We start from the raw sequence: 144,179 nt of genomic DNA on the forward strand, positions 1-144,179 counted from the left end.
CTCCATTAACTACATCTCACCTGTCCAGACCCACTAGAACACACCTCCATCTCCATTAACTACATCACACCTGTCCACTAGAACACACCTCCATCTCCATTAACTACATCACACCTGTCCACTAGAACACACCTCCATCTCCATTAACTACATCCACCTGTCCACTAGAACACACCTCCATCTCCATTAACTACATCACACCTGCTCAGACCAACTAGAACACACCTCCATCTCCATTAACTACATTACACCTGTCCAGACCCACTAGAACACACCTCCATCTCCATTAACTACATCACACCTGCCAGACCCACTAGAACACACCTCCATCTCCATTAACTACATCACACCTGCCCAGACCAACTATAACACACCTCCATCTCCATTAACTACATCACACCTGTCCAGACCCACTAGAACACACCTCCATCTCCATTAACTACATCACACCTTCCCAGACCCACTAGAACACACCTCCATCTCCATTAACTACATCACACCTGCCCAGACCCACTAGAACACACCTCCATCTCCATTAACTACATCACACCTTCCCAGACCCACTAGAACACACCTCCATCTCCATTAACTACACCACACCCGTCCAGACCCACTAGAACACACCTCCATCTCCATTAACTACATCACACCTGCCCAGACCAACTAGAACACACCTCCATCTCCATTAACTACATCACACCTGTCCAGACCCACTAGAACACACCTCCATCTCCATTAACTACATCACACCTGCCCAGACCAACTAGAACACACCTCCATCTCCATTAACTACATCACACCTGTCCAGACCCACTAGAACACACCTCCATCTCCATTAACTACATCACACCTTCCCAGACCCACTAGAACACACCTCCATCTCCATTAACTACATCACACCTGCCCAGACCCACTAGAACACACCTCCATCTCCATTAACTACATCACACCTTCCCAGACCCACTAGAACACACCTCCATCTCCATTAACTACACCACACCCGTCCAGACCCACTAGAACACACCTCCATCTCCATTAACTACATCACACCTTCCCAGACCCACTAGAACACACCTCCATCTCCATTAACTACATCACACCTGTCCAGACCCACTAGAACACACCTCCATCTCCATTAACTACATCACACCTTTCCAGACCCACTTGAACACACCTCCATCTCCATTAACTACATCACACCTGTCCACTAGAACACACCTCCATCTCCATTAACTACATCACACCTGTCCAGACCCACTAGAACACACCTCCGTCTCCATTAACTACATCACACCTGTCCAGACCCACTAGAACACACCTCCATCTCCATTAACTACATTACACCTGTCCACTAGAACACATCTCCATCTCCATTAACTACATCACACCTGCCCAGACCAACTAGAACACACCTCCATCTCCATTAACTACATCACACCTGTCCACTAGAACACACCTCCATCTCCATTAACTACATCACACCTGTCCAGACCCAGTAGAACACATCTCCATCTCCATTAACTACATCTCACCTGTCCAGACCCACTAGAACACACCTCCATCTCCATTAACTACATCACACCTGTCCACTAGAACACACCTCCATCTCCATTAACTACATCACACCTGTCCACTAGAACACACCTCCATCTCCATTAACTACATCCACCTGTCCACTAGAACACACCTCCATCTCCATTAACTACATCACACCTGCCCAGACCAACTAGAACACACCTCCATCTCCATTAACTACATCACACCTGTCCAGACCCACTAGAACACACCTCCATCTCCATTAACTACATCACACCTTCCCAGACCCACTAGAACACACCTCCATCTCCATTAACTACATCACACCTGCCCAGACCCACTAGAACACACCTCCATCTCCATTAACTACATCACACCTTCCCAGACCCACTAGAACACACCTCCATCTCCATTAACTACACCACACCCGTCCAGACCCACTAGAACACACCTCCATCTCCATTAACTACATCACACCTTCCCAGACCCACTAGAACACACCTCCATCTCCATTAACTACATCACACCTGTCCAGACCCACTAGAACACACCTCCATCTCCATTAACTACATCACACCTTTCCAGACCCACTTGAACACACCTCCATCTCCATTAACTACATCACACCTGTCCACTAGAACACACCTCCATCTCCATTAACTACATCACACCTGTCCAGACCCACTAGAACACACCTCCGTCTCCATTAACTACATCACACCTGTCCAGACCCACTAGAACACACCTCCATCTCCATTAACTACATCATACCTGTCCACTAGAACACACCTCCATCTCCATTAACTACATTACACCTGTCCACTAGAACACACCTCCATCTCCATTAACTACATCACACCTGCCCAGACCAACTAGAACACACCTCCATCTCCATTAACTACATCACACCTGTCCACTAGAACACACCTCCATCTCCATTAACTACATCACACCTGTCCAGACCCAGTAGAACACACCTCCATCTCCATTAACTACATCTCACCTGTCCAGACCCACTAGAACACACCTCCATCTCCATTAACTACATCACACCTGTCCACTAGAACACACCTCCATCTCCATTAACTACATCCACCTGTCCACTAGAACACACCTCCATCTCCATTAACTACATCACACCTGCCCAGACCAACTAGAACACACCTCCATCTCCATTAACTACATTACACCTGTCCAGACCCACTAGAACACACCTCCATCTCCATTAACTACATCACACCTGTCCAGACCCACTAGAACACACCTCCATCTCCATTAACTACATCACACCTGCCCAGACCCACTAGAACACACCTCCATCTCCATTAACTACATGACACCTGTCCAGACCCACTAGAACACCCCTCCATCTCCATTAACTACATCACACCTGTCCAGACCCACTAGAACACACCTCCATCTTCATTAACTACATCACACCTGTCCAGACCCACTAGAACACACCTCCATCTCCATTAACTACATCAAACCTGTCCAGACCCACTAGAACACACCTCCATCTCCATTAACTACATCACACCTGTCCAGACCCACTAGAACACACCTCCATCTCCATTAACTACATCACACCCGTCCAGACCCACTAGAACACACCTCCATCTCCATTAACTACATCACACCTGCCCAGACCAACTAGAACACACCTCCATCTCCATTAACATTAACTACATCACACCTGCCAGACCCACTAGAACACACCTCCATCTCCATTAACTACATCACACCTGCCCAGACCAACTATAACACACCTCCATCTCCATTAACTACATCACACCTGTCCAGACCCACTAGAACACACCTCCATCTCCATTAACTACATCACACCTGCCCAGACCAACTATAACACACCTCCATCTCCATTAACTACATCACACCTGCCCAGACCAACTAGAACACACCTCCATCTCCATTAACTACATCACACCTGTCCAGACCCACTAGAACACACCTCCATCTCCATTAACTACATCACACCTTCCCAGACCCACTAGAACACACTTCCATCTCCATTAACTACATCACACCTGCCCAGACCCACTAGAACACACCTCCATCTCCATTAACTACATCACACCTTCCCAGACCCACTAGAACACACCTCCATCTCCATTAACTACATCACACCTGTCCAGACCCACTAGAACACACCTCCATCTCCATTAACTACATCACACCTGCCCAGACCCACTAGAACACACCTCCATCTCCATTAACTACATCACACCTTCCCAGACCCACTAGAACACACCTCCATCTCCATTAACATTAACTACATCACACCTGCCAGACCCACTAGAACACACCTCCATCTCCATTAACTACATCACACCTGTCCACTAGAACACACCTCCATCTCCATTAACATTAACTACATCACACCTGCTCAGACCAACTAGAACACACCTCCATCTCCAGCGCATCAGTCTCCTCCACATGGCCTCAAACTGCACCATTTTATTTCTCTCTGTTGCCCAGAACTTTACATTTTTAGATAATATAGCGTTTTACCTTTCTATTGCGTTAACAACAGAAGATTGGTTGACGGTTTTTAGGTACAGTACTTAAGATGATTGACGAGAAAACCATCGGTATCTCACTACACCCTCATATGCCATGTCTTTAAATATGCAGACAGACGGATTAAAAGTACATTTACATTGTACTCCTTCTGACAGCCAACTTTCTAACTCCTCCCATAACTTTATGACGTCATAACATTCCCAGAAGGATTATTGAGTCATTGTTAGTTTTACACTGAAGACATGACTCTGCCGTTGTGCTGTAGAATTAGGGGATTTGTCTCTTGTATAATAAGGGACTATTATCTGTCCCAACATCACAGGCCACAGACTTTGATAAAGACTTCCAACATTTTTTCCGCAGTTAAGGATCAACTTAGTTAAAAAAAAGGGGTTTCTCCCTGTACACCTGCTAATGTAAATCCATTGCAAATGCTCTTCCCATTGATAAACTAAATGACAATTAACTTATGGGCGGTGGTGGTGATGATGGCCTATTGGATGACATCGTCCATTGGGATTCTCCAAAAAAGAAGACGCTCTGGATTGATCACTGGAGTCAGCAGTGAAGGAGGAGGTTGATCATCAGGAGTCAGATGAGAAAGGGGAGGTTGATCATCAGGAGTCAGATGTGAAGGAGGAGGTTGATCATCAGGAGTCAGATGTGAAGGAGGAGGTTGATCATCAGGAGTCAGATGTGAAGGAGGAGGTTGATCATCAGGAGTCAGATGTGAGGGAGGAGGTTGATATTCTAAAATGGATTAAATCAATATTTCCCCCTCAATCTACACACAATACCCCATAATGACATCACAATACCCCATAATGACATCACAATAGCCCATAATGACATCACAATACCCCATAATGACAAAGCAAAAACAGTTTTTTATAAATGTTTCAAATGTAACAAAAACAACAACTGAAATATCACATTTACATACAGTACCAGTCAAAAGTTTGGACTCACCAACTCATTCAAGGGTTTTTCCTTTATTTGTACTATTCTGTACATTGTAGAATAATAGTGAAGACATCAAAACTATGAAATAGTGCCCTACCCTGTGCTTTGACCTCTTTCTCCCCTCTCTCTCCAGATGAAATCTCGCGTCTTGTGACGGCCGGTCGCCCAACAACCTGCCCACTTGACCCTATCCCCTCCTCTCTTCTCCAGACCATTTCCGGAGACCTTCTCCCCTACCTCACCTCGCTCGTCAACTCATCCTTGACCGCTGGCTACGTCCCTTCCGTCTTCAAGAGAGCGAGAGTTGCACCCCTTCTGAAAAAACCTACACTCGATCGCTCCGATGTCAACAACTACAGACCAGTATCCCTTCTTTCCTTTCTCTCCAAAACTCTTGAACGTGCCGTCCTTGGCCAGCTCTCTTGCTATCTCTCTCAGAATGACCTTCTTGATCCTAATCAGTCAGGTTTCAAGACTGGGCATTCAACTGAGACTGCTCTTCTCTGTGTCACGGAGGCTCTCCGCACTGCTAAAGCTAACTCTCTCTCCTCTGCTCTCATCCTCCTAGACCTATCTGCTGCCTTTGATACTGTGAACCATCAGATCCTCCTCTCCACCCTCTCCGACCTGGGCATCTCCGGCGCGGCCCACGCTTGGATTGCGTCCTACCTGACAGGTCGCTCCTACCAGGTGGCGTGGCGAGAATCTGTCTCCGCACCACGTGCTCTCACCACTGGTGTCCCCCAGGGCTCTGTTCTAGGCCCTCTCCTATTCTCGCTATACACCAAGTCACTTGGCTCTGTCATATCCTCACATGGTCTCTCATATCATTGCTATGCAGATGACACACAATTAATCTTCTCCTTTCCCCCTTCTGACAACCAGGTGGCGAATCGCATCTCTGCATGTCTGGCAGACATATCAGTGTGGATGACGGATCACCACCTCAAGCTGAATCCTCGGCAAGACGGAGCTGCTCTTCCTCCCGGGGAAGGACTGCCCGTTCCATGATCTCGCCATCACGGTTGACAACTCCCTTGTGTCCTCCTCCCAGAGTGCTAAGAGCCTCGGCGTGACCCTGGACAACACCCTGTCGTTCTCCACTAACATCAAGGCGGTGACCCGATCCTGTAGGTTCATGCTCTACAACATTCGTAGAGTACGACCCTGCCTCACACAGGAAGCGGCGCAGGTCCTAATCCAGGCACTTGTCATCTCCCGTCTGGATTACTGCAACTCGTTGTTGGCTGGGCTCCCTGCTTGTGCCATTAAACCCCTACAACTCATCCAGAACGCCGCAGCCCGTCTGGTGTTCAACCTTCCCAAGTTCTCTCACGTCACCCCGCTCCTCCGCTCTCTCCACTGGCTTCCAGTCGAAGCTCGCATCCGCTACAAGACCATGGTGCTCGCCTATGGAGCTGTGAGGGGAACGGCACCTCCGTACCTTCAGGCTCGATCAGGCCCTACACCCAAACAAGGGCACTGCGTTCATCCACCTCTGGCCTGCTCGCCTCCCTACCTCTGAGGAAGCACAGTTCCCGCTCAGCCCAGTCAAAACTGTTCGCTGCTCTGGCACCCCAATGGTGGAACAAGCTCCCTCACGACGCCAGGACAGCGGAGTCAATCACCACCTTCCGGAGACACCTGAAACCCCACATCTTTAAGGAATACCTGGGATAGGATAAAGTAATCCTTCTAACCCCCCCTTAAAAGATTTAGATGCACTATTGTAAAGTGGTTGTTCCACTGGATATTATAAGGTGAATGCACCAATTTGTAAGTCGCTCTGGATAAGAGCGTCTGCTAAATGACTTAAATGTAAATGTAAATGTAAAAAATAACACATCATGTAGTAACCAAAAAAGGGTTAATCAAATCAAAATATATTTTATATTTGAGATTCTTCAAAGCAGTCACCCTTTGCCTCGATGACAGCTTTGCACACTCTTGGCATTATCTCAACCAGCTTCATGAGGTAGTCACCTGGAATTCATTTCAATTAACAGGTGTGCCTTGTTAAATGTTAATTTGTGGAATTTCTTTCCTTCTCAATGCGTTTGAGCCAATCAGTTGTATTGTGACAAGGTATGGGTTGCTCTCATGAGGATTGCCACCGGAAAGGAAGACCCAGAGTTACCTCTGCTGCAGAAGATACGTTCATTAGAGTTAACTGCACCTCAGATTGCAGTCCAAATAAATGCTTCACAGAGTTCAAGTAACAGACACATCTCAACATCAACTGTTCAGAGGTGACTGCATATAATCAGGCCTTCATGGTTGAATTTGCTGCATTGCAAAAACACTGTTTACAAAAGCTTTGTTAAAGAACAAGAAAGCCAGCACACTGTTTACAAAAAATGTGTTTTTCTTTCAAAAACAATGACATTTCTAAGTGACCCCAAACTTTTTAACGGTGGTATACATCTACATGATGTATTGTTACACCATGTAGGAGCAGTATAGACCGACAGTAGCTGGCTACTTATTTAGATGTTGAACCTGTTTGGGATAGGGGGCAGTATTTTCACGGCCAGATAAAAAAACGTACCCAATTTAATCTGGTTACTACTCCTGCCCAGAAACTAGAATATGCATATAATTAGTAGATTTGGATAGAAAACACTCTAAAGTTTCGAAAACTGTTTGAATGGTGTCTGTGAGTATAACAGAACTCATATGGCAGGCCAAAACCTGAGAAGATTCTATACAGGAAGTGCCCTGTCTGACAATTTGTTCTCCTTCTAGGGCATCTCTATCAAAAATACAGCATCTCTGCTGTAACGTGACATTTTCTAAGGCTTCGATTGGCTCTAGGAAGGCGCCAGAAAGTGGATGAGAGCTCTCCAGTCTCTGGGCGAAAAACAGCAGGGGTTTTTGTGAGTGGTCCTTCTGAGAACAATGACACTGAGGCGCGCGTGCACGAGACGACTCCATTTTTTTCTTTCAGTGTTAGAATGAACAAAATGTCGCCCGGTTGGAATATTATCGCTATATTATGAGAAAAATAGCATAAAAATGTATTTTAAACAGCGTTTGACATGCTTCGAAGTACGGTAATGGAATATTTTGAATTTTTTTGTCACGAAATGCATCGGCGCGTCACCCTTCGGATAGTGACTTGAACGCACGAACAAAACGGAGCTATTTGGATATAACTATGGATTATTTTGAACCAAAACAACATTTGTTGTTAAAGTAGAAGTCCTGAGAGTGCATTCTGACGAAGAACAGCAAAGGTAATCCAATTTTTCTTATAGTAAATCTGAGTTTGGTGAGGGCCAAACTTGGTGGGTGTCAAATTAGCTAGCCGTGATGGCCGGGCTATATACTCAGAATATTGCAAAATGTGCTTTCACCGACGAGCTATTTTGAAATCTGACACCGAGATTGCATAAAGGAGTTCTGTATCTATAATTCTTAAAATAATTGTTATGTTTTTTGTGAACGTTTATCGTGAGTAATTTAGTAAATTCACCGGAAGTATGCTAGTTCTGAACATCACATGCTAATGTGAAAAGCTGGTTTTTGATATAAATATTAACTTGATTGAAAAAAACATGCATGAATTGTATAACATAATGTCCTAGGAGTGTCATCTGATGAAGATCATCAAAGGTTAGTGCTGCATTTAGCTGTGGTATTGGTTTTTGTGACATATATGCTTGCTTTGAAAATGGCTGTGTGATTATTTTTGGGAGGGTACTCTCCTGACATAATCTAATGTTTTGCTTTCGTTGTAAAGCCTTGTTGAAATCGGACAATGTGGTTAGATAAAGGAGAGTCTTGTCTTTAAAATGGTGTAAAATAGTCATATGTTTGAGAAATTTAAGTTTTAGCATTTTTGAGGTATTTGTAATTCGCGCCACTATATACCATTGGATATTGGTGAGGCGTTCCGCTCCCTAACAGGTTTCAATGAAACTGCCTTAAATGTGCTGTAGTAAACATGTTTTATTCGCACTAATCAACCAACATATCCCTGTCTTTGTATGTCTCAATATAATAGTATGATTTAATTAAATCCATGTAAAATAATCTTTGTCTGAAAATAAAATGTGATCCTCAACTGCGTTTCCCTCCAGTCAGCAGACGGCGATGTGCGTCTTTCAGGCGATGCTGCCAGCGTGACGTATAATCTAGTGGACGGTTCTTCAGAAACAGCTCGTCAACCACCTCGGTAGCTTGCTAGCCAACATAGCCGAAAGATTCAAGCTATTTATACGCTTTCGGTCTATATTACCTACTGTGTTTTAGACACACTTCTGTCGTATCTACTTGTTAACCTATTTAATATAATATTACGTTATTTTGTATTAGTCAGCTATAGTAGCTGGCTGGTTAAGTTAGCATTAGTGTAGTCGCTAATGATAGCTAGCTAGCTAGCATCCCCGAACATGAGCTCCCTAAACTACTCCCCTCCTGTTAAAGAAGAGGAAGTCTGCTGGACGGAGAAAGAAGCTCTGGGGCTGAACATTGTCGTGAAAGAGGAGAAGGAAGAGGAGGATGTTACAGTAAAACAAGAAGTAGAGGGTGAGGCTGTTACAGTGAAAGAAGAAGAGAAAGACGTTGCAGTGAAAGAAGAGGAAGACGCGTTCAGAGTGAAAGAGGAGGAGGAAGAGAAAGAGGAGGATGTCGTTTTTGGAGTGAAAGAGGAAGGAGAGATTACTGTCACATTGAAAGATGAAGAGGAGGAGATAGGAGATCTGATTAACACCAGTAAGTACCGCCTTCAATTAGTTTTTAACTTTGGATATTCGGAGTTGGCTCTTCAATACCTCTTCAGCGGAGGGCCCTGGGATGATGACTGATATGTCTAGAATCAGACGACGTAGAGAGCAAGCTACCCCTTGTTTTCTCCGTTCCGTTTCCAAAAAGTGACTTAACATATATATTTGAGAACTGTCTATCTGCTGACTGCAGACTGGGGGGCACGGCATGTAGTGATTTTAATGTAGTGATGTTTTACTACACACCGTGTCCTCCAATAGAGCCATGTGAGAGTTGGGTTGGCTACACCAAAGATTATGGATATACTGACAAGATGTCTCTCTGCCCTAACAAGGGGAGTCGTTGTCCACAAAGCGGCACTGTGGGTTGTCTCGCTCCCACCTATCCTGTCTTTGGATTGGTGGATACATCTTATTATTGTAATCTATTGTTTATATTCTATGAGGGTTGTTGACGTCAACCGCCTGTATTCAATGGAGAGAGATGCTAAGCTACTAGCATGAATATGCATAGCGATATGGAGACAACTCCTATAGTGTTTCTATCAAAGTTGTCGGTATGTCACGTGTCCACATAACAACTTAAGAATTACGAAACTTCTGTTGGATCAAGTAAACCTCACGTAGCAAATAAGCCATTAATTTTGTTGTTGACCAAATTCAACACTTTCCACATTGGGTTGATAATTGTTTCCACTTGGATACAACCTACTGTAACCTACTGGCATGACCTAGAGAGATACAACCTACTGTAACCTACTGGCATGACCTAGAGAGTTACAACCTAATGTAACCTACTGGCATGACCTAGAGAGTTACAACCTACTGTAGCCTACTGGCATGACCTAGAGAGATACAACCTACTGTAGCCTACTGGCATGACCTAGAGAGTTACAACCTACTGTAACCTACTGGCATGACCTAGAGAGATACAACCTACTGTAACGTACTGGCATGACCTAGAGAGATACAACCTACTGTAGCCTACTGGCATGACCTAGAGAGTTACAACCTACTGTAACCTACTGGCATGACCTAGAGAGATACAACCTACTGTAACCTACTGGCATGACCTAGAGAGATACAACCTACTGTAACCTACTGGCATGACCTAGAGAGATACAACCTACTGTAACCTACTGGCATGACCTAGAGAGATACAACCTACTGTAACCTACTGGCATGACCTAGAGAGTTACAACCTACTGGTATGCAAGCATTTCTATGCATGCAACAACAACCAAAGTGCTTCTTCATTCATTACTCTGGTAAAGACAGTTATGCCGTGCTCCATGTTGGATCCAACATCCCTAACAAATTGATGTTTATAATGTGTTATTGACTGCTTGATTTACTGTAGGGTCTCGTTAGTCTGTTTGCACACAGAGATACTTAGCTCATAATGTGTAGAGAACTGTTCCTTGATGGATAGGCTATCGTACAACACACAGAGCTATTTTCCTTTATTCAGGACATTTAGAATGACAACCCATTACAGAGTAGCCTAGTGGGATTATTCACAAAATTATCTGGTGATCAGGTTATGAAATGTCATGACAAGGACATTTTAGTTTCCATGTTTCACCTGAAATATTAAATATATAGTCCTAGGTCTGTGTTGTTGTTAGGTGAAGCTATGGGCCAATTTGTTAAACACTTAGTGTACAAACCCTCATTGTCAGGCTGATGGCAAAGCTAGCCAAAGAGCATTTTACTGGTTGAAGTGTTTTTTAAGTATAAAGCAGCTGATTTGAGACAATAACACAAACATATTAAGCAGGATATTCAAGCGAGCCTTACAATTATAATCCAAAGGTAGTTTTGAAATTCACTCATAAGCAACCTGGAAATGGAGGCTATTTTTGCTGTCTGCCTATGAGAACTCCCCTGAGTTTTCCCCCATGGTGGTGAATTAGTGAATAGACACAGAGCTTAATGTGAGTTTCCTTGAGTAACACTCCTGATCTTGTGCTGTAATATTCAGAACACATTGTGAAAAACTAAAATCTTCGTTCACCATGTTTTCTCCAGGCAGATATACTACATCCATAACTAGTGGTTTCCTCATTAGCAGATATACTACATCCATAACTAGTGGTTTCCTCATTACCAGATATACTACATCCATAACTAGTGGTTTCCTCATTACCAGATATACTCCATCCATAACTAGTGGTTTCCTCATTAGCAGGGAGGTGTTTCTGCAATCAAATTGTGAGTGCATCGCCCTCGCCCCCAAAATTTTAGCAAACACAGAAAGGGGCCTGTATTGGAGAGCAAAAATCACAATGCTTAGGATTTCACCAACTTTAATAACTTATTTCTAGTTACTACTAATGTGAAAACAAGACAAAATATGATTGTTGCTAACTTGACTGTCTTAATTGTCAAATAATTTAACAGTCAATTGTTTACAACTTCATGGGTACACTCTTGGCATCACCTTTCACCTCAAATAAACAGTGGATCTTTGCTGTTGTGGGCCTTTAACCATCTGTTTATAACTTTGTTATTCACACAGGAGAGAGACGTGACTATCGTGGATCCTCTGGGGAGTCTCAACAACATCATGAAGCTGACAAGGCAGAGAAGAGTCTCTCCAGATCAGAACACCTCAAGAAACAGCAGCAGAGACCCACATGGAAGAAATCTTACTGCAAATCTTCATCGGAACTTAAAGTACACCAGCGAGTACACACAGGAGAGAAATCTCACCACTGTTTTGATTGCGGGAAGAGTTACTTAAGATCAAAATCACTAAAAGTACACATGATGATTCACACAGGAGAAAAACCTTACAGCTGTGATCAATGTGGGAAGAGTTTTACTACATCAAGCTATCTGACTATACACCAGAGAACACATACAGGAGAGAAACCATATAGCTGTACTCAATGTGGGAAGAGTTTTACTCATTCAAGCAACCTGTTATCACACCAGAGAAAACACACAGGAGATAAATCTTATAGCTGTGATCAATGTGGGAAGAGTTTTACTCAGTCAAGCAACCTGGTATCACACCAGAGAACACACACAGGAGAGAAACCTTATAGCTGTGATCAATGTGGGAAGAGTTTTACTACATCTAGCCATCTGATTGTACACCAGAGAACACACACAGGAGAGAAACCTTATAGCTGTACTCAATGTGGGAAGAGTTTTACTCACTTAAGCAGCCTGGTATCACACCAGAGAAAACACACTGGAGAGAAACCTTATAGCTGTGATCAATGTGGGAAGAGTTTTACTACATCTAGCCATCGGATTGTACACCAGAGAACACACACAGGAGAGAAATCTTATAGCTGTACTCAATGTGGAAAGAGTTTTACTCACTTAAGCAGCCAGTTATCACACCAGAGAACACACACAGGAGAGAAATCTTATAGCTGTAATCAATGTGAGAAGAGTTTTGTTACTTCTAGCCATCTGACTATACACCAGAGAACACACACAGGAGAGAAACCTCATAGCTGTGATCAATGTGACAAGAGATACTCTGATAAAAGATCTCTGATCAAACATCAGAAAATACATACATGAGGGAGTTGTTTCATGATATCAATGAATTAATGTCACAATGTAGAATGTTTTAACATTGTAGAAGGAGTATTTTAATGATGTCACAATGTAGAACCCTAAATGTTTTCCCCTGTTCTATAGATTTCAACATGATATGGATATTAGCCTCATCTGTGGAAATTGTTTTGTTCTTTGCTCCGTTCATCTTTCCCTCAATCTTGACTAGTCTGCCAGTCCCTGCCACTGAAAAACTTCCCCACTGCATGATGCTGCCATGCTTCACCGTAGGGATGGTGCCTGGTTTCCTCCAGACGTGACACTTGGCATTCAGGCCAAGAGTTCAATCTTGGTTTCATCAGAACAGAGAATCTTGTTTCTCATGGTCTGAGAGGCCTTTTGGTGAACTCCAAGTGGGCTGTCATGTGACTTTTATTGAGAAGTGGCTTCTGTCTGGCCACTCTACCATAAAGGCCTGATTTGTGGAGTGCTGTATAGATGGTTGTCCTTCTGGAAGGTTCTCCCATCTCCACAGAGGAACTCTGGAGCTCTGTCATAGTGAACAGCGGGTTCTTGGTCACATCCTTGAACAAGGCCCTTCTCCCCCGATTGCTCTGTTTGAAGAGTCTTGGTGGTTCCAAATGTCTTCCATTTAATAATGATGGAGGCCACTGTGTTCTTGTGGACCTTCAATACTTCAGCCATTTTTTGGTACCCTTCCCCAGATCCTGTCTCGGAGATCTACGGACAATTCCTTCGACCTCATGGCTTGGTTTTTGTTCTGACATGCACTGTCAACTGTGGGACCTTATATAGACAGGTGTGTGCCCAAATCATGTCCAATGAATTGAATTTACCGCAGGTGGACTCCAATCAAGTTGTAGAAACATCTCAAGGATGATCAATGGAAACAGGATGCACCTGAAAGCAATTTCGAGTCTCATAGCAATGGGTCTGCATACTTATGTAAATAAGGTATTTCTGTTTTTCTCTTTGTCATTATGGGGTAGATTAATGAGGAAAACAATATTATTTAATCCATTTTAGAATAAGGCTGTAACGTAACAAAATGTGTGAAAAGTCAAGGGGTCTGAATACTTTCTAAATGCTCTGAATATGCTACTGGTTTACTGTTAGAATAAGTTGTATGACTACACCAATACTGTTAAAGCAACGATGCAGAGACCTAGAAAATGCATGGCCAACCTTGCTGCTAGAGATCTAGCTACTGGGTGTGCAGGTTTCTGTTCCAGCCCTGCACTAACACCTGACATTGTGCTGATTATTTGGATTAGACACTATTGAACTATTCAGTCATGTCTTGTTGTGGAGTCAGATGGACGTCTAAATCCACGGCCCATTTCCACAGCTGTTCTTTATGATAGGAAATAAAGTGGATTCACAGAATGAACTATAGTGTCTTTTTGGGTCATTGAACATTCACTGTTTGTCTGTTTTATTTCGTTGTTTCTCTAATTTAGTCTGATGATATTGATGCACAATCACTGTCTGGCTGACAGTCTGTGAACTGAGTCAATCTAGTTCCCACAGAATGAATGTTGTGGGTATTTAATTCTGCTACATTTAAACATTATTTTAAGCTTTATTTAACTAGGCAAGACAGTTAAGAACAAATTCTTATTTACAATGATGGCCTACCTGGGAACAGTGGGTTAACTGCCTTGTTCAGAGGCAGAACGACAGATTTTTACCTTGTCAGCTCTAACCACTAGGCTACCTGCCGGCCTATAGGCATGTCCAATGCAGACATGATGGGATTAGTATTGGCTTCATAGGCGTGTCCAATGCAGACATGATGGGATTAGTATTGGCTTCATAGGCGTGTCCAATGCAGACATGATGGGATTAGTATTGGCTTCATAGACGTGTCCAATGCACTTGTACATGTGGTTTGTAATTTCGATACAGAAACAGGATTTGCTAGTCCTCCCACATTGTTTCCATTTTGCTGAGATGTTTTCTCCATTTGAAATGATACTGTTAGAAATAGGTAAAGCAATCACACATCTGAGAACTTGTGTGTGTTAATCATTAGTTAATAACTCGAAAGAAAACAAAAGGCTGATTGATACTGATCAGTGTGGGGGTTTTCTTTTTCATCAGACAATTAATGAGGCTCGCCATGTTGAAGGAGACCAGATTAGACTCATAATGAGGCTCACCATGTTAAAGGAGACCAGATTAGACTCATAATGAGGCTCACCATGTTGAAGGAGACCAGATTAGACTCATAATGAGGTTGACCATGTTGAAGGAGACCAGATTAGACTCATAATGAGGCTGACCATGTTGAAGGAGACCAGATTAGACTCATGATCAGTGGTGGAAAAAGTACCCAATTGTCATACTCTAGTAAAAGTATAGATACCTTAATAGAAAGTTACCCACTAAAATACTACTTGAGAAAAAGTCTAAAAGTATTTGGTATTAAATATACTTAAGTATCTAAAGTAAAAGTATGAATAATTTCAAATTCCTTACATTAAGCAAACCAGATGACACAATTTTCTTGTATTTTTATTTACGTATAGCCAGGGGCACACTCCAACACTCAGACATCATTTACAAACGAAGCATTTGTGTTTAATGAGTCAGCCAGATCAGAGGCAGGAGGGATGACCAGGGATGTTCTCTGTTTAGTGAGTCCGCCAGGTCAGAGGCAGTAGGGATGACCAGGGATGTTCTCTGTTTAGTGAGTCCATCAGACCAGAGGCAGTAGGGATGACCAGGGATGTTCTCTGTTTAGTGAGTCTGTCAGATCAGAGGCAGTAGGGACGACCAGGGATGTTCTCTGTTTAGTGAGTCCATCAGACCAGAGGCAGTAGGGACGACCAGGGATGTTCTCTGTTTAGTGAGTCCATCAGACCAGAGGCAGTAGGGATGACCAGGGATGTTCTCTGTTTAGTGAGTCCGTCAGATCAGAGGCAGTACAGATGACCAGGGATGTTCTCTTGATTAGTGCTGAATTGGACCATTGTCCTGTCCTGCTAAGCATTCAAAATGTACTTTTGGGTGTCAGGGAAATTGTATGGATTAAAAAATACATTCTTTTCTTTAGGAATGTAGTGAAGTAAAAGTTGTCAAAAATAAAAATAGTAAAATAATTCTTACATCTAGATGTTCCGCTAGCGGAACGCCTCGCCAATATCCAATGATAGAGCGTGGCGCGAATTACAAACTCCTCAAAAATCCAAAAACTTCAATTTTTCAAACATATGACTATTTTACACCATTTTAAAGACAAGACTCTCCTTTATCTAACCACATTGTCCGATTTCAGAAAGGCTTTACAACGAAAGCAAAACATTAGATTATGTCAGGAAAGTACCCAGCCAGAAATAATCACACACCCATTTTTCAAGCTAGCATATAATGTCACAAAAACCAAAACCACAGCTAAATGCAGCACTAACCTTTGATGATCTTCATCAGATGACACTCCTAGGATATTATGTTATACAATACATGCATGTTTTGTTCAATCAAGTTCATATTTATATCAAAAACCAGCTATTTACATTAGCATGTGACGTTCAGAACTAGCATACCCACCGAAAACTTCTGGTGAATTTACTAAATTACTCACGATAAACATTCACAAAAAACATAACAATTATTTTAAGAATTATAGATACAGAACTCCTTTATGCAATCGCTTGGTCCGATTTTAAAATAGCTTTTCGGTGAAAGCAGATTTCGCAATATTCTGAGTAGATAGCCCGGCCATCACAGGCTAGCTATTTTGACACCCACCAAGTTTGGCACTCACCAAACTCAGATTTACTATAAGAAAAATTGGATTACCTTTGCTGTTCTTCGTCAGAATGCACTCCCAGGACTTCTACTTCAACACCCAATGTTATTTTGGTTCCAAATAATCCATAGTTATATCCAAATAGCTGCGTTTTGTTCTTGCGTTCAAGACACTATCCGAAGGGTGACGTGCCGGTGCGTATCGTGACAAAAAAATTCAAAATATTCCATTACCGTACTTCGAAGCATGTGAAACGCTGTTTAAAATCAATTTTTATGCGATTTTTCTCGTAAAATAGCGACAATATTCCGCCCGGGAAACCTTGTTTTTGTTCAAACACTGAAAATAGAAAATGGAGTCTTCACATGCACGCGCACACCAGTGTCATTGTTCTCAGAACGACCACTTTCCAAAACCCCTACTGTTTTTCGCCCAGGGACTGCAGAGTTATCATTCCCCATTCTGGCGCCTTCTGAGAGCCTATGGGAGCCTTAGAAAATGTCACGTTACAGCAGAGATCCTCTATTTTCGATAAAGAGGCTACAGAAGGCCAAGAAATGGTCAGACAGGGCACTTCCCATATAGAATCTTCTCAGGTTTTGGCCTGCCATATGAGTTCTGTTATACTCACAGACACCATTCAAACAGTTTTAGAAACTTCAGAGTGTTTTCTATCCAAATCAAATAATTATATGCATATTCTACTTTCTGGGCAGGAGTAATAACCAGATTAAATCGGGTACGTTTTTTAACCGGCCGTGAAAATACTGCCCCCTATCCTAAACAGGTTAACTTTATTGACAACACCCAAATGGATACTGTCAATAATGCAGGTCTTCAACTACACATAATACTTAATACTGTAGATGTTTAATTACAGTCACATGTTCATATCACACATATCATCAGCTGATCCAGGAAATCCTTTTCTGAATGCCAGTCAAATGACAAACATCACGACATGGGTATATCTGTTGTTTGGTGAAGTTATGGGTCCTACATTAGGTCTATGTTATTGTTAGGTGAAGTTATGGGCCCTACAGTAGGTCTATGTTATTGTTAGGTGAAGTTATGGGTCCTACATTAGGTCTATGTTATTGTTAGGTGAAGTTATGGGTCCTACAGTAGGTCTATGTTATTGTTAGGTGAAGTTATGGGTCCTACAGTAGGTCTATGTTATTGTTAGGTGAAGTTTTGGGCCAATTTAACAAACAGTGTACAGACCCTCATTGTCAGGCTGATGGAAAAGCTAGCCAAAGAGCATTTTACTGGTTGAAGTGTTTTTTAAGTGCAAAGCGGTTGATTTGCGATGATCAAATCAAAGGTTATTTGTCACGTGCGCCGAATACAACAATCTAACCAATAGTGCGAAGAAAAGGTGTGGTGTGGTGTGTGTGTGTAGGTAGGTAAGTAAAGAAATAAAACAACTGTAAAAAGACATTTGAAAATAAGAGTAGCAAGGCTATATACAGACACCGGTTAGTCAGGCTTATTGAGGTAGTATGTAAATGTAGGTATGGTTAAAGTGACTATGCATATATGATGAACAGAGAGTAGCAGTAGCGTAAAAAGAGGGGTTGGCAGGTGGTGGGACACAATGCAGATAGCCCGGTTAGCCAATGTGTGGGAGCACTGGTTGGTCGGGCCAATTGAGGTAGTATGTACATGAATGTATAGTTAAAGTGACTATGCATATAAGATAAACAGAGAGTAGCAGCAGCGTAAAAGAGGGGTTGGGGGGGCACACAATGCAAATAGTCAGGGTAACTATTTGGTTACCTGTTCAGGAGTCTTATGGCTTGGGGGTAAAAACTGTTGAGAAGCCTTTTTGTCCTAGACTTGGCACTCTGGTACCGCTTGCCATGCGGTAGTAGAGAGAACAGTCTATGACTGGGGTGGCTGGGGTCTTTGACAATTTTTAGGGCCTTCCTCTGACACCGCCTGGTGTAGAGGTCCTGGATGGTAGGCAGCTTTGCCCCAGTGATGTACTGGGCCGTACGCACTACCCTCTGAAGTGCCTTGCGGTCGGAGGCCGAGCAATTGCCGTAGCAGGCAGTGATGCAACCGGTCAGGATACTCTCGATGTTGCAGCTGTAGAACCTTTTGAGGATCTCAGGACCCATGCCAAATCTTTTTAGCTTCCTGAGGGGGAATAGGCTTTGTCGTGCCCTCTTCACGACTGTCTTCATGTGTTTGGACCATTCTAGTTTGTTGTTGATGTGGACACCAAGGAATTTGAATCTCTCAACCTGCTCCACTACAGCCCCGTCGATGAGAATGGGGATGTGCTCGGTGCTCCATTTCCTGTAGTCCACAATCATCTCCTTTGTCTTGGTTACGTTGAGGGATAGGTTGTTATTCTGGCACCACCCGGCCAGGTCTCTGACCTCTTCCCTATAGGCTGTCTCGTCATTGTCGGTGATCAGGCCTACCACTGTTGTGTCATCAGCAAACTTAATGATGGTGTTGGAGTCGTGCCTGGCCATGCAGTCTTGGGTGAACAGGGAGTACAGGAGAGGACTGAGCACGCACCCCTGGGGAGCTCCAGTGTTGAGGATCAGCGTGGCAGATGTGTTGCTACCTACCCTCACCACCTGGGGGCGGCCCATCAGGAAGTCCAGGATCCAGTTGCAGAAGGAGGTGTTTAGTCCCAGGTTCCTTAGCTTAGTGATGAGCTTTGAGGGTACTATGGTGTTGAACGCTGAGCTGTAGTCAATGAATAGCATTCTCACATAAGTGTTCCTTTTGTCCAGGTGGGAAAGGGCAGTGTGGAGTGCAATAGAGATTGCATCATCTGTGGATCTGTTTGGGCGGTATGCAAATTGGAGTGGATCTAGGGTTTCTGGGATAATGGTGTTGATGTGAGCCGTGGCCAGCCTTTCAAAGCACTTCATGGCTACAGACGTGAGGGCTATGGCTCTGTAGTCATTTAGGCAGGTTACCTTAGTGTTCTTGGGCACAGGGACTATGGTGGTCTGCTTGAAGCATGTTGGTATTACAGACTCAATCAGGGACATGTTGAAAATGTCAGTGAAGACACCTGCCAGTTGGTCAGCACATGCCCGGAGCACACGTCATGGTAATCCGTCTGGCCCTGCAGCCTTGTGTATGTTAACCTGTTTAAAGGTCTTACTCACGTCGGCTACGGAGAGCATGATCACACAGTCGTCCGGAACAGCTGATGTTCTCATGCATGCCTCATTGTTGCTTGCCTCGAAGCGAGCAGAGAAGTGATTTAGCTCGTCTGGTAGGCTCGTGTCACTGGGCAGTGTCTAATCCAGGTGAGTGAGTGATCCAATCTAATCCATCATTCGAGGTGTGATTGATGTGTGAGTGATTGCTGTCCTGATATCCAGAAGCTTTTTTCTGGAGAAACATTATGTACAAAATAATTTACAAATATCGCGAAAGAAAACACATAATAGCACAATTGGTTAGGAGACGGTCATCTCCTCCGGCGCCATTTTTGAGTTAAAAGCGTTTTACTGGTTGAAGTGTTTTTTAAGTACAGAGGTTGATTTGCGATGATGACACAAACATTATATTAAGCAGGACATTCAAACGAGCCTTACAATTATTTTTTAATTTATTTATTTCACCTTTATTTAACCAGGTAGGCAAGTTGAGAACAAGTTCTCATTTACAATTGCGACCTGGCCAAGATAAAGCAAAGGAGTTCGACAACATACAACAACACAGAGTTACACATGGAGTAAAACAAATATACAGTCAATAATACAGTAGAAAATTATAATCCAAAGTAGTGGGAAATGTACTCATAAGCAACCTGGAAATGGAGGTTACTCCCCTGAGTTTTCCCCCGTTCACATTCAGAATACATTGTAAAAAATTAAAATCTTTGCTCACCATTTTTGCTCCAGGCAGATATACTACATCCATAACTATTGGTTTTCTCATTAGCAGGGAGGTGTTTCTGCAATCAAATTGTGTGCGCATCGCCCTCGTGCCGCAATTTTATTAAACACAGAAAGGGGCCTATATTGGAGACCAAAAGTCGTCTGGCACACTCCTTAGGATTTCAGCAACTTTAACTTTTTTCTAGCATACAATCATCGATTTTACTACTAATGTGAAAAGACAAAATATGACTATTCTTGCTAATTTTAAAACAATTGTCAAATAATTGTAACATTCATTACAGACGTCAATTGTTGTACAACATCATGGCTACGCTGTTGGCATCACCTTTTACAGTGGATTACCGCTGTTGTGGGCCTTTAACCATCTGTCTGACTTTGTTGTTCACACAGGAGAGAGACGTGACTATCATGGATCCTCTGGGGAGCCTCAACAACCTCATGATGCTGACGAGGCAGAGAAGAGTCTCTCCACATTAGAACACCTCAAGAAACACCCGCAGAGATCCACAGGGAAGAGAACTCACTGCTGCTCTGACTGTGGGAAGAGTTTTGTTTCTTCAGGACATTTAAAATCCAACCAGAGAATACACACGGGAGAGAAACCCTATAGCTGTGCTCAATGTGGGAAGAGTTTTACTACATCTGGCCAGCTGACTTTACACCAGAGAACACACACAGGAGAGAAACCTTATAGCTGTGATCAATGTGGGAAGAGTTTTACTACATCTGGCCAGCTGACTTTACACCAGAGAACACACACAGGAGAGAAACCTTATAGCTGTGATCAATGTGCGAAGAGTTTTGTTCAATCTGGCCAGCTGACTTTACACCAGAGAACACACACAGGAAAGAAATCTTATACCTGTGATCAGTGTGGGAAGAGTTTTGTTCAATCTGGCCAGCTGACATTACACCAGAGAACACACACAGGAGAGAAATCTTATAGCTGTGATCAGTGTGGGAAGAGTTTTGTTCAATCTGGCCAGCTGACATTACACCAGAGAACACACACAGGAGAGAAATCTTATAGCTGTGATCAATGTGGGAAGAGTTTTGTGGCATCTAGAAGTTTGACTCTACACCAGAGAATATACACAGGAGAGAAATCTTATAGCTGTAATCAATGTGGGAAGAAGTTTGCTGCATCTAGCAGTCTGACTATAAACCAGAGAATACACACAGGAGAGAAATCCTATAGCTGTAATCAATGTGGGAAGAGTTTTACTACATCTGGCCAGCTGACTTTACACCAGAGAACACACACAGAAGATAAATCTTATAGCTGTGATCAATGTGGGAAGAATTTTGCGGCATCAAGAAGTCTGACTCTACACCAGAGAAAACACACAGGAGAGAAGTCCTTTATCTGTAATCAATGTGGGAAGAGTTTTATTAAATCTAGCATTCTGACTCGACACCAGAGAATACACACAGGAGAGAAGCCTTATACCTGTGATCAATGTGGGAAGAGTTTTACAGGATCTAGAAATCTGACAATACACCAGAGAACACACACAGGAGAGAAGCCTTATAGCTGTGATCAATGTGGGAAGAGTTTTATTACATCTAGCAATCTGACTCCACACCAGAGAACACACACAGGAGAGAAATAGCTGTGACTAGAGATAATCTGATAAAAGTACATACATGAAGGAGTTGTTTCATGATATCTATGAATTAATGTCACAATGTAGAATGTTTAAACATTGTAGTAGGAGTATTTTAATAAATTCCACAATGTAGAACCCTAAACGTTTGTCCCCTGTTCAATTGATTTCAACATGATATGGATATTAGCCTCAGGGGAAAATCTAGGCTCTATTTATGTGATTTAACAAAAAGTGACTAACAAAAAAGTTGTTACACTTACCACGTTGGTGACCCACTGGAATCAAAATGCAACACTTCAAAATGTAGCTAGCTGTTTACCACAAGTTGTCCTCTAACCAGTGATGTACACATTACTCCCAGATTCTGTGTGGTTTTTGAGCTGATAGTTTTAACAGGACGTGCAACCTCATCTCCCTTCTGTCACACAAATGATTTTAGCATGATATCGATGAGTTATGACAAATAAGTGTAGTGTTCCTTTGTTCAGCGACCCCTACATTTAAATGCATCACTCCAAAATGTAGCTGAATGTCTTCTGCAGGTTGTCCTCTAATCAGTGAGGTAAAATATATCTCCCATTTCCATGTGTTTTTTTAGTTGTGTTATTTCCCCCTAATTGATATCAGTGATTTATTGCTACTTGTCAAAACAACAGCGTTTTTGGTGCTTGTGCAGTTTATAAGGTGCTTGTTTAAAAAATTACAAGTAATATGATTATTGTGGCAGATGTTTGTGTATATAGTACATTTTATGTTAAGTTTTTCAATATATCACAAACTGTTTCTGCATATTGGTTATTGATTTGGACACGTTAAAACTGTGTTTTGACATTGGGGATATCCCACCTAGCAAAATGTCATTGAAAAGACGTTGAAAATAAGACTATGCAACCAAATATTTCATATTTACATTTCATGTAACATTTAGTAACGATAATTATTTATGCAACCAACTGACACTTTTTTTGTACAATTATATTGACATTGCTGCCCTGCTTTTAGAATATCAGGGTTCATTCTCAGATGTGCCAACCCAAATGTACTAGAGCATGACATTGGGGACTGGGCCCCGATCCAACAACATGCCTATCTAGTGAACCCTGAAAGAGAGAGAAGCTCCACAGTGAGGTGGAAAGTTACTACGGATATTGCAGGAGTTTCCTCTTGAAATCAGACATGTCCGTGGTAAGGACAACTTGATTGTCTGGCAGTCAAAAAGTTTTGTGTTTAGCCAGTGAGTTGCCATGGATCACAATTTATTTTGACTGCACGTTTTTCCGTATTGGAGATGAGTTTTGTTTGGGCTCGTTCCAAGGGGACGAGAGATCTAGAAGCTAGTGGGGAAAAATGTTTTTTTCTTGTTTTTAATTGTTGACAGCCAGTAGACACCATGTTCATATTAGTGAAGGTGAAGCATTGTAGTTGACTATAATGTGAAATGGAAGTTGTTTTCTGATGATGGTGAGCAAACTTTTAAGGTGTTAGTCTTTGGTTTTTCCATTTTATGTTTTGAGGTTGGACTTCAGCACGTCTAGCTCGTTAGCACGTCTAGCTCGTTAGCACGTCTAGCTCGTTAGCACGTCTAGCTCGTTAGCACGTCTAGCTCGTTAGCACGTCTAGCTCGTTAGCACGTCTAGCTCGTTAGCACGTCTAGCTCGTTAGCACGTAGGACGCACTGATTGGTGTCACCTCTTTAGTCAGTATGTGTTACACCTGTGCTGGCTTGTCCATCTCGTTAGTGGGAAGGTGTTTCACCTGAGCTGGTCCAGGTTCTATTTAAGAGTGTCTGGCCCAGTGCTCCAGTTGTCTTGATAGATGTGGAGAGTCAACACCTTTAGTTGCTCCACCTTTTTGGTTTGCTTCCTGTCTTTAAGTTTGGTGTGGGTTTTTCTTTTGTTTTCCTCTTCTTGGGCAGATTTAGTGGGTCTCATGGTGGGTGTCTTTTAGGTCCCAGTTGTTGTTACTAGTCAACTTTCAGTGTCCCAAGCTTATATTTTGGGTTGGATATTGCATCCCATTAACATTTTAATCAATGACATTTCCTCATTAGTCTTTCAGTTTAGTCTTCTGTTTTTTGTGTACTAAATATTTCTGTTTATTTTCAATGTTTTTTAAATCTTTTTCCTGTGAAGCCATTTTGTTGCATCCATGTCTGAAATGTGCTGTATGAATCAAGCTTGATTTTATTTGAACTTATAATGAACCCAATGACTGACCAATCAACAGACTCTTGGTCCCTCTTAGTATGAAAAACAGTATCAATCCCACTTTTCCAGCCTGCTGAAGGCGTGGTGGAGTGGTAAACACCACCCCCGGCTCTACCAGGGGCTTGAGGTGGTCTCCCACAGCTCTGCTTATGTCATGTTCTGTGGCCTTGCTGTTCCATTTCTTGACTGCCCCTGCAACACAGAAATAAACACATTTAGTCATATTATATAAAACACTCAAAGTAATGGATATGGAGCATCTACAGCCTCAGTTACACCTGGCACCTAAATGTGATTTCTGTTATCTGATCGCTGCATTAGGTCTGGATGCACAGATGTCACAATGTGCTGCATTAGGTTTAGATCTACCAGGATGGGCATTGTGTTCTGAATTTGAGTCTGGCCACAGAATATACATAAGCAATGTAAAGAGATGGGGTGAATGAGGGGAAAAGTACATTTGACACAAATTACCTGCATAATATCAAAGAACAAATGTGTGTGTCTGAGGGGAAATTAACTTTCATACAGCCAAAAGGGGTGAGAAATTACACCAATATCAGTGGACAATTTGCACTAATGAAAATAAACATAGATGGTGGAACATATTCCCTTTTGCTGATGTGATGAACCACTAAGGGGACATAAATATTTACCATCTAAACCATGTGTGACCTCTCACCTCTCTGGCTGTAGAAGTGTTCTTCCTAACCAGTCCCTCAACAGCTCTCTGACTGAGCTCCACCCTCACTGGGTCTTCAGAGGAGAGGAAGGCTGAGGAGGGATGGAAGGATGAATGGATCAGTCAGTCAATAAAGTGTAGAGCTGCTGTCTGACAAAATCACTATTTTAGTAGTTAATTCAAGTAAATAAGGCTTTATGACTGCTGAATACCAACTATCAATCACTTAGATCATGTATTTTCAGGTAGAGATACATCCTTGGGACGTCCCTAGCCCGTTGAAGTTGACATTTAAAATGGTTAAGGTTAGGGTTTAGGGTAGGGATGTCCCAAGGATCCCAGATAGCATTGACCATTGTGCATTCTTCTGTCTCTTTTACATAGCAGGTGATGGGTTCTGACTTCTGAACTTGAAAATATTAAATATCCTTATTTATGTGAAATTGAATGAAACAATAATGTATGTTGATGCTAATATGATGTACAATATTCCATGATGTTTCTATATGATAACAATAGAGTAATATATTTAATATGATGTACAATATTCCATGATGTTTCTATATGATAACAATAGAGTAATATATTTAATATGATGTACAATATTCCATGATGTTTCTATATGATAACAATCGAGCAATATATTTAATATGACATATACTATTTTTTTAACAGTTTCACTAATTAATTTCAATTAACTTAATCGTTATGATTCAACATCAGTTCACCGTCTCACCTCATACTGTATTGGAGCAGCAGCAGCTGACTGCCCAGTTCAACATCAGTTCACCGTCTCACCTCATACTGTATTGGAGCAGCAGCAGCTGACTGCCCAGTTCAACATCAGTTCACCGTCTCACCTCATATTGTATTGGAGCAGCAGCAGCTGACCTGATGTTGATGCTAATCATCATGTTTGAATCTGAGAGTAAATAGAGCCAACTACACTCTAAAAATGAAGGGTTCAACTGGAGTTGTTCTCAGATCCCCTAAGAACCGTAAAAATCAAATCAAATTTATTTTTATATAGCCCTTCGTACATCAGCTGATATTCTCAAAGTGCTGTACAGAAACCCAGCCTAAAACCCCAAACAGCAAGCAAAGCATGTGAAAGAAGCACGGTGGCTAGGAAAAACTCCCTAGGAAAAACTCCCTAGAAAGGCCAAAAACCTAGGAAGAAACCTAGAGAGGAACCAGGCTATGAGGGGTGGCCAGTCCTCTTCTGGCTGTGCAGGGTGGATATTATAACAGAACATGGTCAAAATGTTAAAATGTTAAAATGTTCATAAATGACCAGCATGGTCAAATAATAATAATCATAGTAGTTGTCGAGGGTGCAACAAGCACGTCCGGTGAACAGGTCAGGGTTCCATAGCCGCAGGCAGAACAGTTGAAACTGGAGCAGCAGCACGGCCAGGTGGACTGGGGACAGCAAGGAGTCATCATACCAGGTAGTCCTGAGGCATGGTCCTAGGGCTCAGGTCCTCCGAGAGAAAGACAGAAAGAGAGAAAGAGAGAATTAGAGAGAGCATATTTAAATACACACAGGACACCGGATAAGACAAGAGAAATACTCCAGATGTAACAGACTGACCCTAGCCCCCGACACATAAACTACTGCAGCATAAATACTGGAGGCTGAGACAGGAGGGATCAGAAGACACTGTGGCCCCATCCGATGATACCCCGGACAGGGCCAAACAGGCAGGATATAACCCCACCCACTTTGCCAAAGCACAGCCCCCACACCACTAGAGGGATGTCTCCAACCACCAACTTACCGTCCTAAGACAAGGCCGAGTATAGCCCACAACGATCTCCGCCATGGCACAACCCAAGGGGGGGCGCCAACCCAGACAGGAAGACCACGTCAGTGACTCAACCCACTCAAGTGACGCACCCCTCCCATGGACGGCATGGAAGAACACCAGTAGGCCAGTGACTCAGCCTCTGTAAAAGGGTTAGAGGCAGAGAATCCCAGTGGAAAGAGGGGAACCGGCAAGGCATAGACAGCAAGGGCGGTTCGTTGCTCCAGCCTTTCCGTTCACCTTCACACTCCTGGGCCAGACTATACTTAATCATAGGACCTACTGAAGAGATAAGTCTTCAGTAAAGACTTAAAGGTTGAGACTGAGTCTGCGTCTCTCACATTGGTAGGCAGACCATTCCATAAAAATGGAGCTCTATAGGAGAAAGCCCTACCTCCAGCCGTTTGCTTAGAAATTCTAGGGACAATTAGGAGGCCTGCGTCTTGTGACCGTAGCGTACGTGTAGGTATGTACGGCAGGACCAAATCGGAAAGATAGGTAGGAGCAAGCCCATGTAATGCTTTGAAGGTTAGCAGTAAAACCTTGAAATCAGCCCTTGCCTTAACAGGAAGCCAGTGTAGGGAGGCTAACACTGGAGTAATATGATCAAATTTTTTGGTTCTAGTCAGGATTCTAGCAGCCGTATTTAGCACTAACTGAAGTTTATTTAGTGCTTTATCCGGGTAGCCGGAAAGTAGAGCATTGCAGTAGTCCAGCCTAGAAGTAACAAAAGCATGGATTAATTTTTCTGCGTCATTTTTGGACAGAAAATTTCTGATTTTTGCAATGTTACGTAGATGGAAAAAAGCTGTCCTTGAAACAGTCTTGATATGTTCTTCAAAAGAGAGATCAGGGTCCAGAGTAACGCCGAGGTCCTTCACAGTTTTATTTGAGACGACTGTACAACCATCCAGATTAATTGTCAGATTCAACAGAAGATCTCTTTGTTTCTTGGGACCTAGAACAAGCATCTCTGTTTTGTCCGAGTTTAAAAGTAGAAAGTTTGCAGCCATCCACTTCTTTATGTCTGAAACACAGGCTTCTAGCGAGGGCAATTTTGGGGCTTCACCATGTTTCATTGAAATGTACAGCTGTGTGTCGTCTGCATAGCAGTGAAATTTAACATTATGTTTTCGAATGACATCCCCAAGAGGTAAAATATATAGTGAAAACAATAGTGGTCCTAAAACGGAACCTTGAGGAACACCGAAATTTACAATTGATTTGTCAGAGGACAAACCATTCACAGAGACAAACTGATATCTTTCCGACAGATAAGATCTAAACCAGGCCAGAACTTGTCCATGTAGACCAATTTGGGTTTCCAATCTCTCCAAAAGAATGTGGTGATCGATGGTATCAAAAGCGGCACTAAGATCTAGGAGCACGAGGACAGATGCAGAGCCTCGGTCTGACGTCATTAAAAGGTCATTTACCACCTTCACAAGTGCAGTCTCAGTGCTATGATGGGGTCTAAAACCAGACTGAAGCGTTTCGTATACATTGTTTGTCTTCAGGAAGGCAGTCAGTTGCTGTGCAACAGCTTTTTCTAAAATTTTGGAGAGGAATGGAAGATTCGATATAGGCCGATAGTTTTTATAATTTCTGGATCAAGATTCGGCTTTTTCAAGAGAGGCTTTATTACTGCCACTTTTAGTGAGCTTGGTACACATCCGGTGGATAGAGAGCCGTTTATTATGTTCAACATAGGAGGGCCAAGCACAGGAAGCAGCTCTTTCAGTAGTTTAGTTGGAATAGGGTCCAGTATGCAGCTTGAGGGTTTGGAGGCCATGATTATTTTCATCATTGCGTCAAGAGATATAGTACTAAAACACTTTAGTATCTCCCTTGATCCTAGGTCCTGGCAGAGTTGTGCAGACTCAGGACAATGGAGCTTTGGAGGAATACCCAGATTTAAAGAGGAGTCTGTAATTTGCTTTCTAATGATCATGATCTTTTCCTCAAAGAAGTTCATACATTTATTACTGCTGAAGTGAAAGCCATCCTCCATTTGCGAAGGCTGCTTTTTAGTTAGCTTTGCGACAGTATCAAAAAGAAATTTCGGATTGTTCTTATTTTCCTCAATTAAGTTGGAAAAATAGGATGATCGAGCAGCAGTAAGGGCTCTTCGATACTGCACGGTACTGTCTTTCCAAGCTAGTCGGAAGACTTCCAGTTTGGTGTGGCGCCATTTCCGTTCCAATTTTCTGGAAGCTTGCTTCAGAGCTCGTGTATTTTCTGTATACCAGGGAGTTAGTTTCTTATGACAGATGTTTTTAGTTTTTAGGGGTGCAACTGCATCTAGGGTATTGCGCAAGGTTAAATTGAGTTCCTCGGTTAGGTGGTTAACTGATTTTTGTCCTCTGACGTCCTTGGGTAGGCAGAGGCAGTCTGGAAGGGCATCAAGGAATCTTTGGGTTGTCTGAGAATTTATAGCACGACTTTTAATGCTCCTTGGTTGGGGTCTGAGCAGATTATTTGTTGCAATTGCAAACGTAATAAAATGGTGGTCCGATAGTCCAGGATTATGAGGAAAAACATTTAGATCCACAACATTTATTCCATGGGACAAAACTAGGTCCAGAGTATGACTGTGGCAGTGAGTAGGTCCAGAGACATGTTGGACAAAACCCACTGAGTCGATGATGGCTCCGAAAGCCTTTTGGAGTGGGTCTGTGGACTTTTCCATGTGAATGTTAAAGTCACCAAAAATTAGAATATTATCTGCTATGACTACAAGATCCGATAGGAATTCAGGGAACTCAGTGAGGAACACTGCATATGGCCCAGGAGGCCTATAAACAGTAGCTATAAAAAGTGAGTGAGTAGGCTGCATAGATTTCATGACTAGAAGCTCAAAAGACGAAAACGTCATTGTTGTTTTTTTTTGTAAATTGAAATTTGCTATCGTAAATGTTAGCAACACCTCCGCCTTTGCCGGATGCACGGGGGTATGGTCACTAATGTAACCTGGGGGTGAGGCCTCATTTAACACAGTAAATTCATCAGGCTTAAGCCATGTTTCAGTCAGGCCAATCACATCAAGATTATTATCAGTGATTAGTTCATTGACTATAACTGCCTTGGAAGTGAGGGATCTAACATTAAGTAACCCAATTTTGAGATGTGAGGTATCACAATCTCTTTCAATAATGGCAGGAATGGAGGAGGTCTTTATACTAGTGAGATTGCTAAAGCGAACACCGCCATTTTTAATTTTGCCCAACCTAGATCGAGGCACAGACACGGTCTCAATGGGGAAAGCTGAGCTGACTACACTGACTGTGCTAGTGGCAGACTCCACTAAGCTGGCAGGCTGGCTAACAGCCTGCTGCCTGGCCTGCACCCTATTTCATTGTGGAGCTAGAGGAGTTAGAGCCCTGTCTATGTTCGTAGATAAGATGAGAGCACCCCTCCAGCTAGGATGGAGTCCGTCACTCCTCAACAGGCCAGGCTTGGTCCTGTTTGTGGGTGAGTCCCAGAAAGAGGGCCAATTATCTACAAATTCTATCTTTTGGGAGGGGCAGAAAACAGTTTTCAACCAGCGATTGAGTTGTGAGACTCTGCTGTAGAGCTCATCACTCCCCCTAACTGGGAGGGGGCCAGAGACAATTAATCGATGCCGACACATCTTTCTAGCTGATTTACACGCTGAAGCTATGTTGCGCTTGGTGACCTCTGACTGTTTCATCCTAACATCGTTGGTGCCGACGTGGATAACAATATCTCTATACTCGCCAGTTTTAGCTTTAGCCAGCACCGTCTTTAGATTAGCCTTAACGTCGGTAGCCCTGCCCCCTGGTAAACAGTGTATGATCGCTGGATGATTAGTTTTAAGTCTAATACTGCGGGTAATGGAGTCGCCAATGACTAGGGTTTTCAATTTGTCAGAGCTAATGGTGGGAGCCGTCGGCGTCTCAGACCCCACAACGGGAGGAGTAGAGACCAGAGAAGTCTCGGCCTCCGACTCCGACTCGCTTAATGGGGAGAACCGGTTGAAAGTTTCTGTCGGCTGAATAAGCGACACCGGTTGAGCATTCCTACAGCGTTTCCCTCCAGAAGCCATGAGAAAGATGTCCGGCTGCGGGGACCGTGCGAGGGGGTTTATACTAACGTTACTATCTGTACTTACTGGTGGCACAGACGCTGTTTCATCCTTTCCTACACTGAAATTACCCTTGCCTAACGATCGCGTCTGAAGCTGGGCTTGCAGCACAGCTATCCTTGCCGTAAGGCGATCGTTCTCCTGTATATTATAAGTACAACGACTGCAATTAGAAGGCATCATGTTAATGTTACTTAGCTTCGGCTGTTTGAAGTCCTGACGAACCATGTCCAGATAAAACCTCCGGGGTGAAAAAGTTGAATGAAAAAAGTTGAGTGAGGGAAAAAGTAAAAATATACGGTAATGAAAAAGTAAAAAACCGTCAGGTATCAAAGTAAGATCGGCAACAAAAACAAGTCTGCAAGGGTTCTTGGTCAATGAAAAACTGCCCCAAAAGGTTCTTCAAAGAACTTGTTAGGGTTCTTTGGGTTCAAGGTGGGTTCATCGAGGAACCACCGTTGTTGCTGGACTTCTTCCGGGAACTTCGCAATTACAACTGAAAACGATGGTGACAAGTTTGAATGCGACAACAGTTAAAAAGGTTAAGTTGGGTTGATGTTTGGCTCTGAATATGTCTCGAAATCATTTATTATAATAATATAACATACTATTAATGAATAACGAAGACAATGATGGTTTTCTGTGAATATCTTCCATAACGTTACTATAGTTAATGAACGTAAATATTAGAAAGCCGGGTTTGAGCGTGGGCGTTGTATGAGCTACAGTACAGTACCGTTAGCTAGCGTTATGTCCTAACTAGGCACAACTAGGTTTGGATTATTTCCTCAACTATATTCTTTTCCATATATTGTATATCGTTTCCATAAAGCCAACAACCGCTCTTATTCCTTCCCTTTCTCTAATGTATTTTGTAATAAAATTATCAAGTGTAGTAAGATCATTGCTTTACTTTACTAGGACTGGAGACCACAGCAGCGATTCTGCTCTTGCCCAACCTCTTCAACGAGGAACCGAGTGGCCTTTATGTCCATGACAAGGTATGTCTATACACCAATCATCTGTTTCTTCATTAACATAGGTGTGCATGCTTATATAAAAATACAGCTGAACATTTGTTCTGTTCTTTGTATGTGTATTAATCTTTTCTTACTTTTGTTGACATAGATTTCACCACTCTTCACTCCTTTACTGCACATCGGTGGAAATCCATTTCACCATGAGAGTGAAATCCCGCTGGCCTTTGATGGGGAGAACATCCACACCCTCGAGGACGTCCCCATGGGACTTGGAGCTCTGCTACGTCTGTATTTTTTATTTTCCCTTCAATTTCCCCAAAATGTCAGAAAAACACTTATGTTGTTAAGTTACTGTGTTCTGGGGATAAGAGAAGTTGGGGTGAAGTTACCAGGGCCGGTCATAAAGATGGAAAACTTCCTAACATAACTAAGTGGATACGATATACACACTAAAGCTGAAAAATCTGTATTTAGCATCAAGTCTACAATGTTGTTAGTTTACCTATGATTCATTTTCAATGTTGTTTTTATTTTACATCATTATTTCATAAATTCTAAATGTCATGAAAAGCACTATACAAAGTAAATGTATTATTTATTATGGTCTGACATGTCTGCAGAAATGTTTCAATTTTGTAATGTGTTTTGTTTGGTAAATGGTTTTGTAAATATTAATTCACATTTGTGGTGCCACTAAAAATAAACAATGAATTATTTAAATCAATATTGTCAATATTGTTATTAAAATATTTTTTTTATAAGGAGGGAGGGTGGACAGGGAGTTAAAAAAGGAACCCCAAAAGGTTCTTTGAGGAACCATGATAAGGGGTTCTTTGGAGAACTTATAGGGGTTCCCCCACAGTTTCAATTTGAAGAACCCCTACAGGATACTCCAGGAACCTTTACTTTTTAGAGTGTATATTGATAAAAGTCACCTTGTCCGAGAGACATTTACATAGTTATACAAAGCCCAATTTGGGATGAATATTTTAGGGCGAAATAGAGGCCACAGACAGACCTGATATCGACCATAATTCAACGTACTTTGACGTCATGTGCTGAGTGGGTGTGACCAAAGTTATTCTGTTTAGCTACACTTTGTAGTACATTTTTACACTATAATAAATGTTTCTGATGCCGCATCGGCCCGTTTTCAAAGGGAGTCGTTGGTTTGTAGGGGAAGTCGCTTGTAGGGGCAGGTTTCATCTGATTAACGGAACCAAAAAAATATGTTTGTTTCCCGGACAATTTTACATTTACATTTACGTCATTTAGCAGACGCTCTTATCCACAATGAACAATGACCATGGGATCCTCAACGGTTCTCTAACCTCCCAGAGACCACGGCAAAATCAAGCCTCCCAGGAACTATAGACCTTCCGCTGCTTTCTAAAATATCCTCACGCTTATTATCCACATCACAATCATCTGATTAAGAAAACTTCTATATGTTACTATCCAGACGACAGATTAAGACTCATTTCCACAACTCTCATATCACAGTCACACAACTCTCATATCACAGTCACACAACTCTCATATCACAGTCACAACTCTCATATCACAGTCACACAATGCTATTAATTTACATTTACGTCATTTAGCAGACGCTCTTATCCAAAGCGACTTACAAATTGGTGCAATCACCTTATGATATCCAGTGGAACAACCACTTTACAATAGTATATCTATATCTTTTTTTGGGGGGAGGGGGATTACTTTATCCTATCCCAGGTATTCCTTAAAGAGGTGGGGTCTCAGGTGTCTCCGGAAGGTGGTGATTGACTCCGCTGTCCTGGCGTCGTGAGGGAGCTTGTTCCACCATTGGGGTGCCAGAGCAGCGAACAGTTTTGACTGGGCTGAGCAGGAACTGTGCTTCCGCAGAGGTAGGGAGGCGAGCAGACCAGAGGAGGATGAACACAGTGCCCTTCTTTGGGTGTAGGGACTGATCAGAGCCTGAAGGTCCGGAGGTGCCGTTCCTCTCACAGCTCCGTAGGCAAGCACCATGGTCTTGTAGCAGATGCAAGCTTCAACTGGAAGCCAGTGGAGTGTGCGGAGGAGCGGGGTTACGTGAGAGAACTTGGGAAGGTTGAACACCAGACGGGCTGCGGCGTTCTGGATGAGTTGTAGGGGTTTAATGTTGTAGGGGTTTAAAGACGGGAGATGACAAGTGCCTGGATTAGGACCTGCGCCGCTTCCTGTGTAAGGCAGGGTCGTACTCTGCGAATGTTGTAGAGCATGAACCTACAGGATCGGGTCACCGCCCTGATCTTAGCGGAGAACGACAGGGTGTTGTCCAGGGTCACGCCAAGGCTCTTAGCACTCTGGGAGGAGGACACAATGGAGTTGTCAGCCGTGATGGCGAGATCATGGAACGGGCAGTCCTTCCCCGGGAGGAAGAGCAGCTCCGTCTTGCCAAGGTTCAGCTTGAGGTGGTGATCCGTCATCCACACTGATATGTCTGCCAGACATGCAGAGACGCGATTCGCCACCTGGTTATCAGAAGGGGGAAAGGAGAAGATTAATTGTGTGTCGTCTGCGTAGCAATGATAGGAGAGACCGTGTGAGGATATGTCAGAGCCAAGTGACTTGGTGTATAGCGAGAATAGGAGAGGGCCTAGAACTGAGCCCTGGGGACACCAGTGGTGAGAGCACGTGGTGCGGAGACAGATTCTCGCCACGCTCCCTGGTAGGAGCGACCTGTCAGGTAGGACGCAATCCAAGAGCGAGCCGCACCGGAGATGCCCAACTCGGAGAGGGTGGAGAGGAGGATCTGATGGTTCACAGTATCAAAGGCAGCAGATAGGTCTAGAAGGATGAGAGCAGAGGAGAGAGAGTTAGCTTTAGCAGTGCGGAGAGCCTCCGTGACACAGAGAAGAGCAGTCTCAGTTGAATGACCAGTCTTGAAACCTGTAGTTGTTGACATCAGAGGGATCGAGTGTAGATTTTTTGAGAAGGGGTGCAACTCTCGCACTCTTGAAGATGGAAGGGACGTAGCCAGCGGTCAAGGAATAGTTGATGAGCAAGGTGAGAAGGTCTCCGGAAATGGTCTGGAGAAGAGAGGAGGGGATAGGGTCAAGCGGGCAGGTTGTTGGGCGGCCGGCTGTCACAAGCCGCAAGGTTTCATCTGGAGAGAGAGGGGAGAAAGAGGTCAAAGCATAGGGTAGGGCAACATGAGCAGGACCAGCGGTGTCATTTGACTTAACAAACGAGGATCGAATGTCGTCCGCAGAGAGGGAGGAGGGGGGGAGGGAGAGGAGGATTCAGGAGGGAGGAGAAGGTGGCAAAGAGCTTCCTAGGGTTAGAGGCAGATGCTTGGAATTTAGAGTGGTAGAAAATGGCTTTAGCAGCAGAAACAGAGGAAGAAAATGTAGAGAGGAGGGAGTGAAAAGATGCCAGGTCCGCAATGAGGCTAGTTTTCCTCCATTTCCGCTCGGCTGCCCGGAGCTCTGTTCTGTGAGCTCGCAATGAGTCGTCAAGCCACGGAGCAGGAGGGGAAGACCGAGCCGGCTGGGAGGATAGGGGACATAGAGAGTCAAAGGATGCAGAAAGGGAGGAGAGGAGGGTTGAGGAAGCAGAATCTGGAGATTGGTTGGAGACTGATTGAGCAGAGGGAAGAGATGATAGGATGGAAGAGGAGAGAGTAGCAGGAGAGAGAGAGCGAAGGTTGCGACGGCGCAATACCATCTGAGTAGGGGCAGAGTGAGTAGTGTTGGAGGAGAACGAGAGGGAAAAGGATACAAGGTAGTGGTCGGAGACTTGGAGGGGAGTTGCAGTGAGATCAGTAGAAGAACAGCATCTAGTAAAGATGAGGTCAAGCGTATGGCCTGCCTTGTGAGTAGGGGGGATGGTGAGAGGGTGAGGTCAAAAGAGGAGAGGAGTGAAAAGAAGGAGGCAGAGAGAAATGAGTCAAAGGTAGACGTAGGGAGGCTAAAGTCACCCAGAACTGTGAGGGGTGAGCCATCCTCAGGAAAGGAACTTATCAAGGCGTCAAGCTCATTGATGAACTCTCCAAGGGAACCTGGAGGGCGATAATTGATAAGGATGTTAAGCTTGAATGGGCTAGTGACTGTGACAGCATGGAATTCAAATGAGGAGATAGACAGATGGGTCAGGGGAGAAAGAGAGAATGTCCACTTGGGAGAGATGAGGATTCCAGTGCCACCACCCCGCTGACCAGATGCTCTCGGGGTATGCGAGAACACGTGGCCAGACGAGGAGAGAGCAGTAGGAGTAGCAGTGTTTTCTGTGGTAATCCATGTTTCCGTCAGCGCCAAGAAGTCGAGGGACTGGAGGGTAGCATAGGCTGAGATGAACTCTGCCTTGTTGGCTGCAGACCGGCAGTTCCAGAGGCTGCCGGAGACCTGGAACTCCACGTGGGTCGTGCGCGCTGGGACCACCACGTTAGAGTGGCAGCGGTCACGCGGTGTGAGGCGTTTGTGTGGCCTGTGCAGAGAGGAGAGAACAGGGATAGACAGACACATAGTTGACAGACTACAGGAGAGGCTACGCTAATGCAAAGGAGATTGGAATGAAAATTAACTTAACTGGGGAAGCGAGAGCGCAGGGCCTCCCTCACTAACCATTCACTGAAACACTCAAATATAACTTTTCCAACTTCCACTTTAGAAATTATAATTGATGTAAACTACAGTGGTTCAATGTTTCCAGGAATAGGCTCAATCTATTCCCAAACATACCTAATCAATTAGTTGTTTTTCAACAAAAAAAATTACCTGCAGGAATATTTTCACATTTCAATCTCATGGTTAGTTCCTAGGATAATGCAACTCATACATTTACATCTGTCAATACTTCTTAAATGGGGTACAGGTTTAAAATAATTACAGGTTTAAAACAATTACAGGTGCACCTTACTATCTTATACTATATCACAAATGGTCTTACTTAGTAAATACAGATTCTAGTTTTCATCCAGTTCACACAGATAGCTGACTCAGCCTCAGATTCTCCTGATTGGGCCCTGTTTACACCTCCACACAGGAATACACACTCAGAGCCTCCTGACTGGGCCCTGTTTTCACCTCCACACAGGAATACACACTCAGAGCCTACGGGGCTTTTCTAAAAACTCTTTGTGTGTGTCGCTCACCTCTTTCTTTTTTTAAACTACGTTCGAGATGTGGTATCCACTCGGCTCGCTGCCCCTGGAGATGTACTGATGTATATACTATTCTGATGGTATCCACTTGGCTCGCTGCCTCTCAGATCAAAGGTGGGTCCATCTGCTCCGTTCCCGAAGTGTGGTCACCCTGAGATCCCAAGTTAGAGGGATCCCTCATGCATCATTTACCCAGGTCACCAGGAGCGGTCACCAAGTGAAGATTCACATCCCCAAATCTGGTTGTTAATTTCTTTAATATCAAATGAGGAGATACAAACTTATCATACAAGTCAGTTATTCTTAAACTAAATATTTATTCACTTATAAGGGAGCAGGTCAATACAACGTACACATATAAAGTGAATCAATTGAGTGCCCTACGATAATGATGGCTGGTGGACCCACGGGACAAAAGTACAAAGGTCTTTTATAGCCCTTTCAACCTACATGATGAACAACAGATGTATAGAACAGGTCACAAGGTTAAGATTTGTATGAAAGATACTTATAATTCTCAGCAGACAGTATCTACTGTAAAAACAGTACTCTTTGTGTAGAGACCATAGATAGGCATGTTGTTGGATCAGGGCCCAGTCCCCAATGTCATGCTCTAGTACATTTGGGTTGACACATCGGAGAATGAACCCTGATATTATAAAAGCAGGGCAACAACGTCAATATTATTGTACCCAAAAGATGTCAGTTGGTTACATAAATAATTATCATTACTAAATGTTACATGAAATGTAAATATGAAATACTTGGTTGCATAATCTTATTTTCAACAGCTTTTCAATTACATTTTGCTAGGTGGGATATCCCCAATGTCAAAACACAGTTTTAACGTTCCCAAATCAATAACCAATATGCAGAAACAGTTTGGGATAAATTGAAAACATAAACATAAAATGTGCTATATACACAAACATCTGCCACAATAATCATATTACTTGTATTTTTTTAAACAAGCACCTTATAAACTGCACAAGCACCAGAAATGCTCTAGTTTTGACAAGTAGCAATAAATCACTGATATCGATTAGGGGGGAAATCAGGTTGTACGTGCTGTTGAAACTAACACAACTAAAAAAACACATGGAAATGGGAGATATCTGTTAACTCACTGATTAGAGGTCAACCTGCAGAAGACAGTCAGCTACATTTTGGAGAGATGCATTTAAATGTAGGGGTCGCTAAACAAAGGAACGCAACACTTACTTGTCATCACTCATCAATATCATGCTAAAATCATTTGTGAGAGGAGGGAATAATGTGTACATCACTGGTTAGAGGACAACTTGTAGAAAACAGCTAGCTACATTTTGAAGTGTTGCATTTTGATTAAAGTGGGTCACCAACATGGTAAGTGTAACACAGCTCTTTTTGTGTTAGTCACTTTTTGTTAAATCACATAAGCAGTACTCTTTCATTTCAGAGCCTGGATTTTCCCCCTGAGGCTAATATCCATATCATGTTGAAATCAATAGAACAGGGGGCAAACGTTTAGGGTTCTACATTGTGACATCATTAAAATACTCCTACTACGATGTTAAAACATTCTACATTGTGACATTAATTCATTGATATCATGAAACAACTCCTTCATGTATTTTCTAAAATTTGACCAGAGATCTTTAATCAGATTATCTCTGGTCACAGCTAAGAGATTTCTCTCCTGTGTGTGTTCTCTGGTGTCGTACCAGGCTGTTTGACTGAGTAAAACTCTTCCCACATTGATAACAGCTATAAGGTTTATCTCCTGTGTGTGTTCTCTGGTGAATAGTCAGACTGCTAGATGTAACAAAACTCTTCCCACATTGACTACAGCTATAAGGTTTATCTCCGGTGTGTGTTCTCTGGTGTAAAGTCAGCGGGCCAGATGTAGTAAAACTCTTCCCACATTGATCACAGCTATAAGGTTTCTCTCCTGTGTGTGTTCTCTGGTGTAAAGTCAGAGAGCCAGATGTAGTAAAACTCTTCCTACATTGATCACAGCTATAAGGTTTCTCTCCTGTGTGTGTTCTCTGGTGAAAAGTCAGAGAGCCAGATCTAGTAAAACTCTTCCCACATTGATCACAGTTATAAGGTTTCTCTCCTGTGTGTGTTCTCTGGTGAAAAGTCAGAGAGCCAGATCTAGTAAAACTCCTCCCACATTGATCACAGCTATAAGGTTTCTCTCCTGTGTGTATTCTCTGGTGCACTGTCAGATGGCCAAATTGACCAAAACTCTTCCCACATTGACCACAGCTATAAGGTTTCTCTCCTGTGTGTGTTCTCTGGTGTGATATCAGGCTGGTTGAATGAGTAAAACACTTCCCACATTGATCACAGCTATAAGATTTCTCTCCTGTGTGGATTCTCTGATGAATTGTAATGCCTGATGAGGAGGTGAATCTCTTCCCACAGTCAGAGCAGCAGTGAGTTCTCTTCCCTGTGGATCTCTGCAGGTGTTTCTTGAGGTGTTCTGATCTGGAGAGACTCTTCTCTGCCTCGTCAGAATCATGAGGTTGTTGAGGCTCCCCAGAGGATCCACGATAGTCCCGCCTCTCTCCTGTGTGAACAACAAAGTCAGACAGATGGTTAAAGGCCCACAACAGCGGAAATCCACTGTAAAAGGTGATGCCAACAGCGTTGCCATGATGTTGTACAACAATTGAAGTCTGTAATGAACGTTAAAATGATTTGACAATTGTCTTAAAATGAGCAAGAACAGTCATATTTTAGTAGTAACATCGATGATTGTAGGCTAGAAATAAGTTATTCATGTTGTTGAAACTCTAAGCACTGTGCCAGACGACTTTTGGTCTCACATATAGGGCCCTTTCTGTCTTTCCTAAAAATTGCGGCAAGAGGGAGATGCACATGCAATTTGGTTGTAGAAACTCCTCCCTGCTAATGAGGAAACCGATAGTTATGGATGTACTATATCTGATTAGAGTAAAAATGGTGAGCAAAGTCTTTAGTTTTTCACAATGTATTCTGATGTGAATGGGGGAAAAGTCAGGGAAGTAACCTCCATTTCCAGGAAGATTACATTTACATTTTAGACATTTAGCAGACGCTCTTATGAGCGACTTACAGTAGTGAATGCATACATTTCATTTCATGCATTTTTTAAAATTATTATTTTTTATTTTTTGTACTGGACCCCCGTGGGAATCGAACCCACAACCCTGGCGTTGCAGACACCATGCTGGCGTTGCAAACACCATGCTCTACCAACTGAGCCACGGGGAAGATTATGAGTGCATTTCACACTACTTTGGATTATAATTGTAAGGCTCGCTTGAATGTCCTGCTTAATATAATGTTTGCTAGAGTATTAAGAACCGTGTTAATGACAGTATCCATTTGTGTGTTGTTAATAAAGTTATGATTTTTTAAATGTATTTTTAATTAAATTTAGTTTTTCACCTTTATTTAACCAGGTAGGCCAGTTGAGAACAAGTTCTCATTTACAACTGCGACCTGACCAAGATAAAGCAAAGCAGTGCGGCAAAAAACAACACCACAGAGTTACTCATGGGATAAACAAACATAGTCAATAACACAATAGAAAACTCTATATACATTGTGTGCAAATGGAGTAAGGAGGCACGGCAATAAATAGGCCATAGTAGCGAAGTAATTACACATTTGGAAATTAACACTGGAGTGATGGATGTGCAGATGATGATGTGCAAGTAGAAATACTGGTGTGCAAAATAGCAAAAAAATGGGGATGAGGTAGGTAGTTGGATGGGCTATTTACAGATGGGCTGTGTAAAGCTGCATCGAGCGGTAAGCTGCTCAGACAGCTGATGCTTAAAGTTAGTGAGGGAGATATAAGTCTCCAACTTCAGCGATTTTAGCAATTCGTTCCAGTCATTGGCAGCAGAGAACTGGAAGGAAAGGCGGCCAAATAGGTGTTGGCTTTGGGGGTGACCAGTGAGATATACCTGCTGGAGCGCGTGCTATGGGTGGGTGTTGCTATGGTGACCAGTGAGCTGAGTTAAGGCGGAGCATTACATAGCAAAGACTTATAGATGACCTGGAGCTAGTAGGTTTGGCGACGAATATGTAGCGAGGGCCAGCCGACGAGGGCATACAGGTCGCAGTGGTGGGTGGTATATGGGGCTTTGGTGACAAAACGGATGGCACTGTGATAGACTGCATCCAGTTTGCTGAGTAGAGTGTTGGAGGCTATTTTGTAAATGATATCGGCGAAGTCAAGAATCGGTAGGAGAGTCAGTTTTACGAGGGTATGTTTGGCAGCGTGAGTGAAGGAGGCTTTGTTGCGAAATAGGAAGCCGATTCTAGATTTAAGTTTGGATTGGAGATGCTTAATATGAGTCTGGAAGGAGAGTTTACAGTCTAACCAGACACCTTGGTATTTGTAATTGTCCACATATTCTAAGTCAGAATCTTCCAGAGTAGTGATGCTAGTCGGGCGGGCGGGTTCGGGCAGCGATCGGTTGAAGAGCATGCATTTAGTTTTACTAGCGTTTAAGAGCAGTTGGAGGCCACAGAAGTAGTGTTGTATGGCATTGAAGCTCGTTTGGAGGTTTGTTAACACAGTGTCCAAAGAAGGGCCAGATGTATACAGAATGGTGTCATCTGCGTAGAAGTGGATCAAGGAATCACGCGCAGCAAGAGCGACATCGTTGATATATACAGAGAAAAAAGTTGGCCCGAGAATTGAACCCTGTGGTACCCCCAAAGAGACTGCCAGAGGTCCGGACAACAGGCCAGGTCGATGAAGACGGCTGCACAGTACTGTCTTTTATCAATGGCGGTTATGATATCGTTTAGTACCTTGAGCGTGGATGAGGTGCACCCGTGACCAGCTCGGAAACCGGATTGCACAGTGAAGAAGGTATGGTGGGATTCGAAATGGTCAGTGATCTGTTTGTTAACTTGGCTTTCGAAGACTTTAGAAAGGAAGGACAGGATGGATATAGGTCTTTAACAGTTTGGTTCTAGAGTGTCACCCCCTTTGAAGAGGGGGATGACTGCGGAAGCTTTCCAATCTTTAGGAATCTCGGACGATACGAAAGAGAGGTTGAACAGACTATAGGGGTTGCAACAATGGCGGCTGATAATTTTAGAAAGAGGGTCCAGATTGTCTAGCCCAACTGATTTGTACGGGTCCAGGTTTTGCAGCTCTTTCAGAACATCAGCTATCTGGACTTGGGTGAAGGAGAAGCGGGGGAGGCTTGGGCAAGTAGCTGCAGGGGGTGCGGAGCTGTTGGCCGGGGTTGGGGTAGCCAGGAGGAAAGCATGGCCAGCCGTAGAGAAATGCTTATTGAAAATCTCGATTATCGTGGATTTATCGGTGGTGACAGTGTTTCCTAGCCTCAGTGCAGTGGGCAGCTGGGAGGAGGTGCTCTTATTCTCCATGGACTTTACAGTGTCCCAAAACCTTTTGGAGTTAGAGCTACAGGATGCAAATTTCTGTTTGAAAAGGCTAGCCTTTGCTTTCCTAACTGACTGTGTGTATTGGTTCCTGACTTCTCTGAAAAGTTGCATATTGCTATTCGATGCTAGTGCAGTACGCACTTGATGTTTTTGTGCTGGTCGAGGGCAGTCAGGTCTGGAGTGAACCAATGGCTTTATATGTTTTTAGTTCTACATTTTTTGAAAGGGACATGCTTATTTAAGGTGGTGAGGAAATCACTTTTAAAGAACAACCAGGCATCCTCTACTGACGGGATGATGTCAATATCCTTCCAGGATACCCGGGCCAGGTCGATTAGAAAGGCCTGCTCGCAGAAGTGTTTTAGGGAGCGTTTGACAGTGATGAGGGGTGGTCGTTTGACCGCGGACCCATAATGGATGCAGACAATGAGGCAGTGATCGCTGAGATCCTGATTGAAAACAGCAGAGGTGTATTTGGAGGGCAAGTTGGTCAGGATAATATCTATGAGGGTGCCCATGTTTACAGATTTAGGGTTGTACTTGGTGGGTTCCTTGATAATTTGTGTGAGATTGAGGGCATCTAGCTTGGATTGTAGGATGGCCGGGGTGTTAAGCATATCCCAGTTTAGGTCACCTAACAGAACGAACTCTGAAGATAGATGGGGGGGCAATCGATTCACATATGGTGTCATGGGCACAACTGGGCGCTGAGGGGGGTCTGTAACAGGCGGCATCAGTGAGAGACATTTCTGGAGAGATTAATTTTTTTAAATTAGAAGCCCGAACTGTTTGGGCATAGACCTGGAAAGTATGACAGAACTATGCAGGCCATCTCTGCAGTAGATTGCAACTCCTCCCCCTTTGGCAGTTCTATCTTGACGGAAAATGTTGTCATTCGGGATGTATATTTCAGAATTTTTGGTGGCCTTCCAAATCCAAGATTTAGACACGGCAAGGACATCAAGGTTGCTAAAGCAGTGAGTAAAACAAACTTAGGGAGGAGGCTTCTGATGTTAACATGCATGAAACCAAGGCTTTTACGGTCACAGAAGTCAACAAATGAGAGTGCCTGGGGACACACAGGGCCTGGGTTAACCTTTATGTCACCCGAGGAACAGAGGAGTAGGATGAGGGTACGGCTAAAGGCTATCAGAACTGGTCGTCTAGTGCGTTGGGAACAGAGAATAAAAGGAGCAGATTTCTGGGCGTGGTAGGAAAGATTCAAGGCATAATGTACAGACAGGAGTATGGTAGGGTGCGGGTACAGTGGAGGTAAACCTAGGCGTTGAGTGACGATAAGAGAGGTTGCATCTCTGGAGGCACCAGTTATGCCAGGTGAGGTCACCGCATGTGTGGGAGGTGGGACAAAAGAGTTCTCTGAGGCATGTTGAGTGGGACTAGGGGCTCCGCAGTAAAATAAAACAATGATAACTACCCTAAACAACAGTATACAAGGCATATTGACATTAGAGAGACATAAAGCGAGGCATAGAGCAATCACAGGTGTTGATTGGGAGAGCTAGCTAAGACAACAACGGGTAAGACAACAGTTAATCAGCTAAGACAACAACAACAGGTAAAATGGCGATGAATGGACAGAGAGGGTCGGTTAACTACACACAGGGCCTGAGTTCGAGGCTGGGGTCGACAGATAAACAAAATAAACAAAATGGAGACCAGTGATTAATGAACAGTCCAGCAGGCATCAGCTATGTAGCCAAGTGATCATAGGGTCCAGTGAACAGCAATATATGAAACAGGGAAGCCGTTAGGTAGTCATTACTACGCTAGCCAGGAGATGCACCTGGCTCGAGGCTAACTGGTGCTAACTTCGGGACAAGGCCTTCACCTACATCCTGCAAAGGCCGGTTGAGAGCACATCGGATGGAATTACGTCGGCAGACCAGTCGTGATGGATCGGTGGAGCTCCGTGTTGACAAAGGGTCCAGGCCAATTGGCAAAAGAGGTATTGTAGCTGGAGTAATTTTGTTTGCTAGCCGGGAGAAGGACCTGGCTCAAGGCTAACTGGTGCTAGCTTCGGGACAAGGCGTTAGCCACTATAGCCAATCTGGTGCAAAGGTCCAGAGCTTACGGCAGGAATCCGGTGATGTAGTGGCTTCTAGTGGTCTTAGTGAAGAGTCTGGGAGGCATCAGCTGTGTAGCCGAGTGATCATAGGGTCATAGGGTCCACTGAGCAGGCCGGGAGATGGGCCTGGCTCAAGGCTAGCACTCGGTAGTAGCTAGCTAGCTGCGATTATCCGGTGTAATGGTCAGTTTGTCACCGAAAACACTCACAAACTTTTACAGATGCACAATAGAGAGCATCCTGTCGGGCTGTATCACCGCCTGGTATGGCAGCAGCTCCGCCCATAACCGAAAGGCTCTCCAGAGGGTAGTGAGGTCTGCACCACGCATCACCAGAAACTTTAGGAGCATAACATCAGAATTTACGAAGGCAAGCAGCAGCGGGAGGAGTAGGCTAAAGAAGAGGGTTTTTTCTGATGTTAGGCTATCTTGTTTCAGAGGGGTGTCATCAATAGCCCATAATGACAAAGTGAAAACAGTTAAAAAAATATATATATCTTATTTACTTAAGTATTCAGACCTTTTGCTATGAGACTCAAAATTGCTTTCAGGTGCCTCTTGTTTAAATTACTCATCCTTGAGATGTATCTACAACTTGTTCGGAGTCCACCTGTGGTAAATTCAATTGATTGGATATGATTTGGAAGGCACACACCTGTCTATATAACGTCCCAGAGTTGACAGTGCATGTCAGAGCAAAAACCAAGCCATGAGGTCGAAGGAATTGTCTGTAGAGCTCCGAGACAGGATTGTGTCGAGACACAGATCTGGGGATGGGCACCAAAAATAATTATGCAGCATTGAAGGTCCCCAAGAACACAGTGGCCTCCATCATTCATAAATGGAATACTCTTCCAAGAGCTGGTCACCCGGCCAAACTGAGCGATTGGGGGAGAAGGGCCTTGGTCAGGGAGGTGACCAAAAACCTGATGGTCACTCTGACAGAGCTCCAACGTTCATCTGTGGAGATGGGAGAACCTTCCAGAAGGACAACTATCTCTGCAGCACTCCACCAAGCAGACCTTTATGGTAGAGTGGCCAGACAGAAGCCACTCCTCAGTATAAAGCATATGACAGCCTGCTTGGAGTTTGACAAAAGGCCCCTTAAGACTCTAAGACCATGAGAAACAAGATTCTCTGGCTTGATAAAACCAAGATTGAACTCATTGGCATGACTGCCAAGAGTCACGTCTGGAGTAAACCTGGCACCATCCCTACGGTAAAGCATGGTGGTGGCAGCATCATGCTGTGGAGATGTTTTTCAGCAGCAGGGACTGGGAGACTAGTCCGGAAAGTATTATGTGAAATTATTTTGATGTGATATTTAAATATTGTGTGAAATTATTTTGATGTGATATGAAAGTACAGCAATTTATGTTTCTAGAAACGTATCGAGATTGAGAATCTATTCATATTTGGATGGAATATTTGACTATTTTAGCTGCCAGAGCCAGTCTACCTCTGAAAATAACATACAGTCCTTGGACCTTGAGGAGTAACGGGGGCAGCAATCAGCAGTAGAAACAATAACAAAGCGTACTCCCTGCCCGTTTTGGTAAAAAGCTGAGGGATGGGGCTGGAGAAATGTAACCATCCATGATATCAACATTCTAGTTTTAACCATGTTTTGAGGATATACAGTGTTTGTTTATATTTACTGAAAAACATTGGAATAAAAAAAGCTTCTATTTTGGGTTCTGATGGGGTACGACTGTTGAACTAATCTCATGAGGCATTTATACGTTAATTCTTCAAGAAACAGATGGGTACATATCATTAATGTATAAGTCCCAAAATGGATGTAACAACTACTGATTGCCCCTTTAAGAGAACATATTGGGCTAATCTAATAGGAGATATTGAGGACTACAGTATTTCAGGCATTGTCATTGGATGCATTTGATCAATTGTTAACGTTTTGTTGATGGTCCACTCTTGATGTTCTACACATTACAGTGTAGCTTCAGCCATTCCTACAGAACAACATTAAAGTGTAGAACCCCTTTACTGCATATTGGTTCAACGACTGCAGAGACGGTACTTACTGATGTTAATCAGATCTCCAACCTCCTCTTCTTCCTGCAATGTGACAGTCATCTCCCCCTCCTCCTCTTTCACTCCAAAAACTCCATCCTCCTCTTTCTCCTCTTCTTTTACTGTAGCATCCTCCTCCTCTTTCACTCTGAATGCGTCTTCCTCTTCTTTCACTGAAACGTCTTTCTCTTCTTCTTTCACGGTAACATCCTCACCCTCTACTTGTTTTTGTATTGTAACATCGTTCTCTTCCTTCTCCTCCTCTTTCACGACAGCTTCTTTTTCCGTCCAGCAGACCTCCTCTTCCTTAGCAGGAGGAGAGTAGCTTAGTGAACTCATGGTCGGGGATGTTAGCTAGTTAGCATTAGCGACTAGCTTAGTTCTAAGCTAACTTAGCAAACCAGCTAGCTGACAAACAACGTAAAAATATAATTAAATGGGCCAACAAGTACATACGACAGAAGTGTGTTTAATACACAGCGACTAATATACACCAAACCAGTGTAAAGAGCGTGAATGTTGTAGCTATGTTTGCTAGAAAGCTACCGAGGTGTCTGACTAGCTGTTGTTGTTGAAGGAGCGTCCCGTCCACTAGATTATACGTCACACTGGCACATCGCCTGAACCTAAAAGACGCACATCGCCATCTGCTGACTGGAGTGGGCAACGCAGTTGAGGAACCAAACGTTTATTTTTCATTTATTTCATAAAAGGTTAATATTATATTAAGTCGTTCAAAGAGAAGCATGTGTTGATTGATTCGTGTTTAATGAGTGAGAATTTAAAACAAACTTTACACTCACTACATATTTGCATTGAACCATACTTCTGACATGGATCATTTTGACCCCAGAGGCATATCTTTTACCATAGCCAAAATGTGGTTTATTCAATTCTTCCAATTTTTCATGACTTTGTCAATCAACTGGTTGTTAATAAATCAAAATCATGGTTTAGTGTTTCTGTATCAAAATGGACTTTTGACTTATTCAAATCCTTTGGAGTCATTTTGACCCCAGCCAAAAGCACCTTTGATAAATAGGATATTTATTTCAAATCAAAATCACATTTTATTGGTCACATACACGTGTTTAGCAGATATTATTGCGGGTGTAGCGAAATGCTTGTGTTTCTAGCTCCGACAGTACAGTAATATCTGACAAGCATTGTCTAACAATTTCACAACATATACCCAAAACACACAAATCTAAGTATTTTAATCTAGGTTTCTCTGTAGTCATGATTCATCCCACCAGAGGGTGGAGGGGCACCTGTACTTACTAATGTATTTACTTAAGTATTCAGACCCTTTGCTATGAGACTTGAGATTGAGCTCAGATGCATGCTGATTCCACTAATCATCCTTGAGATGTTTCTAGAACTTGATTGGAGTCCACCTGTGGTAAATTCAATTGATTGGACATGATTTGGAAAGGCACACACCTGTCTATAAAAGGACCCACAGTTCACAGTGCATGTCAGAGCAAAAACTAAGCCATGAGGTCAAAGGAATTGTCCGTAGAGCGCTGAGACAGGATTGTGTCAAGGCACAGATCTGGGGAACGGTACCAAAAAATGTCTGCAGCATTGAAGGTCCCCAAGAATACAGTGGCCTCCATTATTCTTAAATGGAAGAAGTTTGGAACCATCAAGACTCTTCCTAGAGCTGGCCACCCGGCCAAATTGAGCAATCAGGGGAAAAGGGCCTTGGTCAGGGAGGTGACCAAGAATCCGATGATCACTCTGACAGAGCTCCAGAGTTCCTCTGTGGAGATGGGAGAACCTTCCAGAAGGACAACAATCTCTGCAGCACTCCACCAATCAGGCCTTTATGGTAGAGAGGCTAGATGGAAGCCACTCCTCAGTAAAAGGCACATGACAGCTAAAAGGCACCTAAAGACTCTCAGTCCATGAAAAACAAGATTCTCTGGTCTGATTAAACCAAGCTTGAACTCTTTGGCCTGAATGCCAAGTGTCACGTCTGGAGGAAAATTGGCACCATCCCTACGGTGAAGCATGGTGGTGGCAACATCATTACTGTGGAGATGTTTCTCAGCAGCAGCGCAAATTGTCCCCTGATATTGGTGTAATTTATCACCCATTTTGTCTGTATGAAAGTTCATTTCCCCTCAGGCACACACATTAGTTCTTTGCTATTATGAAGGTAATTTGTGTAGTATGTACTTTTCCCCACTACTCTTTACATTGCTTATGCATATTCGGTGGCCTGACTGCATCTAGACTATGTCAAAGGACCATCCTGTTAGATTTGAACCTAATGCAGCTTGGAGTGATCGGATGACAGAAGTCAAATTTAGGTGCCAGGTGTAACTGAGACCCTAGATGCTCCATATGTATTACTGATAGTGTTTTATAGAATATGACAAAATGTGATTGTATTGCAGGGAATTTATCATTTTCAACCAATGTACTGGGTTCGTTGAAAAGTGATACTAAACCTACATACCATGCACTATTTTAACATAGTGGAAGACAAATTTAAATTATACTGTTTTTAATACTAAGATGGATGAAGCTATGTGTTGCTTTTGCACAGATTTGTTCATTGGTTTTGTAAGGGTCTGTTGATTAATCAGTCATTGGGTTCATTTATTTTACAATATGTTCAAATCAAGCTTCATACAGCACATTTCAGACATGGATGCAACACAATGGCTTCAAAGAACGAAACAAAAACATCGAAAATAAACATTTGCTACACAAACATAAGAGGATAAAAAAACAATAACTGAAAGACTAATGAGCATTCTAATTCATTTTAAGGAAATGCAAGTGATTAAAATATGAAAAATTGGATGCAATATCCAAACCAAAATATAAGCTTGTTCTACTACATTGTTTGTTGTTACGTTTCCCAGCAAGAAAAATCTAAAATGTTGCTCAAACAGAAGAGGAACTAACAAAGAGTCACTGACAACAACCACAACTAAACAGGTGGGGTTTTAGGAGGGGTTCTGAAAGACACTATGGGGGTGTCCACTGAAAGTTGACTAGTAACAACAACTGGGACCTAAAAGACACCCACCATGAGACCCACTAAATCTGCCCAAGAAGAGACAAACAAAAGAAAAACCCACACCAAACTTAAAGACAGGAAGCAAACCAAAAAGGTGGAGCAACTAAAGGTGTTGACTCTCCACATGTATCAAGACAACTGGAGCACTGGGCCAGACACTCTTAAATAGAACCTGGACCAACTCAGGTGAAACACCTTCCCACTAACGAGATGGACAAGCCAGCACAGGTGTAACACATACTGACTAACGAGGTGACACCAATCAGTGCGTCCTACGTGCTAACGGAGCTAGACGTGCTAACGGAGCTAGACGTGCTAACGGAGCTAGACGTGCTAACGAGCTAGACGTGCTAACGAGCTAACGATTGTACTGGTCTCCACCCAAGTTCGCGGGGAAATCGCGGTCTTTTCCTTATTGCAGTAAAAGTTCTCAGTGAGGAAACAATACCGTATCACACTCGTGATTATTTCTCCGCTTTTTCAGGTACGTTATTGATGATAAAACAGAGTCATTTAAATGTAATAACTCGCTAACATGTCAAGAGTGTTTAAGGTGTGTCTTAGTAACATCTTGAGGAAGTTAGAGTTAAGTTTGCAGAGAGTAATATGAGTCCTGCTCGGTTGCAGCGAAGGCTTCGTACTGAGAGTAGCTGCCATTTTATGTCGATCGTGAATGAACATGTGCGTTGTTAATAAGATATTTTGCGGTGTTATTTGTATAATGGTTTTTCAAATACTTTATTGACTGTTGATAAATTGAGTTATGGTTTACTGAGTTAAAGCTTTGTGCTTGACAGTTATATTGAAATTAGTGTATGTTTCAGTGAATTACAGTGTATACTGTTGTGACTTGAATAAGCCTTGTACCCTACAACACTAGCTCTTTCCTGTAGATCTGTTTTGTAAAATGTGTTACTTTGGTAAAATGATTGCAGTAAAAGTTCTGTGAGGAAACAATACCGTATCACACTCGTGATTATTTCTCCCCATTTTCAGGGGCGTAACATTTTTGGAGGCTCCGCTGAGATGGCTGCTCAGATGTCCAGTTTCCACATCCTGGTCGCTGAATTCCGAGCCAGCTAAATCCCCACATAACAACTCAGGCAGGCTGCAGTGAGGAATGTGTTGCTGTTCGAGGAGAGCTGGAAGTTGGTGGTTAAGTACGTGTCAGCTGAGGCCATTGATCGACCATCAGAGACAGTAAGGACCATCTAATTCAGAGTCAACTCCTGCACAGTAAAAGTTCCTCCTGTTCTGTCAACATGATGACCGCCTTGGAAGAACTACAGGAAGAGGTAGTAGGAGAATTGCACACCCTGACTAAAGACAAGTTACTAGAGTTATGTGATTTCCTTGACATCTCAGGCGAACAGAGAAGAGATGTTCAAGACAAATCCCGCATATCATTGATGACTCACATTATGATGTTCCTTGAAAGAGAGGAAGTTGCAGAGTTAGAAGATGGCGGCATGTCGGAATTGTTTTTACTTAAAGACAAAATGACAGAGATGATCAGTGGCATAGATAACAAAACAGGGCAAACTGACCATGATATTGAAACAGCCGGAACACATCACAGAATAGAGGAACTGAGAACTGCAACCCCACAACAAGGGGTGGGAACTGAGCAGATTACTGCAGCCAAAGCCAGTGATTCTCTGCGTCAGCCCCAACCCCATGCTAATCTTCAGGGAGCGTGCCGCTCTCACCCAGTGCACAGCCCAGCTCATACTGGCGCAAAGAGTTTAACATTTCTGGTCAGATAGGTGAACCGGGCCAGAAAGATAAACTGATTTTTTTTCCAGCCTTGCCCATCAGATCGAGAATGGACTTAACCTGTTATGGCTAGGGGGCAGTATTTTCACGGCTGGATAAAAAACGTACCCGATTTAATCAGAATATTAGTCCTGCCCAGAAACTAGAATATGCATATAACTAATAGCTTTGGATAGAAAACACTACAAAGTTTCTAAAACTGTTTGAATGGTGTCTGTGAGTATAACAGAACTCATTTGGCAGGCCAAAACGTGAGAAGATTCTGTACAGGAAGTACCCTGTCTGACCATTTCTTGAACTTCTTTGCCATCTCTATCCATTACAAAGGATCTCTGCTCTAACGTGACACTTCCTACGTCTTCCATGGGCGCTCAGAGCCCGGGAAAAAGCTGAATGACGTAATTCAAAGCCCTGGCTGAAACACACGAGCGCTTTTGCTAAGTGGTCTATCAGAGGACAAAGGGCTTAGGCTCGTGCACTGGCCGCCCCCGTCTTTGTGTTTTTCCCTCTATTTGCCGAAACACAGATTCCCGGTCGGAATATTATCGCTTTTTTACGAGAAAAATGGCATAAAAATTGATTTTAAACAGCGGTTGACATGCTTCGAAGTACGGTAATGAAATATTTAGAAATCTTTTGTCACGAAATGCGCCATGCGCACGACCCTTATTTACCATTCGGATAGTGTCTAGAACGCACAAACAAAACGCCGCTGTTTGGATATAACGATGGATTATTTTGGACCAAACCAACATTTGTTATTGAAGTAGAAGTCCTGGGAGTGCATTCTGACGAAGAACAGGAAAGGTAATCAAACTTTTCTAATAGTAAATCTGATATTGGTGAGTGCTAAACTTGGTGGGTGTCTAAATAGCTAGCCCTGTGATGCCGGGCTATCTACTGAGAATATTGTAAAATGTGCTTTCACCGAAAAGCTATTTTAAAATCGGACATATCGAGTGCATAGAGGAGTTCTGTATCTATAATTCTTAAAATAATTGTTATGTTTTTTGTGAACGTTTATCGTGAGTAATTTAGTAAATTCACCGGAGGTTTGCTAGTTCTGAACGTCACATGCTAATGTAAAAAAGCTGTTTTTTGATATAAATATGAACTTGATTGAACAAAACATGCATGTATTGTATAACATAATGTCCTAGGGTTGTCATCTGATGAAGATCATCAAAGGTTAGTGCTGCATTTAGCTGTGGTTTTGTTTTTTGTGACATTATATGCTAGCTTGAAAAACGGGTAGTCTGATTATTTCTGGCTGGGTACTCTGCTGACATAATCTAATGTTTTGCTTTCGCTGTAAAGCCTTTTTGAAATCGGACAGTGTGGTTAGATTAACGAGAGTCTTGTCTTTAAAATGCTGGAAAATAGTCATATGTTTGAAAAATTGAAGTTTTCGGATTTTAGAGGAATTTGTATTTCGCACCACGCCCATCATTGGATATTGGAGCAGGTGTTCCGCTAGCGGAACGTCTAGATGTAAGAGGTTAACAGAGGCTATCCTGAGGTAGAAATAGTAGACGCAGTAGTCAGGGCTATTTCTCCAGGCTCACAGCTACGCAGTTACTTGGAAGGTAAACCCCAGCTAACTCTTCCCACACTTAGATATATCCTGCGTTCCCACTTTCAAGAGAAGAGTGCAACAGAGCTTTACAAACAGCTAGCTTCAGAAGCACAGCATAGCAAGGAGATCCCTCAAAGCTTCCTGATGCGCGTCTTAGATTTGAGGCAGAAAGTACTGTTTGCATCCCAGGAGTCAGAATTAGGGCTTAAGTATGACCCTGCTCTAGTCCAGCGCATGTGTTTACACACAGTCCTTACAGGTCTCCAGAGTGACAGTATCAGGATAGACATGCAGCCTCTTCTGCTAGATAGCGAAACATCAGATGAGGTTTTGCTAGAGAAGCTTAATATTGCTTGTGCTAATGAGATAGAAAGACGAAACAAAAAGCGGTTTAATGCCCCACAGTCTGCTACAACGGTAAGTGTAGTCCAGTTAGAAGATACGCCATCTGCAAAGTGTCCTGTGAAGGAAGCCAAAGCTAAGATACCCGCAGAACTGTTAACCTCTCTAGGGTATGTGGGACGAAATCGTCCCACCTACTCAACAGCCAGTGGAATCCCGTGGCGCGTTATTCAAATACCTTAGAAATGCTATTACTTCAATTTCTCAAACATATGACTATTTTACACCATTTTAAAGACAAGACTCTTGTTAATCTAACCACACTGTCCGATTTCAAAAAGGCTTTACAACGAAAGCAAAACATTAGATTATGTCAGCAGAGTACCCAGCCAGAAATAATCAGACACCCATTTTTCAAGCTAGCATATAATGTCCCATAAACCCAAACCACAGCTAAATGCAGCACTAAGCTTGGATGATCTTCATCAGATGACACTCCTAGGACATTATGTTATACAATACATGCATGTTTTGTTCAATCAAGTTCATATTTATATAAAAAAGCTGCTTTTTACATTAGCATGTGACGTTCAGAACTAGCATACCCACCGCAAACTTCCGGTGAATTTACTAAATTACTCACGATAAACGTTCACAAAAAACATAACAATTATTTTAAGAATTATAGATACAGAACTCCTTTATGCAATCGCTATGTCCGATTTTAAAATAGCTTTTCGGCAAAAGCACATTTTACAATATTCTGAGTAGATAGCCCAGCCATCACGGGCTAGCTATTTTGACACCCACCAAGTTTGGCCCTCACCAAACTCCGATTTACTATTAGAAAAATTTGATTACCTTTGCTGTTCTTCGTCAGAATGCACTCCCAGGACTTCTACTTCAATAACAAATGTTGGTTTGGTTCCAAATAATCCATAGTTATGTTCAAATATCCTCTGTTTTGTTCGTGCGTTCAAGACACTATCCGAAGGGTGACACGCCTGACGCGTTTCGTGACAAAAAAAATCTAAATATTCCATTACCGTACTTCGAAGCATGTCAACCGCTGTTTAAAATCAATTTTTATGCGATTTTTCTCGTAAAAAAGCTATAATATTCCGACTGGGAAACCCTGTTTTCGTTCAAAGATGAAAAAATAAAAACATGGTGTCGCCTCGTGCACGCGCCCCAGTCTCATTGTTCTCTGATCGACCACTTACAAAATGCGCTACTGTTTTTCAGCCAGGGCCTGCAAAGGCATCATTCAGCGTTTTGCCGCCTTCTGAGAGCCTATGGGAGCCGTAGCAAGTGTCACGTTACAGCAGAGATCCTCAGTTTTCAATAAAGAGAGTGTAGAAGCCCAAGAAATGGTCAGAGAGGGAGCTTCCTGTAAGGAATCTTCTCAGGTTTTTGCCTGCCATATGAGTTCTGTTATACTCACAGACACCATTCAAACAGTTTTAGAAACTTTTGGGTGTTTTCTATCCAAAGCCAATAATTATATGCATATTCTAGTTTCTGGGCAGTAGTAATAACCAGATTAAATCGGGTACGTTTTTTATCCGGCCGTGCAAATACTGCCCCCTAACCTAGAGAGGTTAACCAACAGTGTTGATCATGCCCTCTCGAACCGGGATGCGTGGGGATGGGCAGCGATGACTCCATGACCATGGACTCGTCCTTGCTAGGACATTGTGAGGCATAATGGTCTGGAGAATGACATTTATAACACCGACCCTGCTGTGTGGGGGATGACTTCTCCCACCTCCGGAGGGGGTTTGGAGGTTTCGGTGGCGGACGTGCCGGGGCGAGTCGTGGTACGGGATTTGCAGAATCCTTCCGTTCCTTCTTGTCCCCTTTTAACAACTCCCCTGTAGATCGGTATGTTTCCACCGCCTGGGCTATGTCGTCGGCTGACAACGGGTTGGTTTGACCCACAACCCTTTTTAAGTCACTGGGTAATTCCCTCAATATCTTGTCCACAACGAGGGTCACAATTACATGTCCTACTCCCTTTCCGGGTTCCAGTCACTGTTTCCACTGGTGCTATCATGGGCTGGAGTCCGTTCTGCCACGGCCATTGTCTGAATTCGGCACAACCTGCCCCGGGAAGGCTTCCTGGGTCCTCATAGGTGGTTACGGACCTCTCCGTCATTCATGAAGAGTACCGGGACCTCTGGGAGGTTTTGAACAAGTCCCGGTCCACTTCCCTTCCGCCGCACCACCCCTATGACTGCGGGATTGACCTTCTCCCTAGCACCCCGCTGCCCCGGGGACGTCTGTACTGGTTGGCGGGACCAGAGACGAAGGCTATGGAGAACTACATTGGGGAATCTCTAGCTACAGGATTTATCCATCCCTCTTCCCCTCCCACTGACGCAGGCTTGTTCTTCATGGATCAGACCCTGTACCCGTGCATTGACTACAGGGGACTCAATGTCATTACTGTTAAGAACCGATATCCGCCACCACTCATTTCCTCGCCCTTCAAGCATTTCCAGGTGGAAACTGTATTCTCCAAGCTGGATCTACGAAACGCCTACCACCTGGTGGGGATACGAGAGGGGGACGAGTGGAAGACTGCCTTCAACATGGCCAGCGCCCACTAAGAATATCTGGTCATGCACTTTAGCAATTTCCATCGCTCCACATTCCCTTTCTGGGCTACATGATCTCTGCTGGGAGTGTCCAGATGTATCCCGAGAAAGTGAATGCGGTGGTGGATTGGCCTCCGCCTACATCCAGGATGCAGCTGAACACCTCCTGGGGTTAGCCAACTTTTATCGCCGCTTTATCTACGATTACAGCATCCTTGCCTCCCCCTGTCTGCCCTCACCTCTACCAAGGTTCAGTTCACGTGGTCCACGGCCGCTGACCGGGCGTTCCGGGACCTGAAATAGCGATTCACCACAGCTCTGATCTTGGTTCATCCGGACCCTTCCTGTCAGTTTGTGGTGGAGGCAAATGCTTCTGATGTCAGAGTGGGGGCTGTTCTGTCGCAACGTTCTGCCCTGGATTGGAAGTTGCATCCTTGCGCTGCCTTCTCCCACCGCCTCAACGCCACAGACGAATAATGATGTGGGGAATCGGGAGCTTCTATCAGTGAAGATGGCAATGGAGGCACTGGCTTGAAGGGGCGGAGCATCCGTTCATTGTGTGGACAGACAACAAAAATCTGGAGTATCTCCGCAACGCCAATCACCTCAACTCCAGGCAACTGAAATGGGCACTGTTTACCCAGTTCTACTTCCCCCTCCTACCAGCCAGGGTCCAAGAACGTCAAGCCAGATGTTTTGTTTCACCGCTATAACCCCATGGCTAGCACCCCGGAGCCCGAGACAATCCTTCCTACCTCTTGCCTGGGGACGGCACTCAGCTGGGGTATAGGGGAACAGGTCCGGGAGGTGCAGCGGTCGTAGCCGAAACCTGGGGGGGTCCAGATAACCAGATGTTCGTGCCTGAGGTTGTCCACTACGCGGTCCTGGAGTGGGCCAATTCCTCCAGGCTAGCCTGTCACACTCACCGTCCCTGGTCCAACATATCCCTGGATTTCGTCACGGGTCCCCCCCCCCCGGTCTGAGGGCTACACTGCCATCCTGACTGGTCGACTGGTTATCCAAAGCAGCCCACTTCATTCCTCTCCCCAAACTACCCTTGGCCAAGGAGACGGCCCAGCCCATGGTGTAGCACGTCTTCCGGATCCATGGACTGCCCGTGGACCTGGTCTCCGACCGGGGGCCTCAGTTCTCATCCCGGGTCTGGAAGGCATTCTACGCCCTCATTGGATCGTCGGCCAACCTGTCCTCTGGGTTCCACCACCAGTCCACTGGCAAGTGGGAGCGAGCAAACCACGATCTAGAGACTACTCTGCACTGCCTGGTCTCCGCCAACCCCACCACCTGGAGCTAGCAGCTGGTGTGAGTCGAGTATGCCCGCAACACCCTTCCCTGCTCTGCCGTGGGCCCATCTCCGTTCGAGTGTTCCCTGGGGTATCAGCCTCCGCTCTTCCCCGAGCAGGAGGAAGAGGTCGGCATACCTTCTGCCGAGATGTTTGTCCACCGCTGTCGTCTAACCTGAAGGAGAGCCCGATTGGCCCTCCTCAATACCACCTCAAGGTATCGAAGACAAGAGGATTGCTATCGGACCACAGCTCCCCAGTATCGGCTAGGGCAGAAGGTATGGCTGTCCACCCGGGATCTGCCACTCCGGGGGGATCTTGCAAACTCTTCCCCCCCAGGTTATTGGCCCATTTCTCATCTCCAAGATTATTAGGCCCTCTGCTGTTTATCTTCTGTTGCTCCGTACTCTTCGTATACATCCCACCTTTTAATGTGTCCTGAGTTAAAACCATGTCTCACAGCTCTTTGTCTCCTGTTTCTGACCTCTGCCTACCCAGAACCTGAGCCTACCTGCGGTCTGGTACCGTTGCCACACCTCTGGTTACTGACCCCTGCCTGCCTTGTACTGTCAAATCAAATCTTATTAGTCACATGCGCCGAATACAACAGGTGTAGACCTTACAGTGAAATGCTGAATAAAACAGGTGTAGACCTTACAGTGAAAGGCTTACTTACGAGCCTCTAACCAACTCTGCAGTTTCAAAAAAGACAGATAAGAGTAAGAGAAAAGTAATTAAAGGGCAACATTAAAATATAACAATATATACAGGGGATGCCGGTACAGGGTGAATGTGCGGGGGCACCAGTTAGTTGAGGTAGTATGTACATGTAGGTAGAGTTAACTAAAGTTACTATTGCTTGCCCCTGTGAGTATTAAACTATTGTTTCATTGACGTGGTCTGCATCTGGGTCTTACCTTCATACCTGATAAATATGGTAAGATTTGCCAAGTGGAGGGCGAGCTTTGTACGCATCTGTGTGTGGAGTAAAGCTGGTCTCGAATTTGTTTCCCTCTGGTTGTGCATTTAACATGCTGATAGAAATTAGGTGACTTTATTTTTTTTTGAAAAACACATATGTCTTTGTTGCAACCAATTAAATTACCTCCTACAGTACATTTGCTACTTCTCCCTTAAATTGAAAGGAACAGGTAATGTGTGAAAACATTAAGGTAACAGAAAAACTTTAAAAATATCAAAGGCATGTTGGAATTTGAAAACTATTTTTACTCAGTACTTTGTCATTTATATACTTGTAGGTTTTTTATTTATTTTCCAATTTAATTTTTTAGTTTTTCAACCAACAAAACACATTCCACATTCATAGATGTGACAGACTTAAAACATATATTATTTATAAAAACTAACAATAATAATAAAGAGAAATATATATATAAGATGAATTATTCAAATAGAAATTATATATATATATAAGACTTGCAGCAGCAGTATCAAGGTTCTTATTAGCTATTTCCAGCCTAAGCTGAGACGACGAGCAAATCTTTAGTTTTTACAGCACCTTACACAACATGTTTCTGCTCATTTTCCTAATCAGCCCATTCACTCTGTCCAATTTGAAATATAGTTGAGTAGTGGAGACCAGAGTCTATCAAACTTGGCTTGTCTCTTGCTGAGGTCATAAGTGAGCTTTTCAAGAGGGAGAAAGTCAACAATCTGGTCAATCCACATTTTAAATGTAGGAGAAGTATTAGAGGCCCACAATAGAAGAATGCATTTCTTAGCAAAGTATGTAAGAGTCATGAGCAAATTTTCTTTGTCAGGATCAAGAACAAAGTCCTGCTGGGCATTAAGAAGATAGATACACGGGATCATATCAAACTGTACATCTAGTATTTTGTGTGCAGCAGTATGTATAGATTGCCAGATTGTGGTAATCTCTCTACAGCCCCAAAATAAATGCATACATCTTCTACGGTTAGGAAAAATGTCTGTTTTCATTCTGTGGAGTCTCATTGGAATGTAATACAATTTGTAATTAGATTCTTTCATTTTTACATTAGTAGAGGAGCAGTATACCCTGTCGCAAACCTCCGTCCATAACTCATCACTGATAGTCAGACCAAGGTCCTTTTCCCAGATTATTTTCAAAGGAGTAAAGGAGGAGCCTCCTTTCTCAGAAAGGAGTCTATAGCTATAAGATATTTTGCCTTTAATGGATTGTGCTGTGACAAGAAGGGTTTCAACTTCATTCAGCTGAGCTCTAAACCTCCTCTTGGAAGTAAATGAGTGAATGACATGTCTAATTTGATTTTTTTTTTTATGGGATCTTGGCACATTGAATTCACTGCAGAACTCTTGAAAGGATTTCAGTGTAGTGATTTTCTGATGAAATAGGTCTGAAAAGGTCCTGATTCCAACAGTATGCCAAAGATCAAAGTTGGCATCACTCTGGGCTTTTGGCAAGTCTGGGTTGCCTACTATAGGCGAGTGAGAACATATTTTGGAGGAAATGCCCAGGTATTTCTTAATCCCTCCACACTAGTAGGGTGCTGTAAATCAAAAAGGTTTTGGCTATGTTGCCCACTTCACTAAAGTTATTAATGAATATAATTGAGCTTAGGGGCAATGAACCACAGGATTGGGCCTCTATCTGAATCCACGTTGACTCTTGTCTGTTTGTGATCCATGCTAGCATGTTGCGGATTTGGGTAGACCAGTAGTACAATTGAAGAGAGGGAAGGGCAAGACCACCCTTAGATTCAGGTTTCGATAGAGTGGAGAAGTTGATCCTAGGTTTTTTTTATTGCCCCATATAAATTTGGTGAAGCTTTGGTTAGTTGTTTTGAAAAAAGGAAACTGGGTGATAGCATGGGAGCATGTGAAATACATAGTTCAGTCTACGGAGGATGTTCATACGGATGACATTAATTCTTCCAACTAGGCTAATTGGGAGGGAGATCCAGGTTTGGAGATCGTTCTTGATTCGATCTAGGAGTGGAAGATAATTTTCCTTAAAGGCTATTCAGACCTGGTGTTATGAAGATCCCAAGGTATTGAAATCTTCCATTGAAATTGACATTGTGTCTTCATAGAGCTGGTGAGTGTAAGATTGAGAGGGCAGACAGTGGATTTGCTAAAATGTATCTTATAACCTGAAAACTTGCCATACTGAGCAATTGTGTATAAAATGGGAGGCAGGGATTTCTCAAGGTTGGATATGTAGAGCAAGACATCATCCACGTAAAGCGAAATCTTGTGCAGCAGGCCGCCTGCAGAAACACCCATAATACTTGGATTGCTCCTTATCAACTCTGCCAGAGGCTCCGCCCCCAACAAATAGAGCAGGGGGGACAGAGAGCATCCTGGTCTTGTGCCCCGTCCCAAAGGGAATCTGTCAGAGTTCAGTCCGTTAGTAGTCACCATGGCATTTGGATGAGAGTATAGGGACTTAATCAATTTAATAATGTTTGGCCCCATATTGAACTTTTCTAAGACTGAGAACAGAAAGCTCCACTCCATCCTGTCGAACGCCTTCTCAGCATCCACTGAAGCCAGCAGGACAGGGGTCTTCTGTGCGTTTACTTGATCAATATTATCAAAAAGACAGCGACTGTTATCAGAAGAGTATCTGTCTCTAATAAATCCAGTTTGGTCCGCTTGTATTATTTTGGGAAGAAGAGTGTTTAGTCTTTTGGCGAGCAATTTGGTAATTATTCTGTAGTCGAAATCCAAAAAGCTTATGGGCCGGAAGGACGAGCAGGATAGAGGGTCCTTGTCTTTTTTGAGCAACACTGTAATGCGAGCTGTGTGCATTGAGTCTGGGAGAACTCAGTTTTTGTAAAAATCCTCCAGCATTGGCATGAAAATAGGGCTAAGCTGGGGCCAAAAAGCTTTGTAGAACTCTGGGGAATCCATCTGGGGACTTATTAGGTGGCATGGAGGTAATTGCCTCCAACATCTCAGGAGTGAAGGGGGAGATGAGATCTTCTCGGTCGGTCTCTGATAGTTTAGGTAGCGAGATTCCCTCTAGGAAGGAGTGGAGTTTTGCCTCCGTATGTTTTCTCTCAGAGGTATATAGTTTGCAGTAAAAATCATGAAACATTTATCTTTTTTGGGTCATATGTGACCTGGTCCTCTGCTGTTCGGTTAGCCATGATTGTACACTCTGACTGCTCTTTTTTTTAAATTGGCAAGCAATCTACTTGGCCTATTGCTATACTCATGGTATTTCTGTTTAGTAAAACTTTTTTTTATCTCCCGAGTATAGTCCAAATTCAGCTTTGGCTGCTTTAAGGTGACTCCAGGAGGTGCTGTCGGGATTGTTTATGTACTTTTTCATAGTGTTCCAGCTCCCTCTCAAGATCTAGCCTGTGTGCTTCCATTGCTTTTTTCTTAGAGGAAGCATATACAATTAGATGACCTCTTAGTGTGGCTTTGGCAGCGTCCCACATTGTGGCCGGAGAAACAGCAGAATCTTTGTTGTCTTGTGTGTAGTTGTCTATCCATGTAGTTACCAATGTATGGAACGCTTTGTTTGATAACATGGAGGTGTTGAATATCCAGATCTTTGACCTTGGAATGTTGTTGCAGAGGTGGACAAAAGCGTGATCTGAAAGTGCTATGGGTCCGACTGTACACGTGGCTGAATTTATGAAACTCTTTGGGATGATATAAATGTAATCTATACGGGAGTAGGTGTTATGGACATTACAGTAGTATGTATAGTCCATAGATTAGCTATTAGTCTCTCTCCAGATATCTATCAGTCCCATCTCTTTAGTAAGAGACTTCAACATATTTGCAGTTGTGAAGAGGGTGCGACAAAACATATTCCCACTCAGGAGACAGAAAAGATTTGGAATGGATACTCAGATCCTCAAAAGGATTTACAGCTGTACCGTCGAGAGCATCCTGACAGGTTGCATCACCTCCTGGTATGGCAACTGCTCGGCATCCGACCGTAAGGCGCTACTGAGGGTGTATCGTTGTAAGGGGCCACAGTGTCTCCCGACCACTCCTGTCTCAGCCCCCATTATTTACGTTGCAATAGTTTGTGTAGGGGGGTTAGGGTCAGTCAGATATACCTGGAGTATTTATCCTGTCGTATCCAGTGTCCCGTGTGAATTTAAGTATGCTCCCTCTAATTCACTCTCTCCCTCTCCCTTCTATCCTGGAGGACCTGAGCCCTGGGACCACGTCTCAGGACTACCTAAGCCTGATCACTCCTTGCTGTCCCCAGTCCACCTGGTCATGCTGCTGCTCCAGTTTCAACTGTTCTGCCTGCGGCTACGGAACCCTGACCTGTTCACCGGACGTGCTACCTTGTCCCAGACCTGACATTTACTCCTGAGATGCTGACCTGTTGCACCCTCTTGAACCACTGTGATTATTATTATTTGAGCCTGCTGGTCATCTATGAACGTTTGCCCATGTTCTGTTATCTCCACCCGGCACAGCCAGAAGAGGACTGGATACCCCTCAGAGCCTGGTTCCTCTCTAGGTTTCTTCCAAGGTTCCTGCCTTTCTAGGGAGTTTTTCCTAGCCATCGTGCATCTGTATTGCTTGCCGTTTGGGGTTTTAGGCTGGGTTTCTGTACAGCACTTTGTGACATCGGCTGATGTTGAAAGGGCTTAATGAATAAAATTTGATTGCGTACGGCCGAGTACATCATTGACTAGAAGCTTACTGCCATCCAGGATCTACTGTATATTCTAGGCGGTGTCAGAGGAAGGGCAAAAAATATGGTCTAAGACTCCAGTCACATTGTAAAGTATGTCATTTCAATAGTATAAGTTACAATATTAAGATGATGGTATAACATTTCTAGGGTCTATTTGCTGGTAATTGGAAACGGGTCCCTTTGGAATTTCATCCCCCCATTCCTAAACACATCCATCCTATAGTGTAGGTTTTGAAGATTCATAATCTCTGATTGTAGTCATCAGAAGAAGATTGAGGAACAGTTGATAGATCCAAGAAGTACAAGCCCCCACATCATTCTCCAACCTCTGAAATGTTGTCTTTGATGCGTGCATTGTGAAGTACCCCTTAACAGTTTGACTCTGTCTGTCCGGTAGAGTAGTGGTTATGGTGGTTGCTCCCCAATCCAGAGTTTGGGAGTTCAAATCTAAGCAGAGCATTTTTTACAGAGCCATTTTTGATGTTGCCTTTTGTTGGCATGAAAGAGCTAACTTGAGGTGTGTAGGGCGGTAAGGGCTCGTTCCCATCAAATAGAAGGAATGACGTGACGCCTTGTGTAAAATGTCCTTTTAATAGAGTTGTGATAACATATGTCGTGGAGTAACAATACAATCCTTGTCTGCAAAAGGCAACTTTTACCTGGTGGGGGATGCTTTGTAGACCATTCAAAGGTGTTCCGATACCTGGTCCCCAAGAAAAAACCCACGTTATGATGGCTTATAGACAGTAGTAGGCAAATGAAGGGGAAAAAGTTACAATATTAAGATGATGACGTTAATAGAAAATGACTCAAGTAAAAGTCACCGTCATTGCTAAAATATACTTAAGTATCAGTGGTAAAAGTATCAATAATTTGACCTTCCATATATTAAGCAAACCAGACAGCACGATTCTGTTGTTATTTTATTTAAGAAATAACCAGGGGAACACTCCAACAATCAGACATAATTTACAAATGAAGCATGTGTTTAGTGAGTCCGCTAGATCTGAGGCAGTAGGGATGTTCTCTTGATAAGTGTGTGAATTGGACCATTTTCCTGTCCGGCTCAGCATTTGAAATGAAACAAGTACTTGTGTGCCAGGGAAACTGTATAGAGTAAAACATACATTTTTTTATTTAGAAATGTAGTGAAGTACAATTTCAAGTTGTAAAGAAACAGAAAGAGTAAAAGTACAGATATATAAACGGAATGTAGTGGAAATACATTTTTTGTTAAGTAATTTACACCACTGGAATTGAAAGGAACACCTCAATTACCTCGACAAACCGGTACCTATGTATAAAGCCTCGCTATTTTGATTTTACTACTGCTCTTTAATTATTTGTTAATTTTATTTCTTATTTAACACATATTTTTATTAAAACGAAATTGTTGGTTAAAGGCTTGTCAGTCAGCATTTCACTGTAAGGTTACACATGAAAACATGTTGTGACCCTGGTGTGACATTATTGAAGCTGTGCTGACACCTAGTGGACATCAAGAGGAACTACACCACACACATTATAACCTTAAAACAGATGGGATGCTTTACATACGTTGCCCTTTTTTATAAGACACTAATATATATGTCCAATAAACAGACGTTCAAAAATCGTAATGTAAAGCACAAACGACTGGAAAGTTCTTCAAAAGCAACTATAGTGAATCAAGCATCTTTAGGTTACCTGAAATAGGTCAAAGCATATTGTATACGTTCTATTTTATTTAATCTTTATTTAACTAGGCAAGTTGAACTAAACAACATCGACACAGACACAAGTTAGCTGATATTTGGGAACCAGGATTAACACAGAGAACATGGCAAAATACAATGTATGTTTCTGTAATACGAGTAGGCTGGTATATACAGTATCATCGGTAACAATTGTGTACAATCCACCTAGCTAATAAAATACTGGGGCTGGCAGTCATTAGTTACATTTCAACCATAGCGATTCCCTAATTGAGGCGCAACAGAGTTCACCGGCGAATGCAGGAACACCGGAAATAATAACTAAACCAACGAACGAGGAATGGTGGAGGCTACCAGAACGAAGCGACATTTTTTCGGGATAAACGTGGTGAGTGAAAAACGTTATTACATTGCTCACTCCCTACCCAGTATCTCATTCTACCGTTATACGACTTTGTATGCGTTGTTGGTTGGCAACCTTGACATTTACGGAGCTTTTGGAACGGATTCCAGTTGGAACGTTCCACAAATTATACCCACCCAGAACCATTGGATGCCTTAACATGCCTTTGGGAAACCAGGCCCAGATATCCAGTTTCCTCCTCCTTTCTCGATGTAACAGTCATCTCCCCCTCCTCTTTAACCCCAAAAACTGCATCATCCCCTTTTACTGTAACGTCCTCCTCTTTCACTCTGAACGCGTCTTCCTCTTCTTTCACTGAAACATATTTCTCTTCTTCTTTCACGCTAACAGCCTCACCCTCTACTTGTTTTTGTATTGTAACATCCTCCACTTCCTCCTCTTTCACTTCTTTAGCAGGAGAGTAGTTTAGTAACCGCATGGTCGGGGATGTTATCTAGCTAGGCTAATGCTAACTTAACCAGCCTGCTAGCTGACCAAAAACAACACTGTAAACATTAAATGAAATCGGATAACTAACTAGACAACATTAGTGGGTTTAAAACAAAGTGGCTAATATATACGAAACTTTATTGGTTCGGCTATTTTGTCTCGCAAGCTACCGAGGTGGCTGAATAACTGTTGCTGCTGTTGAAAGAAGCGTTCCGTCCACTAGATTATACGTCACAGTAACAGCATAACCTTAAATTCCCAGACCGCCATCTGCTGACTGGAGTGGGTAACGCAGTTGAGTAAAACGTATATTTAAAATGTGCAGACAAGTTAAATGTAGGAAGCATGAGTTTTTGGTCCTGGGATAGAAATGTATAAAGTTGACATTACATCATAAAATCCACCTTTTACATCGTACATTAGCAATTTATGTTTTAGGAACTACTGTTGTTGGTTTGGTGTCAAATAAGCCTCTCTTTATATGTTATTTGCCGAATCTCAATTTTCCATGTGGGTTTTACACTAGCTAAAGTTCCCTCTTTCAAATAAAATCAAATTTTATTGGTCATGTACACATGGTTAGCAGTTGTTAATGCGAGTGTAGCGAAATGCTTGTGCTTCTAGTTCTGACAGTGCAGTAATATCTAACAAGTAATCTAACAATTCCCCAACAACTACCTAATACACACAAATCTAAAGGGGTGAATGAGAATATGTACATAGAAGCATATGGATGAGCGATGGCCGAGCGGCAGTGGCGGACTGGCCGTAGGGAGCACCGGGACATTTCCCAGTGGCATGAGGGTCGTTTTGGCCTGCCGTGAATAGTCAACTTGACCAGTGATAATATAGCAAGCAGGAATGAGTTGATGGAGAATCCACGTATCAGGCGCGACTCTCACTCTCTCGCTGCAGTGTCCCTGCGCAAAAATTACATCAGGTCTCTCCGCGACGCACATAGCAACCGTCTACCTGCTTCTCTACCGATAACATTTTAGACAAGTCGCACGGCGAAATGGACGGTCAGAAAAGGAAAGATGGAGCAGAGGGGTAGAGAATAAAAAACGAGAAAGGCCCTTGCCACAGACGCAGCTAAATGCTGCAAAATAAGCGACATATTCGCCAGTAAGGGACCAGGTCAGTCAAAAACACCAGTTAAAACACACACACTGATACACACACACACACACGACACCCAGCATGGCTAGCTAAAACACACACACACGACACCCAGCATGGCTAGCTAAAACACACACACACGACACCCAGCATGGCTAGCTAAAACACACACACACGACACCCAGCATGGCTAGCTAAAACACACACACACGACACCCAGCATGGCTAGCTAAAACACACACACACGACACCCGGCATGGCTAGCTAAAACACACACACACGACACCCAGCATGGCTAGCTAAAACACACACACACGACACCCAGTATGGCTAGCTAAAACACACACACACGACACCCAGTATGGCTAGCTAAAACACACACACACGACACCCAGCATGGCTAGCTAAAACACACACACACGACACCCAGCATGGCTAGCTAAAACACACACACGACACCCAGCATGGCTAGCTAAAACACACACACTGATACACACACACACACACGACACCCAGCATGGCTAGCTAAAACACACACACACGACACCCAGCATGGCTAGCTAAAACACACACACACGACACCCAGCATGGCTAGCTAAAACACACACACACGACACCCAGCATGGCTAGCTAAAACACACACACACGACACCCAGCATGGCTAGCTAAAACACACACACACACGACACCCAGCATGGCTAGCTAAAACACACACACACGACACCCAGCATGGCTAGCTAAAACACACACACTGATACACACACACGACACCCAGCATGGCTAGCTAAAACACACACACACGACACCCAGCATGGCTAGCTAAAACACACACACACGACACCCAGCATGGCTAGCTAAAACACACACACACGACACCCAGCATGGCTAGCTAAAACACACACACACGACACCCAGCATGGCTAGCTAAAACACACACACACGACACCCAGCATGGCTAACTAAAACACACACACACGACACCCAGCATGGCTAGCTAAAACACACACACTGATACACACACACACACACGACACCCAGCATGGCTAGCTAAAACACACACACACGACACCCAGCATGGCTAGCTAAAACACACACACACGACACCCAGCATGGCTAGCTAAAACACACACACACGACACCCAGCATGGCTAGCTAAAACACACACACACGACACCCAGCATGGCTAGCTAAAACACACACACACGACACCCAGCATGGCTAGCTAAAACACACACACTGATACACACACACGACACCCAGCATGGCTAGCTAAAACACACACACTGATACACACACACACGACACCCAGCATGGCTAGCTAAGTAGCCTAGCTAATAATAGTGACACAACCGCCGGTAGACTAAACAGTTTGCACGTCTTACGTCTTCGTGGAGGAATTATATCATTGCAATGAGTGCAACATAGCGATCAGAATATGACATTGAAGGCAATATGTTTCAACTAATAGTAAATCTAGACTATGGACTTGCCAGGATTCAGTCATGACTCATGCCACATAAGCTGGGTAAAGTGCACATACACTGTACAGGCTGCAGTAACGTAACCATAATACATCCATGAACGGAACACAGTAGCCTGTGTGACACAGCACAGGAAATGACAAAGATCATTAACCCATTAGTACCATCATTACAAGTTACAATACTATACAGCTCTGGGAAAAATTAAGAGACCACTCCAAATTAAGAGAACATTCTTAATTTTTTCCAGAGCTGTATTAATGTAGCCTACTGATACACTAATGACAGTGAGTATGATAAGAGTATTTTCTTTGTAAAGGTGGAGAAGGAAGCAGCAGCAGCACTAGAGCTTCAGGTGCTCCTGTAGAACCAGAGATGGTGGTCAGTACAGAGTCAGACTCAGAACAGGAACCTTCAGGTACAACTTCAGAGCACAAACCTAAACATGTAGGCTATGATTTTAGATTAATATGTACTTTATTTATGAGATTATCAGTGGGACTGTAATCGGGGGAGGCATACAATCGATGACTGCACAAGTAATACAAGATTAAATTTAGGTTATTTACAATGTTAATCTCATTCTTGTCACGCCTGCTCCCGCTCTTCCTCCCTCTGGCACCCCCAACATTACGCACTCAAGCCACTTTCAGTACACACACCTGCCTTTCCCCGTCACGCGCATCATTGGACTCACTTACTTGTGTAATTTCCTTCCCCATATCTGTCTCCTAGCTCTGTTCCCTGATTCGGGATTGTTTGTCACATGTCCTTGTTTACCCGTGTGAGTGAGTGAGTGAGTGAGTGAGTGAGTGAGTGAGTGAGTGAGTGAGAATCAATCCATTTGATTATTTTGCCCGTCCTCAGTCCAAGGATTGTGACTTATTTTTTTTCAGTACCACCCAAAACAAACCCCTCAAAGAGTCATTCCACTCCAAAGATGGCACAAACAGAAAATGGCTGACCTACAATGAAGTAACTCACTCCTTGTTCTGCTCAGTATGTCTTGCATTCGCAAAACATTCAGACAGTAATAATGCATTTGTCAAAGGAGGCATGCAGGCCTGGAAACATGCCCATCAGAGAGTACAGGAACATGAGAGAAGCAAGACCCATAGAGAAAGTGCAGAAGCCTTTTTCCTCAGAGCCAGCAAAGCAGACACCGTACCCTTCTGAGTGATAATGTCAGTTCAACGAGACCAGGTCAGAAAGAGGAGGCAGGTCACGGAACGTGTGATCGATGTAGTTAAAGTTATTGGTAAATGTGGGCTTAGCTACAGAGGACACAGGCACAAAGCTGCATATAACTTGGAAAACATGGAAGGCAATCATGACACGTTTCTTGAGCTTATATTGTTGCCAAGCAACTATGATGTCTGCCTACAAGAGCATGTTAGTGGTTGCATTGAGAAGAGCAAGAAGCAGATGGGAAATAAAGGAAGAGGGTCCTTGGTAACTATGACGTCCAAAACAACAGCAAATAAAGTAATTGAAATCATCAGAATGTTGATTCAGCAGACAATTGCTGTTGAAGTGAGAAAGGCAGGGATGTTGTCAATACGAATGGACACAACACAGGATTTAACATCCAAAGATCAGTGTGCAGTAGTTCTGTGATATGTCACTGATGTTGTCCACCAGAGACTCATTGCGGTCATTGACTGTGAGTCATAGACTGGACAGTACTTTGTGGACCTGGTGAAACAGACCCTTGAGAAGATGGACATAGATATCAAACAGTGTGTTGGTAATGCAACAGACGGAGCAGCTAATATTCAGGGACAATACAGGGGCTTCTCTGCATCGCTCACAGGAGAGTCTCCTAACCAAGTACACATATGTATCAGGGCACAAGGCGAGAACCAGATGCAGACACAGGAGGCAGATGGTTGGACACTTAGATGTTTATTGATCCAAAAAGGGAGTAGGCAAGAGAATGGTCCTGGATAGGCAAAAGGTCAAAACAATGCTGGTTGACTTGGACATACAAGATGAACTGGCACAGAGAGACAGGAAACACAGAGATAAATACACTGGGGCAAGCGACACCTGGAGGTGTGGAGACAATCACAAGGACAGGTGAAACAGATCAGGGTGTGACAATATGGTGTCACTCACATGTCTTCAACCTTGTGCTAACTGACACCACTGGGGTTGTTGTGAATCCCTTTTTCTCACTACTGAATGACATTGCAGTGTTCGTTCGAAGATTCCAACAAGTGCATGAAGCTATGGGAGGAAACCAGTGAGGACAGGAGACACAGACGGTTTGATGTAATTGGTGAAACACGCTAGTGGGCCAAAGACGAGGCCTTGAGGAAAGTATTTGGAAGCTTTGCAAAGCCTGACTGTGCATTTTACATGGATGAATCACTATGGAAAGAATGGAACAGGATGTGGTCATCACTATGGAAAGAATGGAACAGGATGTGACCATAAAACCTAGCATCCGAAGCAAAGCCCAAGGGTACAAGGATGCTCTCCTAAAGTATGAAACCATAATTACAGCTGAGGTTTTTCTCAGGAATTTTTGAGCAGACGTCCCCCTCTCTCTAAATACTTGTAAACAAGTGGCATGGATATCGTAACAGCACAGAACTTGGTGACGGGAACAGAGGATAACCTGAGAAAGTGTGCCGGAGACTTTGAGGGTGTGAAGAGGGCAGCAGACGACTTTGTTGAGTGGGCCAATAGCCTTCTGGAGGAGCAGCAGGACTGTGATGCTGAAGCTCAGACTGCTCTCCCAGAGAAGAGAACAACAGAAAAAAGAAGAGAAAACCAGGTGAGTTGGCAGAAGATGAGCCCATTGCTAATGCAGACATGGATTACAAAATCAAGATCCACAATGTGGTACTGGACACTGTTGTTGAAAGTATTCACCGCCGTTATGCAGCAAATGCAGTGCTGTGTGCAGATGTCTCCTGCATGAATCCAAAGCATTTTCCTGAGAAAAGAGCCTTCCAAAGACAGCCACGAAGGAGCTCAGCAAAAATTCTTACTGGAATTTGATGAACACGCCACTGTTGAGGCATTGCAGGCTGTACTGATCAGCCTTGCAGAACAGTAGGAAAGACTGAAACAGTCAGCATTGGAGGAGTACAACACCAGGGCCACCGCCGCCAGTGATGAATCAGGGGAAGTTCCTCCTCACCCTATCCATCACTCAGGTGGCTTGTGAGAGGACCGCCACTACCATGAAATTCGTGAAGAACCGCCTAAGAACCTCCCTCACTCGAGAAGCTTGAAGTGTTCCTTTTGATGGCAACAGAGGAGATGATTATGGGACTTGGCAAAGATGATATCATTGACAAGATGTCAGAGAGCAGTGAGTTACTGCACCACCTACTGGTTTACTAGTGGTAATTACTTCCTGGTTACTCCGAAGTAGCTATGGTATAACTCTTCCTTAACCTGTTGGGGCTTGGGGGCAGTATTTGCACGGCCGGATAAAAAAACGTACCCGATTTAATTTGGTTACTACTCCTGCCCAGAAACTAGAATATGCATATAATTAGTAGATTTGGATAGAAAACACTCTAAAGTTTCTAAAACTGTTTGAATGGTGTCTGTGAGTATAACAGAACTCATATGGCAGGCCAAAACCTGAGAAGATTCCATACAGGAAGTGCCCTGTCTGACAAGTTGTTGTCCTTCTGTTGCATCTCTATCAAAAATACAGCATCTGTGCTGTAACGTGACATTTTCTAAGGCTTCCATTGGCTCTCTAAAGCCGCCAGAAAGTGGAATGGGGTGTCTGCTGTCTCTGGGCGAAGAACAGCAGGATAATTTGTAAGTGGTCAGCCTGGGGACAGTGACACTGGAGATGCGCGGTCACGAGACTACTCCATTTTTTTTCTTTCAGCCTTTGAATGAATACAACGTTGCCCGGTTGGAATATTATCGCTATTTTACGAGAAAAAAAGCATAAAAATTGATTTTAAACGTTTGACATGCTTCTAAGTACGGTAATGGAATATTTTGAATTCTTTGGTCACGAAATGCGCCGGTCGCATCACCCTTCGGATAGTGACCTGAACGCACAAACAAAACGGAGCTATTTGAATATAACTATGGATTATTTGGAACCAAAACAACATTTGTTGTTGAAGTAGAAGTCCTGGGAGTGCATTCTGACGAAGAACAGCAAAGGTAATCCAATTTTTCTAATAGTAATTCTGAGTTTAGTGAGCCCCAAACTTGGTGGGTGTCAAAATAGCTAGCCGTGATGACCGAGCTATGTACTCAGAATATTGCAAAATGTGCTTTCACCGAAAAGCTATTTTAAGATCTGACACCGCGATTGCATAAAGGAGTTCTGTATCTATAATTCTTAAAATAATTTATGTATTTTGTGAACGTTTTCATGAGTAATTTAGTAAATTCACCGGAAGTTTGCGGTGGGTATGCTAGTTCTGAACATCACATGCTAATGTAAAAAGCTGGTTTTTGATATAAATATGGACTTGATTGAACAAAACATGCATGTATTGTATAACATAATGTCCTAGGAGTGTCATCTGATGAAGATCATCAAAGGTTAGTGCTGCATTTAGCTGTGGTTTTGGTTTTTGTGACATATATGCTTGCTTTGAAAATGGCTGTGTGATTATTTTTGGCAGTCAGCATCAAAAACCAGCTTTTTACATTAGCATGTGACTAGCATTCCGACCGAACACTGCCGGTGAATTTACTAAATTACTCACGATAAACGTTCACAAAAAGCATAACAATTATTTTAAGAATTATAGATACAGAACTCCTCTATGCACTCGATATGTCCGATTTTAAAATAGCTTTTCGGTGAAAGCACATTTTGCAATATTCTAAGTAGATAGCCCGGCATCACAGGGCTAGCTATTTAGACACCCAGCAAGTTTAGCACTCACCAAAGTCAGATTTACTATAAGAAAAATGTTATTACCTTTGCTGTTCTTTGTCAGAATGCACTCCCAGGACTTCTACTTCAATAACAAATGTTGGTTTGGTCCCAAATAATCCATTGTTATATCCAAATAGCGGCGTTTTGTTCGTGCGTTCAAGACACTATCCGAGCATGGGTGACGAGCATGGCGCATTTCGTGACAAAAAAATTCTAAATATTCCATTACCGTACTTCGAAACATGTCAACTGCTGTTTAAAATCAATTTTTATGCCATTTTTCTCGTAAAAAAGCGATAATATTCCGACCGGGAAAGCGTGTATACGTACAAAGAGAGAGAAAATAAAAACATCTCGTGCACGAGCGTGAGTCTCAGAGTACTCTGACCAGCCACTATCCAAACGCGATAATGTGTTTCAGCCTAGGGCTGCCTCGATATCATTAAGCTTTGGGAGAGAGCCTATGGGAGCCGTAGGAAGTGTCACGTTACAGCAAAGATCCTCAGTCTTCAATAAAAAGAGCCAAGATGAACAACAACTTGTCAGACAGGCCACTTCCTGTTCAGAATCTTCAGGTTTTTGCCTGCCATATGAGTTCTGTTATACTCAGACACCATTCAAACAGTTTTAGAAACTTTAGGGTGTTTTCTATCCAAAGCCAATAATTATATGCATATTCTAGTTACTGGGCAGGAGTAGTAACCAGATTAAATCGGGTAAGTTTTTTTTATCCGGCCGTGTCAATACTGCCCCCTAGCCCTAACAGGTTAAAATGGTTGATTGTTTGAGAAAATTGAATCGTGGTATTTTAGTTGGTTTTGTATTTCGCGCCGTGTGATGCCATTGGCTGTTGGCTAGGGGTTCCGCAGGCGGAACGGGGTTCTGCTAGGGGGCAGTATTGACAATTTCGGAAAAAATATGTGCCCATTTTAAACTGCCTCCTACTCAAACTCAGAAGCTAGGATATGCATAGTATTAGTATATTTAGATAGAAAACACTCTGAAGTTTCTAAAACCGTTTGAATGGTGTCTGTGAGTATAACAGAACTCATATGGCAAATAAAAACCTGAGAGAAATCCTACCAGGAAGTGGAAATCTGGATGCATGGGCTCTCTTCAAGTTGTTTCCTATTGAATACACAGTGACGTAGTATGAGGTATATGAGGTATTTGTATTTCGCGCCACGCGATTCCACTGGCTGTTGACTAGTACCTTGCCCAGGGAGGTTAAACTGTCATTCAAAGAATTATAGATGAACATCTCCTTTATGCTAATGCTGTGAAAGATTTCAAAATAACTTTACTGGGAAAGCACACTTTGCAATAATCTGAGTACTGCACTCAGAAAAATACACTAGGCAATACTGATAGCCGCCATATTGGAGTCATCTAAAATATTAAATAGCATTATAAATATTCACTTACCTTTAATAATCTTCATCAGAGAGCACTTCCAGGAATCCCAGGTCCACAATAAATGTTGTTTTGTTCGATAAACTCCATCATTTATGTCCAAATAGCTCCTTGTTGTTCGCACGTTCAGTTCAGCTACTCCAAATGTAGGAAGCGCGCCGAAAAGAAAATAAATATATATTTTTACGTTCGTTCAAACATGTCAAACGTTGTAAAGCATCAATCTTTAGGGCCTTTAGAACGTGAAACTTCAGTAATATTCCAACCGGACGGTTCCTGTGTCTTGAAAAACGTTTTGGAACACAGGTCCCTTCTTACATGAATGCGCGCCAATGAACTGATGGGTCTACAACTTCCCAGCCTTCTTGTTCGGTCTCTGTTCATCATAGACGCCTCAAACAACTTTCTAAAGACTGTTGACATCTAGTGGAAGCCTTAGGAACTACAAAATGAACCCTAACTCACTGTGTGTTCCATTGGCAATGACTTGAAAGGACTACAAGCACCAGAATTCTCACTTCCTGGTTAGATTCTTCCCCGATTTTTGCCTGCCATATGAGTTCTGTTATACTCACAGACATCATTCAAACAGTTTTAGAAACTTCAGAGTGTTTTCTATCAAAATCTACTAATAATATGCATATTCCAGTTCCTGGGCCCGAGTAGTAGGCCGTTTAATTTGGGTACGTTTTTCATCCGGCCGTGAAAATACTGCCCCCTACCCTAGAGAGGTTAAACACTTAATGTAAAAACCCTCAGTTTCAGGCTGATGGCAAAGCTTGCCAAAGAGAATTTTACTGGTTGAAGTGTTTTTTTAAAAGTATAAAGCAGTTGATTTGCGACAATAACACAAACATATTAAGCAGAAGATTCAAACGAGCCTTACAATTATATTCCAAAAGTAATGTGAAATGCACTCATAAGCAACCTGTAAATGGAGGCTATTTTTGCTGTCAGCCTGAGAACTCCCCTGAGTGAATAGACATTTACATTTACGTCATTTAGCAGACGCTCTTATCCAGAGCAACTTACAAATTGGTGCAATCCACCTCCAGTGGAACAGCCACTTTACAATAGTACATCTATTTTTTTTTGGGGGGGGGGGGGTTGAAGGATTACTTTATCCTATCCCAGGTATTGCTTAAAGAGGTGGGGTTTCAGGTGTCTCCGGAAGGTGGTGATTGACTCCGCTGTCCTGGCGTCGTGAGGGAGCTTGTTCCACCATTGGGGTGCCAGAGCAGCGAACCGTTTTGACTGGGCTGAGCGGGAACTGTGCTTCCGCAGAGGTAGGGAGGCGAGCAGGCCAGAGGTGGATGAATGCCGTGCCCTTCTTTGGGTGTAGGGACTGATCAGAGCCTGAAGGTACGGAGGTGCCGTTCCCCTCACAGCTCCGTAGGCAAGCACCATGGTCTTATAGCAGATGCGAGCTTCAACTGGAAGCCAGTGGAGTGTGTGACGTGAGAGAACTTGGGAAGGTTGAACACCAGACGGGCTGCGGCGTTCTGGATGAGTTGTAGGGGTTTAATGGCACAGGCAGGGAGCCCCGCCAACAGCGAGTTGCAGTAATCCAGACGGGAGATGACAAGTGCCTGGATTAGGACCTGTGCCGCTTCCTTTGTGAGGCAGGGTCGTACTCTGCGAATGTTGGAGAGCATGAACCTACAGGATCGGGTCACCGCCTTGATGTTAGCAGAGAACGACAGGGTGTTGTCCAGGGTCACGCCAAGGCTCTTAGCACTCTGGGAGGAGGACACAATGGAGTTGTCAACCGTGATGGCGAGATCATGGAACGGGCAGTCTTCCCCGGGAGGAGAGCAGCTCCGTCTTGCCGAGGTTCAGCTTGAGGTGGTGATCCGTCATCCACACTGATATGTCTGCCAGACATGCAGAGATGCGATTCGCCACCTGGTTATCAGAAGGGGGAAAGGAGAAGATTAATTGTGTGTCGTCTGCGTAGCAATGATAGGAGAGACCGTGTGAGGATATGACAGAGCCAAGTGACGTGGTGTATAGCAAGAATAGGAGAGGGCCTAGAACTGAGCCCTGGGGGACACCAGTGGTGCGAGCACGTGGTGCAGAGACGGATTCTCGCCACGCCACCTGGTAGGAGCGACCTGTCAGGTAGGACGCAGTCCAAGAGTGAGCCGCGCCGGAGATGCCCAACTCGGAGAGGGTGGAGAGGAGGATCTGATGGTTCACAGTATCAAAGGCAGCAGATAGGTCTAGAAGGATGAGAGAGAGTTAGCTTTAGTAGTGCGGAGAGCCTCCGTGACACAGAGAAGAAAAAAAAACCTGAGAAGATTTCATGCAGGAAGTGGCCTGTCTGACAAGGTGTCGTTCTTCTTGTCTCTGTTTATTGAAGAGTGAGGATCTTAGCTGTAACGTGACACTTCCTACGGCTGCCATAGGCTCTCAGAAGGCGGCAAAATGCTGAATCGTGGCTTTGCAGGCTCTGGCTTAAAAAAAGTAGCGTGTTTGGGTAGTGGCTGGTTACAGTACTGTGAGACTCAGGCTCGTGCCCGCGTCGACCGAAAGCTTTGTTTTCTTTCCTCTGTTTAGCTAAATGGAGATTCCCGGTCGGAATATTATCGCTTTTTTACGAATTACGAATTGCGCCATGCGCGCGACCCTGATTTACCATTTCGGATAGTGTCTGGAACGCACGAACAAAACGCCGCTATTCGGATATAACGATGGATTATTTTGGACCAAACCAACATTTCTTATTGAAGTAGCAGTCCTGGGAGTGCATTCTGACGAAGACAACAAAAGGTAATCAAACTTTTGTAATAGTAAATCTGATATTGGTGAGTGCTAAACTTGCCGGGTGTCTAAATAGCTAGCCCGTGATGGCTGGGCTATGTACTTAGAATATTGCAAAATGTGCTTTCACCAAAAAGCTATTTTAAAATCGGACATATCGAGTGCATAGAGGAGTTCTGTATCTATAATTCTTAAAATAATTGTTATGCTTTTTGTGAACGTTTATCGTGAGTAATTTAGTAAATTGTTAGTAAATTCCCCGGAAGTTTGCGGGGGGTATGCTAGTTCTGAACGTCACATGCCAATGTAAAAAGCTGTTTTTTGATATAAATATGAACTTGATTGAACAAAACATGCATGTATTGTATAACATAATGTCCTAGGGTTGTCATCTGATGAAGATCATCAAAGGTTAGTGCTGCATTTAGCTGTCTTCTGGGTTTTTGTGACATTATATGCTAGCTTGAAAAATGGGTGTCTGATTATTTCTGGCTGGGTACTCTGCTGACATAATCTAATGTTTTGCTTTCGTTGTAAAGCCTTTTTGGGACAGTGTGGTTAGATTAACGAGAGTCTTGTCTTTAAATAGCTGTAAAATAGTCATATGTTTGAGAAATTGAAGTAATAGCATTTCTAAGGTATTTGAAAATCGCGCCACTGGATTAGACTGGCTGTTGCGTAGGTGGGACGAATTCGTCCCGCCTGCCCTAGAGAGGTTAACAAACGAGGATCGGATGTCGTCAACCTTCTTTTCAAAATGGTTGACGAAGTCATCCGCAGAGAGGGAGGAGGGGGAGGAGGATTCAGGAGGGAGCAGAAGGTGGCAAAGAGCTTCCTAGGGTTAGAGGCAGATGCTTGGAATTTAGAGTGGTAGAAAGTGGCTTTAGCAGCAGAAACAGAGGAAGAAAATGTGGAGAGGGAGTAAAAAGATGCCAGGTCCGCAGGGAGGCTAGTTTTCATCCATTTCCGCTCGGCTGCCCGGAGCTCTGCTCTGTGAGCTCGCAATGAGTTGTCAAGCCACGGAGCAGGAGGGGAGGACCGAGCCGGCCCGGGAGCATAGGGGACATAGAGAGTCAAAGGATGCAGAAAGGGAGGAGAGGAGGGTTGAGGAGGCAGAATCAGGAGATTGGTTGGAGAAGGATTGAGCAGAGGGAAGAGATGATAGGATGGAAGAGGAGAGTGTAGCAGGAGAGAGAGAGCGAAGGTTGCGACGGCGCAATACCATTTGAGTAGGGGCAGAGTGAGTAGTGTTGGAGGAGAGCGAGAGGGAAAAGGATACAAGGTAGTGGTCGGAGACTTGGAGGGGAGTTGCAGTGAGATTAGTAGAAGAACAGCATCTAGTAAAGATGAGGTCAAGCATATTGCCTGCCTTGTGAGTAGGGGGGGACGGTGAGAGGGTGAGGTCAAAAGAGGAGAGGAGTGGAAAGAAGGATGCAGAGAGAAATGAGTCAAAGGTTAAAGGGAGGTTAAAGTCACCAAGAATTGTGAGGGGTGAGCCATCCTCAGGAAAGGAACTTATCAAGGCGTCAAGTTCATTGATGAATGGGCAAGTGACTGTGACAGCATGGAATTCAAAGGAGGACATAGACAGATGGGTCAGGGGAGAAAGAGAGAATGTCCACTTGGGAGAGATGAGGATTCCAGTTCCACCACCCCGCTGACCAGATGCTCTCGGGGTATGCGAGAACACGTGGTCAGACGAGGAGAGAGCAGTAGGAGTAGCAGTGTTTTCTGTGGTAATCCATGTTTCCGTCAGCGCCAAGAAGTCGAGGGACTGGAGGGTAGCATAGGCTGAGATGAACTCTGCCTTGTTGGCCGCAGACTGGCAGTTCGAGAGGCTGCCGGAGACCTGGAATTCCACGTGGGTCGTGCGCGCTGGGACCACCAGGTTAGAGTGGCAGCGGCCATGCGGTGTGAAGCGTTTGTGTGGCCTGTGCAGAGAGGAGAGAACAGGGATAGACAGACACATAGTTGACAGGCTACAGGAGAGTCTACGCTAATGCAAAGGAGATTGGAATGAAAATTAACTAAACAACGGGGGAAGCGAGAGAGCAGGGCCTCCCTCACTAACCATTCACTGAAACACTCAAATATATATTTTCCAACTTCCACTTTAGAAATTATAATTGATGTAAACTACAGTGGTTCAATGTTTCCAGCAATAGGCTCAAACTTAGTTTATTCAGCTAGATAACTTAGTACAGTATTCTTCCGTGAAACCCACCCAGTGCACCGTATCCTATGACGCCGTAGCTAACTAGCATCCAATAACACACGGTTAGCATCAATACTTGGTTACAACAAACTACCAATGGATCATTCGTGTCCATGTCTAGTTCCTTTCATAACGCAGAAGTAATTAAACGTTGGCTAGATAACACAAAGTCAGTCCTGCTAGCTACACAAGTGGACTACACAACTTGAAAGTTCAGAAAGTTAAGCTTACGTTGCAAAAATCTTATTGACTAAAAATGATACAGTACTGCTAGCTGGTAGAGTTGGCTAGCTAGCAGTGGCTGCGTTTACCTTTATCTTTGATACAAAGACAACTATGTAGCTAGCTAATTTTACACTAACATCACACTAGACACAGAGCTTAATGTGAGCTTCCTTCAGTAGCACTCCTGATCTTGTGCTGATAGTGCGCTGTATTATTCAGAATACATTGTGGAAAACTAAAATCTTTGCAAGATTACTTTTGGTCTCCAAAAAAAGGCCCCTTTCTGTGTTTGCTAAAATTGTGGCACGAAGGCAATGCACAAACAATTTGATTGCAGAAGCTCCTCCATGCTAATGAGGAAACCGATAGTTATGGATGTAGTATATCTGGTAATGAGGAAACTACTAGTTATGGATGTAGTATATCTGCTTGGAGCAAAAATGGTGAGAGCACTGCTTAGGTTTTGACGGTCTTAAGACAATTGTAAAATAATTTAACAGATGTCAATTGTTGTACAACTTCATGGGTATGATCTGGTCATCGCCTTTTACCTCAAATAAACAGTGGATTTCTGCTGTTGTGGGCCTTTAACCATCTGTCTGACTTTGTTGTTCACACAGGAGAGAGATGTGACTATCGTGGATCCTCTGGGGAGCCTCAACAACATCATGAGGCAAAGAAAAGTCTCTCCAGATCAGAACTCCTCAAGAAACACCAGCAGAGAAAGGTTGCAAATTTTCATCAGAACTTAAAATACACCAGCGAGTACACACAGGAGAGAAATCTTACTGCTGCTCTGACTGTGGTAAGAGTTACTCAAAATCAGATGCACTAAAAGTACACCTGAGAATTCACACTGGAGGGAAATCTCACTGCTGCTCTGACTGTGGTAAAAGATTAAACTCTTAAGTAAAACTTAAAATTCATCAAAGAATTCACACAAGAGAGAAACCATATGGATGTGCTCAATGTGGGAAGAGTTTTGTTTCATCTAGCCATCTGACTGCACACCACAGAACACACACAGGAGAGAAACAATATAGCTGTAGTCAATGTGGGACAAGATTTGCTTGGCTAAACCGCCTAGTATCACACCAGAGAACACACACTGGAGAAAAACCTTATAGCTGTGATCAATGTGGGAAGAGGTTTTGTACATCTAGCCATCTGAAATCACACCAGAGAACACACACAGGAGAGAAATCTTATAGCTGTAATCAATGTGGGAAGAGATACTCCGGTAAAAGCTTTCTGATTAAACATCAGAAAATGCATGACGGAATTGTTTCATGATGTAAATGAATTAATGTCACAATGTAGAATGTTTTAACATTGTAGTAGGAGTATTTTAATGATGTCACAATGTAGAACCCTAAATGTTTGTCCCCTGTTCTATTGATTTCAACATGATATGGATATTAGCCTCAGGGGAAAAATCCAGGCTCTGACATGGATGAGTGCTATTTATGTGATTTAACAAAAAGTGACTGACACAAAAAGAGCTGTTACACTTACCACGTTGGTGACCCACTTGAATCAAAACGCAACACTTCAAAATGTAGCTAGCTGTTTTTTACAAATTGTCCTCTAACCAGTGATGTTCACATTATTCCCAGATCCCGTGTGGTTTTTGAGCTGTTAGTTTATTAGTTAAAATATATATATATATTTCACCTTTATTTAACCAGGTAGTTAAATTAGTTAATTGATTTCTGCATGATATGGATATTAGCCTCGGGAAAAATCCAAGCTCTGAATTGAAAGAGTACTATTTATGAGATTTAACAAAAAGTGATTAATAAAAAAAGAGTTGTGTTACACTTACGACATTGGTGACCCACTGGAATCAAAATGCATCACTTCAAAATGTAGCTAGCTGTTTTCTACAAGTTGTCCTCTAACTAGTGATGTACACATTATTCCCAGATTCCGTGTGGTTTTTGAGCTGTTAGTTTTAACAGGACGTGCAACCTCATCTCCCTCCTCTCACACAATTGATTTTAACATGATACCAATGAGTGATGACAAATAAGTAAGTGTTGCATTCCTTTGTTTAGGGACCCCTAAATTGAAATGCATCACTCCAAAATGTAGCTGACTGTCTTCTGCAGGTTGTCCTCTAACCAGTGAGGTAAAAGATATCTCCATTTCCATGTGTTTTTTTGTTTTGTTGTGTTAGTTTCAAGAGCAGGTTCAACCTGATTTCCCCCCAAATGAATCTAAGATTTGTGTTTTGCGTTTAGCTAGTGCGTTGCCATGGATCACAATTTATTTTGACTGCACGTTTTTCCGTATTGGAGATTAGTTTTGTTTGGGCTCGTTCCAAGGGGACGAGAGTTCTACAAGCTGGTGAGTTTTAGGATTCTATATTATTATTTAGAAATGGTTTTTTTCTTGTTTTTAATTGTTGACAGCCAGTAGACACCATGTTTATATTAGTGAAGGTGAAGCATTATACTTGATTATGTGAAATGGAAGTTGTTTTCTGTTGGTGGTGAGCAAACTTGTCCAACAAAAATATAGGATATATTTGTTGTCTTAAGGGAGAAGGTGTTACAGGCTTTGGTTTTTCCATTTATGTTTTGAGGTTGGACTTTATAGCTCGTTAGCACGTGTAGCTCGTTAGCACGTAGGACGCACTGATTGGTGTCACCTCGTTAGTCAGTATGTGTTACACCTGTGCTGGCTTGTCCATCTCGTTAGTGGGAAGGTGTTTCACCTGAGCTGGTCCAGGTTCTATTTAAGAGTGTCTGGCCCAGTGCTCCAGTTGTCTTGATACATGTGGAGAGTCAACACCTTTAGTTGCTCCACCTTTTTGGTTTGCTTCCTGTCTTTAAGTTTGTTGTGGGTTTTACTTTATTTTTCCTCTTCTTGGGCAGATTTAGTGGGTCTCATGGTGGGTGTCTTTTAGGTCCCAGTTGTTGTTACTAGTCAACTTTCAGTGGACACCCCCATAGTGTCTATCAGAGCCCCTCCTAAAATCCCACCTGTTTAGTTGTGGTTGTTGTCAGTGACTCTGTTCCCCTCTTCTATTTAAGGGACATTTCTGGTTTTCTTGCTGGGGAACGTAACAACAAACAATGTCGTAAAACAAGCTGATATTTTGGGTTCGATGTTGCATCCAATTGTTAATATTTTAATCAATGGCATTTCTTTAGGGTGCTCATTAGTCTTTCAGTTGTTCGTTTTTTATCCTCATGTTTGCGTTGTAAATAGTTCATGTTTTTCCTGTGAAGCCATTGTGTTGCATCCATGTCTGAAATGTGCTGTATAAATAAAGCTTGATTTGAACATATTGTAAAACAAATGAACCTAATGACTGACCAATCAACAGACTCTTTCCAAACCAATGAACAAATGTGTAAAAGCAACACCTTTCTTGGTCCATCTTAGTCTGAAAAAACAGTATAACATTTCCAGCCTGCTGAAGGTGTGGTGGAGTGGTAAACACCACCCCCGGCTCTACCAGGGGCTTGAGGTGGTCTCCCACAGCTCTGATTATGTCATGTTCTGTGGCCCTGCTGTTCCATTTCTTGACTGCCCCTGCAACACAGAAAGAAACACATTTAGTCATATTATATAAAACACTCAGGGCCGGTTTCACAGACAAGGCTTAAGCTTAGTCCCAGACTAAAATGCTTGTTTGAGCGGTCTTAACTCAGTGACTTGCACAGACTTATCTTAAAATAGTCTTGGATTTAGCCTGTTCTGGACTAAACAAAGCCGATTGCAAGAGGGCAGATTAGAGCTACTTTAGGACTAAATTGAAGCTTAAATGAATCTTTCAAAGAGGCAGGTTTAACTTCTGCTTAGTGCTGTTTGTGAGGGAGCCTGGACTATGTGGAATGTCTAAATGAAGACCCAACATGCACTACAGAGGCCAGCCAGACCAGTACTTGTGGATAGGAGTAATCCAGTATATTACTTAGAGACAGCTTTCGTATGTACAAAGAAAATGCATTGGAGATAATATCTCTGCTTGAGCCCAGACTTTCCCCTCTGTCTCAAAGAGGAAGGCCTTCACCCAATTCTCTCCAAGTTCTGATCACTGAGGTTTTTGGCATCTGGAATCTTTCATTGTGAAACTGGTGATTTGTGTCGGTGCCAGTGAAGCAACTGTGTCTTTAATAGTTCAAAGTCTGCAGGAGGAGTCTTTACATCTAGTTTCCTGATGCTGCTGGTCAAGCCAACTATAAAGTCTGCAGGAGGAGTCTTTACATCTAGTTTCCTGATGCTGCTGGCCAAGCCAACTATAAAGTGCAATTCCCTGAATATGGGCAGTTCCCAGGAGTGATTGGCTGGTTAGATGGATGTCATGTTCCCATTAAGTGTCCATCAACTCCTGATGCTGAGGGGTACCGTAACCATAACAACTGGTTTACCATCAACTCCTGATGCTGAGGAGTACCGTAACCATAACAACTGGTTTACCATCAACTCCTGATGCTGAGGAGTACCGTAACCATAACAACTGGTTTACCATCAACTCCTGATGCTGAGGAGTACCGTAACCATAACAACTGGTTTTCCATCAACTCCTGATGCTGAGGAGTACCATAACCATAACAACTGGTTACCATCAACTCCTGATGCTGAGGAGTACCGCAACCATAACAACTGGTTTACCATCAACTCCTGATGCTGAGGAGTACTGTAACCATAAGAACTGGTTTTCCATCAATGTTCAGGGTGGATGAACTCCTCATTTAGAGTTTTCAAACATTGTTGCCTGTTGGAAAGGTGCAACTCAGGATGGAAGGATTTCCCTCAACTCTTCATTGGTCTCAGTTTCAGAGAGGACAACATGTAGCTCCCTCCAGTAACCATGAGCACAACCGTTCCTTGATTTTAACTGGCGGCTTTATTCTGTAGTTTAGTCAGAATTATCACCTTCCGTGAGAACTATAAAGTAAATGAAAATACAGTTTAAGCACACTCTTACACCTTCTTGTCTTATGAGTGACTTATTAGCTTGGTATAACTCTGAAGTAATTACATACATAAACAGTTTAGCCGGAGCTATAACAGTATCAGATTGAGCACACGAGTAAAGGAAAAAAATACTTCATTGGCTGCTTATTACAGAAGGGAGGAAATCAAACTTCACACTTATATTCCTGGCATGAATTCACGCTTCATCCTAACATACACATATCAACCTTTACGAACTACACCCGGTAACATGAAAACTTAGCTAACATCGCGCGGGAATGCCTTCACCCTCAAAGATGTGTTGCTACGATAATGATCCCCGTTACAACAGTTATTAGCCACGTAGTTCCACCTGTCTTATCATTTCACCCGTATAGCGAACACGTAAACAATTCAAACAAAAAACAACGACATAGACTTACAGATTAACTGTCAGTTACACAACATAGTGGACAACTACTTGGTGACAGAGGATATTAGGGTGAGAAACATGGTCTACTACTAGTTACTACATAGTAACATGGTCTACTAATAGTTACATGGTCTACTAATAGTTACTACATAGTAATATTTGTTTTTATTTCACCTTTATTTAACCAGGTAGGCAAGTTGAGAACAAGTTCTCATTTACAATTGCGACCTGGCCAAGATAAAGCAAGCAGTTTGACACATACAACAACACAGAGTTACACATGGAGTAAAACAAACATACAGTCAATAATATAGTAGAAAAATAAGTCTAAATACAAAGTGAGCAAATGAGGTGAGATAAGGGAGGTAAAGGCAAAAAAGGCCATGGTGGCGAAGTAAATACAATATAGCAAGTAAAACACGAATGGTAGATTTGCAGTGGAAGAAAGTGCAAAGTAGAAATAGAAATAATGGGGTGCAAAGGAACAAAATAAATACATAAATAAATACAGTAGGGGAAGAGGTAGTTGTTTGGGCTAAATTATAGATGGGCTATGTACAGGTGCAGTAATCTGTGAGCTGCTCTGACAGCTGGTGCTTAAAGCTAGTGAGGGAGATAAGTGTTTCCAGTTTTAGAGATTTTTGTAGTTCGTTCCAGTCATTGGCAGCAGAGAACTGGAAGGAGAGACGGCCGAAGGAGGAATTGGCTTTGGGGGTGACCAGAGAGATATACCTGCTGGAGCGCGTGCTGCTATGGTGACCAGCGAGCTGAGATAAGGGGGAACTTTACCTAGCAGGGTCTTGTAGATGACCTGGAGCCAGTGGGTTTGGCGACGAGTATGAAGCGAGGGCCAGCCAACGAGAGCGTACAGGTCGCAGTGGTGGGTAGTATATGGGGCTTTGGTGACAAAACGGATGGCACTGTGATAGACTGCATCCAATTTATTGGATGTATGGTCTACTAATAGTTACTACATAGTAATATGGTCTACTAATAGTTACTACATAGTAACATGGTCAGAGTAACTTTTTATTCACCAGACATAAATCCCATAACAGCTGAGCAGCAAAGATACAACAGACCTCATATCCACACGAGAGGGATGGTCCAGCGTATGTTTGGAGTATGGAAAAATCGATTCCAGTGTTTTCGCAATACACTTCGTTCCAAGCCAAGAAGATGCTGCAAGGTGATCATTGCTACAGCTGTGCTGCACAACTACCTGAAGCAGCATGACTGTCCTGATCCTCCCATGATCAGCATCAAGCAGATGTACCCATGGCTGAGGCAGTGGTGTCCGCGGCTGAGGCAGGTGTACCGGTGGCTGAGGCAGATGTGGCTGAGGCAGGTGTACCTGTGACTGAGGCATGTGTTCATTATGGCTTAGTTTTGCTTTGATAATGTTTGTTCTGTACAAAATTCAAATAGATGCAGCAAAATGAAATGAGTGACTAAACCAAGGTTGGTTTAAAATGTAGTTTGTGGTGATTAAAATACTCTCACTCATGAATATCCAAATGACAAAACATGTATTGTTTTACATAACATATTGTACACCATGGCTGGTCATCACTATTGTCTCATTACTGTCTCTTTGTTGGATCATACCTCTCTCTTCCAACTTCATATCCAATTCAACCTGGACAATTCTCATCTCATGTTCTTCCTTCAGATATTTCATTTTATGCTCATGGAATTCTCTGGTTAACGTTTCATGCATGGTCATCTTCTTTGTTCTCTGCTGAAAGGTGGTGGCAGCATCTTCTCTCAGGGATGTTATAGCAGATGTGGAGGGAACACAATCACTGTGTACTGGCTCTTCCAACCTGTTCACATTACACCCTCACTGTGTACTGGCTCTTCCAACCTGTTCACATTCCTTTCCTCTGGAAAAATAACACGGTTAGAAGGACAAATAAACTCATATGGTCCTTAGAATGAAGAATAAAGATTGACACAGACAGTGGAATATATTTACCAAAGGAAGTAACCAATTTACTTTCTTTGGTATAAGATAATAATGCAGATATCTCACCTCTAGTTGTTGTACTCTTCTTGTGGTCACATTTCCATTGAATTCACTGCAAATTGCAGCCCAACCCTCTTGTTCTACTGCTCAGTAGCAGCAGTGTGGTTTTTACCTTCAATAACTGGATGGTTTAACAACATTTGTTTTGGAGCTTTTTTTCATACACACTAAAGTTTTTTTGAACAAATTATTTTTGCCTCTGCCATTGTTTTGTCTCCAGATTCACACCAGTATTGGTGTTTTCTATTCCGGGTTTTAATGAGCACCACTAGACCAACAGCATGTGTTCATACTGAACCTAATCAGGATTAACCCAGGTGTTCTCATTTAGGCTTACTTACCTGACTCCAGGACTCTAGTCTCCGACTAACTAAGCCAAGTTCAGGAAAGCTACTTAATTGTCCTAGTTTATCAAGCCCTGCAGGGTCTGAATGAAATGTCTGATTTTGACGTATTGTTGATTTCAAAACCTTTCAGTTTCAACAAATGCACTGGGTTGGTTGAAAAGTGATAATGTTTTGACATAGTGGAAGATATACTGAATTGATACTGTTTTTCATACTAAGATGGACTAAAATACGTGTTCATTGGTTATGCAAGAGGGCAGCAGGTAGCCTAGTGGTTAGAGCTGACAAGGTAAAAATATGTTGTCCTGCCCCTTAACAAGGCAGTTAACCCACTGTTCCCTGGTAGGCAATCATTGTAAATAAGAATTGTTCTTAACTGACTTGCCTAGTTAAATAAAGGTTAAATAAAATACAAATACAAATTAAGTCTGTTGATTGGTCAGTCATTGGGTTAATTTCTTTCGCAATATGTTGAAATCAAGCTTTATTTACACAGCACATTTCAGACATGGATGCAACGCAATGGCTTCACAGAAAAAACAAAAGACAATGAAAATGAACAAAATAAAAATAAATATTTTGTACACAAAAAACAGAAGACTAACAACTGAAAGACTAATAAGCACCCTAAGGAAATGCCATTGAATTGGATGCAATATTCAACCATAACGAGATGGACAAGCCAGCACAGGTGTAACACATACTGACTAACGAGCTAGACGTGCTAACGAGCTGGACGTGCAAACGAGCTAAAGTCTAAAGTCCAACCTCAAAACATAAATGGAAAAACCAAAGCCTGTAAAACCTCCTTTAAGACAACAAATATATCCTATATTTTTTATGGACAAGTTTGCTCACCACCAACAGAAAACAACTTCCATTTCACATTAATCTACTACAATGCTTCACCATCACCAATATAAACATGGTGTCTACTGGCTGTCAACAATTAAGAAAAAACACGCAATTCTAAATAATAATATTCAATCGTATTATTTTTTCCCTCCTTTTTCTTTCTATAGAATCCTAAAACTCACTAGCTTCTAGAACTCTCGTCCCCTTGGAACGAGCCCAAACAAAACTAATCTGCAATACGGAAAAACATGCAGTCAAAATAAATTGTGATCCATGGTAACTCACTGGCTAAACGCAAAACACAAATATTTTTGACTGCCCACCCTTGAGACAATCAGAAACCAAGTTGTCCTTACCACAGACATGTCTGATTTCAAGAGGAAACTCCTGCAATATCCGTAGTAACTTTCCACCTCACTGCGGAGCTTCTCTCTCTTTTCAGGGTTCACTAGATATGCATGTTGTTGGGTCGGGGACCAGTCCCCAATGTCATGCTCTAGTACATTTGGATTGGCACATCTGAAATTAAACCCTGATATTATAAAAGCAGGGCAACAATGTCAATAAAATTGTACCAAAAAATTGTCAGTTGGTTGCATAAATAAATATCATTACTAAATGTTACATGAAATGTACATATGAAATAGCCCCAATGTCAAAACACAGTTTTAAAGTGTCCAAATCAATAACCAATATGCAGAAACAGTTTGGGATGAATTGAAAACCTAAACATAAAATGTGCTATGTACACAAACATCTGCCACAATAATCATATTACTTGTATTTTTTTAAACAAGCACCTTATAAACTGCACAAGCACCAGAAATGCTCTAGTTTTGACAAGTAGCAATAAATCACTGATATCGATTAGGGGGGAAAATCAGGTTGTACGTGATGTTGAAACTAACACAACTAAACAAAACACATGGAAATGGGAGATATATTTTACCTCACTGGTTAGAGGACAACCTGCAGAAGACAGCTACATTTTGGAGTGATGCATTTAAATGTAGGGGTCGCTGAACAAAGGAAGGCAACACTTATTTTTCATAACTCAACAATATCATGCTAAAATCATTTGTGCGAGAGGAGGGAGATGAGGTTTCACATCCTGTTAAAACTAACAGCTCAAAAACCACACGGAATCTGGGAATAATGTGTACATCCCTGGTTAGAGGACAACTTGTAGAAAACAGCTCGCCACATTTTGAAGTGTTGCATTTTGATTCAAGTGGGTCACCAACGTGGTGAGTGTAACACAACTCTTTTTTTGTTACTATTTATGTGATTTAACAAAAATGTACTAACTCTTTCAATTCAGAGCCTGGATTTTGACCCTGAGGCTAATATTCATATCATGCTGAAATCAATAGAACAGGGGACAAATGTTTATGGTTGTACATTGTGACATCATTAAAATACTCCTTCTACAATGTTAAAACATTTGACATTAATTCATTGATTGAGGTATTTTATCAGATTATCTCTGGTCACACTGATCACAGCTGAGGTTTCTCTTGTATGTGTTATATGGTGTGGAGTCCGCTTGCTAGAAGTAGTAAAACTCTTCCCATATTGAGCACAGCTATAAGATTTCTCTCATGTGTGTGTTTTCTCTGGTGTGATATCAGGCTGGTTGACTGAGTGAAACTCTTCCCTCATTGATTACAGCTGAAAGGCTTCTCTACTGTGTGTGTTCTCTGGTGTTTAGTCAGACAGCTAGACTTAGTAAAGCTCTTCCCACATTGAGCACAGCTATAAGGTTTCTCTCCTGTGTGTGTTCTATGGTGAAGAGTCAGAATGCTCAAAGTAGTAAAACTCTTCCCACATTGAGCACAGTTATAAGGTTTCTCTCCTGTGTGTGTTCTCTGGTGTGATTTCAAGGTGTTTGAATGACTAAAACTCTTCCCACATTGAGTACAGCTATACGGTTTCTCTCCTGTGTGTGTTCTTTGGTGTACAATAAGATGGCTAGATGTATCAAACCTCTTCCCACATTGACCACAGCTATAAGATTTCTCTCCTGTGTGTGTTCTCTGGTGTGATATCAGGCCGGTTGACCTTGTAAAACTCTTCCCACATTGAGCACAGTTATAAGATTTCTCTCCTGTGTGTGTTCGCTGGTGTGATTTCAGGCTGGTTGGATGAGTAAAACTCTTCCCACATTGAGTACAGCTACAAGGTTTCTCTCCTGTGTGTGTTATCTGGTGAAAAGTCAGAATGCTCGAAGTAGTAAAACTCTTCCCACATTCATCACAGCTATAAGGCTTCTCTCCTGTGTGTATTCTCTGGTGAAGTGTCAGAATGCTCGAAGTAGTAAAACTCTTCCCACATTCATCACAGCTATAAGGTTTCTCTCCTGTGTGTGTTCTTTGGTGTACAATAAGATGGCTAGATGTATCAAACCTCTTCCCACATTGACCACAGCTATAAGGTTTCTCTCCTGTGTGGATTCTCTGATGAATGTTAATGCCTGCAGAGGAGGTGAATCTTTTCCCACAGTCAGAGCAGCAATGAGATTTCTTCCCTGTGGATCTCTGCTGGTGTTTCTTGAGGTGTTCTAATGTGGAGAGACTCTTCTCTGCCTTGTCAGCATCATGAGGTTGTTGAGGCTCCCCAGAGGATCCACGATAGTTAAGTATCTCTCCTGTGTGAACAACAAAGTCAGACAGATGGTTAAAAGCCCACAACAGCGGAAATCCACTGTAAACAGCGTAGCCATGATGTTGTACAACAATTGACGTCTGTAATGAATGTAATGATTATTTGACATTTGTCTTAAAATGAGCAAGAACAGTTATATTTTGTCTTGTTTTCACATTAGTAGTAACATCTAAGATTGTAGACGAGAAATAAGTTACTCATGTTGTTGAAACTCTAAGCAGTGTGCCAGACGACCTTTGGTCTCCAATATAGGCCCCTTTCTGTGTTTGCTAAAATTGCGGCACGAGGGCGATGCACATGCAATTTGGTTGTATAAACTCCTCCCCGCTAATGAGGAAGCCACTAGTTATGGATGTAGTATATCTGGTAATGAGGAAACCACTAGTTATGGATGTAGTATATCTGGTAATGAGGAAACTGATAGTTATGGACGAAGGTGGTTTCCTCATTTGGTAATGAGGAAACCACTAGTTATGGATGTAGTATATCTGGTAATGAGGAAACCACTAGTTATGGATGTAGTATATCTGGTAATGAGGAAACTGATAGTTATGGACGAAGGTTTTAGTTTTTACACAATGTGTTCTGAATATTACAACTTTGGATTATAATTATAAGGCTCCTTTGAATCTCCTCCTGAACCTCCTATTTTGTATATTGACCCATAACTTTGCCTAACAATAACAAACCTACTGTCGGACCCAAAACTTCACCTAACAACAAGATAGACCTAGGACTATAAATCATGTAATATTTTGGGTGAAACATGGAAACTAAAATGTCTTTGTCATGACATTTCATCACCAGATAATTTAGTGAATAATCCCACTAGGCTACTCTGTAATGTGTTGTCATTCTAAATGTCCTGAATAAAGGAAAATAGCTCTGTGTGTTGTACAATAGCCTATACATCAAGGAACAGTTCTCTAAACATTATGAGCTAAGTATCTCTGTGTCCAAACAGACTAACGAGACCCTACAGTAAATCAAGCAGACAATAACATTATAAACATCAATTTGTTAGGGATGTTGGATCGAACATGGAGCACGGCATAACTGTCTTTAAGATGGCGCCGGAGAGGAAGGCTGACGTTTTACGTATTCCCAACCAATTGTGTTTTTTTGATCGTTTCTTTGCGTTGTTTGGAACTTATTTTTTTACTTATTTTTTACATAATGTCGCTACCGTCGCTTATGACTGAAAATAACTTCTGGACATCTGAACTGCGATTACTCACCACGGACTGGCAGAATCCTTTTTTCCCTTTAACCTCTTACATCTAGACGTTCCGCTAGCGGAACACCTGCTCCAATATCCAATGATGGGCGTGGCGCGAAATACAAACTCCTCGAAAATCCGAAAACTTCCATTTTTCAAACATATGACTATTTTCCACCATTTTAAAGACAAGACTCTCCTTTATCTAACCACACTGTCCGATTTCAAAAAGGCTTTACAGCGAAAGCAAAACATTAGATTATGTCAGCAGAGTACCCAGCCAGAAATAATCAGACACCCATTTTTCAAGCTAGCATATAATGTCACAAAAAACAAAACCACAGCTAAATGCAGCACTAACCTTTGATGATCTTCATCAGATGACACTCCTAGGACATTATGTTATACAATACATGCATGTTTTGTTCAATCAAGTTCATATTTATATCAAAAACCAGCTTTTTACATTAGCATGTGACATTCAGAACTAGCATTCCCACCTCCGGTGAATTTACTAAATTACTCACGATAAACGTTCACAAAAAACATAATTATTTTAGGAATTATAGATCCAGAACTCCTTTATGCAATCGCGGTGTCCGATTTTAAAATAGCTTTTCGATGAAAGCACATTTTGCAATATTCTGAGTAGATAGCCCGGCCATCATGGCTAGCTATTTTGACACCCACCAAGTTTGGTACTCACCAAACTCAGATTTACTATAAGAAAAATTGGATTACCTTTGCTGTTCTTCGTCAGAATGCACTCCCAGGACTTCTACTTCATCACCCAATGTTGTTTTGGTTCCAAATAATCCATAGTTATATCCAAATAGCGGCGTTTTGTTGTGCGTTCAAGACACTATCCGAAGGGTAACGAAGGGTGACGCGCCCGGTGCGAATCGTGACAAAACATTTCAAAATATTCCATTACCGTACTTCGAAGCATGTCAAACGCTGTTTAAAAATCAATTTTTATGTTATTTTTCTCGTAAAAATAGCGATAATATTCCGACCGGGAGTCGTTGTTTTCGTTCAAAGACTGAAAGTGTAAACATGGAGTCGTCTCGTGCACGCGCGCCCCGTCTCATTGTTCTCAGATCTACCACTTACCAAATGCGCTAATGTTTTTCAGCCATGGGCTGCAAAGTCATCATTCAACGATCTGGCGCCTTCTGAGAGCCTATGGGAGCCTCACAAAGTGTCACGTTACAGCAGAGATCCTCAGTTTTGGATAGAGATGGCAAAGAAGTCCAAGAAATGGTCAGACAGGGTACTTCCTGTACAGAATCTTCTCAGGTTTTGGCCTGCCATTTGAGTTCTGTTATACTCACAGACACCATTCAAACAGTTTTAGAAACTTTGGAGTGTTTTCTATCCAAAGCTAATAATTATATGCATATTCTAGTTACTGGGCAGGAGTAATAACCAGATTAAATCCGGTACGTTTTTTATCCGGCCGTGAAAATACTGCCCCCTATCCATAACAAGTTAATGAGTCTGACGAGCCCGACATGAACAATATTTCTGCTTTCCCTGCCTTCCCTGTAGCTCAGTGCCTTCCCTGTAGCTCAGTGCCTTCCCTGTAGCTCAGTGCCTTCCCTGTAGCTCAGTGCCTTCCCTGTAGCTCAGTGCCTTCCCTGTAGCTCAGTGCCTTCCCTGTAGCTCAGTGCCTTCCCTGTAGCTCAGTGCCTTCCCTGTAGCTCAGTGCCTTCCCTGTAGCTCAGTGCCTTCCCTGTAGCTCAGTTGGTAGAGCATGGTGTTTGCAACGCCAGGGTTGTGGGTTCGATTCCCACGGGGGGCAAGCACAGAAAAAAAAAATGTATGAAATTGTATGAAATGTATGCATTCACTACTGTAAGTCGCTCTGGATAAGAGCGTCTGCTAAATGACTAAAATGTAAATGTAAACAGGCCAAGATCCCCGTCAATTGCGTTTAGAGAAGGCGGAGAAATAGGGGCCAAAGGACAGGCTGCCTTCTGAGAATTCGTAGGCGATCGAATAAACCCCCCACTTCCTTCCATTCTGCTAGCAAACGTGCAATCTTTGGAAAATAAAATCGATGACCTACGTGTAAGACTAAACTACCAACGGAACATTCAAAACTGTAATATCTTACAGAGTCGTGGGTAAACGACGACATTATCAAAATACAGCTGGCTGGTTATACGCTGTACCGGCAGGATAGAACAGCGGCGTCTGGTAAGACAAGGGGCGGTGGACTATGTATTTTTGTAAATAACAGCTGGTGCACAATATCTAAGGAAGTCTTGAGCTATTGCTCGCCTGAGGTAGAGTATCTCATCATAAGCTGTAGACCACACTATCTATCTAGAGAGTTTATCTGTATTTTTCGTAGCTGTTTACAAACCACCACAGACTGAGGCTGGCACTAAGACAGCATTGAATGAGCTGTATTCCGTCATAAACAAACAGGATAACGCTCACCCAGAGGCAGTGTTCCTAGTAGCAGGGGACTTTAACCTGTTTGGGATAGGGGGCCGTATTTTCACGGCCGGATGAAAAAACGTACCCGATTTAAACTGGTTACTACTCTTGCCCAGAAATGACAATATGCATATTATTATTAGATTTGGATAGAAAACACTGTAAAGTTTCTAAAACTGTTTGAATGGTGTCTGTGAGTATAACAGAACTCATATGGCAGGCAAAAACCTGAGAAGATTACAAGCAGGAAGTGGCCTGTCTGCGAATTTGTAGTTCTTCTTTCTTGTCCCTTTCGAAACTACAGTATCTCTGGGGTTACGTGGCACTTTCTAAGGCTTCCATTGGTTCTCTAAAGCCTTCAGAAAGCGGATTGAGGCGTCTCCTGTCTCTGGGCAGATAACAGGAGCTCAGTTTGTCAGTGGTCTGCCTGGTGACTAAGAGATTGGAGATGCGCGGTCCCGCGACCATGCTGTTTTTTATTTTCCTCTTTGAATGAATACACTATTGTCCGGTTGGAATATTATCGCTATTTTATGAGAAAAATACCATCAAACTTGATTTTAAACAGCGTTTGACATGAAAATGGCTTCTAAGTACGGTAAAGGAACATGTTGAATTTTCCTGTCTCGATATGCGCTCGCGCATTACCCTTTGAATAGTGACCTGAACGCACGAACAAAACGGAGGTATTTGGACATAACTATGTATTATTTGGAACAAAAACAACACTTCTTGTGGAAGTAGCAGTCCTGGGAGTGCATTCTGTCGAAGATCAGCAAAGGAAATACCATTTTTCTAATAGTAATTCTGATTCTTTAGTGTGCCCCGAAGTTGGCGGGTGTCAAAATAGCTAGCCGTGATGGCTAAGCTACGTACTCAGAATATTGCAAAATGTGCTTTCGCCGAAAAGCTATTTTAAAATCTGACAGTGATTGCATAAAGGAGTTCTGTATCTATAATTCTTAAAATAATTATGTATTTTGTCAACATTTATGATGAGTAATTTAGTAAATTCACCGGAAGTTTTGGGTGGGAATGCATATTCTGAACATCACATGCCAATGTAAAAAGCTGTTTTTGGATATAAATATGAACTTGATTGAACAAAACATGCATGTATTGTATAACAGAATGTCCTAGGAGTGTCATCTGATGAAGATCAAAGGTTAATGCTTCATTTAGCTGTGTTTTGGGTTTATGTGACATATGCTTGCTTGGAAAATGGCTGTGATTATTTTGGGCCATGTACTCTCCTAACATAATCAAATGGTTTACTTTCGCTGTAAAGCCTTTTTGAAATCGGACAATGTGGTTAGATTAACGAGAGTCTTGTCTTTAAAATGGTGTAAAATAGTCGTATGTTTGAAAAATTTAAATAATTGAATTTGAGGTTTTTGTATTTCGCGCCATGCGACCCCTTTGGCTGTTGGCTAGGGGTTCCGCTGGCAGAACGGGGTTCCGCTAGCGGAATGCCTAGATGTAAGAAGTTAATGCAGGGAAACTTAAATCCGTTTTACCAAATTTCTATCAGCATGTTAAATGTGCAACCAGAGGGAAAACAACTCTGGACCACCTTTACTCCACACACACAGAGACACATACAAAGCTCTCCCTCACCCTCTATTTGGCAAATCTGACCATAATTCTATCCTCCTGATTCCTGCTTACAAGTTAAAATTAAAGCAGGAAGCACCAGTGACTCGATCAATAAGAAAGTGGTTAGATGAAGCAGATGCTAAGCTACAGGACTGTTTTGCTAGCACAGACTGGAATATGTTCCGGGATTCCTCCGATGGCATTCAGGAGTACACCACCACAGTCACTGGCTTCATCAATCAGTGCATCGATGACGTCGTCCCCACAGTGACCGTACGTACATACCCCAACCAGAAGCCATGGATTACAGGCAACATCCGCACTGAGCTAAAGGCTAGAGCTGCCGCTTTCAAGAAGCAGGGCTCTAACCCGGAAGCTTATAAGAAATCCCGCTATGCAATCTCTATTGCACTCCACACTGCCCTTTCCCACCTGGACAAAAGGAACACCTATGTCAGAATGCTATTCATTGACTACAGCTCAGCGTTCAACACCATCGTGCCCTCAAAGCTCATCAATAAACTAAGGAATCTGGGACTATACACCTCCCTCTGCAACTGGATGCTGGACTTCCTGACGGGCCACCCCCATGTTGTAAGCGTATGTAACAACACATTCGCCACGCTGATCCTCAACACAGGGGCCGCTAAGGGATGAGTGCACAGTTCACTCATGATTGCACAGGCAGGTACAACTCCAACACCATCATTAAGTTTGCCGATGACACAACAGTGGTAGGCCTGATCAACGACGAGACAGCCTATAGGGAGGTCAGAGACCTGGCCATGTGGTGCAAGGACAACAATCTCCCCCTCAACATGATCAAGATTTGGCATGGGTCCTCAGATCCTCAAAAGGTTCTACAGCTGCACCATCAATAGCATCTGACTGGTTGCATCACTGCCTGGTATGGCAGCTGCTCGGCCTCTGACCGCAAGGCACTACAGAGGGTAGTGCGAATGGCCCAGTACATCACAAAAGACAAACATTCGCCTTCACTGTAATGGCATTAAAATAATTGCCAGAATATTATACAATGACTTATCAACAGCTGTAAAAATTTGACCCCCACAGAAAATCTTCACCGGCAGTTATAGAAAGACCCATATACAAAATAACCATTGATTCTTAAAGAATATAACTTATAAATGCCTCAAATGTTTCAACTGTATTACCCCATCAGAAGCCAAAACATAAGCTTGTATAAGGCCACTGTTTGTAAACAAATACTATATGGCTGAGGAGTAGGATCGATCCAAGCGTTCTGACCTCACAACGACAGTAAAGCACCCAAGCTAACTGGCTAACGTTGGATAGCTTGCTAGACACAAATGAGAGAAAACCTCACTCTTACCATTTTACTTGCCCTAGCAGAGCTGGTTAGGCTGTTTTCATGTTATCCAGAGCGTTGGTGACTAACTGTGCTGCTGGAAACAATTTAATTTGAGCTTTTTTGCCAACGTTTACTGACAGCGGCCATATCCAACAGGTGTTGAGTGTTAGTAAATTCATCAGTTATTCTGCGCTCTTGTACACTCAGATGAGAGTGCTCTAAAATCGGAGTAGAGAGCCAGAGCGAATTTACAAACGCACCCAAATTAACAATGTCCATTGAGAACGCACACGACCCCTTGGCTAAGAATGACGTGAATAATCAAGTCGATAAACGTTGTGTAGTTAGATAGAATATAGTTACTATACTGGCAAGTTTGATGTATTAGTAGCCAAATAACATTAGGTAGCTACAGTTGAAGTCGGAAGTTTACATACACCTTAACCTCTCTGGGCTACGCGGGACGAAATCGTCCCACCTACGCAACAGCCAGTGTAATCCCGTGGCGCGATTTTCAAATACCTTAGAAATGCTATTACTTCAATTTCTCAAACATATTACTATTTTACACCATTTTAAAGACAAGACTCTCGTTAATCTAACCACACGGTCCGATTTCAAAAAGGCTTTACAACAAAAGCAAAACATTAGATTATGTCAGCAGAGTACCCAGCCAGAAATAATCAGACACCCATTTTTCAAGCTAGCATATAATGTCACAAAAACCCAGAAGACAGATAAATGCAGCACTAACCTTTGATGATCTTCATCAGATGACACACCTAGGACATTATGTTATACAATACATGCATGTTTTGTTCAATCAAGTTCATATTTATATATTATATTAAAACAGCTTTTTACATTAGCATGTGATGTTCAGAACTAGCATACCCCCTGCAAACCTCCGGTGAATTTACTAAATTACTCACGATAAACGTTCACAAAAAACACAACAATTATTTTAAGAATTATAGATACAGAACTCCTTTGTGCAATCGAGGTGTCCGATTTTAAAATAGCTTTTCGGTGAAAGCACATTTTGCAATATTCTGAGTACATAGCCCAGCCATCACGGCTAGCTATTTAGACACCCACCAAGTTTAGCCCTGACCAAACTCCGATTTACTATTACAAAAGTTTGATTACCTTTGATGTTCTTCGTCAGAATGCACTCCCAGGACTGCTACTTCAATAACAAATGTTGGTTTGGTCCAAAATAATCCATCGTTATATCCATATAGCGGCGTTTTGTTCGTGCGTTCAAGACACTATCCAAAGTGTAAATAAGGGTCACGAGGATGGCGCAATTCGTGACAAAAAAATTCTAAATATTCCATTACCGTACTTCGAAGCATGTCAACCGCTGTTTAAAATCCATTTTTATGCCATTTTTCTCGTAAAAAAGCGATAATATTCCGACCGGGAATCTGCGTTTAGGTAAACAGACGAAAGAAAACAAGGCATGGGGTCGACGCGGGCACGCGCCTGAGTCTCACAGTACTGTAACCAGCCACTACCCAAACGCGCTACTTTTTTTCAGCCAGAGCCTGCAAAGCCACGATTCAGCTTTTTGCCACCTTCTGAGAGCCCATGGCAGCCGTAGGAAGTGTCACGTAACAGCAGAGATCCTCTGTAATGGATAGAGATAATCAAGAAGGGCAAGAAATTGTCAGACAGGCCACTTCCTGCATGGAATCTTCTCAGGTTTTGGCCTGCCATATGAGTTCTGTTATACTCACAGACACCATTCAAACAGTTTTAGAAACTTTAGGGTGTTTTCTATCCAAAGCCAATAATTATATGCATATTCTAGCTACTGGGCAGGAGTAGTAACCAGATTAAATCGGGTACGTTTTTTATCCAGGGCGCGTCACCCTTATTTACCCTTCGGATAGTGTCTTGAACGCACGAACAAAACAGAGGATATTTGAACATAACTATGGATTATTTTGAACCAAACCAACATTTGTTATTGAAGTAGAAGTCCTGGGAGTGCATTCTGACAAAGAACAGCAAAGGTAATAACATTTTTCTTATAGTAAATCTGACTTTGGTGAGGGCTAAACTTGGTGGGTGTCTAAATAGCTAGCCGTGATGGCTGGGCTATCTACTCGGAATATTGCAAAATGTGCTTTCACCGAAAAGGAGTTCTGTATCTATAATTCTTAAAATAATTGTTATGTATTTTGTGAACGTTTATCGTGAGTAATTTAGTAAATTCACCGGAAGTTTGCGGTGGGTATGCTAGTTCTGAACGTCACATGCTAATGTAAAAAGCTGTTTTTTGATATAAATATGAACTTGATTGAACAAAACATGCATGTATTGTATAACATAATGTCCTAGGGTTGTCATCTGATGAAGATCATCAAAGGTTAGTGCTGCATTTAGCTGTGGTTTGGGTTTATGTGACATTATATGCTAGCTTGAAAAATGGGTGTCTGATTATTTCTGGCTGGGTACTCTGCTGACATAATCTAATGTTTTGCTTTCGTTGTAAAGCCTTTTTGAAATCGGACAGTGTGGTTAGATTAACGAGAGTCTTGTCTTTAAAATGGTGTAAAATAGTCATATGTTTGAAAAATTGAAGTTTTTGGATTTTTGAGGAGTTTGTAATTCGTACCACACCCTATCATTGGATATTGGAGCGGTGTTCAGCTAGCGGAACATCTAGATGTAAGAGGTTAACAATGTCCATTGAGAATGCACATGACCCCTTGGCTAAGAATGAGGTGAATAATCAAGTCAATAAACGTTGGGTAGTTAGTTGGAATATAGTTAATATACTGGCAAGTTTGATGTAAAAGTAGCCAACTAATGTTAGGTAGCTAGCTGACATACTGGTACATACTGCTGTGAAGATATGCTATGCGGTTTGTAAGGATAGCGTAGCTAACATAATGTGTAACATAACTTATTTGAAAAATCATTACATTGCTCAACATTTGTCGTAATTAGTTAAAGCAGTTAATTTGTTTCCGCTCTCTCGTCGGACTTCGACTGCATATTTTTCGCCATTTTCTTCAAATCTGAAATTAGTTGAAGCCACGGCCATTTCCTGAAGAATTGCATTTTGGGCCCTAAAAGCACAGAAAGTGTCCTCTGCATGTATACCTCGTATTTTGTTGAATTTAGTACGACATCCGGAAACTTTTGGCATACTAACTATATACATACTATGACAAATAAGCATACTATATACTAAATTCACGTCACAAATAGTACGGTTAGTATGAGTATTCTAACACAGCTCAGGTCTCTGGGCAGCCATTTTGTTTCTGTTTAAAAACTAGGTTGCCCCTTTAAAAAAGCCACACAATCAATCAACCAATCTGCAGTTGAAACAATAACAAAGCTGTCATTCCACCACTGTTTGGCTAATAAGATGATGGATGGGGCTGGAGAAATGTAACTAGTCTCAAATGCATACACAAACCTATGGAAGCAAGGACTGACCATCCGTGATATCAACATTATAGTTTTAACTATGTTTTGAGGCTATACAGTGTTGGTTTACATTGTTTCTGAACATGGGAGTAAAAAACGCTTATTTGGGGTTCTGATGGGGTACAACAGTTGAACTAAGCTCATGAGGCATGTGTTATTTTCTTCAAGAATCAATGGCTATAAATAAATAATAAAACATTTAAATATGGATGTAGCTATTGCATATTTCCCCTTTAACACCACACATCAGTTCAACAACTGCAGAGTTTGTGCCTCTGTATTTAAGACAGTACTTACTAGTGTTAACCAGGGCCCGTTTATCTTTAGAACCATTGGACGCCTTAAGATGCGTTTGGGAAACCGGGCCCAGATATCCAGTTTCCTCCTCTTCTTCCAATGTGACAGTCATCTCCCCCTCCTCCTCTTTCACTCCAAAAACTGCATCCTCTTCTTTCACAGTAACGGCCTCACCCTCTACTTCTTGTTTCACTGTGATATCCTCATCTTCTTTAGCAGGAGGAGAGTAGCTTAGTGAACTCATGGTCGGGGATGTTAGCTAGCTAGGCTAACGCTAACTTAACCAGCCCGCTAGCTGACTAATAACAACAACACCGTAAATATGAAATGAAATCGGATAACTAACTAGACGACAGAAGTGGGTTTAAAACACAGTTACTAATATGCACAAAAGCGCCTAAATAGCTTTATTGGTTCGGCTATTTTGTCTAGCAAGCTACCGAGGTGGCTGACGAACTGTTGCTGCTGTTGAAAGAGGCGTTCCGTCCACTACATTTTACGTCACACCAACAGCCTTACCTTAAATTCCCACACCGCCATCTGCTGACTGGAGTGGGTAACGCAGTTGAGTAAAATGTTTATTTTAATTTCAGACAAGAAGTTAAAGGATAGGAATCAGGGACGTCACTAGGCCTAAAATATTCATTAGCCCCTCCCCTAAATAAATCCATATCAGTCAATATATTTTTTCTGTGATTTATTTTTTTCATCAACCGTTCCATCGCATCTTAACTTCTTGCCGGGCCGCACTAGGACCGGGGGAGGCTGCTGCTGCACTAGTGACTGTTAGACTTTCTTCAGCAATACTAGGAGAGAGGGGTACCCCTACACAGAACTGAACTGGATCAAAGATGGCAGACAGAAATACTAGGAGAGAGGGGTACCCCTACACAGAACTGAACTGGATCAAAGATGGCGGACAGAAATACTAGGAGAGAGGGGTACCCCTACACAGAACTGAACTGGATCAAAGATGGCGGACAGAAATACTAGGAGAGAGGGGTACCCCTACACAGAACTGAACTGGATCAAAGATGGTGGACAGAAATACTAGGAGAGAGGGGTACCCCTACACAGAACTGAACTGGATCAAAGATGGTGGACAGAAATACTAGGAGAGAGGGGTACCCCTACACAGAACTGAACTGGATCAAAGATGGCGGACAGAAATACTAGGAGAGAGGGGTACCCCTACACAGAACTGAACTGGATCAAAGATGGAGGACAGAAATACTAGGAGAGAGGGGTACCCCTACACAGAACTGAACTGGATCAAAGATGGTGGACAGAAATACTAGGATGGAAGCAAATGTAAGGGATTATAACATCATAACGAATCATGCAAAAACATGTACAGTTGACAGGAATGTTAGTTCATGTAGAGACAAACGATTATGCATTTTTTTATCGTAAAGTTAATTTACGAAAATCGTAAATAAGCCAGCTAGCTGACTAGCTAACATTAGCCGGCTAGCTGACTAGCTAACATTAGCCGGCTAGCTGACTAGATAACATTAGCCGGCTAGCTGACTAGATAACATTAGCCAGCTAGCTGACTAGCTAACATTAGCCAGCTAGCTGACTAGCTAACATTAGCCAGCTAGCTGACTAGCTAACATTAGCCAGCTAGCTGACTAGATAACATTAGCCAGCTAGCTGACTAGCTAACAATAGCCAGCTAGCTGACTAGCTAACATTAGCCAGCTAGCTGACTAGCTAACATTAGCCAGCTAGCTGACTAGCTAACATTAACCAGCAAGCTGATTAGCTTTATGGGTGTTGTGACATGAGTATGTAATTGTAATTCTGGTTGTTTTAGGGACTCCTGAAACAACCAGCAAACCAGGCTGTCGTTTTGTGAAACAGTGGATGTATAGACTCTAGCAAGCTGAAGAATTTCCTGCGAATTGAATGTACAATTATGTAAGCTTGCCTTGCTGATATTTGCCATGCAGATAGATGAAATAATGTAGCTAGCTATGTTCTTGCTTATTGTGCAGTGGATGATTATAATACCTGTATGCCTATGGATGTGTAGCTAGCTATCTAGCCGATCTGTTTATGGACCCAAACGTTTGGTATACATATTAGTTCAGAACCTAGCTATGAACCTCAGCTATCATAGCCAGTTGTATCAACTTCAAAACAGCCTGAATGACATTAATGAAGCCTATGGATTGAGTAGAATATAATATCATGTTGTGCCAAGGATGCAAGTCGTATATACATGTAGTTATTACCATGCATGAGATCCCCACATTGTAGCCTGTACATTTAATATATTCACTGATCATGTACTCTACCTTGGCAAATAAAGGTGCAGTTTAGGTATGAATGTCTGTCATTGAGATTATTTTTCAGTCATATCCAATACCAGGAGTATCAAATTCCAGTCTTTGAATGATGCTGTGTCTGCATGTATGTATTACAATTATACACTTCAACAGTGTTTACCAATCTTGGTCCTGGGACATCAATGGTTACACATTGTAACTAATAGACTAGAAACAGGATTTAACTAGTTAATTCATATATACAGAAATATGTTACAAAACAGAACACTACACTTCCTATGCATCATGTAAATACTCTAACACTGGTTCATCTCAATATCTAATGCCCTTCATCTGCATTGATCTGATAAACACAGGATAGGTGGAGTATTTCATCAAATTACACTTTATTTCAACCAGTAGAGAATGTGAAACGCTTTATTGAAAAGCTCATTAACCAAGTGTTATAAATACAAGTTCAATCTGTACTTCAATGCACATCTGTTGTGCATTATAAAAACAGAGGAAGAAAGAGGTGGTGAGAGAGGTGTAAAAGACAGAAAGGGAAAGAGGTAAGCACATAGGAGCAGGGAAGGCAGCACATGATTAATGAATCACAGTGCTTCCTAAATATTCTCTCAGTTCATCACAATTACATAATAGTGTCTCATGTCATCCCAAAGGTTCTTAAAAGCAGGTGAGGTGGCGATGATGGGACTGGGGGTTGGCATCCTCTCACATCAAAACATACTTGCAGACGAGAGACAGATGGAGCGGGAGAACATGTTTAAACCTTGTGTTTTTATTTTTTATTCTAACATTGTTAGACATCAATCAGGAGGTGAAATGCAAAACTGACCTGGGATCATTAACTCTGGGACTACTGCATCTCTAACTGTATTTCAATGTAAAGCATCTCTTTAATACTACTTCCTGTATAATATAAACTGACCTGGGATCATTAACTCTGGGACTACTGCATCTCTATCTGTATTTCAATGTAAAGCATCTCTTTAATAATACTTCCTGTTGAGCTGACCAAGTGACCTCTCACCTCTGATCATGCTGTGCCCTCTATGTAGCCAGTTCAGATGCAGGAGGGGTTCTGTCGTGGGCGAATCAGAATTAGTTGGGTAACATAGATAATTAAGATGTTTTATTAGTATAATATGGTTATTTGAGGTACTTGTCATTAGAAAGTGTGCATTGGACTCTGGTGTCTTTTCAGTTGCACGTCTACCTTAGCTGGGGCTCAGACACTTGGGGCCCAGAGAGGGGAGAGGTCAGATTTGTCGTCATGGGAAAGTGTCTTTACCTATTCTTAAACCATGTGAAGGGATGGCGTGATTAATGGGGAACCAATGACATGTCTCCACAATGTCTGTGAGCAAGTCACTCCCTCCTTTTCTTTATTGTGGGGAGGATTATGGCAGTAAATGGACCCTTGTATGTCCTCTCTTAGATCTCGTACTTATCCTGTGATAATATTTGGCCTAGAGGCTCACTCTCAGTGAGCCTGTCCAGGAGTGGGAACAAGAGGTGTTTTACTGAGGATGGGCCACTATGAGATAGCACTGCCTGCAGCTATGGAACCCTGACCTGTTCGCCGGACGTGCTACCTGTCCCAGACCTGCTGTCCCAGACCTGCTGGAACCCTGACCTATTCACCCGGTTGTGCTACCTGTCCCAGACCTGCTGTTTTCAACTCTCTAGAGACAGCAGGAGCGGTAGAGATACTCTCAAAGATCGGCTATAAAAAAGCCAACTGACACTTACTCTTGTGTTACTGACTTGTTGCACCCTCGACAACTACTATGATTATTATTATTTGACCCTGCTGGTCATTTATGAACATTTGAACATGTAGGCCATGTGCTGTTATAATCTCCACCCGGCACAGCCAGAAGAGGACTGGCCACCCCTCATAGCCTGGTTCCTCTCTAGGTTTCTTCCTAGGTTTTGGCCTTTCTAGGGAGTTTTTCCTAGCCACCGTGCTTCTACACCTGCATTTTTTGCTGTTTGGGGTTTTAGGCTGGGTTTCTGTACAGCACTTCGAGATATCAGCTGATGTAAGAAGGGCTATATAAATAAATTTGATTTGACAAAGATTTATGATGTATTTTGATAAGAACGCCTAAAAAGCATTCCAGAGGACATGAGCTAATGGTTCTGTTCTATAGCGTACCCGGGAGGGACGGTTCTAGGGAGACCAGATACTGGGCTATTCAATGAACCAGGTTGACATAGCAGTTACTGTCTGCTGTGTTTTATGGATATCTGTCATACAAAACTTAACCTTTGTGAACTGTTACTAAGTATCTGTGGTTTGTCAATGTACGTTGAAGGGGGTGTATCGTTGCTATAAAAGATCCCTGTAGCCATTGTGTAATCACCTTCCTGGTTCATTCGAGAGAGTGCATTATTGAAGGTCAAGTACTTTTGCAAAAGTATCTTAAGTATTAAAGATGTAGTTTAACTCGGACTGGTGTGTTTGTAACTTCTCATTTGGTAATGCAGAAATTAGCCACCACAGTTCACCGACACAGCTGATATAACCTTGAGGATTTAGGGAGAAGAGGAGAGAGGGATGAAGTGAAGGAGAGAGACTGTTATTGAGAAAATAAGGTAGTTAAAGCGACAGTGTTCAACAGGAACCTGTGTGTGGCCTCACCTGGTGTCCACACCACACTAAGTGGCTGCAGAGTACTTTATGCTGAAAAACATGAACGGACACACAAGGACAAACAATATAGCGTAGTTATAGAAATAATGAAGTGTCTTACTATTCTCCATGGTTGGCCCTCCTGCCTATTCTTTGAAGGTGGAAGGAGCCACAGTTATACACCTGAGCCTGTTTACTGCACAACACAATCCATCAATCAGATTGATATATGAGTGTGTAGGTTATAGGGTGTCTAATTGTTCTACATTTTTTCAATATGGGTGATTTAAAATAGCCTGTTTTGTTTTTGTACAGACATCACACCCTTACCTAAACAGCACCCTCACCTGAGAAGTAGAAATCAAAGGGAGAGAAACTGTGAATTGAATAACTGCAGTTGACATAGCTCAGTAAATGGAAGAATACTCTTACTGCAATGTGAATGGCTCTTAAAAGAGCCTTTGTTGTACATAGTGTAGTCTATGGTGTTGCCAGGGAACAGCACCCTCTTTGAAGAAGTAGGAGGTGAAGATCTCCTGCACACGGATTGCCTCTCTTGCTGCGTTGTTGGACTCCATCCTTGAAACATCCTGCAGAGCAGCAGACTTCTCCTCTGGCACACGGCGGCGAGCTGCAGATCCCCTCCTGGTCCTCGTGTCCATCCTCATGAAGTTACGCAGGACACAAGTAGCCTTCACACACCTGAATTCCTCCAGGAGGCAGTCCCAGATGACCCTGGTCACCCAACCCTGCAGTGCCCTACACGGTAACTGTAGACAATCGTTCTGAAGGAATCTCCAGTTACAAGGTCTCTGTAGGAATATGGAAGACAATGTAATTATTAGACTTTTACATCACCAGGTCATTGTGGATTACTAAAGTATAATATCCCTGATAACAAATCATGATAACATTTGATTGATAAATGCTTGGGCACACATATGTACATGTGTAGCATGTGACAATAACAGCATCATATCAAGGATAGCATCACAAATGAATACATAAATACCACTTGAAGCTTGATAATGAGTTGATCATTTGAATCAGCTGTGCAGTGCTACGGCAAAAACAAAAATGTGCCCCTCTGAGTCCCCAGGACTGAGAACCACTGCTCTTCATTGGGACCTCTTCATATGTAGACTGGCTTTCATAGAGCTCTTTATCTGAGGACAGAAAACCTCACAAGAAACAGACTTCATTATAGTCAAATTACACCACACTGAATATGATGTTACTATTATCTCCGTCCTCACTTCTAGGGACAGGAACTACACAAAAGTACCTGCCCTATCCAGAATAGCCTCCTCTCTCACTGACAGTTGGGGCTGCTATCCTTTCACCCTCCATGGCTGTTAGCTAGCTACCTACAAATGCATTTGGAGTTTGTTTTTTACAGTGATAAATACATCAACATGGCTAGCTAATATGAAGTTAGGTAGCTGCTGGTGATATTTAATTCCCTTAGATAGATAGATAGATAGATAGATAGATAGATAGATAGATAGATAGATAGATAGATAGATAGATAGATAGATAGATAGCTATCTATCTATCTATCTATACAGTATTTGAAGTTGGTTAGATAGCTCATTTAGCAGCTCATTTGAGTTAGCCTGCACTGTAGCTAGTTAGCTAATAATACATCGTTTTTTTTACATTTTCAAAATCTATTTACTTACTTACATAGGTTCTTCCAGCCATGTGGACAACTGGAAACAGGGCAGCAAAGTTTGTCACATCTGCTGACTGGACGCAGTTGAGTAAAATGTATATTGCGTACTTTTTACACCACTGTATTTTTATTATGATCCCTTGCGTCATGCAGCCATTCCTCTGGGTAACCCCGCTGTCTGAAACGCTCATCCAGCCATTCCTCTGGGTAACCCCGCTGTCTGAAACACTCATCCAGACAGTCGGCTTGTTTGTCAGTACTATAAAGGATCTTTTTTAGGGGTGTAGGGTGGAAGCTGTCTCCGCGTAACAGGGTATTCCTGTCCATCGGCTTCCTGTATAGGTCTGTGCGAAAACCACCCCCTCCCTCTTAATCAAAATGTCCAAATAACTCGTTTCATGCACATTAAAGGTGAGGGTGAATTTCAGATGTTCACTGCTTGTATTGATGAAGGAGTGGAATCGATGAAGTTCCTCTGCTGTCCCCTGGAATAGAAGGAACACGTCATCAATGAAGACTTTTTCAGAGCCTGATGAGGTGCTAGAATGGATTGTTAGGGCTGACAATCACATTCTTCTCTAACAACCCCACATACAGATTGGCATAATAAGATGCTATTTTTTAAATTACAATGACCATAATGCACTGCATGCAGACTTGTCTTGTCTGTGTTTCTTTTACACCTGCTATGTAAAAGAGACAGAAGAATGCACAATGGTCAATGCTATCTGGAATCCTTGGGACATCCCTACCCTAAACCCTAACCTTAACCCCTACCTTAACCTTTTTAAATGTCAACTTCAACGGGCTAGGGACGTCCCAAGGATGTATCTCTACCTGAAAATACATGATCTAAGTGATTGATAGTTGGTATTCAGCAGTCATAAAGCTTTATTTACTTTAATGAACTACTAAAATAGTGTTTTTGTCAGACAGCATAGACAGCAGCTCTACACTTTATTGACTGACTGATCCATTCATCCTTCCATCCCTCCTCAGCCTTCCTCTCCTCTGAAGACCCAGTGAGGGTGGAGCTCAGTCAGAGAGCTGTTGAGGGACTGGTTAGGAAGAACACTTCTACAGCCAGAGAGGTGAGAGGTCACACATGGTTTAGATGGTAAATATGTATGTCCCCCTTAGCGGTTCATCACGTCAGCAAAAGGGAATATGTTCCATCTATGTTTATTTTTATTAGTGCAAATTCCACTGATATTGGTGTAATTTCTCACCCCTCTTGGCTGTATGAAAGTTAATTTCCTCTCAGGCACACACATTTGTTCTTTGTTATTATGAAGGTCATTTGTGTCAAATGTACTTTTCCACACTCATTCACCCCATCTCTTTACATTGCTGATGCATATTCGGTGGCCTTATCAAATTCCGAACACAATGCCCATCCTGGCAACTTGGAGTGATCAGATGACAGAAGTCACATTTAGAAGTAACTGAGGCCATAGATGCTGCATATCCATTACTTTGAGTGTTTTATATAATATGACTAAATGTGTTTCTGTGTTGCAGGGACAGTCAAGAAATGGAACAGCAAGGCAACAGAACATGACATAAGCAGAGCTGTGGGAGACCACCTCAAGCCCCTGGTAGAGCCGGGGGTGGTGTTTACCACTCCACCACGCCTTCAGCAGGCTGGAAAAGTGGGATTGATACTGTTTTTCATACTAAGAGGAGTCTGTTGATTGGTCAGTCATTGGGTTAATTTGTTTTGCAATATGTTCAAATCAAGCTTTATTTATACAGCACATTTCAGACATGGATGCAACTAAATGGCTTCACAGGGGAGAAAAACAATGAAAATAAACAAATATTTAGTACACAACAAACAGAAGAGGATAAAAAAGTAAATGAACAACTTAAAGACTAATGAGCACCCTAAAGAAATTCCATTGATTAAAATATTAATTGGGTGCAATATCCAACCCAAAATATAAGCTTGTTTTTTAGGAGGGGTTCTGAAAGACACTATGGGGGTGTCCACTGAAAGTTGACTAGTAACAACAACTGGGACCTAAAAGACACCCACCATGAGACCCACTAAATCTGCCCAAGAAGAGACAAACAAAAGAAAAATCCACAACAAACTTAAAGACAGGAAGTAAAACAAAAAGGTGGCGCATCTAAAGGTGTTGACTCTCCACATGTATCAAGACAACTGGAGCACGGGGCCAGACACTCTTAAATAGAACCTGGACCAGCTCAGGTGAAACACCTTCCCACTAACGAGATGGACAAGCCAGCACAGGTGTAACACATACTGACTAACGAGGTGACACCAATCAGTGCGTCCTACGTGCTAACGAGCTAGACGTGCTAAGGAGCTACACGTGCTAAGGAGCTACACGTGCTAACGAGCTACACGTGCTAACGAGCTACACGTGCTAACGAGCTACACGTGCTATAGTCCAACCTCAAAACATAAATGGAAAAACTAAAGCCTGTAACACCTTCTCCCTTAAGACAACAAATATATCCTATATTTTTGTTGGACAAGTTTGCTTACCACCAAAAGAAAACAACTTCCTTTTCACATTATAATCAACTACAATGATTCACCTTCACCTGGCTGTAACGATTAAAAACAAGAAATAATTTTTTCTCCTTTTTCTTTCTATAGAATCCTAAAACTTCTAGCTTCTAGAACTCTCGTCCCCTCAATACAATACAGAAAAATGTGCAGAGAGAAACAACACTTATTTGTCATCACTCATATAAATATTACGTTGACATCAATTGAGCGAGAGAGGGGAGATGAGGTTGAACGTCCTGTTAAAACTAACAGCTCAAAAAACACACGGAATCTGGGAATAATGTGTACATCCCTGGTTAGAGGACAATTTGTAGAAAACAGCTAGCTACATTTTGATTAAAGTGGGTCGTCAATGCGGTAAGTGTAATACAGCTCTTTTTTGTTAGTCACTTTTTGTTAAATCACATAAATAGTACTCTTCCATTTCAGAGCCTGGATTTTCCCCCTGAGGTTAATATCCATATCATGTTGAAATCAATAGAACAGGGTACAAACATTTAGGGTTCTACATTGTGACATCATTAAAATTCTCCTTCTACAATGTTAAAACATTCTACATTGTGACATTATTTCATTGATATCATGAAACAACTCCATGTATTTTCTGGTGTTTGATCAGAGATCATTAATCAGAGTATCTCTTCACATTGATCACAGCTAGAAGGTTATTTCTCTCCCATGTGTGTTCTCTGGTGTACTTTTAGGCTGCTTGACTGAGAAACTTTTCCAACATTGAGTACAGCGATATGGTTTCTCTCCTGTGTGCATTCTCTAGTGTGCTTTTAAATTGCTTAACCTCTCTTGGGTAGGGGGCAGTATTTTCACGTCCGGATGAAAAGTGTGCCCGAAGTAAACTGCCTGTTACTCAGGCCCAGAAGCTAGGATATGCATATAATTGGTAGATTTGGATAGAAAACACTCTAAAGTTTCTCAAACTGTTAAAATAATGTCTGTGAGTATAATAGAACTGATTTGGCAGGCAAAACCCCGAGGACAAACCATCCAGGGGAAGAAAATAATTGAGGTGATAGGATTTTCCAATGGATTTCGATGGGATACCCTTATTATTAGGAACCTGGTTGCAGTTCCTATGGCTTCCACTAGATGTCAACAGTCTTTAGAAATTGTTCGATGTGTTTCTTTTGAGAAATGAAGAAGTAGTCCTATTCATTGCAAGTGTCATTCCTGGTGGACTCTACTGTTTTGGTGCGCGTGAACTGGAGCTGAATCCAACGCGCCAAATAAATTGACATTTTTTGGGACATAAAGAAGGACATTATCGAACAAAAGGACCATTTGTGATGTTTCTGGGACATTTTGGAGTGCCAACAGAAGAAGATCTTCAAAGGTAAGGCATTAATTATATCGCTATTTTTGACTTTTGTGTCGCACCTGCCTGGTTGAAATATGTGTTTGTATGCGGGGTGCTGTCCTCAGATAATCGCATGGTTTGCTTTCGCCGTAAAGCCTTTTTGAAATCTGACATAGCGGCTGGATTAACAAGAAGTTAAGCTCTATTTTGATGTATAACACATATATTTTCAAGAATGTTAAATATTTGAATTTGGTATTTTTGAATTTCGCGCTCTGCAATTTCACCGGATGTTGGCCAGGTGGGATGCTACCATCCTACCTGCCCATAAGAAGTTAAACAAACAAAACTCTTCCCACATTGAGTACAGCTATGAGATTTCTCTCCTGTGTGTGTTCTCTGGTGCGCTATCAGGCTGTTTGAGTAAAACTCTTCACACATTGAGTACAGAGATATGGTTTCTCTCCTGTGTGTGTGTTCTCTGGTGTATCTTCAGATCGCCAGATATGATAAAACTCTTCCCACATTGATCACAGCTATAAGGTTTCTCTCCAGTGTGTATTCTCTGGTGTGATTTCAGGTTGCCTGACTGAGTAAAACTCTTCCCACATTGAGCACAACTATATAGTTTCTCTCCTGTGTGTGTTCTCCAATGTACTACCAGGCCCCTTGACTGAGTAAAACTCTTCCCACATTGTTTACAACAATTAGCTTCTCTCCTGTGTGTGTTCTCAGATGTATCTTCAGATAGCCAGATGAAGTAAAACTCTTCCCACATTGAGTACAGCTAAAGCTTTTCTCTCCTGTGTGTGTTCTCTGGTGCACTATCAGGCTGCTTGACTGAGTAAAACTCTTTCCACATTGAGTACAGCTATAAGATTTCTCTCCTGTGTGTGTTCTCTGGTGTATTTTAAGTTCTGATGAAAATTTGAAATGTTTCCCACAGTCAGAGCAGCAATGAGATTTCTTCCCTGTGGATCTCTGCTGGTGTTTCTTGAGGTGTTCTGATCTGGAGAGACTCTTCTCTGCCTCGTCAGCATCATGTTGTTGCTGAGGCTCCCCAGAGGATCCACAATAGTCCCGTCTCTCTCCTGTGTGAAAGATAAAGTCAGACAGATGGTTAAAGGCTCACAACAGCAGAAATCCACTGTTTATTTAAGGTAAAAGGTGATGCCTGAAGTGAATTACATTGTTTTATTTATAATTTATACATTAGCCTCTGGTTTCAATATATCCTCTTTCAATAATAAATATCCTACTATATAAATTATCCTGTTTTCTAAAGCAATATTACTCTCTTAATCACAACAGTAGTATGTAAATCTACAGATGGATTAAATGCAAGAAAGTGGTCAGCACATTTTCCTATAGTTGGAAGAAGCAGAAGGCCCTGACAAGACTCCCTGTGGCTCAGTTGGTAGAGCATGGTGTTTGCCACGCCAGCTTGTTGTGTGCTATGCCAGGGTTGTGGGTTCAATTCCCACGGGGGCCAGTACAAAAAAAAATTAAAAAAATAAATGTATGCATTCACTACTGTAAGTCGCTCTGGATAAGAGCGTCTGCTAAATGACTAAAATGTAAATGTAAGTGCACAGGATAAACTGAGCCAACAAGCTCATCACAGAATCCCTGACAAGGTGGACCTGCCCCTCAACAAGCTCATCACAGAATCCCTGACAAGGTGGACCTGCCCCTCAACAAGCTCATCACAGAATCCCTGACAAGGTGCCCCTCAACAAGCTCATCACAGAATCCCTGACAAGGTGCCCCTCAACAAGGTCATCACAGAATCCCTGACAAGGTGGACCTGCCCCTCAACAAGCTCATCACAGAATCATTGACAAGGTGGAGATGATGGAAAAAGTCCTGGAGCAGGAAGGGGACGTCACACAAGTCCTGACAACAACAACACAGCACCTTGCACCCTCCTGGCAGCAGACAACAACAACACAGCACCTTGCACCCTCCTGGCAACAGACAACAACAACACAGCACCTTGCACCCTCCTGGCAAGACATTGAGGTCTTTGAATACAACGACTTATCAACAGCTTACCAACCCCTTCCTGGGTAACAATTTGACCCCCACAGGAAATCTACACTGGCAGTTATAGAAAGACCCATCTACTATATAACCATTGATTTTGAAGAATATACACTACCGTCACTTAGAAATGTCCTTGTTTTCGAAAGAAAAGCACGTTTTTTTGTCCAATAAAATAACATCAAATTGATCAGAAATACAGTGTAGACATTGTTAATGTTGTAAATGACTATTGTAGCTGGAAATTGATGTTTTTTTTATGGAATATCTACATAGGCTTAAAGAGGCCCATTATCAGCAACCATCACTCCTGTGTTCCAATGGCACGTTGTGTTAGCTAATCCAAGATTATCATTTTAAAAGGCTAATAAAATCCTTTTGCAATTATGTTAGCACGGATGAAAACTCTTGTTCTGATTAAAGAAGCAATAAAACTGTCCGCCTTTAGACTAGTTGAGTATCTGGAGCATCAGCATTTGTGGGTTCGATTACAGGCTCAAAATGGCCAGAAACAAAGAACTTTCTTCTGAAACTCGTCAATCTATTCTTGTTCTGAGAAATTAAGGCTATTCCATGGAAGAAACTGCTAAGAAACTGAAGATCTCGTACGCTGTGAACTACTCCCTTCAGTGAACAGTGCAAACTGGCTCTAACCAGTATTGGATACGGGGTAAACTTTGAACATTGAGATATTAAAGACATGATAGATCAGACGCAGAGTATATAAAGGAGTGAGATCTGTAGAAAGACAGAGTGGCTGTGGAATGTGCTGGGTGGACATCACAGGATTGCTTTAGGGGAAGCGGATGGACATCTGTGGATTAGGCGAAGGATGGGTTGAGGTCAGGAGGTCAGGAGGTCAGGTCAGATCCCTGAAGGTTGGTTTATTATCCTATTACCCTCTTCCTGTCGAACCAGAAGATGTAAGGATTGGAGAGATGGAGGAGTGTCCAAAGTGGGGTATATATACTTGTGATGGTGAGAACATGTTTTTGTCTGAATTACAGCTGTAACGACCCTTTGGAAGAATTAAACTTGGTTAAGTTTAGTGTCCGTGAGTTATTTACTCTGAAAAATTAGAACCTAACACTATAATTACTGTTCCCTGAAGGAGGGAAACGAGGTGCAACACCTGTTTGGCCCAACCCCTTCCTGGGTCACACTATAATAGAAAGAGGAGTGGGAGGCCCCGGTGCACAACTGAGCAAGAGGACAAGTACATTAGAGTGTCTAGTTTGAGAAACAGACGCCTCACAAGTGCTCAACTGGCAGCTTCATTAAATAGTACCCGCAAAACACCAGTCTCAACGCCAACAGTGAAGAGGCGACTCCAGGATGCTGGCCTTCTAGGCAGAGTTGCAAAGAAAAATTCATATCTCTGTCCAGTGTCTGTCTTATTTTGCCCATCAATCTTTTATGTTATTGGCCAGTCTGAGATATGGCTTTTTCTTTGCAGCATCTCGGAGTCGCCTCTTCCCTGTTGACGTTGAAACTGGTGTTTTGCGGGTACTATTTAATGAAGCTGCTAGTTGAGGACATGTGAGCTTTTCTTTCAAAATCAATGACCTTTCTAAGTGACCCCAAACTTTTGAACGGTAGTGTAACTTATAAATGCCTCAAATATTTCAACTGTATTACCCCATCAGAAAACAAAGCATAACCAAAACATTGCATAACTCCACTGTATCGCCTCAAAACCTGGTTAAAACTATGATTTTGACCTTATGGATGACTGGTCCTTGTATTTATAGTATAGTGAATTCAGGGGGAGGCCCTGAGCTGAACTCAAACCTGGGTCCAGTAAATGTCAAGCCAACACCTTATAACTGTTACACCAAGATGTCTGAACTTCTTCACGAGGTCCCTAGGTTTTGGGTTACGTTTGCTACAATAGCTTTCTCTATGAATGTGAGAGTGGTTACATTTCTCCAGCCCCCATTCCTCAGCTGTTTACCAAACCAAATCTCAGGGCTGAATATTTTTTGCTATTTAAATCCTAGGTTACCCCTATAAAATAGCCGCACATCTATCAACCATTCTGCAGTTCATACAATAACAAATCTGTCATTCCACCACTAGTTTGGTTATAAGATGATGATGGGGCTGGAGAAATGTAACTAGTCTCAAATTCATAGACAGACCTATGGATGCAAGGACTGACCATCCACTATATCAACATAGTTTTAACCATGTTGAGGCTATACAGTGTTGATTTACATTGTTTCTAAACATTGGAGTAAAAAAAGCTTATTAGGGGTTTTGATGGGGTACAACAGTTGAACTAAGCTCATGAGGCATGTGTTATATTCTTCAAGAATCAATGGCTATAAATAAATAATTTAAAATGTCTAAATATGGATGTAGCTATTGCATATTTCCCCTTTAACACCACACATCAGTTCAACAACTGCAGAGTTTGTGCCTCTGTCTTTAAGACAGAACTTACTAGTGTTAATCAGGGCCCGTTCATCGTTAGAACCATTGGATGCCTTAACATGCCTTTGGGAAACCGGGCCCAGATATCCAGTTTCCTCCTCTTCATCCTCCTCTTCATCTTCTTCCAATGTGACAGTCATCTCCCCCTCCTCCTCTTTCACCCAAAAACAGCATCCTCCTCTTTCTCTTCCTCTTCTTTAACAGTAACATCCTCCTCCTCTTTCACTCTGAACGAGTCTTCCTCCTCTTTCACGACAACGTTCAGCCACATTCCCTCTTTCTCCGTCCAGCAGACCTCTTCTTTAACAGGAGGAGAGTAGTTTAGTGAGCTCATGGTCGGGGATGTTAGCTAGCTAGGCTAATGCTAACTTAACCAGCCCGCTAGCTGACTAATAACAACAACACCGTAAATATGATATTAAAACTGATAACTAACTAGACGACAGAAGTGGGTTTAAAACACTGTGGCTAATATACACTAAAGCGTCTAAAGAGCTTTATTGGTTCGGCTGACGAACTGTTGCTGCTGTTGAAAGAAGCGTTCCGTCCACTACATTATACGTCACACCAACAGCATCGCATTAATGCCCCACATGATGTATTGTTACACCATGTAGGAGCAGTATAGACCTAGTCTGTTCATTATATACATCTACATTATGTATTGTTACACCATGTAGGAGCAGTATAGACCTACAGTAGCTAGCAACTTATTTAGATGTTGTTTGACTTATTGAAACTGGCTTAAATGTGCTGTAGTAAACATTTTTTATTCGCACTAATCAATCAACACATTCCTGTCTTTGTATGTCTCAATATAATAGTATTATTTAATTACATCCATGTAAAATAATCTTTGTCTGAAAATAAAATCTGATCCTCAACTGCGTTTCCCTCCAGTCAGCAGACGGCGATGTGCGTCTTTCAGGCGATGCTGCCAGCGTGACGTATAATCTAGTGGACGGTTCTTCTTAAACAGCTCGTCAACCATCTCGGTAGCTTGCTAGCCAACATAGCCGAAAGATTCAAGCTATTTATACGCTTTCGGTCTATATTACCTACTGTGTTTTTGACACACTTTTGTCGTATCTACTTGTTAATCTATTTAATTTAATATTACGTTATTTTGTATTAGTCAGCTATAGTAGCTGGCTGGTTAAGGTAGCACTAGCCTGGTCGCTAATGATAGCTAGCTAGCTAACATCCCCGAACATGAGCTCCCTAAACTACTCCCCTCCTGTTAAAGAAGAGGAGGTCTGCTGGACGGAGAAAGAAGCTCTGGGACTGAACATTGTCGTGAAAGAGGAGAAGGAAGAGGAGGATGTTACAGTAAAACAAGAAGTAGAGGGTGAGGCTGTTACAGTGAAAGAAGAAGAGAAAGACGTTACAGTGAAAGAAGAGGAAGACGCGTTCAGAGTGAAAGAGGAGGAGGATGTTACAGTAAAACAAGAAGTAGAGGGTGAGGCTGTTACAGTGAAAGAAGAAGCGAAAGACGTTACAGTGAAAGAAGAGGAAGACGCGTTCAGAGTGAAAGAGGAGGAGGATGTTACAGTAAAACAAGAAGTAGAGGGTGAGGCTGTTACAGTGAAAGAAGAAGCGAAAGACGTTACAGTGAAAGAAGAGGAAGACGCGTTCAGAGTGAAAGAGGAGGATGCAGTTTTTGAAGTGAAAGAGGAGGAGGAGACAGAAGGTCAGATTAACACCAGTAAATACTAATATTTAATAACGGGCACAATTCCTGCAGTTGTTGAACTGATGTACATTTACATTTTTACATTTAAGTAATTTAGCAGACGCTCCTATCCAGAGCGACTTAAAAATTGGTGAATTCACCTTATGATATCCAGTGGAACAACCACTTTACAATAGTGCATCTAAATCTTTTATGGGGGGGTTAGAAGGATTCATTTATTCTATCCCAGGTATTCCTTAAAGAGGTGGGGTTTCAGGTGTCTCCGGAAGGTGGTGATTGACTCCGCTGTCCTGGCGTCGTGAGGGAGCTTGTTCCACCATTGGGGTGCCAGAGCAGCGAACAGTTTTGACAGGGCTGAGCGGGAACAGGGCTTCCTCAGAGGTAGGGAGGCGAGCAGGCCAGAGGTGGATGAACGCAGTGCCCTTGTTTGGGTGTAGGGCCTGATCAGAGCCTGAAGGTACACAAACGTGGTTTTAAAGCAGCAATGGTTTTTGTTTTGCATACATTTTAAAATGAAAAATCAGAGTCTGGTGTAATTCTGTTACTGTGGAATTGCCCAGCTCCTAACTATACTCAACAAAAAATATCAACGCAACATGCAACAACTTCAAAGATTTTACTGAGTTACAGTTCATAGAAGTCAATTGAAATATATTCATTAGGCCCTAATCTATGGATTTCACGACTGGGCAGGTGTGCTGCCATATGCCGACCCACTGGGGCACAAGACCCAGCCAAACAGAGTTTTCCACACAAAAGGGCTTTATTACAGACAGAAATACTCCTCAGCCCCTCCCCTCCTCAGACGATCCCGCATGAAACATGGGACCAACACTTTCCATGTTGCGTTTATATTTTTGTTCAGTATATAAACTGAGGAACACATGTCAGCGTAGAGCCCTGAACTATAATAGTAAGGCAGCAGTTTATCTGGCAGGACAGTGTGGTGTGTAGTGATCAGCAGTTTATCTGGCAGGACAGTGTGGTGTGTAGTGATCAGCAGTTTATCTGGCAGGACAGTGTGGTGTGTAGTGATCAGCAGTTTATCTGGCAGGACAGTGTGGTGTGTAGTGATCAGCAGTTTATCTGGCAGGACAGTGTGGTGTGTAGTGATCAGCAGTTTATCTGGCAGGACAGTGTGGTGTGTAGTGATCAGTTTATCTGGCAGGACAGTGTGGTGTGTAGTGATCAGCAGTTTATCTGGCAGGACAGTGTGGTGTGTAGTGATCAGCAGTTTATCTGGCAGGACAGTGTGGTGTGTAGTGATCAGCAGTTTATCTGGGAAGGACAGTGTGGTGTGTAGTGATCAGCACTTTATCTGGCAGGACAGTGTGGTGTGTAGTGATCAGCAGTTTATCTGGCAGGACAGTGTGGTGTGTAGTGATCAGCAGTTTATCTGGCAGGACAGTGTGGTGTGTAGTGATCAGTTTATCTGGCAGGACAGTGTGGTGTGTAGTGATCAGTTTATCTGGCAGGACAGTGTGGTGTGTAGTGATCAGCAGTTTATCTGGCAGGACAGTGTGGTGTGTAGTGATCAGCAGTTTATCTGGCAGGACAGTGTGGTGTGTAGTGATCAGTTTATCTAGCAGGACAGTGTGGTGTGTAGTGATCAGTTTATCTGGCAGGACAGTGTGGTGTGTAGTGATCAGCAGTTTATCTGGCAGGACAGTGTGGTGTGTAGTGATCAGCAGTTTATCTAGCAGGACAGTGTGGTGTGTAGTGATCAGTTTATCTGTCAGGACAGTGTGGTGTGTAGTGATCAGCAGTTTATCTGGCAGGACAGTGTGGTGTGTAGTTATCAGTTTATCTGGCAGGACAGTGTGGTGTGTAGTGATCAGTTTATCTAGCAGGACAGTGTGGTGTGTAGTGATCAGTTTATCTGTCAGGACAGTGTGGTGTGTAGTGATCAGTTTATCTGGCAGGACAGTGTGGTGTGTAGTGATCAGTTTATCTGGCAGGACAGTGTGGTGTGTAGTGATCAGTTTATCTAGCAGGACAGTGTGGTGTGTAGTGATCAGTTTATCTGTCAGGACAGTGTGGTGTGTAGTGATCAGTTTATCTGGCAGGACAGTGTGGTGTGTAGTGATCAGTTTATCTGGCAGGACAGTGGTGTGTAATGATCAGTTTATCTGGCAGGACAGTGTGGTGTGTAGTGATCAGTTTATCTGTCAGGACAGTGTGGTGTGTAGTGATCAGTTTATCTGTCAGGACAGTGTGGTGTGTAGTGATCAGTTTATCTGGCAGGACAGTGTGGTGTGTAGTGATCAGTTTATCTAGCAGGACAGTGTGGTGTGTAGTGATCAGTTTATCTGGCAGGACAGTGTGGTGTGTAGTGATCAGTTTATCTGGCAGGACAGTGTGGTGTGTAGTGATCAGTTTATCTAGCAGGACAGTGTGGTGTGTAGTGATCAGTTTATCTGGCAGGACAGTGTGGTGTGTAGTGATCAGCAGTTTATCTGGCAGGACAGTGTGGTGTGTAGTGATCAGCAGTTTATCTAGCAGGACAGTGTGGTGTGTAGTGATCAGTTTATCTGTCAGGACAGTGTGGTGTGTAGTGATCAGCAGTTTATCTGGCAGGACAGTGTGGTGTGTAGTTATCAGTTTATCTGTCAGGACAGTGTGGTGTGTAGTGATCAGTTTATCTAGCAGGACAGTGTGGTGTGTAGTGATCAGTTTATCTGTCAGGACAGTGTGGTGTGTAGTGATCAGTTTATCTGGCAGGACAGTGTGGTGTGTAGTGATCAGTTTATCTGGCAGGACAGTGTGGTGTGTAGTGATCAGTTTATCTAGCAGGACAGTGTGGTGTGTAGTGATCAGTTTATCTGTCAGGACAGTGTGGTGTGTAGTGATCAGTTTATCTGGCAGGACAGTGTGGTGTGTAGTGATCAGTTTATCTGGCAGGACAGTGTGGTGTGTAGTGATCAGTTTATCTAGCAGGACAGTGTGGTGTGTAGTGATCAGTTTATCTGTCAGGACAGTGTGGTGTGTAGTGATCAGTTTATCTGGCAGGACAGTGTGGTGTGTAGTGATCAGTTTATCTGGCAGGACAGTGGTGTGTAGTGATCAGTTTATCTGGCAGGACAGTGTGGTGTGTAGTGATCAGTTTATCTGTCAGGACAGTGTGGTGTGTAGTGATCAGTTTATCTGTCAGGACAGTGTGGTGTGTAGTGATCAGTTTATCTGGCAGGACAGTGTGGTGTGTAGTGATCAGTTTATCTAGCAGGACAGTGTGGTGTGTAGTGATCAGTTTATCTGGCAGGACAGTGTGGTGTGTAGTGATCAGTTTATCTGGCAGGACAGTGTGGTGTGTAGTGATCAGTTTATCTAGCAGGACAGTGTGGTGTGTAGTGATCAGTTTATCTGGCAGGACAGTGTGGTGTGTAGTGATGTGTTATGGAGGCACTTTGTTGATTCTTGATGTTCACTTGTACAACTGTTCATCATTACTATTGTATCTAAATGAATTATTTTAACACATTGGTTAAAAGTCTCTTGTCACAAAAATGTAATTACATTGAGCAGTATACCACATTACTTCATCATTACATTTCTTGTTTTACAAACATTGCCAAGCTGCTCATTAGTTTCTTGTTGTTGTGATTTTTGGTGTAATCAGTCATGGCAAAAAAATATTTGGGCTGGTAAAAAATCAGTGGCTGGTATATTCTATCATCTGCCTGTTACAGTGGCTGGTATATTCTATCATCTGCCTGCTACAGTGGCTGGTATAATCTATCATCTGCCTGCTACAGTGGCTGGTGGACCAAAATCAAAGTAAAACAAGACTTAGATGACATTTGTCAATGTCAAAAAACATTTCAACATTCACTATATTGACTGTCTGACTTTGACGTTCATACAGGAGAGAGACGTGACTATCATGGATCCTCTGGGGAGCCTCAACAACATCGTGAAGCTGACAAGGCAGAGAAGAGTCTCTCCAGATCAGAACACCTCAAGAAACACCATAAGAGACCCACAGGAAAGAAACCTCACTGCTGCTCTGACTGTGGGAAACGTTTCAAATCTTCATCAGAATTGAAAAAACACCAGCGAGTCCACACAGGAGAGAAACCTTATAGCTGTAATCAATGTGGGAAGAGTTTTACTCAGTCAAGCCACCTGGTATCACACCAGAGAACACACACAGGAGAGAAACCTTATAGCTGTGATCAATGTGGCAAGAGTTTTACTCAGTCAAGTAGCCTGGTATCACACCAGAGAACACACACAGGAGAGCAGCCATATGGCTGTGATCAGTGTGGCAAGGGTTTTACTCAGTCAAGTAGCCTGGTATCACACCAGAGAACACACACAGGAGAGCAGCCATATAGCTGTGATCAGTGTGGCAAGAGTTTTACTCAGTCAAGTAGCCTGGTATCACACCAGAGAACACATACAGGAGAGCAGCCATATAGCTGTGATCAGTGTGGGAAGGGTTTTACTCTGTCAACCAACCTGGTATCACACCAGAGAACACACACAGGACATCAGCCATATAGCTGTGATGTATGTGAGGATAGTTTTACTACATCAAGCCAGCTGGTAGTACACCAGCGAGTACACACAGGAGAGAAACCTTATAGCTGTAATCAGTGTGGGAAGAGTTTTACTCAGTCAAACAGCCTGAAATCACACCAGAGAACACACACAGGAGAGAAACCTTATAGCTGTGATCAATGTGACAAGAGATACTCTCATTCAAGTGGTCTGATTAAACATCAGAAAATACATGCAGGAGATCCACGGAGTGTGGAATGACCTCCAACACCAGACCTGGGTAGTAGAACACAGAGTGTGGAATGATCTCCAACACCAGACCTGGGTAGTAGAACACAGAGTGTGGAATGACCTCCAACACCAGACCTGGGTAGTAGAACACAGAGTGTGGAATGACCTCCAACACCAGACCTACAGTTGAAGTCGGAAGTTTACATACACTTAGGTTGGAGTCATTAAAACTTGTTTTTCAACCACTCCATGAATTTCTTTTTAAGAAACTATATTTTTGGCAAGTCGGTTAGGACGTACTTTATGCATGATACAGGTAATTCTTCCAACAGTTGTTTACAGACAGATTATTTCACTTATAATTCACTGTATCACAATTCCACTGTGTCAGAAGTTTACATACACAAAGTTGACTGTGCCTTTAAACAGCTTGGAAAATTCCAGAAAATTATGTAATGTCTTTAGAAGCTTCTGATAGGCTAATTGACATAATTTAAGTCAATTGGAGGTGTACCTGTGGATGTATTTCAAGGCCTACCTTCAAACTCAGTGCCCCCTTGCTTGACATCATGGGAAAATCAAAAGAAATCAGCCAAGACCTCAGAAAAAAGATTGTAGACCTCCACACGTCTGGTTCATCCTTGGGAGCAATTTCCAAAGGCCTGAATATACCACATTCATCTGATCTGTACAAACAATAGTACGCAAGTATAAACACCATGGGACCAAGCAGCCGTCATACCGCTCAGGAAGGAGACGCGTTCTGTCTCCTAGAGATGAACGTACTTTGGTGTGAAAAGTGCAAATCAATCCCAGAACAACAGCAAAGTACCTTGTGAAGATGCTGGAGGAAACAGGTACAAAAGTATCTATATCCACAGAAAAACTAATCCTATATTGACATAACCTGAAAGGCCGCTGAGCAAGGAAGAAGCCACTGTTCCAAAACCTCCATGAAAAAGCCATACTACGGTTTGCAACTGCACATAGGGACGAAGATTGTACATTTTGGAAAAATGTCATCTGGTCTGATTATACAAAAATAGAACTGTTTGGCCATAATGACCATCATTATGTTTGGAAGAAAAAGGGGGATGCTTGCAAGCCGAAGAACACCATCCCAACCGTGAAGCACGGGGGTGGCAGCATCATGTTGTGTGGGTGCTTTGCTGCAGGAGGGACTGGTGCACTTCACAAAATAGATGGCATCATAAGAAAGGAAAATTATGTGGATATATTGAAGCAACATCTCAAGACATCAGCCAGGAAGTTAAAGCTTGGTCGCAAATGGGTCTTACAAATGGACAATGACTCCAAGCATACTTCCAAAGTTGTGGCAAAATGGCTTAAGGACAACAAAGTCAAGGTATTGGAGTGGCCATCACAAAGCCCTGACCTCAATCCTATAGAAAATTTGTGGCCAGAATTGAAAAAGCGTGTGCGAGCAAGGAGGCCTACAAACCTGACTCAGTTACACCAGCTCTGTCAGGAGGAATGGGTCAAAATCCACCCAACTTATTGTGGGAAGCTTGTGGAAGACTACCCGAAACGTTTGACCCAAGTTAAACAATTTAAAGGCAATGCTACCAAATACTAATTGAGTGTATGTAAACGTCTGACCCAATGGGAATGTGATGAAAGAAATAAAAGCTGAAATAAATCATTCTCTCTACTATTATTCTGACACTTCACATTCTTAAAATAAAGTGGTAATCCTAACTGACCTAAGACAGGGAATTTTTACTAGGATTAAAAGTCAGGAATTGAGAAAAACTGAGTTTAAATGAATTTGGCTAAGGTGTATGTAAACTTCCGACTTCAACTGTACCTCATCCCCATATTGTTATTTATTGTTTTGCTCCTTTGCACCCCAGTATCTCTACTTGCACATCCATCTTCTGCACATTAATTGCTCAATTGTAATTACTTTGTCACTACGGCCTATTTATTGCCTTACCTCCCTAATCTTACCTCATTTGCACACACTGTATATAGACTTTTCTATTGTGTTATTGACTGTATGTTTGTTTATTCCATGTGTAACTCTGTGTTGTTGTTTGTGTCGCACTGATTTGCTTTATCTTGGCCAGGTCGCAGTTGTAAATGAGAACTTGTTCTAAACTGGCCTACCTGGTTAAATAAAGGTGAAATAAAATAAAATAAAAAATATATAAATATGTAATAATATGCTTATAGGTAACCAGATATTCAATACTACTAGGTTTTTAAGTCTTTAAACATACTGTATCGTTACACTGGTGAGTAAAAACTCACGCTTCCGACACTTTAAAACCTCTCTGGGCTAGGCTGGACGAAATCGTCCCACCTACGCAACAGCCAGTGTAATCCCGTGGCGCGATTTTCAAATACCTTAGAAATGCTATTACTTCAATTTCTCAAACATATGACTATTTTACACCATTTTAAAGACAAGACTCTCGTTAATCTAACCACACTGTCCGATTTCAAAAAGGCTTTACAACGAAAGCAAAACATTAGATTATGTCAGCAGAGTACCCAGCCAGAAATAATCAGACACCCATTTTTCAAGCTAGCATATAATGTCACAAAAACCAAAACCACAGCTAAATGCAGCACTAACCTTTGATGATCTTCATCAGATGACACACCTAGGACATTATGTTATACAATACATGCATGTTTTGTTCAATCAAGTTCATATTTATATCAAAAAACAGCTTTTTACATTAGCATGTGACGTTCAGAACTAGCATACCCCCCAAACCTCCGGTGAATTTACTAAATTACTCACGATAAACGTTCACAAAAAACATAACAATTATTTTAAGAATTATAGATACAGAACTCCTTTGTGCAATCGAGGTGTCCGATTTTAAAATAGCTTTTCGGTGAAAGCACATTTTGCAATATTCTGAGTAGATAGCCCAGCCATCACGGCTAGCCATTTAGACACCCACCAAGTTTAGCCCTGACCAAACTCCGATTTACTATTACAAAAGTTTGATTACCTTTGATGTTCTTCGTCAGAATGCAGCTTGATAGACAAAATAGCCAAACCAATAAAGCTCTTTAGACGCTTTAGTGTATATTAGCCACTGTGTTTTAAACTCACTTCTATCGTCTAGTTTATTATCCGATTTTATTTCATATTTACAGTGTTGTTATTAGTCAGCTAGCGGGCTGGTTAAGTTAGCATTAGCCTAGCTTGCTAACTGTTAGCTATTATCCCCAACCAGGAGGAGAGTAGTTTTGTGACCTCATGGTCGGGGATAATAGCTAACAGTTAGCAAGCTAGGCTAATGCTAACTTAACCAGCCCGCTGGACGGAGAAAGAAGCTCTCGTCAAAGTGGAGGAGGAAGAGGAGGCTGTTTCAATACAAAAACAAGTAGAGGGTGAGGCTGTTACCGTGAAAGAAGAAGAGAAAGACGGTACAGTGAAAGAAGAGGAAGACGCGTTCAGAGTGAAAGAGGAAGAGGATGTTACAGTGAAAGAGGAGGAGGAAGAGAAAGAGGTGGATGCAGTTTTTGGAGTGAAAGAGGAGGAGGGGGAGATGACTATTACATCCAGAAAGGAGGAAGAAGAAGAGGAGGAAACTGGATATCTGGGCCCGGTTTCCCAAACGCATCTTAAGGCATCCAATGGTTCTAACGGTGAACTTAGCCGTAAGATGGTTTTGAGAAACCGTTCCCTGATTAACACTAGTAAGTACTGTCTTAAATACAGAGGCACAAACTCTGCAGTTGTTGAACTGATGTGTGGTGTTAAAGGGGAAATATGCAATTGCTACATCCATATTTAGACTTTAGAATTATTTATTAATAGCCATTGATTCTTGAAGAATATAACACATGCCTCATGAGCTTAGTTCAACTGTAATACCCCAGGCCTCCCGGGTGGCGCAGTGGTCTAAGGCATCGCATTGCTGGCTGTGCCACCAGAGATTCTGGGTTCGTGCCCAGGCTCTGTCGCAGCTGGCTACGACCCGCAGGCCCATGGGGTGGCGCATCTGACCAGGTCACCAGGTGTACGGTGTCCTCCGACACATTGGTTCTGGCTGGCTTCCGGGTTGTGCATTGTGTCAAGAAGCAGTGCGGCTTTGTTGGGTTGTGTTTCGGAGGACGCATGGCTCTCGACCTTCGCCTCTCCCGAATCCGTAAGGGAGTTGCAGCGATGAGACAAGACTACTACCAATTGGATACCACGAAATTGGGGCGAAAAAGGGGTAAAATAAAAAAAACGGTCATTCCCCATTTTTTACTCCAATGTTTATAACTATTATACAGTTTCATGCTTATACAAGTGTCATAGTCCCCCCCTTTATGCTAAAAACCATATCCCCTCGGCTTTACTCCACCATTGTTTCCAAATCTAAGTTCTTTCCTCTAGGGGGGGTTTCCCCCCCTAGAGTTCCTTGGATCAATTATATTGGTGGCGCGACTATACTTTATACAGATTACTATAGGTCATTATAATATTAATACAGATTACTATAGGCCATTATAATATTAATACAGATTACTATAGGCCATTATAGGATTAAATACAGATTACTATAGGCTATTATAGGATTAAATACAGATTATTATAGGCCATTATAGGATTAAGTACAGATTACTATAGGCCATTATAATATTAATAGAGATTACTATAGGCCATTATAATATTAATACAGATTACTATACCCATTATAATATTAATACAGATTACTATAGGCCATTATAGGATTAAGTACAGATTACTATAGGCCAATTATAGGATTAAGTTGGGTCCTACAGTAGGTCTATGTTGTTGTTAGAAGAAGTTATGTGTCCTACAGTAGGTCTATGTTGTTAGTTGAAGTTATTGGTCCTACAGTAGGTCTGTGTTATTGCTAGGTGAAGTTATGGGTCCTACAGTAGGTCTGTGTTGTTGTTAAATCAAATTTCAAATCCAATCAAATGTATTTATGTAGCCCTTCTTACATCAGCTGATATCTCAAAGTGCTGTACAGAAACCCAGCCTAAAACCTCAAACAGCAAGCAATGCAGGTGTAGAGGCATGGTGGCTAGGAAAAACTCCCGAGAAAGGCTAAAACCTAGGAAGAAACCTAGAGAGGAACCAGGCTATGAGGGGTGGCCAGTCCTCTTCTGGCTGTGCCGGGTGGAGATTATAACAGAACATGGCCAAGATGTTCAAATGTTCATAAATGACCAGCATGGTCAAATAATAATAATCACAGTAGTTGTCGAGGGTGCAACAGGTCAGCACCTCAGGAGTAAATGTCAGTTGGCTTTTCAGAGCCGATCATTGAGAGTATCTCTACCGCTCCTGCTGTCTCTAGAGAGTTGAAAACAGCAGGTCTGGGACAGGTTGCACATCCGGTGAACAGGTCAGGATTCCATAGCCGCAGGCAGAACAGTTGAAACTGGAGCAGCAGCACGGCCATGTGGACTGGGGACAGCAAGGAGTTATCATGCCAGGTAGTCCTGAGGCATGGTCCTAGGGCTCAGGTCCCCCGAGAGAGAAAGAAAGATGGAATTAGAGAGACCATACTTAAATTCACACAGGACACCGGATAAGACAGGATAAATACTCCAGATATAACAGACTGATCCTAACCTTCGACACATAAACTACTGCAGCATAAATACTCGAGGCTGAGACAGGAGGGATCAGGAGACACTGTGGCCCCATCCGATGATACCCCCGGAAAGGGTCAAACAGGCAGGATATAACCCCACCCACTTTGCCAAAACACAGCCCCCACACCATTAGAGGAATAACTTCAACCACCAACTTACCATCCTGAGACAAGGCCGAGTATAGCCCACAAAGATCTCCACCACGGCACAACCCAAGGGGGGGCGCCAACACAGACAGGAAGACCACGTCAGTGACTCAACCCACTGAAGTGATGCACCCCTCCTAGGGACGGCATGGAAGAGCACCAGTAAGCCACCAGCTAGATTTTTAAAAAAAAACCCAGCTTATTTGCGTTGATGGAATGGACATTTTTAAGTGTTTTCTTATACTTATGTTCCCCTGACACTTGAGTAGATTGATTTGATTTATAGCATCTTAATATATAAAGACTCAGCCCCTGTAATAGGGTTAGAGGCAGAGAATCCCAGAGGAGAGGGGGAACCTGTCAGGCAGAGACAGCAAGGGCGGGTCGTTGCTCCAGTGCCTTTCCATTCACCTTCACACCCCTGGGCCAGACTACACTTAATCATAGGACCTACTGAAGAGATGAGTCTTCAAGAAAGACTTAAAGGTTGAGATCGAGTCTGCGTCTCTCACATGGGTAGGCAGACCATTCCATAAAAATGGAGCTCTATAGGAGAAAGCCCTGCCTCCAGCTGTTTGCTTAGAAATTCTAGGGACAATTAGGAGGCCTGCGTCTTGTGACCGTAGCGTATGTGTAGGTATGTAGGGCAGGACCAAATCGGAAAGATAGGTAGGAGCAAGCCCATGTAATGCTTTGTAGGTTCGCAGTTAAACCTTGAAATCAGCCCTTGCCTTAACAGGAAGCCAGTGTAGAGAGGCTAGCACTGGAGTAATATGATACATTTTTTTGGTTCTAGTCAAGATTCTAAAGTAGAGCATTGCAGTAGTCTAACCTAGAAGTGACAAAGCATGGATGAATTTTTCAGCATCATTTGTGGACAGAACATTTCTGATTTTTGCAATGTTACGTAGATGAAAAAAAGCTGTCCTTGAAACAGTCTTTATGTTCGTCAAAAGAGAGATCAGGGTCCAGAGTAAAGCCGAGGTCCTTCTGTCACGAGAATTTTGAATGTTCCCTTCTATTATTCAACATTAACTCAATAAATGAATACTATTTACAAGTCTTCTCCAACACACACACCATCATCAGATTATAGTCTTATGATCTTAACACATGTCATACAGTTCTACAGTTTTCAGGGTGGAATACTTTAGTCATTACTTTAAACATATAAATTATTCTATCAACAGTAGGTCTATGTTGTTGGGTGAAGTTATTGGTCCTACAGTAGGTCTATGTTGTTGTTAGGTGAATGTATGACTCCTACAGTAGGTCTATGTTGTTGGGTGAAGTTATGCATCCTACAGTAGGTCTATGTTGTTTGATGAAGTTACGGGTCCTACAGTTGGCTTATGTTGTTTGGGGAAGTTATGGGTCCTACAGTAGGTCCTACAGTAGGTCTATGTTGTTGTTGGGTGAAGTTATGGGGCCTACAGTAAGTCTATGATATTGTTAGGTGAAGTTATGGATCCTACAGTACGTCTATGTTGTTTGGGGAAGCTATGGGTCCTACAGTAGGTCTATGTTGTTGTTAGGTGAAGTTATGGGACCAACTGTAGGTCTATGTTGTTGTTAGGTGAAGTTATGGTTTCTACAGTAGGTCTATGTTATTGTTAGGTGAAGTTTTGGGTCCTACAGTAGGTCTATGTTGTTGTTAGGTGAAGTTATTGGTCCTACAGTAGGTCTACGTTGTTAGGTGAAGTTATGGGTCCTACAGTAGGTCTATGTTATTGTTAGGTGAAGTTATGGGCAAATTTGTTAAACACTTAGTGTACAAACTCTTATTGTCAGGCTGATGACAACGCTAGACAAAGAGCATTTTACTGGTTGAAGTGTTTAACTATAAATCAGTTGATTTGCGACAATAACACAAACACATTAAGCAGGTGATTCAAGCGAGCCCTACAATTATAATCCATATTTAATGTGAAATGCACTTATAAGCAACCTGTAAATGGAGGCTATTTTTGCTGTCAGCCTATGAGAACTCCCCTGAGTTTTCCCCCATGGTGGTGAATAAGCACTCCTGATATTGCGCTGTAATATTCAGAATACATTGTGAAAAACTAAAATCTTTGCTCACTATTTTTTGCTCCAGGCAGGTATACTACATCCATAACTAGTGGTTTCCTCATTACCAGATATACTACATCCATAACTAGCGGTTTCCTCATTACCAGATATACTACATCCATAACTAGTGGTTTCCTCATTAGCAGATATACTACATCCATAACTAGTGGTTTCCTCATTACCAGATATACTACATCCATAACTAGCGGTTTCCTCATTACCAGATATACTACATCCATAACTAGTGGTTTCCTCATTACCAGATATACTATATCCATAACTAGTGGTTATCTCTGTGACCAGAGATAATCTGATAAAATATCTCTGATCAAATATTAGAAAATACATACATGAAGGAGTTGTTTCATGATATCAATGAATTAATGTCACAATGTAGAATGTTTTAACATTGTAGTAGGAGTATTTTAATGATGTCACAATGTAGAACCTTAAACGTTTGTCCCCTGTTCTATTGATTTCAGCATGATATGGATATTAGCCTCAGGGGGAAAATCCGGGCTCTGAAATGGAAGAGTTACTATATATGAGATTTAACAAAAAGTGACTAAAAAAAAGAGTTGTGTTACACTTACCACGTTGGTGACCCACTTGAATCAAAATGCAACACTTCAAAATGTAGCGAGCTGTTTTCTACAAATTGTCCTCTAACCAGTGATGTAAACATTATTCCCAGATTCTGTGTGGTTTTTGAGCTGTTAGTTTTAACATGACATGCAACCTCATCTCCCTTCTGTCACACAAATGATTTTAGCATGATATTGATGAGTTATGACAAATTAGTGTTGTGTTATTTTGTTCAGCGACCCCCTACATTTAAATACATCACTCCAAAATGTAGCTGACTGTCTTCTGCAGGTTGTCCTCTAACCAGTGAGGTAAAATATGTCTCCCATTTCCATGTTTTCTTTTAGTTGTGTTAGTTTCAACAGCACGTACAACCTGATTTCCCCCCTAATGGATATCAGTGATTTATTGCTACTTGTCAAAACAACAGCATTTCTGGTGCTTGTGCAGTTTATAAGGTGCTTGTTTAAATAAATACAAGTAATATGATTATTGTGGCAGATGTTTGTGTATATAGCACATTTTATGTTTAGGATTTCAATTCATCCCAAACTGTTTCTGCATATTGATTATTGATTTGGACACTTTAAAACTGTGTTTTGACATTGGGGCTATCCCACCATTAACAAAGGGGTGTACATTTGCTTTTCATATTTCATATTTACATTTCATGTAACATTTAGTAATGATATTTTTTCAAGCAACCAACTGACAATTTTTTGGTACAATTATATTGACATTGTTACCCTGCTTTTAGAATATCCGGGTTCATTCTCAGATGTGCCAAACGAAATGTACTAGAGCATGACATTGGGGACTGGGCCCTGATCCAACAACATGCCTATCTAGTGAACCCTGAGAAGAGAGAGAAGCTCCGCAGTGAGGTGGAAAGTTACTATGGATATTGCAGGAGTTTCCTCTTGAAATCAGACATGTCTGTGGTAAGGACAACTTGGTTGCTGATTGTCTCAAGGGTGAGCAGTCAAAATGTTTTGCGTTTTGCATTTAGCCAGTGCGTTGCCATTTATTTTGACTGCACGTTTTTCCGTATTGGAGATGAGTTTTGTTTGGCCTCGTTCCAAGGGGACGAGATTTCTAGAAGCTAGAGAGTTTTACGAGTTTTTTTCTTCTTGTTTTTAATTGTTCACAGCCAGTAGACACCATGTTTATATTGGTGAAGGTGAAGCTTTGTAGATGATTATGTGAAATGGAAGTTGTTTTCTGTTGGTGGTAAGCAAACTTGTCCAACAAAAACATAGGATATATTTGTTGTCTTAAGTGGGAAGGTGTTACAGGCTTTGGTTTTTCCATTTATGTTTTGAGGTTGGACGTTAGCACGTAGGAAAGGGGGATACCTGGTCAGTTGGACAACTGATTTCATTCAACTGAAATGTGTTTTCGGTGCACTGATTGGTGTCACCTCGTTAGTCAGTATGTGTTACACCTGTGCTGGCTTGTCCATCTCGTTAGTGGGAAGGTGTTTCACCTGAGCTGGTCCAGGTTCTATTTAAGAGTGTCTGGCCCAGTGCTCCAGTTGTCTTGATACATGTGGAGAGTCAACACCTTTAGTTGCTCCACCTTTTTGGTTTGCTTCCTGTCTTTAAGTTTGGTGTGGGTTTTTCTTTATTTTTCCTCTTCTTGGGCAGATTTAGTGGGTCTCATGGTGGGTGTCTTTTAGGTCCCAGTTGTTGTTACTAGTCAACTTTCAGTGGACACCCCCATAGTGTCTATCAGTACCCCTCCTAAAACCCCACCTGTTTAGTTGTGGTTGTTGTCAGTGACTCTTAGTTAGTTCCTTCTATTTAAGGGACATTTCTGTTTTTCTTGCTGGGAAACGTAACAACTAACAATGTAGTAAAACAAGCTTATATTTTGGGTTGGACAATGCATCATATTGTTAGTATTTTAATCAATGGCATTTCCTTACAATGCTCATTAGTCTTTCAGTTGTTAGTCTTGATTTTTATCCTCTTGTTTGTTGTGTACTAAATATTTCAGTTTATTTTCATAGTTTTTTCCTGTGAAGCCATTGCGTTGCATCCATGTTTGAAATGTGCTGTATAAATAAAGCTTGATTTGATTTGAACACATTGTAAAACAAATGAACCCAATGACTGACCAACACTCTTGCATAACCAATTAACAAATATGTGCAAAAGCAACACATATCTAGGTCCATCTTAGTATGAAAATAGTGCATGGTATGTATGTTTAGTATCACTTTTCAACCAACCCAGTGCATTTATTGAAGATGAAAAATGTTGCATAAATGTCAAAGGATTCAATTACTGAAACAAACAAATGGATCAAAAACATTTATCCCACTTTTCCAGCCTGCTGAAGGTGTGGTGGAGTGGTAAACACCACCCCCGGCTCTACCAGGGGCTTGAGGTGGTCTCCCACAGCTCTGCTTATGTCATGTTCTGTGGCCTTGCTGTTCCATTTATTGACTGCCCCTGCAACACAGAAACACATTTAGTCATATTATATAAAACACTCAAAGTAATGGATATGGAGCATCTATGGCCTCAGTTACACCTGGCACCTAAATGTGACTTCTGTCATCTGATCACTCCAAGCTGCATTAGGTTCAGATCTACCAGGATGGGCCTTTGACGCAGTCAGGCCACTGAATATGCATAAGCAATGTAAAGAGATGGGGTGACTGGGGGGAAAAGTACATACTACACAAATGACCTTCATAATATCAAAGAACAAATGTGTGTGCCTGAGGGGTAATTAACTTTCATACAGCCAAAAGGGGTGAGAAATTACACCAATATCAGTGGACAATTTACACTAATGTAAATAAACATAGATGATGGAACATATTCCCTTTTGCTGACGTGATGAACCACTAAGGGGACATAAATATTTACTATCTAAACCATGTGTGACCTCTCACCTCTCTGGCTGTAGAAGTGTTCTTCCTAACCAGTCCCTCAACAGCTCTCTGACTGAGCTCCACCCTCACTGGGTCTTCAGAGGAGAGGAAGGCTAAGGAGGGATGAATGGATCAGTCTGTCAATAAAGTGTAGAGCTGCTGTGTATGCTGTCTTCAATATCACTATTTTAGTAGTTCATTACTAAAATAAGGCTTTATGACTGCTGAATACCAACTATCAATCACTTAGATCATGTATTTTCAGGTAGAGATACATCCTTGGGACGTCCCTAGCCTGTTGAAGTTGACATTTAAAATGGTTAAGGTAGGGGTTAAGGTTAGGGTTTAGGGTAGGGATGTCCCAAGGATCCCAGATACCAGTGACCATAGTGCATTATTCTGTCTCTTTTACATAGCAGGTGATGGGTTCTGAACTTGAAAATATGAAATATACTTATGTGAAATGTAATAAAACAATAATGTATGTTGATGCTAATATGATGTACAATATTCCATGATGTTTCTATATGATAACAATAGAATTATATATTTAATATGATGTACAATATTCCATGATGTTTCTATATGATAACAATAGAGAAATATATTTAATATGACATATACAATTTTTTAACAGTTTCACTAATTAATTTTAATTAACTTAATCATTATGATTCAACATCAGTTCACCGTCTCACCTCATACTGTATTGGAGCAGCAGCAGCTGACTGCCCAGTTCAACATCAGTTCACCGTCTCACCTCATACTGTATTGGAGCAGCAGCAGCTGACTGCCCAGTTCAACATCAGTTCACCGTCTCACCTCATACTGTATTGGAGCAGCAGCAGCTGACTGCCCAGTTCAACATCAGTTCACCGTCTCACCTCATACTGTATTAGAGCAGCAGCAGCTGACTGCCCAGTTCAACATCAGTTCACCGTCTCACCTCATACTGTATTGGAGCAGCAGCAGCTGACTGCCCGGTTCAACATCAGTTCACCGTCTCACCTCATACTGTATTGGAGCAGCAGCAGCTGACCTGATGTTGATGCTAATCAGCATGTTTGAATCTGAGAGTAAATAGAGCCGACTACACTCTAAAAATGAAGGGTTCAACTGGAGTTGTTCTCAGATCCCCTAAGAACCGTAGGGTTCTTGGTCAATGAAAAACAGCCCCAAAAGGTTCTTCAAAGAACTTGTCAGAAGGTGGGTTCATCGAGGAACCTCCGTTGTTGCTGGAATTCTTCCGGGAACTTCGCAATTACAACTGAAAACGATGGTGACAAGTTTGGATGCGACAACAGTTAAAAAGGTTAAGTTGGGTTGATGTTTGGCTCTGAATATGTCTCGAAATCATTTATTATAATAATATAACATACTAATAATGAATAACGAAGACAATTCTGGTTTTATGTGAATATCTTCCATAACGTTACTATAGTTTATTAACGTAAATATTAGAAAGCCGGGTTTAACCGTCGGCGTTGTATGAGCTACAGTACAGTACCGTTAGCTAACTAGCTAACGTTATGTCCTAACTAGGCACAACTAGGTTTGGATTATTTCCTCAACTATATTCTTTCCCATATATTGTATATCGTTTCAATAAAGCCAACATGGCTTTACACTCTCATTAATGTAAGTTTACAATCTAGAGCAGTTCTCACTTTTGTGAGAATGAACTAGCTAACGTTAGCTTCGTTAACTAACTAAGGACGGTGACCTGTCCAGACGAGATGTTACAACGAACTGAATCGTCAATGGAGGTCTTCCTCTTTATATAGCCTGCTGCAGCATGCAATACTATTAACTCACAAGGGGGCATAACGTTACATGTACAATACTATCCCATTTTGGAAACGTTACATGTACAATACTATCCCATTTTGGAAACGTTACATGGACAATACTATCCCATTTTGGAAACGTTACATGGACAATACTATCCCATTTTGGAAACGTTACATGTACAATACTATCCCATTTTGGAAACGTTACATGGACAATACTATCCCATATTGGAAACATTACATGTACAATACTATCCCATTTTGGAAACGTTACTTGTAGAATACTATCCCATTTTGGAAACGTTACATGTACAATACTATCCCATTTTGGAAACGTTACATGTACAATTCTATCCCATTTTGGAAACGTTACATGTCCGCCCCCTTGTGGAGGGAAATTAATATCTTAGATGGTAGCTGTAGATGGGATTCAAATGCATAATGGTATTAATACAGTGTCTAGAACTACCTCTTTTGTATAAATGCCCTTCAGAATCCAAACACAGTATTACCACGCAGCAAAATGTTGCGTATAATCTTTCATGCCAGCCTGATAAAATATTGAACAATTTGTGTACAAAGATATCTTGAAATGTGATATTAGGCCTGTATGGCAGTACTGTTACTGTATGGCAGTACTGTATTTGCTAGTGCTTTCTCCAATATGTTCTTCTATTTTACATTCAATTGTATGTTGATGCCATTTATCTTTCAATATTTATTTAATATGTATATACATACATACATACATACATACATACATACATACATACATACATACATACATATATATACTACTCAAAAAATAAAGGGAACACTTAAACAACACATCCTAGATCTGAATGAAAGAAATAATCTTATTAAATACTTTTTTATTTACATAGTTGAATGTGCTGACAACAAAATCACACAAAAATAATCAATGGAAATCCAATTTATCAACCCATGGAGGTCTGGATTTGGAGTCACACTCAAAATTAAAGTGGAAAACCACACTACAGGCTGATCCAACTTTGATGTAATGTCCTTAAAACAAGTCAAAATGAGGCTCAGTAGTGTGTGTGGCCTTCACGTGCCTGTATGACCTCCCTACAACGCCTGGGCACGCTCCTGATGAGGTGGCGGATGGTCTCCTGAGGGATCTCCTCCCAGACCTGGACTAAAGCATCCGCCAACTCCTGGACAGTCTGTGGTGCAACGTGGCATTGGTGGATGGAGCAAGACATGATGTCCCAGATGTGCTCAATTGGATTCAGGTCTTGGGAACGGGCGGGCCAGTCCATAGCATCAATGCCTTCCTCTTGCAGGAACTGCTGACACACTCCAGCCACATGAGGTCTAGCATTGTCTTGCATTAGGAGGAACCCAGGGCCAACCGCACCAGCATATGGTCTCACAAGGGGTCTGAGGATCTCATCTCGGTACCTAATGGCAGTCAGGCTACCTCTGGCGAGCACATGGAGGGCTGTGCAGCCCCCCAAAGAAATGCCACCCCACACCATGACTGACCCACCGCCAAACCGGTCATGCTGGAGGATGTTGCAGGCAGCAGAACATTCTCCACGGCGTCTCCAGACTCTGTCACGTCGGTCACGTGCTCAGTGTGAACCTGCTTTAGTCTGTGAAGAGCACAGTGCGCCAGTGGCGAATTTGCCAATCTTGGTGTTCTCTGGCAAATGCCAAACGTCCTGCACGGTGTTGGGCTGTAAGCACAACCCCCACCTGTGGACGTCGGGCCCTCATACCACCCTCATGGAGTCTGTTTCTGACCATTTGAGCAGACACATGCACATTTGTGGCCTGCTGGAGGTCATTTTGCAGGGCTCTGGCAGTGCTTCTCCTGCTCCTCCTTGCACAAAGGCGGAGTTAGCGGTCCTGCTGCTGGGTTGTTGCCCTCCTACGGCCTCCTCCACGTCTCCTGATGTACTGGCCTGTCTCCTGGTAGCGCCTCCATGCTCTGGACACTACGCTGACAGACACAGCAAACCTTCTTGCCACAGCTCGCATTGATGTGCCATCCTGGATGAGCTGCACTACCTGAGCCACTTGTGTGGGTTGTAGACTCCGTCTCATGCTACCACTAGAGTGAAAGCACCGCCAGCATTCAAAAGTGACCAAAACATCAGCCAGGAAGCATAGGAACTGAGAAGTGGTCTGTGGTCCCCACCTGCAGAACCACTCCTTTATTGGGGGTGTCTTGCTAATTGCCTATAATTTCCACCTGTTGTCTATTCCATTTGCACAACAGCATGTGAAATGTATTGTCAATCAGTGTTGCTTCCTAAGTGGACAGTTTGATTTCACAGAAGTGTGATTGACTTGGAGTTACATTGTGTTGTTTAAGTGTTCCCTTTATTTTTTTGAGCAGTGTATAAATATATATATATATATATACATACATGTTTTAATGCTTGCAAGACTATTCTTTGACACATTTACTCTTCCTTTGAAATTCGTATAGGACAGAACATGGACACAATGCAATTGGGATCAAGAAGAAGGTACAGATATGTTGTAGGACAGCTGCATTTGAAGTGTACCTTTAACCTACATATCTTTTCAGATCTTCTCAGAAATGAATCAAGTCCATGGAATGGATATAGACAAAAAGATAATTCAAGGACTATCAGAGGTAGAGAGGCGAGGCAGGGGTGAGGACATCATCCTGCTATTTTGACAGTCCCTGAAGGACAATACAGAAGAGGTATTTGCTCTTATTCCTTCCCTTTCTCTAATGTATTTTGTAATAAAATTAGCAAGTGTAGTAAGATCATTGCTTTACTTTACTAGGACTGGAGACCACAGCAGCGATTCTGCTCTTGCCCAACCTCTTCAATGAGGACCCGAGTGGCCTTTATGTCCGTGACAAGGTATGTCTATGCACCAATCATCTGTTTCTTCATTAACATAGGTGTGCATGCTTATATAAAACTACAGCTATACATTTGTTCTGTTCTTTGTTAATTGTATGTGTAGTAATCTTTTCTTACTTTTGTTGACACAGATTTCACCGCTCTTCACTCCTTTACTGCACATCGGTGGAAATCCATTTCACCATGAGAGTGAAATCCTGCTGGCCTTTGATGGGGAGAACATCCAGGCCCTCAAGGACGTCCCCATGGGACTTGGGGCTCTGCTACAGCTGGATTTTTATTTTCCCTTCAATTTCCCAAAAATGTCAGAAAAACACTTATGTTCTGGGGATAAGATAAGTTGGGGTGAAGTTACCAAGGCCGGTCTTAAAGATGGCAAACTTCCTAACATAACTAAGTGAATATGATATACACACTAAAGCTGAAAAATCTGTATTTAGCATCAAGTCTACAATATTGTTAGTTTACCTATGATTCATTTTTAATGTTGTTTTTATTGTACATCATCATTATTTATATATTTTAAATGTCATGAAAAGCACTATACAAAGTAAATGTATTGTTTATGATGGTCTGACATGTCTGCAGAAATATTGCAATTTTTTAACAAGGTCGCTAGGTGTTGGGTTATGTTTGCTACAATAGCTTTCTCTATGAATGTGAGAGTGGTTACATTTCTCCAGCTCCCATTCCTCAGCTGTTTACCAAACCAAGTCTCAGGGCTGACATTTTTTTGCTGTTTAAATCCTAGGTTACCCCTATAAAATAGCCGCACATCTATCAACCAATCTGCAGTTCATACAATAACAAAGCTGTCATTCCACCACTAGTTTGGTTATAAGATGATGATGGGGCTGGAGAAATGTAACTACTCTCAAATTCATAGACAGACCTACGGATGCAAGGCCTGACCATCCACTATATCAACATAGTTTTAACCATGTTGAGTGTTTACAGTGTTTGTTTATCATTTAAATTGTTTCTAAACATTGGAGAGAAAAAAGCTTATTAGGGGTTCTGATGGGGTACAACAGTTGAACTAAGCTCATGAGGCATGTGTTATATTCTTTAAGAATCAATGGTTATAAATAAATAATTAAAAAAGTCTAAATATGGATGAAGTTTTGCATATTTCCCCTTTAACACCACACATCAGTTCAACAACTGCAGAGTTTGTGCCTCTGTCTTTAAGACAGTACTTACTAGTGTTAATCAGGGCCGTTTATCGTTAGAACCATTGGATGCCTTAAGATGCCTTTGGGAAACCGGGCCCAGATATCCAGTTTCCTCCTCTTCATCCTCCTCATCTTCCAATGTGACAGTCATCTCCCCCTCCTCCTCTTTCACCCCAAAAACAGCATCCTCCTCTTTCTCTTCCTCTCCTTTAGCAGTAACATCCTCCTCCTCCTTCACTCTGAACGCGTCATCCTCTTGTTTAACTGAAACGTCTTTCTCTTCTTCTTTCACTGTAACAGCCTCACCCTTTACTTGTTTTTGTATTGTGACATCCTCTTCCTCCTCTTTCACGACAACGTTCAGCCACATTCCCTCTTTCTCCGTCCAGCAAACCTCTTCTTTAGCAGGAGAGTAGTTTAGTGAACTCATGGTCGGGGATGTTAGCTAGGCTAATGCTAACTTAACCAGCCTGCTAGCTGAATAATAACAACAACACCGTAAATATGAAATTAAATCTGATAACTAACTAGACGACAGTAGTGGGTTTTAAACACAGTGGCTAAATGTTATATCTAGCCTAGCTGTAGAAGAACGCACATCTGCGCAGTTTCACATTGTACATCACTCTGTCGTTTAATGACATGTGCCACTCATCCTGACAACCCATTCGTTCGTAAAGCAGCACACTGTCGTAAACCATAACAACGTACAGTATGACGTACAGCACGTCGTACCATACATAACATTTCCCCCCCCTTTCCAAAACCAGGGACTGGTACCATATATAAAATGTCCATAGGGCAAGAACCTAGAGTGATACCTGTAAGAAATAAACATTAACCTTTAAACGGAAGGACTCTCCAAACTAGCCAGTTCAGTCCATTAACCTGGAGGTTGACTAAGACACCTACCGGAGCCTAAGAATGAAAAGAGGTTAAGTAGTCCCCCAGATGAGCAGGGCGAGTTCGTGCCCGCATAGGCCTTTCTTCAACTGCCACCGCTTGTGGCTCTGGCCCTTGGGGAGCCCACAGAGGCTGGGGCTCGGGTGGTAGTGGTGGGGGAGGTCCATCCGGTGGCGTCTCTGGCCTGCATGTCTGTTCTGTGTGCATTCGTATTCCTTGAGGGGCAGGGACTTTTCTGAGGCGGCTGGCGTGCCAGCGTGATCCATTGCTCAACATGAATGTGGCGGGCCCCAGTTGTCGACTGACCTGCAGGGGGTCCGACCAGAATGAGGCCATTTTGTTGCACCGCTGAGGCCGGACCCAGTCAGACACTTGGATGATCGACTTCTTCACCCTGTGTGTCTTGTCAAAACGCTGTTTCATTGCTCTTTGGTGCCTGGTCACTGCCTGCTTTTCTTGGGTGCACCTAGTCGCCGGTTCTGCAACTCTCTGTGTTCTGAGTCTGTCCAGTGGTAGTTCCATCTCACGACCTAGCATGAGGGATGCCGGGGAGACCTGTGTTGTTGTGTGTTTGCTTGCTCTGTAGTGCATTAGCGTTTGATTCAAAGCATTTTGGAACGTGCACCCCTGGACCAGGTGCGCTCAGATGCCGTTCTTCAGCGTTTGGTTGAAGCGTTCCACCCCCCCGTTAGCTTGTGGGTTGTAGTAGGCCGTGCAGATGTGTTTGATTCCCTTGTTGCTGAGATATGAGGAGAACTCGGCAGAGATTAGCTGGGGCCCATTGTCCGTGGTAAGGGTGAGGGGTAGGCCCCACCTTGTGAACAGGCTGTCTAGGATGTCCACGATGGCCTGTGCTGTGACAGTTCCGACAGGAACCACTTCTGGCCACTTAGAGTGGAGGTCATACACCACCACCACCAGGAAGCGCTGATGGTGAGGGACTGCATGACCATGGATCTCGCCACAGATGTCCAGTTGGATGTGTTCCCAGGGGCGGGACGGCCATGCGAGAGGCTGCAGGGGGGGTGGGGCGGACTGTCCTGTTTTCCCACTGAGGAGGCATGCAGCACAATCCCTGACCAGGGCTTCAATGTCGTGGTCGATGCCTGGCCACCACACAAGGTCTCGACATCGCTGTTTGACCTTCACTATGCCCAAGTGCCCCTCGTGCGCCATGGATAGAACACGCGCACGCAGACCACTTGGGACCACAGTGCAAAACCCTCGAGAGACACAGACTTCTTCCCAGCAAGACAGTTCGTGCTTCACCCTGGCGAAAGTCGCCAGCTCTTCCGGCACGTGTGCTGGCCATCCAGTGCGTATGTAGGTGCGTAGGGTAGACAGTGTGGGATCCTGTTCCGGTGCTTGCTTCAGCTCCTCCAGTGAGATGACTGACTGAAGAGGAGCGTAAAGCATTTGTACGAGCTCTGTTTCGTTGTTGTCTGGTAAGACGGTCGGAGTAGGAGCGTCAAAGGAGTGTGAGAGGAGGTCTGCCACCACGTTATCCCTCCCCGGAGTGAACTTCAGCTGATAGTCGTACTGTCTGAGGCGGTCGGCCCATCTGTGCAGCCAAAGTGGCTTGTGGCCAGTTCCTGATGCCGACAGTAGCATTGTGAGGGACTGGTGGTCGGTTCGGAGCGTGAACAGACGGCCATAGAGGTAGAGGTGCCACCTTTCGCACGCCCAGACACAGGCCAGTGCTTCTCGTTCGCCCACAGAGTACCGTTGTTCTGTGGGGCTCAGGGCCCTTGAGGCGAAGGCGACGGGCCTCTCAATGCCATTCTGCAGCTGTGAGAGGACAGCTCCTAGTGCTCCAGCTGAGGCGTCACATGTGACAATGGTGGGGCAGACGGGGTCAAAGTGAGCCAAGACTGGGGCTGTGGTGAGCTGGCTCTTCAGTGAGCGGGCCGCGTCTGAGCAGGCTGCCGTCCAGGCCCATGGCTCATCCTTCTTGAGGAGCTGGCGAAGGGGCGCTGTGGTCTGGGAGTAGTGGGGCAGAAACCGGAGGTAGTAAGCTGTCATGCCCAAGAATGATGCCACCTGAGAGGCTGAGGTCGGTTCCGGGATCCTGTGGACAGCTTCAATGTTCGACATGAGTGGGGCAATGCCTTTGGCCGACAGGCGGAACCCCACAAACTCGACGGCTGGAGCTGCAAAGGTGCACTTTCCACCGTTAAGGGTCAGGTTGTTCTGCAATAGAGCGCTGAATACTCTGTGGAGTCGATAATCATGGATGTGGAGGTCAGGGCCGTGGACCACGATGTCATCCAGATAGACCGCCACCCCAGGTATTCCAGCGAGGATGGTGCTCATCACCTTCTGGAAGCAGCTGGGGGCGGAGCTAAGTCCAAAAGGCATGCGTGTATATCTGAACACGCCAGCATGTGTGACAAAGGTAGTGAGATCTCTGCTAGCTGCATGGAGGGGTACCTGAAGATAACCCTGACGAAGGTCAAGCTTCGTGAAGATCGTGGAGCCATGGAATTGTGCATTCAGCTCCTCAGCTGTAGGCAAGGGGTACTTATCCGGGACAACGGCGTTGTTCACAGCACGGAGATCCACGCAGGTCCGGATTCCACCTGACTTTTTGGTTGCAATGACTAAGTTTGAAATCCAGGGGGCAGCGTTGACTGGCTCAATGATGCCTGCATCCAACTGTGCCTGGAGATCTTTTGTGACGTCATCACGCAGTGCAAAGGGAATGCGCCGCAGGGGCTGCATGACTGGGGTCACTTTCGGATTCACTAGGGGCCTGTGAGTAAAGGCTGTGAGGCAGCCCAGTCCATCAAACAGAGTTGGCCAGTTCTGTTGCCATGTGCAGGTAACCTGGTGGATAGCTGATCCACTGTCATCTCTCAGCGTGAATCCCAAGCCTGTGAAGAGGTCAAGGCCCAAGAGGTTGGCACCCCGCTTTGCAACATGAAATGTGAATGATGGCAGATGCTTGGTGCCGTAGTGTACTGGGACCTGGAGGGTGCCTACAATGTCTATCTTGGATCTACCGTACCCACACAGGGCAGTGGAGGGCTGTTGGAGTGGTAGGTGACTGAAAAACTTGTAGTAAGTGGCAAGGTTGAGCAATGACACCGCAGCGCCAGTATCCAGCAGCAAATACCACCTCACCCAGCTGCACAGTGCATGTCCTGAATGACACATGGTTGGTGGAGACAGTTTGGATTTCCGTGCGTTCATGTTGAGAGTGAGATGAAACTAAGGGCCTGTGCTGGGTGGAGCTAGTAGCTGGGGCAGAACAACACGCTTTCGCAAAGTGATTGTATTTTGAACAGTTCTTGCATATTTTCCCACG

At 42.7% G+C, this 144,179-nt stretch overlaps 2 protein-coding genes, 1 long non-coding RNA gene and 1 other non-coding gene across 4 annotated transcripts; 3 read left to right on the top strand and 1 right to left on the bottom strand.

The window, feature by feature from the left end:
• Positions 1-31,854: 31,854 nt before the first annotated feature.
• LOC123740633 (uncharacterized) lies at positions 31,855-32,519 on the top strand. The gene is made up of 3 exons (XR_006768491.1): positions 31,855-31,895; positions 32,276-32,355; positions 32,483-32,519. It is a non-coding gene; the product is annotated as an uncharacterized lncRNA (long non-coding RNA).
• Positions 32,520-37,694: 5,175 nt separating this feature from the next.
• On the bottom strand, positions 37,695-90,489 carry LOC123740630 (zinc finger protein 180-like; the record flags this gene model as incomplete). Its single annotated transcript, XM_045714144.1, has 2 exons — positions 37,695-39,836; positions 90,183-90,489. Coding segments are annotated over 2 exons (1,041 nt in total), but the record flags the coding sequence as incomplete, so codon positions are not given.
• A 3,587-nt stretch (positions 90,490-94,076) lies between these two features.
• On the top strand, positions 94,077-94,152 carry trnaa-ugc (transfer RNA alanine (anticodon UGC)). Its single transcript has one exon. It is a non-coding gene; the product is annotated as a tRNA-Ala (tRNA).
• A 16,824-nt stretch (positions 94,153-110,976) lies between these two features.
• LOC106571827 (zinc finger protein 239-like) lies at positions 110,977-123,336 on the top strand. The gene is made up of 3 exons (XM_045714141.1): positions 110,977-110,981; positions 117,996-118,105; positions 121,971-123,336. The coding sequence occupies exons 1-3, from the start codon at positions 110,977-110,979 to the stop codon at positions 122,867-122,869; spliced, it is 1,014 nt and encodes a 337-aa protein (XP_045570097.1). The 3' UTR covers positions 122,870-123,336.
• Positions 123,337-144,179: the final 20,843 nt, after the last annotated feature.

Source organism: Salmo salar, unplaced genomic scaffold (assembly GCF_905237065.1).
Source record: "Salmo salar unplaced genomic scaffold, Ssal_v3.1, whole genome shotgun sequence".
In the NCBI taxonomy this organism is placed as follows: domain Eukaryota; kingdom Metazoa; phylum Chordata; class Actinopteri; order Salmoniformes; family Salmonidae; genus Salmo; species Salmo salar.

Bases quoted from the DNA above. Each gene is read 5' to 3' on its own strand.
- LOC106571827 (XM_045714141.1), top strand. The intron at 118,106-121,970 runs GTCAGATTAACA...ACGTTCATACAG, and splicing joins AGAGGAGGAGGAGACAGAAG to GAGAGAGACGTGACTATCAT.